At 43.4% G+C, this 144179-nt stretch overlaps 1 protein-coding gene and 1 long non-coding RNA gene across 5 annotated transcripts; one reads left to right on the top strand and one right to left on the bottom strand.

The window, feature by feature from the left end:
• Nucleotides 1-71300: 71300 nt before the first annotated feature.
• On the bottom strand, nt 71301-102312 carry LOC129854174 (uncharacterized). Of its 4 annotated transcripts, XR_008759254.1 has the most exons (5): nt 101913-102312; nt 101656-101746; nt 80336-80426; nt 72270-72391; nt 71301-71668 (listed from the first exon to the last, which is right to left on the bottom strand). It is a non-coding gene; the product is annotated as an uncharacterized LOC129854174 (long non-coding RNA). The 4 variants fall into 4 exon arrangements; XR_008759253.1 differs by having other exon boundaries at nt 71301-72391; nt 101913-102304; XR_008759251.1 differs by lacking the exons at nt 71301-71668; nt 72270-72391 and having other exon boundaries at nt 79102-80426; nt 101913-102301.
• Nucleotides 102313-102331: 19 nt separating this feature from the next.
• Nucleotides 102332-137423, top strand: tshz3b (teashirt zinc finger homeobox 3b). The gene is made up of 3 exons (XM_055920955.1): nt 102332-102543; nt 102950-103304; nt 132603-137423. Exons 2-3 carry the CDS (start codon nt 103265-103267, stop codon nt 135977-135979), a joined length of 3417 nt encoding a protein of 1138 aa, XP_055776930.1. The 5' UTR covers nt 102332-102543; nt 102950-103264; the 3' UTR covers nt 135980-137423.
• Nucleotides 137424-144179: the final 6756 nt, after the last annotated feature.

The raw sequence follows: 144179 nt of genomic DNA, 5'->3' as shown, positions 1-144179 counted from the left end.
CACTGAGAGGACAGAGAAGAGGGTAGTAGGGCAGCTTCACCTCCCCACCTGGTACACATGGCATGACTCCACATGCCTGTAAACGTCCCCATCCTGCACTCCTCCACTCCAAAGGCAGGGCATCATATTTCAAATGTTAACCAAGACAATATGTCATGTGCAGAATCATAATCGTTCTACATGATTACATGTTTACTCCTGACTTTGTTAATTTCAGCAGTAGACCAGGGAGGAAGCGTGTGACGCTTAACACAAACACAAAGTGACAGGTCTCAGCGTTGCTCCCTTCCAGTCTGTGTGCTGCTAGGAGCCCTGCTGCCTGGTACCAAAGCACTCTCTTTGGGGTACTGTAGCAGCAGGCCTCAGTGAAAAGCTCTGATGTACACACTACAGTAAATCCACAGCTTTGTGTCACTGTCTCCTCTCGTCCCCCTCTAGCCTTGCCAGAGTGGGGCCCGTGATCAGTGCTGTGCAGCACCGGTGGAACAGCATCCCCAGCGAGCAGAGAGAGCGAATCGCCTCCTCTTCGTCGTCATTAAGCCGGATCAGAAGCGGCGTCCTCCCAGCACGACAACGAAACGCTCCCGAAAATCCTTAACCATCAAAGGCAGTGTTGTCTATCAGTCAGACTGGCGCTTACGGTGAGTGACTGAGGGAGAGTGACACTAAGCACAGGCTGAATACACCTCAGTCAGGCCTGGCAGGTCGCCATGACAGCGGGGGTGGGCAGGATGTCCCTTACCAAGGAGGATTAGCCCATTTATCTGCCATCCCGGTGCCTGTCTGTGCCACTCTCCACTCCACTTTACCACAAGGTGTCACATATCGATGGGGGCAAGAAGATCACACCGGATGAAATGCCATGTCAGGGTGACTGCAAATATGTTTTCTGATATGATCAAAAGTTTCACTGTCAGGAACCGTGACAGGTTGGTGTCAAGAAAAACACCAGCATAGGATACGAGGGAATTACTCAAAATATGACCCAAATTCAGGCCAAATAACATTTTGAAGGAGGTGGCTGGGTTTAGGAGTAGTGTGCTGTATTGTCTGTACAACATCCCCATGCTACGCTACAACTCTGTGATAACTATGAGATACATCACTAGAAAAATATACAAATGTTTGTAATAAAACTAAAATAAGAAGTATTTACAAGCAAAACCAGCCAAGAATACCTTTCGTACCACATGGATGGATGTCGCTTTCACTGGCCTGAGTATAGTAGTTCATTTGACGTCGATGTATTGAATGAGACATTTGCAGGCTTGAAGACTTGAAGTTCGCCGTGTGTGTTTGATGGTGGAGGTGTGTTTGATTCTTCGTGAAAGAATCATTTCCACTGTGGATCGCTCCTCTTTGTTGACAACAGACACCAGGTTGTGGCTTTGACCGTAGTGTAACCCAAGTCACGTTGTAACTGCACAGCGCTGGATGGATTGCTTTAAATGTTTCATCTCATGTCCATCGCCAAACTATATATACTGCACACTCAAGTGAGCCAATAATCCAGCTGTGTCCGTCAGGAAATTCAAATTCCTCTCTGTGACATCAGCAGCGACACAAACTCTAAATACGGCTGTACGCGAGGTGTTTTTTTATACTTTTATATACCAACCTATCTTCAACCTCGGGCTTTGATAGAGATCCTGTTCAATTAAGTGCTAGGGCATTATCCTGCGCATTCTCCCAGTCACTTCTTTAATTTAGTTGTTATAATTAGGCATTAACTGGTGTCAGTTCTGCGGCCACTAACAGCCCACTCAGTTCTGCTTGTCTGCATTATCACAGTTTGGGGGAGAAAGTAAATTATAATGAAGGACTATATAGTCCAATTACAGATAAAAGCAGCCAAGTGCAGTGCTGTAATTAGGTGCCACTACCTCTCCTTCCTTCAGAATGGCATGTCCATGGGAATACCTAATAGCCATTTTTATTACTTTTAACCCGTTACTCATGTTTTTAACCCAAGGACTTTCAATCATAGAGACGGGCCAACGGCACGAGTCTCCTCTAGCACTGCAAACAAGTATTGCACGCATCACACACACGCTAAACAAAGTTAGCAGGTTGGAGAGGACGGGGTGCGATGGAGAGTAGGAGGGCTTGGTGGTGTGTGAGCTGCACGGCTGTGGCCCTTCAGGAGGAGTGAAGGGTTGGAGGAAGAGAAGGCACATCCTCATGTTCCCACTTTAATGGGTCAGTATTTAATTATTTGGAATGGCGTATCTGTCTGTTGTAGCCGGCCATGTAGTTCCTTGGTGGAGCACTTACAAGGCATCTGTGTAATTAAACTGTAAGATAACCCCTCCGTTCCTCACTTTTTCACGTTCTCTCTCCTTTCCCTCTCTCTCTCTCTCTCTCTCTCTCTCTCTCGCTCTCTCTCTCTCTCTCTCGCTCTGTCAGGTGAGACAACATGCTTTGGAACGTTTGAATTCAGAAGGCAGCGAAAGATAGGAAATTATAGGGCGGTGGAACGAGGACGATTTTGTGGTTGGAGGGAGGGGGTTGGCAGTTGGTGGATCATAGTCAAAGTCCACTGGAAACTCTGTCTACAGTCCATAGACCCCAGGGAATTGACTTAGTTTCATATGATACACCAGGATTGTAAGAAAAGTCAGATTTGAAATCCTTCCCGAATTAAAATCAAGCAGTATGGATATCAAGGGGCATACCATCCACAGAACGAATTAGCCAACGCAACAACAACAACATTTCCGGATCCTTCTAACAAGTGGAATCAAATGCTACAAGCCCATCCAGTGGAACATAAACGTCTCAGCATCGACAGCTGTCGTCCATTTTCTCACAGACAGACATACAAATGACGATAACAATCAAAATGCCCTTCTCTCTCATCTTTGTTCAGGGAAATGCAGAAACGTCTTTTGGCTGTAATTTGACAGGGCTCTGGATGCATGTTTACACTTTGATGGCATATATAACATACTGAAGGCCTGACTGTGTTTGGACTGCTGTTCAGACTGTGTTGGAAATGCATTGTTTTCCAGAGTTTGGTGGCGACAGACGATGGATTAAACAATGAATAAGTGATTTATTAGCTGCCGCTGTCACGCTGGTTAGATGGATTACTACAAGTGACCTATGACCCCACTTACCAGAGTCCTCCCCAGTGTTTCAGAGCAGGAGAGGTGTGTGTGCCTGTGTTTGGACTGGGGAGGTGTGTTGGGCACTCCGCTGGCCAGCTGTAATCTTGTGACAGGATGGGACTACTTGATCAATGGCCTAATGAACAGTGTGTTTCATTGGGCCAATGAACTGACTTGCTTTAGCCAGACAGATGTGCCTTGCCATGGGTAGTGTGGTGTACCTGGTGTACGGTGTACTCAAAATAATCAAATATATATGAGAGATGTGTGAATTGTAGATGGCCCACATCGACATGCCCACTATTCTTCAGTATTCAGCCATTGTTTTATTGTGGCATTGAGTGAAGTGGTGGGTTGGGTGCAAAGTATGGCTAGTCTGTAAACGTATTTTTCTTTAGTATTCATTAAGTCAAAACATCAGAAATTTGAGATTGTAACGGCGTTCCTCCTCCTCTTCATCTTCGGAAGAGGAGGAGTATTGAGGGAACCAAGGCGCAGCGTAGTGAAATGACATTTTATTAACGAAAAAACACGAACTTGAATAAACTAACAAAAATAACAAACGGTGTAGACAAACCTATACGACGAACTCACATAAAACAAGAAGAACGCAGGAATAGGACATTTAGACTACACAAACCGAACAAACCGTACACAGTCCCATATGGTGCAAACAATTACACAGACACGGAAGACAATCACCCACAACGAACACTGTGACAACGCCTACCTAAATATGACTCTTAATTAGAGGAACGCCAAACACCTGCCTCTAATTAAGAGCCATACCAGGCAACCCAAAACCAACACAGAAACAGAAAACATAGAATGCCCACCCAACCTCACGTCCTGACCAACTAACACACATAACAAACTAACATAAATAGGTCAGGAACGTGACAGAGATAAAATTAAATAAAATATGGCGATAAAATAGCTATTCTTGTGTTCCTACCTAAGTTATGAATGTGTTATTTACTAATAAACAAATCAACACATGTATTAATCAAGCAGATCATACCTTGTAGCCTATATTTGTAAAAATAATTATAATTATATATATATATATATATATATATATATTATGTTTATCTTAAAACTATGCAATATTTCCAGACTTCAGCTTAACGGTGAGAACCCAAACCAACATGTCCATGCAGTGATGGAAAAAGTACACAATTGGCATACCATTTTCTTGTTTTTTTGATTTACGGATCTGCCAGGGGAACACTTCAACACTCCAACACATCATTTACAAATGAAGCATATATGTTTAGAGTCCGCCAGATCAGAGGAAGTAGGGATGACCAGGGATGTTATCTTGATTGGGGAGTGAATTTGACAATTTTCCTGCCCAGCTAAGCATTCAAAATGTAACAAATACTTTTTTAGTGTCAGGGAAAATGTATGTAATAAAAAGTACATACTTTTCATTAGGAATGTAGTGAAGTAAAAGTTGTCAAAAATATAAATAGTAAAGTATAGATACCCCCCAAAAATGACTTAAGTAGTACTTGAAAGTAATTTTACACAACTGTGTTCATGTTGGCGGAGTATGTTTGAATGCCAGCTGCAGATTGTGGACAGACATGGAATTAAATCGAGGGGAATAATGGGATTCATTGGACCTCATTGTTTTTGCCTCTGCTTTGCATCCATAATGTACCAACCACTGTTCTGATTAAGACCCTCTTTCTTTCTTTCTTTCTTTCTTTCTTTCTTTCTTTCTTTCTTTCTTTCTTTCTTTCTCTCTTTCTTTCTCTCTTTCTTTCTCTCTTTCTTTCTCTCTCTCTCTCTCTCTCTCTCTCTCTCTCTCTCTCTCTCTCTCTCTCTCTCTCTCTCTCTCTCTCTCTCTCTCTCTCTCTCTCTCTCTCTCTCTCTCTCTCATATGATGAGCATTTGCAATAAAATCAAAAACAAAGGGACAGAGGTTTTGTACCTCGGCTGACTTTGTTATGGCATCCATAATAAAGAAAAGTAATATGCTTTAAACATTAAATAAGACTTTAATTGGAGCACATGAAAAACGTGCCATCGGAAGATGTAATTGAATGTCGCCATGGAGCTGGGGGAATTAAAATAGGTCATTTTCTGTGTTGCTTTATTTTTGACTGAATCCACTCCTAAGTGGTTGAGACAGTGGAATGATCAGTTTTAAGATGCTATTTGAAGTGCTCAATGCCAGCATGCCTTTTTGAAAGCTGAGGAGAGAGAGGGAGGAGGGGAAGAGATGACAGAGACAAATGTCTCTGCATTGACAGCTGTCCTCCATTTTCTCACAGACAAACATACAAATGATGATAAAAAACAAAGCGTCCATCTCTCATTAATCCTCGTTGCCGGAAACGTCTTTTGATTGTAATTCGACTGGGGTCTGGATGCATGCTTAGACTTTGATGGACAGTCCTGAAATTGTGAGAAAAAAATACACATATATACATAGAAAGTATTTCGATAGAGTTGTGCAGTAATGTAATTGTCATTTTAAACAAATATATAGTAATATTTCCAATGTTAGCCATATTTAAATGGTTTGTTTGAAATGTGTGTGTTCAATATCATCAAAAGAAACTGTAACACTGCTATAGAGTTTCCTTTAGTTGAGGTTAAATTCGTAGAGCTCAACATTAGAGACAGACACTCTATTTAAGTGTAATCTCACAGCACAGTTATATTAGGTCTCCCACAATTCCCAGAGAACAAACGAGGCCACTCTCTGAGCCAGCCTTGGAGGCCTCTAAAGGCCCCCCGGTGGGAATCCAACACGAGGGGAAGCTCACTTCAACACGCTCACAGTAGAAATAGATCCATCGGGGGCTAAACCTCATAGAGACCCAGCATCATCCTGGTTAGTCCTATCCTCGCTACAGGCTGGCACTGCCAGGATCTACCAGCAGCTGTAGAATGGGTTGACCACTAAGTACGAGGCGTAGGCCAATCAAAAATCGAAAGACGCTGATGGTCACAGGCTATTGTCTCACAGTGTGTGCGGATGGGAGTTGTCTATGCGTAGAGACACAATATGAAAGCTCTCTCCTTCTCTTTCTCTCTCTCTCAAATGGATAATTCTGGTGATGCCTGTGACAGGCCATGGTTTGGATTTTGATTTATGTTCTTCCAAAGCTAAAATCAAAGAATCCATCTAGTGCTGTTTTATGGCAGCTGAGATGATGAATGGCGCAGTCTCTCGGCCAAACCACGCCGCTGTGTCTTTGCCCTGGATTTTAATTGCTAAAGTAGCCAGTCATTGCTCAGGATTCAACGGCGAAAGGAGCATACTCTTGCCCCCTCTCTCTCTCTGTGTCTCTCTCTGTCTCTCTCTGTCTCTAGCTCTCTCCCTCTCTTTCTCCAAAGTGCAGAGGAGATGGTTGCTTTGAACGAAAATTGAATTTAGTTTACAGTAACTTGCTGTTAAATCATTCATAGCATGGCCATAGGGAGCTCGTATAACAAGTATAACTAATGGCTCTTGTAATGGGACAAACTTTGAAGTGCAAATTTATCATGTATATTTAATGTATGGAAATAATATTTTTTAAGTAATACGCCAGATAAGAATTTGATTATTTTTTTGATATTCAAATGTCCAGAGCATCACCTCTTCCTCTGCATGACTCCTCTTTATTCTTCTCATGTATTCTTTGTGAGGGACATTTCCTCCTCTTATCTTCATTTTGGGAGTGTGAAGGAGAACAATGAGGTTCAGGAAGATAAAGCTAGATTATTATACAAAAACACTGTAGTTATGTTATTGATTTTGATAGCCCAAGTGACAAATAACAGTTCCAATCGGACTATTCAGCACAATTCGTGTCGCTCATTATAAGTGTGTGTTCCTTAATATGAAATCTGAAAGGCGTTGTCATTCAAAAAAAAATCTAATTTTGCTCAGCGACACTTCACGGGCCATAAAAGTGATACAAACATGTAAATAAAATCAGTCCTCAATCCATCTATCAGGGGGGACATTTTTACTCACCCCCCCACGCTCCCCATTAGAAAATTTTTAAACAAAGTAGTAACATTCCTTTTCAAAGTCTCACAAAATCAATGATGCAAATTAGAAAAACAAGCAGGCAATAAATTATTTCACATCTGCAGACCCAGTGAGAATTTTTAATAATTTTTAATAAAGCATGATTGTAGTTTGTAGCACTGAATAATTTAATCAAGCGGAAATGTGGAACATAAAAAAAAACACATCTTAAAATCCCTCCCACAAATATTGTAGTGTTTTGTGTGTTTGTGTGTGTAGAATATCCTTTAGTGTGTATGTGTGAGGTATAGTTTGTGTATACGTGTACAAGTATACAAATGGAATGACCGTCTGTGCTCTTTTCATCAGGGCATTATATCAATGACACCAATTGCCCTGAAAGCTCATTGTTTGGATGATAGTAACAGTATCCCTTGGACATGAGAAACAAAGCAGAAAGCCACATATACACATGCTGGAATGGATGAGGAAGAAAGCCTCAGGTAAAACACAGCCTGGCACTCATTTATAACAATGACAAGGGAGCGAAGTTTCTCTAAATGAGGCATTCAGATAGCAAAACCAGTCATTTATCCTGATGATTAATACAAATGATATTCGTAATAATAAATATCACTGCCTTACAGCATGAGCAGGGAGCAGGGAGAGGAGGGCTGCACATCCACACAGCTAAACATCCTCAGTGCACAGAATACCTGAGTGTGTGTCTGTGTGTAGGCGTATGTGTGCGCGTCTGTGCATTTTTCTGTAATTGTGTTAAACCACTGTGAGAGCGGAACATATTCTGTGTAGACAATAGGGGTTTGTGTGTCCGTGTCCAAGCAGCAAGAGATTCTACGAGTGAGAAATATAATTTCTCTGTGTCTGTGTGTGTGTGTGTGTGTGTACGTGTGCGTGTACGTGTGCGTGTGCGTGTGCGCGTGTTTGTGTGTGTGTGTGTGTGTGTGTGTGTGTGTGTGTGTGTGTGTGTGTGTGTGTGTGTGTGTGTGTGTGTGTGTGTGTGTGTGTGTGTGTGCGTGCGTGCGTGCGTGCGTGTGTGTGTGTGTGTGTGTTTGTATGTGCGTGTGCGAGTGCGCATGTGCGTGTGTGTGTATTTACGTCCGTACTTGTTTTACTACATTATCGAGGTGATGATCTGACTTTCAGGCTGAACGCCCTACTGAACATGCATTTTGATATCCGTTCCTGAGTTATTCCTAAATATTGGCCCTATTATGTATTTATTCTTTGCACTGATATAATAATGCACCAAAGAGTGCCGTCCTAATCTGGGGAAGAAGGGAGCCGCTGTAGTCGGGCCTGAAACAAATGAAGCTGTCACTGAAACACAAAGCCCCAGAGAAAAATTAGAGCGCTGGATGCTGTACTTGTGCAGAGAGCTCTGTTTTTCTCCAGCCGTCTCTCTTGTTATCCTCTTCCCTTCCCTCGCTGGCACACCACCGCAGCACGGGTTGTTCATCTCTGACGATTATGTAATGGTGAAAAATATTATTCGTCTAACATTGCACCTCACCTACCCACCTCTGCTAACATTCCCATGGTACACCAGTGTCCACCTCCACCTCCGCCCTCACACCCTTCTTTACTTGCTGTGGCAGTGCACTGTGATTAAGCTGTGTCCGACTTCTAACTTCCACAGTCCCACTCCTGCATGATACACCACTTTAGCTCCCAGAGAGAGGACTGGTCCAGCTTTTTCCTCTCCCACTAAATCAACTATTTCCTACTACTTCAAATCATGCTACATAATACACTTCCCCACTCCACCAACCACGGCATGATGTGGGGAGGAGAGGCGAGGGACAAAATCGAATCACATATCCGAGTATCAACATAAAGAGTCACTTCAATTGTAATGGGGAGAATGTGTTGATGACATCGCCTGATAAAGTTTATGTCTTCCTGCCATTTTATTAAAGTAAACACGCTCCAACCTACATGACATCACTAAGTAGGTTAAGTGTAGTCCCGAGCCGTCATCGATCATTACAGAATGTAGCATATTCCGCTCCTCGGAGTGGTAAAAGTTTTCCACTGTATCGAGATGACATTTAATTTTTCATATCTCCTCCGTAGTCCTGGAATGAATTTTGGCAGACCTGATGCAATTTAGCAGCTTGGCAGTTTAAAATTGGGCAATGAATCACGCGGATTCAATGGGTGCGAGTGGCTGCATAACATTTTCTCTGTGTCAGGAGAAAGAGAGAGGTGCTGAGTCTTTGGACAGTGGACCCCCCCATCCCCATCTTGCCTCCACCCTCCTCCTCCTCCTCCTTCTCCTCTCTGTCTAGAGAACACAGTAACAAATCCCTGCTGTTTCCCCCAACCTGGGAAAGATACAACATTAATATCCACATTAGCTGTGAGGAGCCCAACGAAATTAAATACAACAGTGCAATTAATTTATTTCGTTTAAAATCAGTAAGTCATGTTTCTTACAGCGCAGACTTACTGCAATAATACAGTTATAACTGTTATCATATGATATCATGTGATTAAGGACCAGTTTTTGGTGTGCTCTGAATGATTGATTCCCAGTGTGTGTGTATCCCTAGAAGAAATGGTTAGGAGCACTGCACCGAGACACGCCCCACTGTACCATGAACACACACGTCCAGCCGAATCTGTGCAATTACAGCGAGTGGCCAGATATGAAAGAGGAACAAAACATATTTGTCTTGATAGAAATCTGCTCCAACACAATGCAGTATGTCTATAACAACAGCTCTCCTCATCTTTTTCCAGCCGTTCCCTCAGCAACCCCTCTCACCCCAACCAAAGAGCAGCCGCCCACCCCCTGCACCCACAAACGCCTCCATCCAGCTCTATACGTGCTTTTAAAAGGTGAAGAGGTCCAGAGGCCTCCCCTGTATCTGATATTTGACAAAGAGCACTACGGATAGAAATCAATAACACCAGCCAGCGCCGGCTGGAGCTGGCCGTAGTGAGGTGCCACTGAGCACAACCTCGCCTCCAGCCCTCAGACCCCGGCCCCCTCTCCAGTCCAGATGAACCCAAACAAGCAAAGAATGGACTGACAACGCTTTTGACATGAGCCGTTTATTAGCCCCACCGAGCGGCTAAGTGGAGAGCTTGGCCGGCTGGCCACATCGCATCGCAGAGATGACCACCCCACACGGCGGACTGCGCTGCGCCGCCCGCCACTTGCCAGCCAGCCATTTGTCAGGGTCACCGTCAGGAAAATTAGTGTTTATTCTTGTAGAAAAACCGGTGATGAATTGGTTTATTTATATGCTAAGGGATTTCTGCCCTCTCTCCTCCACTCTCCCTCACCTAGGGTGAAAAGGATAATTTCACCCTCATGTAGGTTTGAGAAGGTGGGTTCTGCATATGTAAACAGGCATTGCCATGTAGACATTGGTAGCTTTCACCAGAACAAGTAACATCAGTGTAGATCATTAACCCCTGGGGTAATGTAAACCTGCAACACTATCACCAAAGCTGCCATCAGCACAGCTCTGTACAGTTCTGTGTATACCACAAGCCAACACAATAAAAGGCTATTTTAAATCATGCAAACAACAATACAATCAGTGATTCCCCTATATGCATTTGCTAAATTGTGTCCGAATGCATATAGGAAACACTGACATGCATTATCTCTCTCATAGACTTACTTAGGCTTAAGATTTGAACATTTACTGCCACTCGTGCACATAACAGGTAATAAAATAAGCAGTTGCTAAATGCATTGAATAACATAGTAGCTGGTGCTCATCATATGGACCATTGTGAATTAAATCAGAGTAGTGTTTTTGTATTTCAAAGTGTACTCTAGGAGGAGTGACGCTGAGTGTAATCCCAGGCCTATACAAGTGCCTCCGAAATATGCATACAGTATGTATACTCTTGAAGCAAAGAGGAAGTGATTTCTGACAATCAGTCCATTTGCCTCTCCAAAGGTGGCCGGCCTTTTAGATGCGGATTAGTCATTATTAAACATAATAATGGCTTTTATAAGTCACTGTGCGCTCCCACACGGTGAATAATTCAGCATTCCACCATGCAAGGGCTTCTGCCGGGCCACGCTTATCGTAGAGGCACTAGTCAGGTGGGCCCTACCTGAGATGGCAGACGACAGAATGCATTTGCCTAAATTATTTATTTAATTTCCCTCCTCCACCCCAGCACCACCCCCCCCACTCCGTCACGTTTATTTCAAGCGGCGTTAATTACGGTCGCGCAAGCTGTTAAGCTGTCGTCTGCCCGATTAACAAAGTCAAGCACAAGCCCAGCACCACTTCCCAACTTGGCAAATGGGAGGGGGGGATGGGAAGCGAGTAACAGAAAGATCAGCTTTATGACAGCCGTTGTTAACTCAAACAGAGGGCCATAAAAGTACGGGAGTTCTTACATGGAGTGAGCAGACAATATGAATAAACTTAATTTGTGAAACGTCTCTCCTAATTAATTTGGGGGAGTTGCTCGGTATGGCAGTGCATTAAAAGTTAAAACAACGCGCTTGTCTTTGAGCCGTAATTCAACGTGAACGCATTGCTTCCAGCAGTTTCCACATACTGCTGTCACCCAACCGAGGTGAATGTGGTTTGATGTTGTCCCAGTGTATGTCTAGCTCCGCTGGTGACGTGATGACATAACTCTCGGTAAGTAACAACTCTGGAGAACGAGGCGGCATTACTATAGAATTTGAGGAAGAATGGACCCATCTAGATATGTACCATTCCTGGCTCCAGAATTGAGATGCAACGATAGGGGCAACATATAAACCAACCGTGTCACGCCACTGTTATCTACACGCCCCGAGAATGTTAGCCCACTCAACTAAAGCTTTAAGCGTTTGCTCCGGGAGCTTATACAAGATTTCAAACCTCAAACCTGTAGTCACTGAACACACATTAATATCAACACTATAACAACAAGACTCAGCGGCACAGCAAAGGTCAAAGATAAACATATAGCTTCTGCTGCATTGTAAAAATAGAGTAGGGAAGTTGTTTTTGTTTGTGTACATAAATTACATTATATAATTTGTGTGTGTGTGTGCGCCTGTGTTGAGGATTTCGATGTTCCACATTGACGTCACGTTGTAAGTATCATTTTCTGTTGACTCCCTGGCCATTTTTTTCATACATTTGCATCTGAAGAGAATGAGTGGGATGAAGGCTAAAAATAAACTCATTGTGAGGATGAACGTAGAAATGGCGTCGGCCCTCACGACTCACTAGCATTCAGTCCAAACGCCAATCAGGGATCTGGGCCGGGATGTGCTGTCGGGGAGCGTCAGGCATTTGAGTTCAGTAACTTCTCGATGAGGAGAGCTCTCCCTCTTGCCACTTTGTAAAATCACATTACGCTAATGAGAATGGGACTGGAAGGATAGTGGCACAGAATGGCTATGGATGGGTTGCATGTCAAAAGCGCTTAGATTTGTTCTATTTTGTGAACAGGGGGTTGTTGGGAGGGTTGCGGAGGGTGAGAGTGGTAGCTCATTGGTTTGCTGGGGGTGCGGCAGCAGCGGATGGAGTCATTGTTTCACGCTGCAGGCGTGTGGCCAGTGAAGAGAGAAAGCCGTCCTGTCTCCAGTGATGTGTCACTCTGCTCATTGTTGCTGCCTCGCATTCAAAAATGTGTTGTTTTTATCCCCTAAAACGTCTTAGGTTTCCTGTGTCCCTTTTCTGTTACAATATTTATTGGTTGGCCTACGGCTATAACTGGTTGTTTGTAAAGTAGTAAGTATTTCCATATTACGTTACTAACTAAAGAGTGTTCACCTTCTGACTTACCTTAGGGACAGTAGACCTATCTTTTGCCAAAGCATCACAAAGTGATGCATAACAATGATACCATGTTGGAATGACTCATTGTTCAAAACTGAAAATGTATGGATCATTAATTGAGTCAAAAACAAACGACATCACAAGGAACAATTCAATAATGTACAAATCTCTTGACGTACAGTGAAAGATGTTTGCTGAATCCGAGGATGTCCATTTCCGACTGTCCTCATTATTTCCTATCAGGTTTCCAGAGGGGCCACGCTTGGTCCCCAAGGCTGTTTATGAGGGAGAGGGCCATGAAGGTCAAAATCAAACATGCGTACAACTCTCACCTCTATAGTAGGAGGCTCATTTTTTGAGTGACGCGTGTATTCATCTTTGTTCCATTGGTGAGAGATTCACACTGTAAAATACACCCTTTTTTCTCTTTCTCTCTCTCTCTCCGACACATACACAGCAGTCCTTGTAAAAAGGGTGGAGGTTAAGAAGGTGAAAGTTTATGTGCCACAGCGGTCTGATTAGAAGTGCACAGATCTAAAGGTAATGGGCTTCTTTTACTTCATTTTTCTCATGGATTTATGAGCTCCTCTGAAAATGACTGGCAGCCTGTTTTAAAACGGTCAAACAGTGAAGGATAAAAGCTCCTATTTGGTGTTTGTGTGTGTGCGTGCGTCTGTCTGTGCATGTTTATACGTGGGCATGTGCATGCCTGTGTCTCTGTGTGTGTTGGTGTGTGTGTGTGCGTGCCCGTGCGCGTGTGTGTATGCATGTTTATGTGTGTGTGGGCAGTCACGCGTCTTTAGCCCTCTCTGCAGTGGCTCGTCGGGACTGATATCAGCCTTGCAAATGTGACGTGAAGCCCGTGTGCACTTGAGGATGATTCGAAGTGCCACTCAACAGTGTGGGGACAGCATCTCCAAACACACTTGTCATTTAAAGGCAGGGCAAATGCTCTTCCATCCAGTTTAGTGGGTAAAAAGGCTGCTAAGAATATTATCATCCCAGTAATGCGCCTTCATCTCCAAAACACGCTTGCAGAGACAAAGCATGAAGCCCAACAGGACACATTAGAATACATCAACCTGCCTAAAACCATGCCACTATTACAGTCAATAATTAATCAATACCGTCTTTGTTTGACCTTTAATGTCACTCATAACAGCAAAATGTGCATATTCATGTATAATAAATCCACACACACTATACTCATAACGTACTATGTTTGTAGTGTGCTGAATATATTATTAATCAGTGGGAAACAATCATTGAAAGTCACCATGTCAAATTATTGTCAAATTCAGAGGGACTTAAAGAGGCCAGTCTGTTGGGTTCATTAAATGAGAGATGAGACATCAGTGGATGTAATGGGAATGGACTGACCACAGAAGTAAAAACATGGCAGCCAGCCCCCCGCCGGCAGCTCGGAGGCAGCAGCTAATGCACTGAGCAGATGTGCGGCGTGGCGCTCACTCCCTCTCTATACATGTCACAGCGAATCAGAGAGGACGCCTGGCCAGGCTCGGATGTGTACCCGCAACCTCAGCCTTATGTTTAACTAAAAGGTCACTTATGAAATACCACCTCATGCTTGCCACCTCAACTTCTTTGGAGTGGGTTGCTCTCCTGGACTAGGATTGTGCTTGGTCTCAGTGTTGGGTGTGTGTGTGTGTGAGTGCGCGCTTGTGTGTTTGTGTGTTCCCACAGTAATGTTCCGACATTACCCAACACAATGATCATCTAAATTACAATTTTCTACATATGTTACACCTTCTCTTCGCCCCCCAAATGGGGATTTTTTTGGGGTTTGGTTTGGTTTAAATTATTCATGTGGCGCTGAAGACCATTCAGGGTGGCCTTTTGGTAAAATGCCACCTAGACATTAACCTATATATCTGCATGATGAGAAGGAGAGACACCGCTTTCCAATAAAATAATGGAAAGGAGAATCCATTCTAAACCAAATGTTACCCTTGCATGGGAATGGAGGTCCACCGCTCTCCCACAGAAATGTGAATTAGGGCTATATCTGCAACAATTGCACTCATAGGGCAACCCATAAATCCATGTAAAATGTCTGGGCTATAGCATGTCAGTGTCAATGGGCAGTTACGTATCAGGCCACTACACTAGCCACAAGTAAATGAACACCTATCTTTAGCATTTGTATATTGATTGTGATCATGTTTAAATGAGATACCCAGCATTGTGGCTATAGCAGATTACTAGAGTACATAGTGGTAGTATTCCGTTATATGTACGCGTTCCAGGACTGCACTATGTAGCACTGTATAGTGACTGGTATGCTCCCTTGGTGGATGCAGCTCCTCCCTTACTCTTTATCCTAGAATTAATACACTGTGGACAGACTCTAGTTACACACAAATCTATATTCCTGGGAGATAAGAACACAAGCATTTGTCATTTCAGGCCTGGCGTGTAATAAGGTTAACCACACGGAGAATGCAATACACACAAAAGGTAGAGCGGCAAAGCAGCAGCGACAGTGTGTGTGTGTGTGTGTGTGTGTGTGTGTGTGTGTGTGTGTGTGTGTGTGTGTGTGTGTGTGTGTGTGTGTGTGTGTGTGTGTGTGTGTGTGTGTGTGTGTGTGTGTGTGTGTGTGTGTGTGTGTGTGTGTGTGTGTGTGTGTGTATTTTCGCGTTCGCTACTGCGTTAAAAGGTCCAGTGTGTTGAGAAGGAAAGGATCAGTGAAAAGTGAAACCGTCCTCATTGTGTCATCACCGATCGTGATCACGTCTGTATGAGGTGGAAGAGACAGAGCTTCATGAGGGTTGAACGTGGAACTCTTCCACCTTGATCAGAATTGCAAAGTCCAGACAGGGATGAGTAAATAAAGCGTTCCACAGGGATGCTGGCCCATGTTTACTCCAATGCTTCCCACACCTGGTTAAATAAAGGTGAAATAAAAAATATATATAAATAAGTAGAGAGGGCAGGAACAAAAGGAGATAATTGATCATTCCTACAGGGCGTGCCGTAGTACTATACAGTATGTTCCTCATGACACGAAAATCCACAAACCATTAATCACTTCCCCAACACGTAATAGGTGAGTGTTGAATGTAGACGATATTCGATTAAACACTGGAATAAGAGAAGGAAATTCATCGGATTGGTTAACCTTTGAGCAAGACGAATAACATCAAGATATTTGGGGGTCGCTTCACTCATTTTCCTTTTGGAGTCACCATGAATTTCTTGGCCTCTCCCCTTCTTATTTTGGTATGCATATGAACCCCTGAATTGGACCGATGTTAAGCGACGGAACGTCACGAAATCAAACCACTGGGGAAGCTAATTATTTCTTATTTCAACATTCAAACACAATGGAGCATGTTGTTGCCCACCTGTGATGCTTCCCACTTCCACCACTTCTCTCCTCCTTTCCTTTTTATTCCAATCACAACACGGTGGGAGAGACCTTGAGAGAGAACCCTGCTCTCCCTAAACGATGGAAACAGAAATGTAACAGAGCAGAAAAGAGACTTGCTGCTCCCCTGCTGCTTCCATGGGCACCACTTTTTAAACAATACACTCATACTGCCTCCGGCTATTGTCACGCATATCTCCCCTCATAGCGAGAGGAATTAGCCAACTTTTGTAACGGTAATTGATCCTCCTTTCTATGCCTTTCCCCTCTCCCCTTTCATGAGAATAGAAAAAGCGGTTTTCTGCTGGATTGTTACGCTGTAGAGACCATTGAGTAGCTTTTTAAGGAAGACCCAAAGTTATTCACACGACATGCTGAAAAAGAGGAGAAGAAAGGGAGAGGGGAGTAGAAACTCACTGAGAGTGACGCATGTTAGATGTCAGAGTGAGCATTATTTCAAGAAGTCAAATTGACAATTAAAGAAAGCTTGTCTGATAACTTCAACAGCTTCCATGTCAGCGGGATTACTGCGCCTTCTGATTGGCTGTGCGGAATGTCTTTGAAGCAACTCTCAAAGCATACTGTTGATTTCTGAGATCTACACATTTTATGACAAACATGCACTCTGGGTGTACAACACATTACGAACAACTTCCTAATATTGAGTTGCACCCCTTTTTGCCCTCAGAACATCCTCAATTCGTCGGGGTATGGACTCTACAAGGTGTCGAAAGCATTCCACAGGGATGCTGGCCCATGTTGACTCCAATGCTTCCCACAGTTGTTTCCAATTGGCTGTATGTCCTTTGGGTGGTGGACCATTCTTGATACACACGGTAAACGGATGAGCATGAAAACCCAGCAGCGAACCCAGCAGCGTTGCAGTTCTTGACACATTCAAAACGTTGTGCCTCGCACCTACTACCCTACCCCGGTCAAAGGCTCTTAAATCTTTTGTGTTGCCATTCACCCTCTGAATGGCACACGTACACAATCCACGACTCAATTGTCTCAAGGCTTCTAAATACTTCTTTAGAGCCCTTGAGCCCTAAATCCTCCTTCTTTAATGAAATCCTTCTTTAACCTGTCTTCTCCCCTTAATCTGCACTGATTGAAGTGGATTTAACAGGTGACATCAATAAGGGATCATAGCTTTCACCTGGATTCACCTGGTCAGACTATGTCATGGAAAGAGCAGGTGTTCCTAATGTTTTGTATACTCAGTGTATACCTTAATCCTACAGTTAGTGATATACCTACTGTACCTTGAAGCTCCATTTGAAACAATGTGTTGAAGTTTGTCACCAGGGCACATTCAGAACAGGTGTGGAAAATGTGGGTGTGTGTTCTTTGTTTCATACATTCTCCCTGCTCTCTGTTTCCCCGCGCTCTCCTCTGGCGTTCCGAGTGTCAGTTTATCAGTGTATCTCGAACCTTCCTTAATTCAAAGGGCAAAGCGCATTGTAACCTGGTGGGCCTGTGTGTCACTGAGACAGACACATGTTGGAGAGAGGAACGCAAGCCATTTGTCCTGGGGACCTGTCCATCTCTCAGGCCTGGGAGAAACTGATGGGAGAGAGAAAAAGAGGCGAGGGGAAAAAAAAGTGTGCGAGGAGCCAGGCTTATCAGTGCAACCTTGCTGGTGAATTAGCAGACCCTTGAGTGATAAGGCCCAGAAGCCATCCAGAGGAAGGAAGGGGGTGTGGTGACAGTGACAGCTGGCTGGCTGGGGCCTTGTCGGCTGTCAGTCATAGCCTTCTCCTGGCAGTCTTTATTTATGCCTGAGCACCGCCACGACCCACCGTCCACAGAGCCCTCAACAGAGGGGAGCTGTCTCAAAGTGTTTTAGTTATTGACTAGGAGAATATGTGAGTGAGGGAAGAAAAGCAAAGAAGTGGGGGATAAGGGGAGGGAGGAAGGCAATGAGACAGAGTGAGGTGTTGGTGGAGGAATGAAACAAATGTATTCTTAAAGGCTTTCGTATGCGTGTTACATTCCACTCGCCCATACACTGAATGTCAATTATCTAACCCAGGTCAGCTCTTCTGATCCTTTCTTCATGACTGTACTTCTCTTCATGGCAGAACATAGTAAGTTACAAGGGGAACAGGGTCTGTGTTCTCTTTTTCCAGCACATGTCCTGTGTTCATCCAAGGTTTAGTGAGAGGGTGTCCGTTGCTGTGCGATGCAGATGGGGATGGATTTCCTATTTTGGATGTGAGCGGTATGAAGTCAGCTTCGATTCCCCTAGCTGTCCATGAAATCCCTCAGTGTGAACCGGACCTGTCAGGTTTGTGATGCCTCCCCATCACCTCGCTGTGACATGATATAATGTGAGATGATATTGAACAACGCCAGTTTGGCACTCAGATGTTAGCAGGGTTTCAGGCCTGACAGCAGCCAGTTTATGGCTTTAATCCCAAAGTCTTTAAACCATGCTTGACACAAATTGAGGTTGACTTTTCTGTGGGGGGAAAATCCTGGATATTTTACCCTCTCCCTCCCTCTTTACCTAAAACTGCTTTTAACAATTCATGTTCGTGCGTCAGCCACTCACTTCGAGTGACAGCCTAGAGGAGGGAGAGAGGGAGAGGCAAAGGCAGAGAGGTCTATTAGGAAGGAAGGAAACAAGATGGCCAACATGAAAAAGGCAGACTTGTCTTTTCTTAATATGAGCTGCAGCTTCTTATGAAGTTAAGACTAAGAACATTGACAAGTAGCAAATATGAACCAAGTGGCGATACAAAGAAAAAGCACATGATAAGACTGTAATTACAAAAACACTAGACTGAAAATCTAATTACAAAGCATTATAACAGCTGTCGATTGTGATATAAATTGTCTCCATTCCCATTTCGAGAGGATGGGCCGTGCGGTGTAGTTTTAATTAATTACATTGAACCTTCATTATTTTGAAGACAGCTTTTGTTAAAATTGTAGGGATTAAGATAAATTGTGTTTACCAGCTGGAAGAGGACAAAAATAGTGTTTATGAATTGTTAATCTGACATAGCGGTGCATTGGCAGAGATGCTTCTTCTCTTCAAAGCGGATAAACAGGGCTAACTGTCTGGAGGAAGAGTGGGGAACAGGGGCACTGGAGAGGAGCTGATTTTCCATAGGAGAGCTTGCATGAGGGATATGTAATCCTTGTTATGCTGATGATCTACAGATTACCAGATTATTTAATGAGTTTTACTGTCATTAACAAAACAAATCCCCGTTTTTTTCCCTAAACGTAAAGGCTCTTCAACAAAGTCTCTGTCGTTCACACAACAATTTACTGTATAAAAAGAGTGACAGACAGATGCTATTCAGAAGAAAACCCTCTAATACGACGCATAATTATGAGGAGACATTAACGTCAATGGGGACAGGAAAGAGTTCATTGTTAATCTATGAATGCATATGCCACCATTTGCCATATGGTCTATGTCTGCATGGAGGTCGAGGGTCTAGTCTACTGTAGATCTACAGGAATCCCCCCCTCAGTCTAAATGGAGGATTTCAAGTGTTTCTAATGTTATCCCCTCTAGCATTCCTTTTAACTGGAACTAACCCCCTGAGGAGCTGTGGATCTCTCTCTGCCCCCCCCCCCCCCCCCCCCCCCCCGGGCCTACCCCCCTCAGGCATCTCAGGCCTGCACCACAGGCATTATGGATGGACGGGGATACAGGCAGACAGGACAGACAGAGGTCAGACGTGGAGGATCTTGGCGACAAAGAGCTCCGGGTAGATATAGGTCAGGCCTACTCTAAATAGGACAAACTTCAAACTGGAGGTTATTGACGGTCTGGAAGTCTACCACACAAACAGAGAGGATGCAAGTGAGTCAAGTGCCGTTACTTAGAAAAAGAAAAGAAATAGCAACAACAAAAAAACAACATTATATATCAGTCATGAAATGGAGACACAGCCGCCCTCAAATTTCTAGTACACCTGTTGCCACTGTAGAGGGTTTTAATTCGACAAATCACCACCTATTGGTGACCCTCGTGAGGACAACCCTCTAATTGAATTAGTTCCAAATAATACCGTTGAACATATTGCATGTGGACATACAATAGAAAACATGAACATTTACAGAAATGCTGTATGTGTATTAACAAGTGCAATAGCCTTCTGGTGCTGGAGCTTGAGCATGTCCACTCAGAGATAGTGTACTGGAGGCACATAAAGACAACCAACTCCAAAATGAATCCCTCAGACTGTTTTTTCCACCCTGTTTTGGTGGTGAACAAAAGTGATACTTTTCTTTCTTGAAAAGATCTCGCAGATGGCCAATAAAAATGATTGACGTCCAGAGAGGTTTCAGATGGGAGGGGATGTTGGGTGCACCCATAACTTTAAAGTCGTTTTTTGTGTGGTCTCACATGTGAATTAGATCAGCTCAACATGGAGCCTGGCCCGAGTCACTTCCATGGCACTCACTAGAATCTAATACTCACTGATCTGTTTCCTTTATACCTGAGCACACAACTCACATCTCAGCTAAGTCCCACCATACAAATAATATGCTATTTTTTTGTGCTTTTTTCCTCATACACCATCGAATTTAACTTTGGTGTCTGTGAACTGAGGATGTTTTATTAAGTAGGTATTGATTGTGATTTGATTAAACTCGCGCTAATTTGCTGCAAACCAGCAGACATTTAATCAAATAAAAATCAATAGCTTCTTAAGAGCCCTTGGTACATCCGTGGAAAAGAAGAATACAGTGGATGTGTTATAAATTACAGGTTAGGGCAAGCCAATATGGTAATGCATGCTGGGACGGTAGAGAGATGGAGAGGGATCAGAAGGATCTGTCACTCCCACACAGAGTAGGATGGATTTGTGTTCAATGGGGAACAATTGGCCTTGGTGTTTCAATTCCCCCGTGAGGAATTTACAACTCCTAGAAAAATAAAGTAAAAGCAAAAACAGCCATTCCACATAATTAATCACATTGGGTTTCCTGCTGTCTCTTTGCAGGACCCGAAATCATTATTTACGGCTTCGGTCTGAAATATTATACGTATTCAATAGGATGGGTACTGTATGCAAAATATGCAACATATCTGAATACGATAATGAAATATACAGGAAGTGTGCATTGTTATTGATTTCTAATGCATTTACCCTTTCCAATAGCTATAGTAGTCGGTCTAAGGTGTGAAGCCATTCGGACGTCCAAAATGTATATTTCCTTGATGTTCCGTATTTGGCTTCAAATGTAATCCTATCAAATAGAGTAACCGTTGTAGTCAGTGAAAACATAATACCATAAAATGCATGATGTAACACACTTGTGTTGACCACGGTCATATGTTCCACACCGATGGACGAGGACATGAACATTGTAATGCCAAACTGTCAGTAGCGGTAATCCAACACCCGCTCCAAGGTCTCGATCCAAATTTACGCTGATTCCATCCCGTTCCCAGACCTGAGTTGTACAGGTTCTGTTGCCTTCTGACAAGCTCCACCACCTCCCCGCCTCTCTGGGTCTCATTCTCTATCTGGCTATTGAACAGATATTGATGGGTTGATGCCTATACCCCCACACACTGCCCAACCTACGACGTCAAACGTGACAAATAATAAAATAATACAGTAAAACACTTCAACAGTAAACGTAATGAAGGTTTGCCCCGTGTCAATGGAGGTCCCTGTATGTCGGCTTTGAACAGAAAAAGTGATTAGAGGAGGGCTTGCACAGGCAATTACGCAGTAATCTGTTTTTAAACAGTGTTTAGAGGCGCCAGCCGCATCCACATTTAAATAGGGATCTGCAGTAGAGGAGATTTTGCAGGGAGAACATTGAAGGATTTAGCAGGAGTTGTGTAAACAGGAGTAGGGTATGTCCCACAGGCCCCTTGGTGTGAAGTGTTTTCCTGTTCATCTCCTTCTCTCAAAGATGCGACTGTCATGTATGTACGACCACTCCAGTAAATGTGACAGGTCGCCTACAAGAGCTTTCTTAACTAACACAGCATGATATGTTTAAATACCTCATCAAATTATTCACCAAATATTTTACGTTCTTTCCGTAATAATGGAAATGATAAGCCAATGGCTTTCTCCTTCTGCAAAACGATGCCAAGTCATTTGAAGTAGAGATAATTGCAAAGAAATCTCAGATCCTCCAATTGGCAAAACTAATGGCGTCCTGTAATAAGGTGCCCTAGTGTAACCTCAGAGTCACCAGGTCACCATACACGTTAGATGTCAATTATAAGAACCCCATACATCCTTCCCACAATCCATTTGTCTTCATCCCTCTCAGTCACAACTTTGACCCACTCATGGGCCCATCAGGGAGACCTACACTGTGGCCTGCTGCTGGTTCCCTCGTTCTACGTTTCCTCCTGTCAATATATCTCACTCGGTGCAGCAATGTGTAAAGGTTGATTCCGATTCTATCAGGGTAGCTATCTATACTTTGGAGTATTTCATACAAGTAAATATATGTTTTGCAAAAGTTGCAAAAGTAATCTCCTATAGAACCAAATAATGTAAACAAATTATGAAGCAATGAAACAAAACACGAAACAAAAAAGTAGCATATTGCAATATAGGCCCACTATTCCATCTGGCAAAATGGCTATTGTGCCTCATTGTCTAAAAATAGGATGAAGACAAATTGTTATCATTTGCGAAAGCCCATGACAATAATGATGAATGAACACTTTTCCCTTTCTGGTATGCCCTCTCTGAAGTCATTGCTTAAGGCGCACTCTTTCCCTCTGTCTGTCTCCCTCTCTCACTCTATCCCTCCCTCTCTGTTCCCCGCGCTGTGTGATCAACAATGTTAAACTGCTGGACTGGCCCCATCTGCATGGGCCAGGCCCTCACAAATGGCCCAGTCTGTTAGCAGGAAGGCGCTCTGTAATCTCCCCGACCGAACCGCCTGATCCCATGATTGATTAGCAATTTGAAATGACAACGAGGACCCCCTCCAACAGATCTGAGCCAAACTTTCCCATGACTAATGTCCCCACTGACAGGAAAAGATAAGGGACATCCTTCACCCTGCTCACAGCCTGTTTTTGATAAATAACACTGCTGATGGAGTGCGTTAAGGTCATTATTGTGTGAATAATACAATATCATTGGTTTTTTTCCCTCTGGTATTTTCTCTTCTTTACGTGTAGACTGTTTTCAGTTACATTCTCAGTAAAGCTGGAACTCTACAATATGTATCCAGTGTTGTATTAAGGGTAGTATCATTGATAATTTAGGAAACAAGAAAAAAGACAGCGATTTACCGATTAATGGAAAATACCTTCACGTATATTTAGATATGTATTTAATATAATATATAATAGAATAATGTCCTGTATTAACAGAATAGAATATGTAAGCATATTGGCTCCTACACAAAATCCTAGGGCTTCAATTCGTTTTAAGATAGCTGGCTGGCTAGCTAGTTAGCTAGATTGTTACATAGCTCTTGTACAATATCAATAAGAATGGCATGGAACATTTTGGATGGTTTATTTAAAGCAAATACCCATAGACTTCCAGTCATTATGCTAACGCTAGAAACAGTAGCGAAACTAATTGCAAATGGATCCAACAAGTTTGTAGAGTCACAACCTTGATGTAGTCACTGCGTGCTAGGAATATGGAAAGGGAAAGGGTATGCCTAGTCAGTTGTACAACTGAATGCATTCAACTGAAAGTTTTCTTCCGCATTTAACCCAACCCCTCTGGGACCAAATACTAAACTTTTGACCACTTATTTATAAGTATCTTCAGGGGTGTCAATAGTTTTGACGCCTACCTTTTTTAAATAAAAACATATTACTTGTTACAAAATCTCCTTCTCTGAGCAATTGTGTTAGTATAAAATATAATAATTTCCCAATATGTTTTGCATACAATATAGCTCAGTATTTGAATGATTTACTTTATGCAGTCATTATTGCTCATCTTTATCAAGGTTGTCAATCATTGCTGACCCCACTGTAGGTATCTTTAAGCTTCGAGCTTAAATGTGTAATTTGTTTATACTTTAGCTAGCTAGATGGAAAAGTTCATCTAGAATAACTGCATCAAAACCTCGAAAGAAAGTGTTGACCCTTGACATAACTGCAGTGAAACCTGAACTTAAGTTAAGTCATTAATTCAGAGTGGTGAAGGTTAAGGTTAGGGATAGGGCTCAAACGGAAATACAAAAATTAAAACAAGTGAAAAAAACAAGTGCTTAGCACTGGGATTGAACTAACGATGCTTGGAGCCATAGCTCGGAGTTTTAGCCCATCCTCAACCCCAACTACCTAGCCCCATGTGGACAGTTGTAAATTGCCATGCAAATAAAATGCTGTGCCATAATTTCAACAATCTAAATATTTCTGGACAGCACGTAATCCACAGGAGTGTTGGATAAATATGTAACACATCAACATATTCTGTTGGGATTATATTGCTCAGGGAAATTCAAAAATTCAAGGAAGGTACATAAATTGGGCTTTAGGTTCTTTAAAAGCATACCTTTTTTGTATGAGATACAGAAATCCCAGTTTGCTTGGTACACATTTCATGCTGCAAACATAAAGGCAAGATATTTCTTACTGGGCCTTAGAGAGAGAGGGAGGCAGGAAGAGAGGAAGCACTGGGCATGTGTGTGAGGAGTAGGGTTCAGAGCTAGTTCAGCTGCACCGCTTGACAAATTATTTGTGGAATTGTTGCATTCACAGTCACTTAAATAGGAATCTGTCAGAGGCTGCCTGCTCTGCTGTGTAGAACAGAGCAGCTTGCACATTGTCCCTGCGCTCTATCCTCGCCTATGATGGATTGAGCCTAATGCAAATTTACAACCATTTTATATGTCGATGCCTCCCCTGCTCGACCAGGAACATAGCTCAACATCACGCTTCAAGATGTCCGCCTCAGAACACCCTGCATCATCGGCCCCCTCTCAATCTCCCCTTTCACAAATCTCAGCAGAATAAAGATTAATACTCAGGCTTTGGCTGCTTTAGCATTGTGCCATAAGAAAAATGCTTTTAATATGATCTTATCTGTGTTTGTTTAGCCAAAGGACTCTATTGTGGATTTTGGCCATGCTTTTATACTTTCTATTTAGCCTTTTTCTCATTTGTTTAAAGGGCCTAGAGCACAGGTGTCAAACTCATTCCACGGAGGGCCGAGTGTCTGCGGGTTTTCGCTCCACCCTTGTACTTGATTGATGAATTAACATCACTAATTAGTTAGGAACTCCCCACACCTGGTTGTCTAGGGCTTTATTGAAAGGAAAGACCAAAAACCTGCAGACACAAGGCCCTCCGTGGAATGAGTTTGACACCCCTGGCCTAGAGGAATGATCAAAGGAGGAACGCGATCTAAAACGTTCCTTGACCTAACTCACCCTCTTGAATGTACAGAAACATAATATTACGCATACACGCTTTCAGCTGGTGTGATACAACTATAACCTAGCTTTTTTAAAGTGCTTATTCACACCAGAAGTGGTATCCCAGCATCAGATTATGGTGTGTTATATGGCAGGTACAGTGCAACCCTTACCTTTGTTTGGGTGAGGGGCTTGAACAGTATTGCAGTTTAAATTTGAGAGATGTCTTCATAATACTATATTACCCCTTTGGAGGGAAAAAAGGAGCCAGTTTCTGACCCTTTCAGCTTTTAAAAGGCAATGTTGTGCCCTTGTAATTGAGAAGGTATCTCATCTATCAACTGTGCCACCCTGGATAATAAATATAGAGTACACAGGAGCTCCTTTGAGATTTAAGGGGAGGAGGGGAGAGGGGGAAAGGGTGTGTGGCATTCAACAAGTTGGTTATCTGCAGCACATCCTGGTTAAGAGCACGGTTTAATCAAATGAAAACATACAGGGAATGTAGGGGTAGTGTAAAGGATTCACCCGTGTCAACTGTTTCTCAACATCTCTCAACTAGGCCTCCAAGCCTATTCACACCTGCCTCAGCATGCAGGGCATATTATACATTGTCACATACTTGACTATTATGAATGTGGTACGCTTTATGTCACAAAGGTCTGCAGCAGAACAGGTGTGTTAGAGGACTGTGACAGAAAATACTCCGCTTGCTTATATCCAGTGATTGTTGAATGTGTGAAATGTGTGTTTACGTCGTCTACTTCGGGCAGCTGTCTTGAAACTGGGTGTTACCACGTCAGCCCCTTCATTAGCACAATTAGGCTAATTAGCACGGGCCACGCTTGCCATGTTGACATGTATGTGGGGAGTGAAAACACACAACCACTCACATGTGTCGCTGTTACTGATGCCATGACAGGCCTCCTTATTCAAACATGGGGTCCAGGGTTGATGAGAAGCATTGTGACAACCAAAAACACTTCCTGTTTCCAAGTTGCCTGTTAATTTGTTAATTGGACCCTCCAGATATTTTTACTCAGGAGAATGTTTGTATACGAGCATATAGTATAGTATGATTCCCTGAATAAGTATACGTTGTTCATGTTATTGTCAAAATGTGTAGAAATCCCTTAGGAAATTGACAGATTTGTTTTTTGACGATCCCGCTAAAAATATCGGATTTAGCCGCGCTATCGTTTTCACAAAAAAATATTTGTCAGGACTTAACTTCCTCCTTTAGTTCCACCAAAATATTAATTTATAACGTTTCCTCTCCATTTAACGACCCCATTTGGAGAATTTGCGTTTGATCCTCACCGGCTCGGCGAGGCGTGAAGATGGCAGCGAGGAGATGGATCCGTCAGTGTGTCACATAAATATCTTATTAGCCAGTGATCTTATCATCATAAAGCCGCCCATTTATACAGTTAGGCATGGCATGTTGGTCAATTGCACAAAAAACCCAACCGCATGCAATATTAAATCCTCAAATTTCATGCCAACTCCTTTCGCTAGGGTTCTGAAGTTTTTTCCCCCTTGACGTGCGTCTGTCAAAATCCTCCCTTTCATTTTTTTCTCTCTTTCCTCTTTTCCTTTCTCATGGGAGAAGTACTGAATTTGAATTTACATGTGAAGGTGCTGATAACAGTCAGTCACATGATATACAAGTGGCCTCCTGCAGCTTAATCCAGAGAGAGAGAGAGGGGGGGAGAGGGGGGCACAGCTTCACCTCACCAAACCTGCTGAATGTTAGCTGTGAATAAGGTGTGGTGTTTAACATCTAAATATGTCAGAAGTAAAATCACAATGACTAAAGAGGAGTCATTCTTTGAAGTTTGCCTCACTTTTATTAGCCTATTGAATAACAGATTCATACATGGAAAAACAGATCGTCCAAAAACAAATCAAAAGGAAGTTTTTGTGTAATGTCTCTCCTATAACTAAGATATTTAAGAAAGCACAGACACATATATACTTTTTTTTTTATTGTGGAATGAACCATATACATTTACGTGGAAATGCCCTATTCACTTCCATTCGTTTTTTTTGTCCCGGTACCGGGTTACCTTCAGACGAGTCCCGTGATACTTGTGGTGGTTGTAGAGCAAAACGTTTTTGTGAGAGTTTCATCTTTCCATAGAAGTTTGTAGCCCAAACTGTTCAGACGTGTTTGTGTGAAGACTGATTTTCAGGATGTCTCCTGGTCTGACAAACACTGCTGCTGCTCTGCCACCTTTCACTAGAGATGAGTCAGTTGCCTTTAGCTTAAATACATAGATTTTTGATGGGGATTGTTTTATTATCCTTATTAGATTTCCATGTGGGCCTGGACATCGACTCACAGGACACAGACATCAGTTCAACGTCTAGTTTTGATTTACAGGTTGAACTGTCAACTAACGTGAATTCAACGTTAAATCAACGTGAAATCAACAAAAAAATGGCACCATGTCATTGGATTTAGGTTAAAAGTTAGCTGGGGGGGAAAAAATCTGAAACAGGTTCAAAGTTGGGTGAAGAAATATGAAATATGTAGATTACTTTTTTGAAAATCTCATCAGTTTTCCCACACTGAATTACCAAATTACTATTCTTAAATTAAAGAGTGGCACAGCTCTCGGGTATTTATAGAGGTAAGGGATCAACGAGCACTGCTATCAAACTGGACAAAAACTGAATGAATCAACGTGTGTCATCACATTGAATTGTTTTGGTTGAAAAGACGTGGAAACAATGTTGATTCAGCCAGTTTTTGTCCAGTGGGAAAGCAGTGTTTGTTGATAGCAGTGTTCGTAGATTCAACCAGGTTTTGCCCAGTTGGTTAGTAGTGTTTGTTGATCCCTGACCTCTATAAATAATGAGAGCTGTGTCACTCAAGTCCGCTTTAATTTAAGCATAGTAATTTGCTAAGAAGGGCCAGAGTCTGTGCAAGTGATAAGGAGACAATCCTCAGAAATAGAGGGATACATGCTGTGACAGAGAAGGAGAAAGATAGAGGGAGAGGGCACACTATCAGGATTATTATTCAGTTATCACTGCTCTTTGGAGCAGAACTGACATGGACAGTAGCAGATATCCTGCTTCTCACACATCCATCTGCCACTTCACCATGCAGAGAGGGAGGCAAAGAGACAAACATACCAAAGCAAAGGCACAGGCAAACGGCACATATGCACATTTCCACATATAAATTAACACAGATACATGAGCACATACCTTTATGCAAAGATGTTGGAATATGGTAAACAAACTCACATGAACAACAACACATCAGTGGAGGCTGCGGAGGGCGGTTTATAATAATGGCTGGAACTGAGTAAATGGATTGGCATCAACCCAAGTGTTTGATGCATTTGATACCGTTCCACCGATTCCGCTCCAGCCATTACCACGAGCCCGTCCTCCCCAATTAAGGTGCCACCAACCTCCTGTGCAACACATGCTGTGTAGAACACCAACTAGATGTACGTAATGTTTTTGTGTTGATGTAAAAGACTGCATACAGATAATTATATGTAGTATACACATTTTATAATTATCAATGATTTACCATACTGTATTGACAATATATTAGCCCTGTAAGATCACAAGTGTGATTCATTATCCTTGTGGCGGTCCTGTTGTTGTACATATATATAGGCCGTTTCTCATCATCACAATATTCTGTACGCTCTTAGAAAAAAAGGTGCTGTCTAGAACCTAAAAGGGTTCTTCGGCTGTCCCCATAAGACAACCCTTTGAAGAGCCCATTTTGGTTCCATGTAGAACCCTTTCCACAAAGGGTTCTACCTGGAACCAAAACGGGTTCTACCTGGAACCAAAAAGGGTTCTCCTATGGGGACAGCTGAAGAACCTTTTTGGAACCCCTTTTTCTAAGAGTGTGTGTCTGTTATGTGCATCCTTGAAAATGTCTCATTATGTAGCATTTATGTTGTTCTTTATGTAAATGATTGTCGACGGGTTGACCCGAGAAAGTACCATCAATGCAGTGTGGACAAGAAAGCAGGAAGGCGAGCATCTTACCGCAGACTTTGTTGACAACAACAATAAAGGCGATCACTGAAAACGCCGTCGTATATGGACATCAATTATTTTTTAATTGTAGAAGAGTACAGTACACTAATTAAAACTAGTATATCTTGCCATGCCAAAGGCAAAATTAATAATGCATATTTTATTAATATTCACAAGTAGCACAGGGAATATATTAAAATGATTTTGCGGTTGCAAGTCTGATCTCGTTGGCTCGTGTGTTTCTCCTGAGCTTGTGTTTCTGCTAAATTAATCTTCTCCACCCTCTGGGCCTCCTGGCCCAGCCCACTCCAACCCCAGAAAAGTGGTGTTTAAGAGGTCCTAGTGGACTAAGTGGCTGGGGCTGGTTCTCTCGTGGACCAGGAGGAGGGGCAGTAGGAGCTGTAGGAGCCTCAAAGCAGCACAACCACCTCTCTGCTGTGAAACAGCCAGGCAAACCTTGACCTGTTAGCTGGCTTTCTTTGTTTAATGCTAATGCTAATGCATCCCTCTTGGACCTGAAGTTCATTGGGCTTCTTATGGCATGTGGCATAGATATCACAGTGCCTGATGTCGTCCTTGCCAGGCTAAAAACAACTGCAGTATCAACATTCACAAACTCTCTATGTAAAGACACCATGCTCCATAACATACTCACTTCCTGGACATGATTGCAAAAATGTATAGTGTTTTGGTCAGCCTATACATTGTCCACTCACTCATGACATCCATAGTAATGATATGGGATAGTACTACCTCTATAATTAGTGTCATTGCTCAGATAATGTGTTTTCAGTAGTCTGATTTCAAGAGGTGAAAACTATCAATTTACACAATATGTATTTAAATGACATTCAATAAATTGGGTAATTGTTGAGAGGAATGAGAATGTGTATATATGCACCTTTCATCGGACCCTCATTAACCAACGCACTGGATGAAATAGATACATTCAAAGCATTTTTAATTAAAATAATTTGCTCTGCTTTATCACGCACAGCATTATTGTTCGATATGTTTTATTGTCGCACGTGATGATTCATTCTGCCATACAACAATCCCTCCCCCACTCATATCATTTCACCTCCAGACGGAAAAAACAAAAACCAAAAGATAGACACCTCTCCTACAAGTTCAAAAAGGCTATCCTTTAAATGGAGAGTGTGTTTAGTATTTTTAATAAGCGTCCTCAGTACTATTGAGTTGGTTCCTTTGTTCATAAGGTAAGATTAATTATGCTGTCAGCCGCTCTCAAGGGCTGCTTAACAAAGATTCAATGATATAATGGGCTGACTCTGCTTAGCAATCACAATCAGCATTAGACAATTTCAAATCCTCCTTTACACACTGGCAACCCTCAGCAGCCTCTACATCAAAAATAAAGTAATTTTGCCCAACAGACGGCAAAGCATCATTCTCTTTCTCACACACACACACACACACACACACACACACACACACACACACACACACACACACACACACACACACACACACACACACACACACACACACAAGTTTCCCGCCTCTGCTCTGTGCTCCGAGTCTCGCGTTGCCATTCATTACCGAGCGGGATAATGTGGAGAGAGCTGGAAGAGCGAGGGCTTCCCTTCAAGGACAGCCGAAACAAGGAAATATAATTGAACGACACACAGGATTTGAACTCTCGCATTGTCACAGGCTCTTCATCGAAGCCCTCTTAGATTAAACAGAGGTTAATTTTCCATTGCAGATTGAAGACAGCATAGCAGCCTTTTGGTGAGGAGTAGATTTGAGAGACATATCCCCTTCATACTCCTTCATGCAGGGTAGATGGAAAAGGAGTTGATTGATACAGTGGTACATAATGTTCAATGATTTTCTGAGGCTTATTCTGTAAGACTGCCCTCGAGCCAATGAATATTGTATATAGACAAGAGTAGGCCTACATACACAAATGATATATGTGTTGTATTGACAATATTTCTGTTTTTATTTGTAAAAAATATATATATATATGTCGTTGTGTAATTTTTTTTAAAGAAAGACAGTAATGAATTAGATAAGTCAAATTATTATTTTGGACTAATGAATGTGTTTGCGGTCAAATATGATGTACCATACTTACAGGATACGTTAAATAGTATATGACATTATACAGTGCATATCACAAGTATTCACCCCATTTGGATTTTTTCACAGTTTGTTGCATTACAAAGTGGGATAAAAATGTATGTAATTTAGATATACCTCATTATGCCAAAGGGAATAGAAAATGATATACATTTTTACAAATTATATTTAAAAAATAACTAAAATGTCTTGGTTAAATTACTTTTCACCCCCTCTGTTATGTCCAGTCTAAATACGTTCAGGAGTCTAATAATATAATATAATACGTATCATGGACTCACTCTGTGTGCAATAGGGGTTAACATGATTTTGGAATGACTACCACATCTCTGTACCTCACACATACAATTATCAGTAAGGTCCCTCCATCGAGTAGTGCATTTCAAGCACAGATTCAACCACAAAGACCAGGGGGCTTTTCCAATGCCTCCCAAATGTTTAGTTTTTTCATCATCATCATCATCATCATCATCATCATCATCATCATCATCATATTCCCCACTCACTCCAGGGATTTCACCACGAGGCCAATGGTGATTTTAAAACAGTAACATAGTTAATGGCTGTGATTTTATAGAAAAATGAGCATGGATAGCAACGTTGTAGTTACTTCACCATACTAACCCAAATGTCAGTGAAAAGAAAGACGTTTGTACAGAATAAAAATGGCAGAACATGCATCATGTTTGCAACAAGGCACTAAACAATTTATACGGAATACTACTCTCCATATTTTCAAGCATTGTGGTGGCTGCATCATGTTATGGGTAGGCTTGTCATTGGCAAGGGAGTTTTTCAGGATAAAAATAAACAGAATGGAGCTGACCACAGGCAAAATCCTACAGGAAAACCTGGTTCAGTCTGCTTTTAAACCAGACACTAGGAGACAAATGAATCTGTTAGCAGGACAATAACCTAAAGCACAAGGCCAACTCTACACTGCAGTTACTTACCAAGACGACTATGAATGTACCTGAGTGGCCTAGTTACAGTTTTGACTTAAATATGCTTGAAAATCTATGGCAAGACTTGAAAATGTCTGTCTAGCAAGGATCAACATCCAACTTGACAGAGCTTGAAGAATTTTTTAAAGAATAATGGGCAAATATGGCACAGGTGTGCAAAACCTTAATAGACATGCCCTAAAAGACTCACAGCTATAATCGCTGCCAAATATGTTTCTAACATGTATTGGCATACTTATCTAATCATATTCGTTTTTTATTTTCATTAAATGAAATGTCTTTTTCAGAATTATTCATGTAATTTTACATCAGAGAGTGTTTTGTGTAGATTTTTTTTAACAAACAAATGACAATTGAATCCATTTGAACCACTTTGTAACACAATAAAATGTGAAGAAATCCAAAGAGAGTGAATACTTAAGATGTGCAATGTATGTGGTCAGCTGTGACTAGGCCCGGTAGTCTTTGTCCTCAAGTCACCATCTCTGTGGACAGAACCTGCTGAGCTGAGCCGGGCCAAACTGGACCAGAATCTGTCAGCAACACCCACACCAGTCGGATGCCAATGCTCCTGTTGTCGCATAAACCGAGTAGACAGTCAATGAGACAAAGGCACCAACCTGTAAGGAGTTGATAATTAGAGAGAAAGCGAGCGAGAGAAAGAGAGACACAGAGAGAGACACAGAGAGAGATTTGTAATAGGGAAAGGTATAGTGTGTGCTATAGTGTGGTGGTAATGACAGGCATTACTGAACATTGTGAGATGGAGATTGGGCCAGATTAATCCAGACACCAGGCTGTACTCATATCCCTCTAATTAGCAACAGCCCAATCCGTCTTAAGTGAGATGCGAGGTGGGGGCTGGTGTGTGTGTGTGTGTGTGTGTGTGCGTGTGTGCGTGCATGCGTGCATGCGTACATGTTAATGTGTGTGTGTGTGTGTGTGTGTGTGTGTGTGTGTGTGTGTGTGTGTGTGTGTGTGTGTGTGTGTGTGTGTGTGTGTGTGTGTGCCTATATTGAGTTTTGGATGGGGGTTAGGTGTAAGCTGCCCAAAGCCAGAATTTCTTATTTAAAATGATGCAATGTAAACCAGATATAAGGGCAGAAGGGCTGATCTCAGGACAGTAGATGAGTATCAGAGATGATGTGCATAGTAAACACTTTGGCATGGGCACTGACGACACAGTGCTGCCCATGTTTTTCTCTTAGTCTTGTGATGGGGAAGATAGGGGAGGGGGACAGCATGACACATGGTGGACATTCAATAACATCACTTCGGATCAATACACTGATAAGCACCAACAAAATATAGACCTTGTATAGCAACGATAGCAGGTCTACTTTTATGAATGGAAAATAATGAAACAAAAACAGCAAATACAATCGATCCATTAATTTGTTCCAGACAGATCCTCCTGCATCCTCTCACATCTGGCCCTGAGTATCCTCTGAACTCCGATAACAACAATTCCCTCACCATGTGACTTCACGGGAGACCTTGATGTTGACATTCTCCGCCTTCCAACCACCCCTCGCAAGAGATGCACGGAGGGTTGTATTTTTGTTGTTGTACTATCAAACAGTACAGCAGCTTGATTAAATGAAAGGACGAGAGCATATTGTGGGAAATGAAAGCACACGTGTTGTGTGTCAGTCAGGGCTGACGTGGAGAGGAGCAGAACAGATCCACTGAAGACTGGTACACAGTTAGATGAGGTAGTGGCGGTGGCTTGACCTAAGACACAAACTAGGAATGATCTTCACCATAATCATGATGAATGAAACTGGGAAGGCAAGTCACCAGCTCATCCACGGTTGATGAATGGTGTAATATACTCTTATTTAGCAAAAAGACTGCAATCATAGATTTTTGAAATGCTGTAATAGTCGACATAATATGTACTTAAAGATTACTTTTGTTCTCTTCAATGTACTGCTTTTTTTGAAACAGTGAATATATTGCTTGCCTCATTCGGTACAATACAATATAATTGTAGGCCTATATATTGTAATGTAATTAACTGTTAACTCACCATTGAATTAAAAAAAAATGTAAACATACACACACAAAACACTTCAGGCAACACAAAAAAATTGAATAAATCATGTATACATTTTAGCACTTGTTTTAGCAACTATCTCTTTGTCTCTTGCCTAGTTAAATAAAATACAAAAATAAAAACGTATATCCTCAGATATTAATATGACTAAACTATATGCAATGTTTTTGTCTTTCAGAGGAAGGTATTTCTGCGGAATTGCAGAATTCAGCCCAAAATGTCTATTAAAAATATCTATCTAATACAGTAAGTACATAATCCATTAATGAGTATCTTTATATAGTCATGCCATAAGAGACAGACATAAAATAACCCATATTGTCATTCGGTGCAGACACCCTCCATACACAATCCATATTACAGCTCCTCCATTCTTTATGATTCTAGCCACTGGCGACATTCACACCTATGATATATATTTGTAGCATAAGCCATAACATCAGTAGATCCACATACAATGGGACTTTTATGAAATTGCTCTGATTCATAAAATCTTTACAAGTGAAGACGAAGTAGCACCTTCCAGCTCATCCACAGGCTTTGGGATAAGTGATGCTATGGAGGATGGGAGCTACTTCTGTAAAATTGTTCAATACAAAAAGCATATTTGTGTAATGTCAGAGTGTAAAAATCTAGTGCAGAAATCTTTGAATCTTAAAAGCTCGTAAGTCTTAGGAAATATTTGTATATAAAATAAAAGATATTTCACAAAACCATTGTTTTGGTCTTTCAGACTTTCATTTACTGTAGTTCACTAGTTAGTCACTATATGTGACCATTCATGTATGTCTGATAACATGAAATATAATTCATGAGTTAAATTAGAGCATTTCATAGACATATTGCATTGATATACATTCTTGACCTTCAATATTATTCTGTTTTGTTAAAACAACATATAATGTTTGTTTTATACATGGGAAATATCTTGAAAAAACCTTTTAATAACCTTTAAACCTTACATTATATCCTAACCCTTGAGAGAGAGAGAAAGTTAAGAATACGGAATCACTTTCCTTGTTTTAAAAGCGGTAGCAACTCCTGTTAATTACAAAGACAAGTATTAGACCTCTCACTTTTTTCCCTCTCCCATAATGAGCTTCTTTTTTTATATATATGATACTGTATTTGTGTCACATGCTTTATCTTCCTCCATATAAATGACTTTAAAACTTTAAATGGTCTGCCACAATCCATGGTTTGGATCAAATTAATTGCATGTGTGACAGATGAAGTCAGACTGCACTGACGTTAAGGTCATTAAGTTCTGCATATAGCGTAATGAGGTAGACATTGCAGCGAGCGATTGGAGGAGTGTTGTTTATCGAGCCACAGAGGTTGCCTGGTGCTATGTGGCCAGTGGTGAAAGAGACAAACCTTCCTTTCTGGAGGAAGAGAGAGAAAAAAAAACAGCCACTGCTCTCTCCACGACACGGCCAAGCTGATCCCAACAACGGCAGTGGATGTGACAGTTTTAAAAAGTCTGAACATGTAAATCAAAAATTGTTTGCACCTAATGGATGTGTTTTAGCAGATATATCCAAGGCAGCCCCGTCCAACGCCACAGCGACCGGCAGGCTTGTCGGCGGGATGATGTTTACAATAATGGGGAGAGGCAGTCCAATTTCGCAAAACACGGAGGCGCAAGAGCCCACCTCTCCTCAGCCTTCCGCCACATTTGAAAAGAGATGAGGTAGAAAACAACACTAACTTCATGTATGAGGCAACGGGAGAGGCGCGCCTCAGATGCGCATCAGACACAATTTCACCTTGGCAGGGCGCTTGTCAAAATCAAGAAATATCACACGGTGTCTCTCCTCTCTTTTTAGTATAACTGTATTTGTACCCTCGGGTTGTCAGTCACACACACACACACGCACACACGCACACACGCACACACGCACACACACACACACACACACACACACACACACACACACACACACACACACACACACACACACACACACACACACACACACACACACACACACACACACACACACACACACATAAGCAAGGACCAAATAAACCATTTCTATTCACTGACAGTGTTCAGATGGAGTGAGTCTACTATACTACTATACACACACACTGAAAGACACACCCAGGACCTAAGGGAACAGTTTATACAGGTGGATATATTTTCTGAATGACAGCTTTTTCTTTGCTTTTTTTTCATTTGTTTGTCCTTGCATCCACACACGGTTTAGACGCTCAACTACTTGACTCATGTGAGTTGACATTGGCTCCTCTAGACACTATCTTTCCTTTTCTTTGGTGACTTTATTGGACATGTTACATTTCATGGTCTTAGCTCCTGTCTGCTGTCACTCAGTAAGTCCGGTAGAAATACAATGTTCTGTTCTGAAGGCCTTCAATTAGAATGTAAATGCCCAAAATATTGTTTGTAACTCAATAAATCAATGTTCTACTTTTAGACTGTTGTTGTGTGAATTTAGGAATCAAAACAACTAAACTGTAGTTACTTCCTTTGGAGAAAATATCTTTAATTACAGTGTTTGTACATTTTTGCTCTAAATATAACATCCCGTATATATAATATAATATTTTGGTTCACACCTGTAGAAATGAGGATGCAGCAGTGAATGGCAGAAAGTAAAGAGGTGGACTATGAGAGTACAAGTCATTGATGAAGAGACACGCATCGACACAATGAGACCACAGCACCTTTCACACAGACAAACCAGGTGATGGACTCTCCGTGTCGGAGCTGCGATGGGGACAAGTCTCCCAGTGCCAGAGAGCCTGGGTGCTGCATGACCCCTGGGTGCTGCATGACCCCTGGGTGCTGCATGACCCCTGGGTGCTGCATGACCGCTGGGTGCTGCATGACCCCTGGGTGCTGCATGACCCCTGGGTGCTGCATGACCGCTGGGTGCTGCATGACCCCTGGGTGCTGCATGACCCCTGGGTGCTGCATGACCCCTGGGTGCTGCATGACCCCTGGGTGCTGCATGACCCCTGGGTGCTGCATGACCGCTGGGTGCTGAATCATCCCCAACCCTCAGGATACCTCTAAAAGTACTCATGTGCAGACGCCCCTGACCTTCTGGCCCTTCTACTAGGATCCTAACCCACTGAACCTAATGCTGCCTCGTGTCCTTCACTCCCCCCCCATTATATACGGTCACCAAGAAAAGAAGAGGATGAATAGAAGAGAGAAATAGTAGAAAATCACATCAGTGGAATGAAATCTGTTTTTATATGTTTGAAAGAATCAAAGTTGTGTAAAGGGTCAGGGCATCTCGCAGTGATACAGTGCCTTCAGAAAGTATTCACACCCCTTGACTTATTCCACATTTTGTTGTCTTGCAGCCTGAATTCAAAATGGATTACATTTTTTTAGCTCCAATCTACACACAATACCCCATAATGAAAACATGTTTTTAGAAATGTTAGCACATTTTTTGAAAATGAAATAATTTACATAAGTATTCACACCCCTAAATCAATCCATGTTAGAATTACTTTTAGCAGCAATTACAGCTGTTAGTATTTCTGGGCAAGTCTCGCATACCTGGATTGTACAATACTTGCCCATTATTCTTTAAAAAATATTCAAGCTCTGTTAGATGTTGTTGTTGATCATTGCTAAACAACCATTTTCAAGTCTTGCCATAGATTTTCAAGCACATTTAAGTCAAAACTGTGACTCGCCCACTGTGTTTTAGGCTATTGTTGTGTGACTAGGGCGGGCATTCTAGTTTCTTTATTTCTATGTTTTGTATTTCTATGTTTTGGCCGGGTATAGTTCTCAATCAGGGACAGCTGTCTATCGTTGTCTCTGATTGGGAATCATACTTAGGCAGCCTTTTCTCCTTTGGTGTTTGTGGGTAGTTGACTTTGTTAGTGGCACTATAGCCCTAGTAAGCTTCACGGTCATTTCTTTGTTTCTTGTTTTGTTGGTGACATTCTAAATAAAATAAAATGTACGCTCACCACGCTGCACCTTGGTCTGGTCATTTCCACCTAGACGACGGCCGTGACAGAACTACCCACCGCCAAAGGACCAAGCAGCGTGGCCAGGAGAGGCAGCCCCAAACATTTTTGGGGGGGGGGGGGGGGGGGGGCCCACGGGACGGTCGGCGGAGCCGAGGTTGGAACCAGAGCCAGTTGGGGAGAAGAAGGTGAACTTGGAGGGGAGTGAAGCAGAGACAGTTAAGGGGTTGATGGGGAGATTGGAGGAGAGTGTTAGGAGAGAGCTGCTGTGTTGGTGCATGAGGCACGACATTCGCCCTATGGAGCGTGTCCTCAGGTTAATGTCACCTGAGTCAGCTCTCCATACTCGTCATGAGGTGCGTGCTAGCCGTCTGGTGAAGACTGTGCCAGCCCCACGCACCAGGCCTCCTGTGCGCCTCCCCAGCCCTGCATGTCTTGTGCCAGCTCTACGTTCCAGACCTCCAGTGCGCCTCCACAGCCCGGTGAGTCCTGCGCCGGCTCTGCGCACTGTGTCTTCGGGCTAAAGTGGGCATTCAGCCAAGAGGAGCGGTACAAGTTCTAAGCACCAGATCTCCAGTGCTCCCCACAGCCCGGTTCGACCTGTGCCTGCGCTCTGGAGGTGCCGGGCCAAAGTGGGCATTCAGCCTGGAAGAGTGGTGCCAAGGAGAAGCACCAGATCTCCAGTACTCCCCCACAGCCCGGTTCATCTTGTGCCTGCTCCATGGGCCAGTCCAGAGCCTCCAGCGACGGTCCCCAGTCCGGAGCCTCCAGCGACGGTCCCCAGTCCGGAGCCTCCAGCGACGGTCCCCAGTCCGGGGCCTGCAGCGACTGTCCCCAGTCCGGGGCCTGCAGCGAGGGTCCCCAGTCTGGGGCCTGCAGCGAGGGTCCCAGCACCAGAGGCGCCACCAAAGTCGGGGGAGCCAGAGGTGGAGCGGGGTCTACGTCCCGCACCGGAGCCGCCACCGTGAATAGATGCCCACCCGGACCCTCCCTTATAGAGTCAGGTTTTGCGGCCGGAGTCCGCACCTTTGGGGGGGGGGGTAGTTTGTGGGTAGTTGACTTTGTTAGTGGCACTATAGCCCTAGTAAGCTTCACGGTCGTTTCTTTGTTTCTTGTTTTGTTGGCGACATTCTAAATAAAATAAAATGTACACTTACCACGCTGCACCTTGGTCTGGTCATTTCCACCTAGATGACGGTCATGACAATTTTTCCTGCTGAAAGGGGAATTCATCTCCCAGAGAAAAGCAGACTGAACCTGGTTTTCCACTAGGATTTTGCCTGTGTTTAGCTCCATGCAATTTCTTTTTTATCCTGAAAAACTCCCCAGTCCTTAATGATTACAAGCATCCCCATAACATGATGCAGCCACCACTGTTCTTGAAAATATGCATGGTGGTACGCAGTAATGTGTTGTATTGGATTTGCCCCGAAAATAACACTTTGTATTCAGGAAAATAAGTTTATTGCTTTGCCACGTTTTTTGCTGTATTACTTTAGTGCCTTGTTGCAAACAGGATGCATGTTTTTTAATATTTGTATTCTGTACAAGTTTCCTTCTTCTCACTCTGTCAATTAGGTTAGTAATGTTATTGATCGATCCTCAGTTTTCTCCTATCACAGCAATTGAACTCTGTAATTCTTTTAAAGTCACCATTGTCCTCATGGTGAAATCTCTGAGCGGTTTCCTTCCTCTTTGGCAACTGAGTTAGGAAAGACAGCTCTATCTTTGTAGTGACTGAGTGTATTGATACACCCTTCAAAGTATATTTAATAACTTCACCATGCTCAAAGGGATATTCCCCATGTCTGCTTTTTTTTTCTTCCCATCTACCAATAGGTGCCCTTCTTTTTTTGGCACTGGAAAACCTCCCTGGTCTTTGTCGTTGAATCTGTGTTTAAAATTCACTGCTCGACTGAGGGACCTTACAGGAAGTTGTATGTGTGGGTAGTAGTCATAAAAAAACATGTTAAGTCCATGCAACGTATTATGTGACTTGTTAAGCACATTTTTACTCCTGAACTTATTTAGGCTTGCCATAACAAAGGGGTTGAATACTTATTGACTCAAGACATTTCAGCTTTTCCTTTTAAATTCCTTTGTTTTAAAAAATAACGCAAAAACATAATTCTACTTTGACATTATCTGGTATTGTGCGTAGGCCAGTCACAAAAAATCTCAATGTAATCCATTTTACATACAAATTCAGGCTGTAACACAACAAAATGTGAAAAAAGTCAAATGGTATGAATACTTTCTGAAGGCACTGTATGTAGCACATTCAGTTGAGAGAAAAGACAAGGGAAGTTCATTTCATAAAAGTGTAGGAAATTCCGCTGACGGGGGAGACTCTGAAAAGGTTAATTGGGCCTTTATCCGGCTGTAGTTTTTGAGGGATTTATAGATGTCTTAGACACACCTTTATCTCTCTCCCCACGACTTCAGCACGGCGAGAAACTGAAGACAAACGCTTAACTACTCAGTGTAGTTGGTAATCACTAATTTGCTGAACTAATCAATACACTTGAAATCCAACCTGCAAGCTGGTTGCTAACTAGACTAGTAGGATACTTGAGTCACTTTTCAGGGAACATGGTCTGTAACCTTGAGCTGACCCCAAGCCTAATCTGATTGCTATCATATGTTTTAATGACCATGTTATCAGTGACTTAGTGGTCAGGCTAATCCTCCAATCAATACTGCTCTAATCTATCAACAGGATTGACTCAGAATGAGCTGAATGAAGAGATACAAGAATGCATGTATGTCTTTGTGATGTAGGCCTAGTCTTTAATGGGTTTGTGAACAGGAACTCAACTAGAACTAAAGCCAGTGTGTGCACATTGTTTCAGTACAAATAGGCATACACACACACACACACACACACACACACACACACACACACTTTATGGGAGAGGAAGACAGTTACTTACCAGTGAGTGGCCAATGATTACAGACCACTCATTTGTTATGCTCTCTGGCAAATCAGTGGCGATTCACATGACAAATAAGAGGGAAAAAATGAACAGCTGTCACGGTGTGATGTGTTAATTTCCTGACAGTCTCAGCACTGAAACCAATTACTGATTTAAGGGCAAGGAGAGAGAGGGCCTCTGCAGTGGCTAATTAGGCTCCTTCAAGACTAAAAGGATAAAAGCAAAACAAGAGAAGGGAGAATCAGGCAGGTAGTCAGAGGAGCTTCATAAAACAGACAATCCCCCAGTCTACGCTAGTCTCTCTCTTCTCTCTGCATCTCTCTCTATATTTCTCTCGCTCCCTCTCTCTCGGTCTCTCCTTTCTCTTTCCCTCTTATTCTTTCTCAAAGTCATAAGGTCTCTGTAATTTCCGACCCTCTATATTGCTTCCCCCTGCTTTTTTTCAGTTTTTTCAGGGTCTTTCTGTGGTTTTCTCTTCAACCCTCCCAGAGCTCCCAGTCCCCAGAGCACTAGCCAAGAGCCCCAGCCAAGAGCGCAGGGGGCAGCCATGGCCCCAGTGGACCCCTGTATTTTACAGTATAATGCAGATAATTTCAAAAATATTTATTCGCTTTTATCCGTGACATACTGGGTGTGCAGGGCTGAGCGTGCTGTAATTGGAAGGTTCACGGTGCCTCTGGGTTATTTCAATGCTGGAGCTCTTTAGGAGATCGGCCCTGTCCCTGCTCAGCCTAATCTGCTAATAATACCTTTGTCTAATGGTGTCAATGGCCATACATCATGAGAGCACTAGGCTGTAGGCCTCAGATCCCACTCAGAGGAGAGAGCAGGTTGCACAGTGTGGCTGGAGCTCAGAAGAGACACCGATCAGGAACACTGTATAAACATTAAACAAGGTATTGGTACATTTAAAGAGGTTATGGTGTTTTAATGCACCCTGATGTTTCCAAATTCATTTTTAGACACTGATCAACATCCCTTTGTTAGTCTACAGAGATCATATTATGGCCAGATATCAAAATTCATGATTTTTCTCTTCATTTCAAACAAAAGACAACATCTTAGACTTTTTTTTGTTAATTGTATTGTATGGAGAATTGTAAAACAAACTGGGATGAAACATTTGTATTTCATTGTCTATAAATAGATAATTATTTTTAATTTCTTTAGATCAAATGCAGAGACTATCCCCTGGGATGTCCTTGGCTAGTTTTTGTGCACAGCTTGTTTTTTTTACAATTGGACTGAAGTAAACAATATTTTGTTTATACATTTACATTAAGGAAATGCAAAAGGAGTTGTTTGAAATGCAAAAATTTGCCTTCTAGTTCTAAACAGTAGTATGAAATCCAACTTCACTTGACCTGTTATACAAGGGCTTTATCATGTTGTTTGATACTTGCTATTGGTTTGGGGTGAAATGTGGGAGGCCAGTACTGTATGTAATACTCTAAATAATAGTATAGTATAATTTGCTAATAATTGTTCACTTGCTATATGACCAAGGGAAAAATGCACATTACTATAATTCATTGCACATTTCAACGGATTCTGCAAGTTTTTAATGAGGGTGTTAGGACTGCATTATGCCCCAGGGTGAATTTCCTGCTGCACTGCCTCTTGCAGTAAGTGTGGTACTGTTGTAGAACGGGTTTCTGTAGTGATGCAGTGTGAGAACTAGGGTTGCCAGGTCATGGGTTGCCAGGTCACAACGTCTACTCTTTCGCCTTGAGCCCGCTCAGATCCTCAGCTGACCCTGTTGTCCCAATAATTTGGAATACTTACCTTAAAGGGCGACTGCACTTCAAGACTTGGCCTCGTTGTAGATTTGGTTCATTAAGTAATGCTAGCAGCCATGACTGAATTCAAATGTGAGTTGGTTTCGGGGGGTGTGGTTTAAAAGTGGGTGTCTCTTGTGTGTGTTCGCAGGTGGGAAGAGTTAGCCAAATTATTTTGTTAATTAGCTTCAGCCAGCCTGGTGTGTGCACGTGGCAAAGTTGGTTTGACTTTGGATAGCCTATCTACGGGGCTAGTTAAGGACCATCAATAAATTACACAATGTAAATGAGACATTATTTTCATGTTATTTTAGTTTTCTCATTAAATGCTCTCAATATTTGCATGAACATTTCTACAATTGATGATTACGTGTGTGCTGCCAGCTGTGTGCATGTGGGCAGGATTGAAACAAATCCAATCTTCATTTACGTTGTGATGCAGTCACAACCACAAGTCTCACAAAACTCTGTTATGGACGAGACTGAATGTATGACCAAAAAACACTTATTTACATGATGTAGTCAATTTTGATAGTAGAATCAATGTTTCTGACTCATATTGATGCCACATAGTCTGTCTTCTAAATGAGTAGTGTTTTTTTTAGAAGCAGATGCTCTTCAAACAACTTTATTAGCCAATTATGAAAATGTCCACAAAATACTTTGATTGTATTAATCTGATGACGAACTCTGTTGGGCCATTTGAAATTAAATTGTTTTGTTATTCTAGTTCTCTGTAAAACAACTGGCTGGCTGTAGTTCAATGTAAACCTTTGTTGAAATCATAATATGCCAATTCTGGCAGAATGCCCCCACATTAACTACTGTATTATAGATATTCCAAAACTGTTTGTCAAAATTGTAGACAAATTAAGCTCTCTGAAATGTTTATTTTTCTCTCCCTATTTTTCTCTCCATTCATTTATAAAAATTAGTTCGGTAGGCTTTTATTTTGACTATGATCCACACACACATTATATTTACCATATTTTCATACATAGGCACACACACTTCAGAATTGACCCTCACAGGCCAAACCGTTCTCAATTTCCTGAATCCTAAATTAATGGATTCATGTCAATTATGCTACCATTTTAGGGCAAATTGGATGCGGTATTCTCAGGGTCTATGTTGTTGACGTTCTATCTGCAACCGTTTTCCTATATTAGACCACTATTAAATCATATATTCTCTAGTGAATGTTGGAAATGATTTCCCCCATCGTGGTATAGGAGGAGGAGAGGCGGACATTCAGGACTCTCATATTGACTCTTGTCTCTTAGGGTTTCTAGATGGCTGGCTTTCTGATGATGGTGTTGGCATTGGGCTTCTAGTTTGACTAGGTGGCCTGGTGTATGGTTGATTCATATACTGTATGGGGCAGCCAACTCACTGTCTGACCCTGGTTCTGCCTAAAAGGTTGTAGCAGGTAAGTATCTCCTTTTAGACATATTAACCATTCTCCAATCTTTTCTCGTATTTCCGCCGCTCCTCTGTAATGCATGCAGTTGCGCAGCTGCACGCAGGATCGCAGACAGGCTGATCATCGCTTGATTTATAGCACTGACCGCTGCCTGCATCTCTCAGGCTAATGACACATACACTAAAGTCATTGATTTGTATGAATGGCCTCCGTTGTTCATCTATCACAATTGAATGTAAGAGTTTGCAATGCAGAGGTAGAGAGGAAGGGGGATAGCACCCTTTCTTAGGGGGGAGGAAGAGGTAGGAGGTGGAAGGGGAGGAGGGACCCAGGGGCCACCAGTCATGAGTCATTTGCTGCTTCTTTAACATGTACTCTTCACTGTTTATGTAAATGGCCATGGAAACAGGAAGCTGTGTTCAATAAAGCAGATAATAGCAACAACAAGGAGCGTTCACCGGAATTACCTCTGGTCTGCTGAAGATGTAGGAAAAGGGGGGAGGGAAAGGGATTCAACATGGAGGGTTTTGCAGGTTCTCTGTATTAAAGAATCATATATTTTTTTTATTGCATTTGAATCAGAATGAAATGAAACACCGAATGCCAAATGTATGTACGCAGCTTTGGCTATCCACGTGGAATATCATATTGTATCGGGTCAGTGTTGTGGAGAGAAATGTGGGATTTATTAATACAATATGGCTCAATCATAACAATGAATGTACAGATGTAAGGTCCTAGACCTTACACCGCATGGTTATAACAATAAAAGTTGCCGTGTTTCTTCCTTTATGGAAAAGTCTGACGAGACAAAAATAGTAAAGAAAATTCCCAATAGATAATTATAGAATCCAACCGCATCTGAAATCCAACATCCCTAATTGTTTTGCCTCAGACACTTACTGCAAGACACAGTCCTTCACACACACATCCACATAGACCGTCCCTCTCTGGAAACACACAAACACACCACCCTGTTGCATACCTACTCTGTTCCTGTGTGCCCTTTCCACTTCCACCTCTCACAGGAAACAGTGAGTTTTGACCCAGCTGGTGTTAAATCAGTCTGTGCACAGGAAGAACCTTCCAGGAGGGAAACAAGATAGATGGCCTGCGGGAAGACATCTCATCACTTTAAAACATGAGTGTGCAGTTCTAAAAGTACAACTCAACAACAAAGTGGACAACATCACAGAGCAAGACCACAAAGCAACAAACAGCAGCAAAACCAAATCATGTCACTTAAAGGGCTCTATTTTATGCTGGGGGTAAGTGTCAAACTTTAGTTTAATTTTGTCCTGTAAACACTAGTGCAATGGCATTTTCCAGACCTTACGTCAGGTTCAGATTTTTACCTGTCTAACATCAGTTGGCTTGCGCTGGTGGGAGGGTGTAAATATTTGAGGTGTGTCCTTATATGCCAATTTCAGTGAGCGCAATAGGGATAGTTTAGACTGACCAAAAGCTGGTCTTAGATGAAACACAATTGATTATGCCATTGATTTTGCCAGCGGCGGCGCACACAGTAGCCTTATGTTAATCCCAAACGTTTGATTAAATATCATGAGCAGCAAAACAGTCAACAGTTTTAAAAATGTATATTGGACATTATTTTTGTCCAGCTTTGGTTGTGAAAATATAATAAATATTACTGACACACTCCTGAACCTGTACATCTACCACCACCACTTAGATGTACCATTGCATTAGGTTTGTTAAACTAGAGTCCGTGATGTTCGGAATTGTTCTGACATTTCGAGGAGATTTTACACACGGCTATTTTCATCCATTAATAGCCGTTTGCAAACAAACATTGAACAGTTTGCAAACGCCCATATGATAGTCACTGTTGACTAATTACTAATTACATAGTCACATTTTCCCATTGAGATAAAAACAACAAGTTATTTTGACTGTGAACTGGCTGACTCCTCATGATCACTCAAGCTGACAGGTTCTACTCCGCCATCAGCCACCTAATCAGCTAATGATGGCAGGAAATGAGCAGGTTCACTCCCAATAAATCCACGCCATGGAAATGTCTGGGTTTTAGTGCCTGCTCACCCATCCTACTCCACGCATCAGTGAATTAAAGTCACCCCTTTGGTAGCTGTGTCCTGGCCAGCGCTGCCCTGGTACATATATAACTCTCCTACTGAAGATCCTATGTGGTGTCCAGTCACTATAATTATTGACCTCACACCACCATGAACAAACACCCGCCCACGTACGTACGCACGCACTCTGTCTGTACAGGAAACAAGTTGAAAAATGCAATGCAGATGTCATGACTCATGTGTTGCGAGACCATATTCAATGACGTCAGATCTAAACAAAACTGTCAGCTATGTTCATCAAAACCATGACTCGTTTCAGAAAACAATAACAACACGAGGAATCGGGAAAGCAGTCACCTGCGTTTGGAATGTTGGTGTTGGACTGATGAACCTTTCAGCAGATGTCTTTCCTACCTGAAAAGGAATGTACAAGGATTTCCTCAATCATGATGAATAACTGTTATTTCAAATTGACAAAGTCAAATATTTGCATCCAATTTAGAAGGATGTAGGTCAGCCTGCTATCATTGATAATTACAGAGGACATTCCATAAGTGTGCCTGTAAAATGTTAGAAGTTTTGTTTTTCGTGTTAACATGGGTGAAGATGTTCTCAATTAAAATAGAAACCAGCTGTGTGGTGGATATCACCAACATCCCCTAATATAATGAATTCTCACTGACTGCTCGAGGAAGGTAGATAGAATTTAAACAGTGTGATCGTCAAAGCCTTCAAACCCGTCTCCGGGATAATAACGAGATGTCATGCCTTTAAACGGTCAGCTTTAAAACGAGGGGAACATTTGTCATTTAAGCGGCTCTCAGTCGAAGGCGTCTGTCAATGCCGGCTCCACTCACACAGACGGATCCAATTACGGGGACTGGACATCTCTAACAAGGTGCGAGGAAAAGGCTTCCTGGACAAACAATGTCCCCCTATAATGAGAGACCCTCATTTGAGTGATTTGAGTGTCTCTGAGCCCAGCGATTGATTCTGCAGCAAACTATCAGAAATACCTTCTTTTTTTTTCAAACTCACACAGGATCCAAACAGGGAATTAAAAAAACGGAGATGTTCGCAAGGCACGTATCAAGCTCAGAGGCTGAGGCAGAAAACTTTGTTTGTCTTTTTTCTCTCTAGCAGACACACAGCCAGGAGCTCAAACTTTAGAACGGGAGATTATTAATCATGCCTGAGCCAGGCCTGTCAATACAAATCATACAGGACGAGGAAAAAAACAAGGTGGCATAAAAACTTTCACAAGTGGCTCATTTCGCCTCATTCACTCGCATAGCTAACCAAGGCATGGATTGTCAATGTGCACCGTGATCAATGCTCCAGGGCCCCGTGGAACCCATTGATTTCTCAACTCCCAGATTTCAGCGTGGCTCTTCATCAACAAAAGCACTTTGTCCTTCCCAAATAATCAGATCGAAGGGCCTCATCCCCTGAGAGAGCCGAGGCTAGAACGGTGGCAACTCTGCGGTGTCTCTGGCTGGTGCTAAGCCTAGTGTTTGCTGCTGATGAACGCTGAGACTGTGTCAGATCTGACCCCCAGGGGCACTGCGTTCTGCTGACCTCACTGCTTTCTGAGAGGGAGATGCATGCTCAACAAATGACTCCTCACTCACATGTATGAATACATCATTCTAACCGAGCCTATGCAAGTCAAGACATCATAACTGAAGGGGGGAAAAAGTGCTACAATGGTTTATTCCCAAATGGCACTATGGTTTATTCACATCCTAGCAGATGTTACGTAAGAAAGATATTCTATTTTGGTCCCAATTATTTGAAATAATGTATCTAGCTATGACCTTTAATTAATGAACTACACTACATTACATCATCGCCTAGACTAGGTTAATTTAATTAGTAAATTAAGAGAAAAGTGTCTGAACGTCACTCCTGTTCTGATTGGCAGTCATCTACAGTTCACCATCTGCACTTCATCAAACCTGTGGTTTCACTCCAGGAAACCCACGTGTAATTCCTCTTCCTGACTGCCCATGAATGTATTTCCTGTCAATATAAGAGGTATAAATAGATGGGAGACGGTGACCATTCATAAATCTAGTTAAATATTTAAAGAGGGTATTTGGGCAGGGAAGAAGAAAGAGGGAGGGAGAGAAAGAGGGGTGCTCAAGTTGCTGCTCAATTTGATCAATTGTCCCAGTCCTACCTCTGCACTCAGAAAATTACAAATTGGAATCATGGAATCAGCAGCCGTTTATCATCACAGGGGGAACATGGAGGCTCACACACCACGATCCTGGGGACAGAAGCAGGGAAAGGGGTGTATGAACTATTCCAAATAGCCCTGCTCTGAATAAACAAAGGGAAACAACAGATAGAATTGAAAGGCATAATTGTTATAATTGGTTCTCTTTTGTCAATAGGCTGAGTGACTTTAAACCAGAGCTCAGTAAAATGTTATTATTTATTAAATCATATGAAATCTATTTGTATTGGCACTCGTTACAAAGCCCTTAAAACAAAGAATCCCAGTTTACAGTAGAAATGTTAATGAGTGCTCCTACAGATGTACGACTGATCTGGGATCTATGTTTTCTTTTGTCTTTCACACATAAATGACCTCCGTGCTGTTATGTGGATCTCTGAGACACGTTGACAACGTAGAGAGGCTGTGGCAACTGCGCCACTGAACGAGTGCCATTGAGTTCTTTATGAAAGCCTGCCTCCACAGTGCTGTCAAAGGTTCTGAGGTTAGTGAATGGTGCCAGAGGAGAGAAGAGGCAGAGAGACACTGGCAGGAAGACGCTCATTAGAGAACCATTTTAATAAGCTGACTCCAGGCTTGTCATGAGAAATTTAGATACCCTCTTTCTCCTAATAGTTTTGATTCGTTGATATAATTGGTATACCTTATTGTGATGCTGAAGTAATAGTAATGTGTGCAAGTCGCTTGAAGTCGCCAAAACGATGAGGGGAGAGAGGTCTTTGTAAATGAGATAAAGTTATTTGATTGTACAACTTGTGAGGTTATTTAAAACCGTCTGTGACATGCTGCACGCTCATCATTTTAGAAGGCTGAATAATGATGCCGGGGCTTTGTAATTAGGCGATGTGGAAATGTGTGGTGTAATGGTCAGAGTTCATTTTAATGAAGGTGTCACACAATACAAAACAACCACGCAGCTCGGTCTGTAGGCAGCTGACCGTTTGTTCAAATATAAAGCCCTAACTACCTGTCGTTGGTTTGCCAAAATCTCTAGTGTTAAAAAATAATTACCAAGATGAACCCATGGCTGTTTGCCTGGCACACATTCTCAGTACAATTACCACTTTTAGATCAACATGAAGTTATCTGGGTAGGAGTTTCTGTTTTGTTCATACATTCTTGTCTCGTTATTCTGGTGCATTTATGCAAGTGATTACTCTCACAGGCCCACCTGTAATGTTGTTCAGTAGAGAGAAAGACACAAAGATCCTCACACCCATTTTCTTTTTCTTTTAGATTTCAGATGGAGACCCATTCGTGTGAGCTGAGCTGTCTACCGCTCTCAGTCTCCCCCCGGCTTTCATTTCGGCAATTATGAACCGAGATGAGAGCCTTCTGACATTTGTCTATCAACGCTGCTGTGAGTCACAACCCTAATTAGTGTCTGAGGAAAAACAAAAGACCGGAGAGAAATTCTCCCTCTGGTGACGTTTAATGATCAAGCCCTAAGGGTCTCAGCCAGCCATGGAAACAGCATCTCAGCATATAAAATCCTCTTTAAGCAGACCTCATGTGGGCCCCCTTCAGTCATCCCGAGCAGGTCCGCCCTGCCTCCTTCCTTCCCTTCCTGTGCTTTTTCGGGGTGCAAGGTGTCGGTATTATCCTCATCTGTTCGTGACCCGATCGGTGTGGCAGCAGTAGTCCGTGTGAAGATGGATTCTGTGTTCCCTCACTGAGCCCAGGCAAACAACGTGCACCCAGGAGATAGCCAGGGATAAAATATGTATTAGTTTTCACAAAAGCTCCCATTTTTATACCACTTTGGAAGACAAAAAGAGAGAGGGGGGGGGAGTCTAGATCCGAATCTACTTACAGCAGCACAATCCCCCACAATGCAACAAACAGAGCAATATTGTGAAATCTGAACGTCCTACTTTATTTATCACCATTTTCAATCTCAAGGCCCCTTCTTGTAACCAGCCGTTTAGTCTTGAGTTTCTCTTTTCTCCCACTCTTCCTCATTTCCCTCTTCCTCCCTTTTTTTCTCCAGCTGACAAGCCCTGGGTTTTCAGAATAGAAAGCCAGCATTAATTAAGACAGTGCCAGCTGTAATTTTCTTGGGAAGTAAATTTCTGCACAACTAAAGGTTACGGGGACCTTTTCACTGTCAGAATTTACTACAGCCTGTGAATGTTAATGCAGCTAATGAAGACATGCTCTCAGTCTCTGAACTTAAAAGTACCACTGGAAAGAGGGAGGAAGGACTGGGCCAGAGAAAAAGGACGATTTGAGGAATACATTTGGAGTCAACGCATTAATGAATTAATTGAGCCCAGTGTGTAATTTCCATACTAGGAGGCGCTCATGTATTTAAGTTTTTGAGAAGTACGTGATGGTTCTGATAAGCAATCTTCAACATTAGGAGTTGGTTCCTGGGTCAATCTTGCGTTGGTGTATTATAGACGTCATTCAGAAATAGGTCTATAAGATGAACTACGAGTAGTTCTAGGACAACTCCACCCTATATAATATAAAGTCTGTTAATAAACAACTAGACTGGGACAGCATGGAGACACGAACGGAGGCTAGCACTTTTTAGACAAGAGAGTAATGTTTTAAATAAACACGGTTAAACCCAATTAGGATTGTTATTTTAGAAATGTTCAAAGGTGGACATGGTCACGAATGAAGGCCACCAGGCAATGATCTGGCCACCACGTCCATGCCGCTGGCAAGAGAAAAGGTCTGTTGTGTTGTTGGGATGAATTATTTAAACAGGAGCAGAAAGCCTAGGCTATAGACCGACATGGAGGCCATTAGATAGTGTTATGTGTGTTCACTTAATGTGCAGCTTTGGACAAAAATAATAATCAGAACAAGCACACACACACACACACACACACACACACACACACACACACACACACACACACACACACACACACACACACACACACACACACACACACACACACACACACACACACACACACACACACACACACATACGCACACATTCTGCAATTAAACTCCTAGCAACAACAGACTGTCTACATATGCTTTCCTAGGCCGGGCCAGCCAGACAGGGAGGTTGGTAGGGATACAAAGCAGAGCTATTTAAAAGGCCTTGAGTCTTCACATCTGTTCTGCTTGCCTTTCTGATAGCACCAGAAAAGTGAAGGAATGAAACAAACAGAAAATAACGTTTTCCCCTTGCAGCAGCAGACATGGGGGCAGATCGCTACGATCAATGACAAGGTCAGAAAGCAGGCGTAGAGACCAGCAGCATTCCTGAAGAAAGTCATATTTAACCTGAGGCGAGAGAATAATTTCACTTTCTCCTGATCAGTTTAAAAAATCTCCTCTGTCAGTGGTGGCAGATTTATACAAATTAATGGCCTTTAGTGAAAATCTCCAGCGCTTGGGTTATTAATTGTTAAAGTGCATACATTAAACAAAATGAGTAAAAAGTCATTTTAATAAATTATCTTCTCCAAAAACCTGCTCAAAAGGACCATTGGACTCCAGCACATGAGCTGTATTGAATATGATCCTTCAAAATAATATGGAATAAATAAGAGAAAGAGAGAGAAAAAACAGCAGGAGGAGTAATGAACAGACTGTCTGACACTATCTCATTATTTTCTACCCCTACTCAATTATCTGGCCCTCTACACCTTCTAACATGTCTTTAATTCCTGGCTTACTCTCTCTTTCTTGAGGAGAGCTATAGGCTGGGCTTCGTAGGTGAGGAGGCTACATGCCGCACTGAGGAGGGTGTTTGGTTGCCAGGTCTTGATGTGGGAGCCATGCCCCTCCACTATGTTTGGGGTTAACTTCAGTTCAGTCGACAGGGCTAATAGGGCTTTTAATTACACAGCTCTCTGGTCAACTGAGCACGCTTCAGATGGACAGCTCCTAGCCGACCCATTTTCTTTTCCCTGCCATGACGGAAACATCACCCCCTACGCCCCACTGCTGTGTGTGTGGCGTGAAGCTCACTCATCATTTTGTTGAACCAAAAAGCGGTGAATATGGGCTAATGAATTATCAAAGAATATTTGCTTGCTTGTGTTCATGCCTGTCTGTCTCTTTTGTCTTGTACCTACTTTCTCCCCTCTTGCACTCTCTCAGTCTCTCTTCCTATCTTGCTGCCTCACTTACACACTCACACATGCACACACACACACACATGCACACACACGCACACACATGCACGCACACACACGCACACACACACACACACACACTAGACTGACTGATAGCTACTTGAGGTGTCATCGTTTTTACTTGAGGGAAGAGAGCAAGAGAGAGGAAGGGATGTTATTTCCCAAATTTGGCCCCTAGGACAAAAAGAGGCCTGCTTGATATTCATCGAGCTGCGAGTCTTGTTGGAGAGCCTGTGAAAATCTATTCACTATGATAATGAACAAATTGTCATACATTGGGCTCTGTCTCCATCTGACAGTGATAGTTATCAGAGAGAGAGATGGAGGTGTGGGGACGGGGAGGGGGGAGTGCCTGCCATCAAACCTCTCTGCACAGTCGTTCCCCACAGCTGCAGAGATTGGCCCCGTTACGGGGCTCTGCTTGTTGTTATGAAGGAAAGCCCTCTGGCATGTATCTCCTATCATGTCAGAGCTTCACATTTAGAAGCTGTCGTCCTTGATTGATACATAGTATCAAAGGCGGGAAGGAGGGGAGGGAGGGAGGGTGTGTGGATGTGTGCGTGTGTGTGTGTGTTGTCGCAGCCCGGCAGCAGTCAGAACACCTGTACTACGTATCCTCTTTTGGAATATCTCCAAACACCCAGTAGCTGATTTTTGCTCCATATTGAAACAGTGCATGTGTCATGATGGGGTTGTGTGGTGGATGCTCGAGCAACTGCTTCATTGTGGCTTGTAAATTCTCCCTAAAATAGCTCGGAAGATTGACAGGATGGTAGGACTGGAACAGATGGGCTGAGTGGCTCCTAGTGACACGGTGCCATGCCATCACTCCTTTTAATGTGTCACATTGTCATCGTGGTACTGCCACCCAAGGCCAATGAGAGGCACAGCAGAGAAGAGTGAGAGGACAGAGGAGCAGGGTGTGGCAGAACGTGTGACGGTGGCATAGGTTGTTTCAAGACAACCCATCACTTTTGAGCATGCCTGCCTGAGGATAAAGAGAACGTACAATTCAAACATGGAAAACGCCAAACCGGGTATTTGAAATCCACCGTTAGCGAGTGTGGTGACAAGACAAATCTGATTCATTCTGTTCCGTCCTCGTACTTTGGGGTTAAAGGTCTGTCGTCTATTCCATTATTTGCATATAATTACCATAGAAATGCTGGTGGGCCCAGATGAAAACAGTCGCGACAGGGGGAACCTGTAATTTCATTAGGTCAGGGATCGGAGTGTTTGACTTGGCACCCCTGGTAATGTATTCACTGTTGTCATACTTTAAGGGGGACGGGGCAGTACGATAACTAGTGGAGGGGTACGTTTACTCTTTATAGATAGGAAGATAGATAGATTAGACATAGAAGCTGTCTTCCACATTGGAACTGACCGTGTTTCCACCTAGATGTCTATCTAACTGTATATGCATGCGTTTATGACTGACATACCACCAGCATAGTTTAATGGTATTATAGGTGTCCCAGTTACCACCAGATGTTGATCATTAGCGCTAGCCTAATTAACTAATTACCATATACCTTACCAGCCCTGGTCTCCTGTGTTTTTATCAACGATGGTCAGAGACAGCGGTACTGTAACTCGGTGATTTCTGTACGTGATGGTAGATATTAAATTGGCGCAACGGAGGTAGACCCACACAAATGCCCTTGAAAGAAGCAGCCGTAAGAAAGCATGCTCTGGGGAGCGTGTAGTAAATTACCAAGAGGAAATAGTAAAAAACAACAGCAATGAGGGGAGGCTGTAGGTGGCTCTTAGAACGCTCCGGCTGATACGTTACATAAATCATTCTAATGTGAGACTAAAAAGTGTGCATATTTTAATAAGGCAAAGAAAGAGGGCACGCCGTGAAACACACACACACACATGCATGCACACACACAGCTAATATCTGAGTGAAATCTTCATACATATCTACATTTGTAACACAGCTTGATGTCCTGGACCCATTACAGAAGCATACTTCTTCTTAAGTCGCAGGAAGGGCAGATTCCCCACATGGGAATGCTTGTGTTCTTATTGGCATTCATCAAAAGTCAGACAGCGTGTCTGGGAAAGCGAGCCGCGTTTCATTCTCCATGCGGTGATGGATATGCAGGGATCAAGTGTCTGTTATGGTCAGACGCAGAAGAGTCACCCAGCTCATAAAGACTCTCTCTGCCAGAGGCTGTTGCTGTTAATCACTCTTACAAACAAAACCAGCAGAGACCGCAAAGGTTATTTGAAAGGTTTCATGCTTTGGAGAACAACGCACAAGCACTCATTTCTGGAGTGTTGGAATATATTACCTGCATTTCCCATGACAAATGACGCTGTCACGACACTCTTGGACACTGTCATTTGGACACATTGGTTCAAAAGGTTCCCAGTGAGCTGAGGCTGTTGTCTTCTAATGAGGAATCCATACAGACGTGATGATAGGTGTTGAATAGCGAAGAGCAGCAAGGCAGGAAGAGGTACATCCATCCGGTACCAATCTGAGTACGGGGGGGGGGGGGGCACAGTGGGCAAGTAAAACACTCCTCAAGCTCTCTGCCTTCGTGTGGCGTCTGCATCACAAACAGAAAACATACACGGTCCACACACGGACACAAGTTGATGGACCGCCGTAGTGTCTGAGAGGATTTGTCACTGATATACATGCTGTGCCCTTAAGAAAATGACGGCGCTGTCAGAAGGCAGAGGGGGCCAGCGACGCTTTGGATATAAATCTGGAGAGGAGATAAAGAAAGTACATGATAAATTAAGCAGTGCATATAAATTCTTAAGAGCCTCCATTTTAATGTCGGTCATTATTCAACAAATTTTTCTAAGAAATGCCACATGGGCAGGAACAAGTAATTAGGGGGAGAAAAGTGAAACTGTCACCCTTAATGGTTTACTCCGACGCCTCACCTTCTCTGCTGAATTGGGGACAGGGTCCAGAAGAGGCTACACAGCCAGGCGCTGGCTACACGCTGCCATTAGGCCCCCTCTCAAAACAACTGTTGGGGGGCCTCACATTCAATCCCTAATTTGAAGCGTTACGGAATGTTTTTACTTCTTCCAAAGCCTATTCTCAAACTGCAGGTGTATTGGGATGAATATATGTGCTCCTGTGTACTCCCCCAGAAACCTACCACCCTTCGCTCTCCAATCGCCAAGGCCTAAATAAATCTGAATTCACAGGGGATATTGTTAGTGTTGGGCAAAGTACTATTAAAATGAAGGGACATTTATGGATGACACTTTGTAACAATTAGTCAGGGAGTGTTGATTAATAAAGTTGGTCTGCCATTCTCCTGAAACCTGGGAGGCTATGAGCATTGTCAAACGGATCATTTTATTCATTATTTTTGATTAATGCACTGGGATACTCTGAATCCGAGACAAGAAGAGAGAGAGGGTGGGTAGAAAAAAATAGTATCCTCTATGCAAAATAATAAATATTGAATGAGCATGTGTACGGTTAACCTTGGCCGTGGCAAAGAGATTTCAGGGGGAGAAATGTGCATATTCAGCAAATAAATTGCTGCAGGGATTAAAAAACAAATTGGGGGACTTTGATGAACATCACCTCTCCAGACCTGTCCGTCTTCCGCGAACGCCAGTGATTAATTAGTTTGTTTAGATACTCAATTAGTCCAGTGATGCAGAGAGAGAGGGAGAGGGAGAGAGAGAAGGAGCGAGAGGGAGAGAGAGCGGGCAGACTGGTCCCTGATAAGGACAAAGGAGGGAAAATATATGTGAGTGTTTTTCCTTTTTCCTTTCCATCTTCCACCTCTCTCTCACCACCCCCCTTTCTACCTTTCCCTCTCTCCCTCTTTAGTTCCATAGTGAAACTTCAGTCATTTTGTCCCCTTCAGCACAACTTGCTCACATTATCATTTCCTCTATGGATGTTCTCTTCTCTCCTCATCTCCCTTTAGTTGATGTTCCTTTTACATGGCATAATGTGATGGATAAAAACGACCTGTTGGAAAGGAACCATTCAAAGATATTGAATTTGGTTCTGATTACTTGTTTGCATATACGGTTGAAGTCGGAAGTTTACATATACCTCAGCCAAATACATTTAAACTCAGTTTTTCACAATTCTTGACATTTAATCCTAGTAAAGGATCACCACTTCATGTTAAGAATGTGAACTGTCACAATAATAGTAGAGAGAATGATTTATTTCAGCTTCTATTTCTTTCATCACATTCCCAGTGGGTCAGGAGTTTACATACACTCAATTAGTATTTGGTAGCGTTGCCGTTAAATTGTTTAACTTGGGTCAAACATTTCGGGTAGCCCTCCAAAAGCTTCCCACAATAAGTTGGGTCAATTTTGGCCCATTCCTCCTGGCAACTCCAATTTGTTGCCCTTAAGCCATTTTGCCACAACTTTGGAAATATACTTGGGGTCATTGTCCATTTGGAAGACCCATTTGCGACCAAGCTTTAACTTCCTGACTGATGTCTTGAGATGTTGTTTCAATATATCCACATAATTTTCAATCCTCACGATGCCATCTATTTTGTGAAGTTCACCAGTCACTCCTGCAGCTAAACACCCCCGCAACATGATGCTGCCACCCCCTGCTTTACGGTTGGGATGGTGTTCTTCGGCTTGCAAGCCTCCCACTTTTTCCTCCAAACATAACGATGGTCATTATGCCCAAAATGTCCTATTTTTGTTTCATCAGACTAGAGGACATTTCTCCAAAAAGTACGATCTTTGTCCCCATGTGCAGTTGCAAACCGTAGTCTGGCTTTTTTATGGTGGTTTTGAAGCAGTGGCAACTTCCTTGCTGAGCGGCCTAACAGGTTATGTAGATATAGGACTCGTTTTACTGTGGATATAGATACTTTTGTACCCATTTCCTCCAGCATCTTCACAAGGTCCTTTGCTTTTCTTCTGGAATTGATTTGCATTTTTCGCACCAAAGTACGTTCATCTCTAGGAGGCAGAACGCATCTCCTTCCTGAGCGTTATGACGGCTGCGTACTATTGTTTGTACAGATGAATGTGGTACCTTCAAGTGTTTGGAAATTGCTCCCAAGGATGAACCAGACTTGTGGAGGTCTACAGTTTTTTTTCTGAGGTCCTGGCTGATTTCTATTGATTTTCCCATGATGTCAAGCAAAGAGGCACTGAGTTTGAAGGTAGGCCTTGAAATACATCCACAGGTACACCTCCAATTGACTCAAATGCTGCCAATTAGCCTATCAGGAGCTTCTAAAGCCATGACATAATTTTCAGGAATTTTCCAAGCTGTTTAAAGTCACAGTCAACTTAGTGTATGTAAACTTCTGACCCACTGGAATTGTGATACAGTGAATTATAAGTGAAATAATCTGTCTGTAAACAATTGTTGGAAAAAAATACTTGTCATGCACGAAGTAGATGTCCTAACCGACTTGCCAAAACTATAGTTTGTTAACTTCTTCTGGCTGCAAGCCCGAGGCCGGCCACAATATGACAACAGCCACTTCAAGTGCAGGGCGCGAAATTCAAAATATATTTTTTAGAAATATTTAACTTTCACACATGAACAAGTCCAATACATCAAATGAAAGGTACACATCTTGTGAATCCAGCCAACATGTCCGATTTTAAAATGTTTTACAGCGAAAACAGCACGTATATTTATGTTAGCTCACCACCAAATACAAAAAAGGACAGACATTTTTCACAGCACAGGTAGCATGCACAAAGCCAACCTAACTAACCAAGAACCAACCAAACTAACCAACAAACAACTTCATCAGATGACAGTCTTATAACATGTTATTCAATAAATCTATGTTTTTTTCGAGAAATGTGCATATTTCAGGTACAAATCATAGTTTACATTGCAGCTACAATCAGAAATTGCACCGAAAGCAGCCAGAATAATTACAGACACCATCGTCAAATACCTAAATACTCATCATAAAACATTTCTGAAAAATACATAGTGTACAGCAAATGAAAGACAAGCATCTTGTGAATCCAACCAATATTTCCAATTTCTTAAGTGTTTTACAGCGAAAACACAATATAGCATTATATTAGCTTACCACAATAGCCAGAAACACAAGCCATTCCCCAGTAGCAAAAGTTAGCGATCGTAACAAACCAGCAAAAGATATATAATTTTTGACTAACCTTGATAAGCTTCATCAAATGACAGTCCTATAACATCAGGTTATACATACACTTATGTTTTGTTCAAAAATGTGCATATTTAGAGCTGAAATCAGTGGTTATACATTGTGCTAACGTAGCATCTTTTTCCCACAACGTCCGGATATTTTTCTGACACTTTTTCTGACACACATATTCTGACCAAATAACTATTCATAAACATAACTAAAAAATACATGTTGTATAGGAAATGATAGATACACTCGTTCTTAATGCAATCGCCGTGTTAGAATTCTAAAAATAACTTCATTACGATATGCAGTTTACGTTATGGCGAGAGAGTACCCAAAACCTGGCCGCAAACGACTAGTTCACATGTACAACAGATATATGAAATAACATCATAAAATGGGTCCTACTTTTGCTGATCTTCCATCAGAATGTTGTACAAGGGGTCCTTGTCCAGAACAATCGTTGTTTGTTTTTTTCCCTCTCGATTTAGCAAGCACACTTGCCAAGTGGCGCGAATCTCTCAATCGTCAACAAACTCAGAGAACGGAACACAGCAAAACTCCCGAAAAAAATTCAAAAATCTGCTTAAACTATATTGAAAAACATACTTTACGATGATATTGTCACATGTATCAAATAAAATCAAAGTCGGAGATATTAGTCATCCATATCGACAGCTTATCAGAAGGCAAATCCAGGTCCCTTGACGTGCTCTCCAGAAAACAGGAAACTGGTGACACGTCATACAAAGAGCATTTATTCGAGCCCAGATCAAGTTACACACTCCATTTCTTCTCTCACTGCTTGTCGACATCTAGTGGAAGACGCATGAAGTGCATCTAAACGAATAAATATCAAGGACTTTAATAGGCAGGCCCTAGAAGAGAGCATCGATTTCAGATTTTCCACTTCCTGTCAGGAAGTTTGCTGCAAAAGGAGTTCTGTTTTACTCACAGATATAATTCAAACGGTTTTAGAAACTAGAGAGTGTTTTCTATCCAATAGTAATAATAATATGCATATTGTACGAGCAAGAATTGAGTACGAGGCCGTTTGAAATGGGCACCTTTTATCCGGCTACTCAATACTGCCCCTGCAGCCCAAACAGGTTAACAAGAAATTTGTGGAGTGGTTGAAAAACGAGTTTTAATGACTCCAGCCTAAGTGTATGCAAACTTCCGACTTCAACTGTATTCATGAGATGTGTGTTGCATCAGAGTGGATGTGGACAATGTAACTGACCCATGCTTTAGATTATATGGTACAGGGTGTGTGCCTATTGTCTGTCTCTCGTGGAGATATACCCTACTGTATGTCACGATGTGTAGTGAGGTCAGGTCACAGAGAGGTTGATGAACAGCTGCATCTCTGTACTTAGTTGGTCCTATCTGTTTAGTGTAACAGATATGTATATATACAGTGCCTTCAGAAATTATTCAGAACCCTTGACTTTTTCCAGATTTTGTTACATTACCGCCTAATTCTTGAATGTATTAAATCATTTTTCCCCCCTCATCATTCTACACACAATACCCAGTAATGACAAAGCAAAAACATGTTCTTTGAAAATTTGGCAAATGTAAAAAAAACTGAAATATCACATTTTTAACTCCCGAGTGGCGCAGTGTTCTAAGGCACTGCATCTCAGTGCTAGAGGTGTCACTACAGACCCTGGTTCGATTCCAGGCTGTTAATCCACCTATCGTGTCAGATTTTGAAAATATGCTTTACAGAGAAAGAAATCCAAGCTTTTGTGAGTGTATCAATCAATGCTACAACAGCTAGTCCCAAATTAGCATGCTCACGAAAGTCAGAAAAACAATAAAATTAATCGCTTACCTTTGATAATCTTCGGATGTTTGCACTCACGAGACTCTCAGTTACACAACAAATGTTATTTTTGTTCGATAAATATTAGTTTTATAACAAAAAAAACGTCATTTGGGTTGCGAGTTATGTTCAGAAAATCAAAGCCTCGTTCCGTTCGATGAAAATTCCAAAAAGTATCTGTAATGGTCGTAGAAACATGTCAAATGTTTTTTATAATCAATCCTCAGGTTGTTTTTAACAAACATAATCGATAATATTTCAACCGGACCGTAACCTATTCAATAAGAGAGAAAAAGAAAATGGAGACCTACCCTCTCGCACGCAGGAACTAATCAGAGGACACCTGACTACTTTTGAAAAATCTCGCTCATTTTTTCGAAATAAAAGCCTGAAACTATGTCTAAAGCCTGGTCACAGCCTGAGGAAGCCATTGGAAAAGGAATCTGGTTGATACCCCTTTAAATGGAAGAAAGACGGGCCAGGAAACACAGATTTTAAAAAAAGAAAATCACTTCCGGGTTAGACTTTCTCAGGTTTTCGCCTGCAGAATCAGTTTTGTTATACGCACAGACAATATTTTGACAGTTTTGGAAACTTTGGAGTGTTTTCTATCTTGATCTGTAAATTATATGCATATTCTACGATCTGGACCTGAAAAATAGTCTGTTTACCTTGGGAACGTTATAAAAAAATAAAAAAATAATCTGACCCCTAGCGTCAAGAAGTTAACTGGCTTGCCTAGTTCATTAAAATTCAAATTAATACAAATTTACATAGGTATTCAGACCCTTTACTCAGTATTTTATTGAAGCACCATTGGCAGAGATTACAGCCTTGAGTCTTCTTGGGTATGACACTACAAGCTTGGTACATCTGTATTGTCATTATTCTCTGCAGATCCTCTCAAGCTCTGTCAGGTTGGATGTGGAGAGTTGCTGCACAGCTATTTTCAGGTCTCTGCAGAGATGTTAGATTGGGTTCAAGTCCGTGGCCTGCTGGAGGTCATTTTGCAGGGCTCTGGCAGTGCTCCTCCTTGCACAAAGGCGGAGGTAGCGGTCCTGCTGCTGGGTTGTTGCCCTCCTACGGCCTCCTCCACGTCTCCTGATGCACTGGCCTGTCTCCTGGTAGAGCCTCCATGCTCTGGACACTACGCTGACACAGCAAACCTTCTTGCCACAGCTCGCATTGATGTGCCATCCTGGATGAGCTGCACTACCTGAGCCACTTGTGTGGGTTGTAGACTCCGTCTCATGCTACCACTAGAGTGAAAGCACCGCCAGCATTTAAAAGTGACCAAAACATCAGCCAGGAAGCATAGGAACTGAGAAGTGGTCTGTGGTCACCACTTGCAGAACCACTCCTTTATTGGGGGTGTCTTGCTAATTGCCTATAATTTCCACCTTTTGTCTATTCCATTTGCACAACAGCATGTGACATTTATTGTCAATCAGTGTTGCTTCCTAAGTGGACAGTTTGATTTCTCAGAAGTGTGATTGACTTGGAGTTACATTGTGTTGTTTAAGTGTTCCCTTTATTTTTTTGAGCAGTGTATATAAGCATATATATATTCACACATGACCCATGTCACCCTCACTCTGTCTGTGCGTCTGTGTCTGTGTCTGTGTCTGTGTCTGTGTCTGTGTGTGTGTGTGTGTGTGTGTGTGTGTGTGTGTGTGTGTGTGTGTGTGTGTGTGTGTGTGTGTGTGTGTGTGTGTGTGTGTGTGTGTGTGTGTGTGTGTGTGTGTGTGTGTGTGTGTGTGTGTGCGTGTGCGTGTGTGTGAGACTGACAGGCCGTGCCAGGGCCTTTGTGAGCAGCCTTGTGAGAGACACGCTGGGTCAGCGGTAAGCTTAAGACTGGACATTAATTATGGACGTGCGTCTGTTTCTCTGACGACGGCAAGCTGGAAGGTGCATTCCCCTCTCTCATCACACTCACACGCAGACACACACTGACTGACACAGAGGCTACACACAGACACGCTATGAAACACACACAGACTCTCAAGAGCCACGCATTTCCAAGCAGCCCCCTTTTTCACTTTGTCACATCACATTTGCAAAAACAACAGTGAAAACATAACTGTTCTCTCCCTTTGCCTCTTCCTTTGTGTCCTTGCTCACCCCTCCCCCTGCCACCCGGTACAAATAGCTGGTTTCTGAGGGGGAAGCCTGTGAGGTTTTGACTGCTTCTCATCGGCCCGATAACCCGCCAAGGAGACTCAAAAGAGGCTGCTAATGGACTCGGTCCCGAGTGCTTGTCACACAAACATTTCTGCTGTCACAGCATTTTATCACACACACTCACACACACAGCGCAGCAGAACACAAAGCCGCACAAACAGACAGCTTGCGCCTGTGTCCTAGTAAAATGTCTCTCAATGCATAACTCTACACATTTTTCTCTATTCCTTATGCTAGAGAGCAAGGGATGTTTTCACCATTTTATTGCATTTGTGAGTAATAGGATTTGTTGAGTGGCACCAGTTTGACAATCATCCAAGAGTTAATATTTGACATACTTGTGTCCGATGGTGCCGTATGAAATATTTGCTTGATAACCACTTTATATTGAACATTGCACAGTAAATCGTATGTTTTCAGTGCTTTATATGAAATTCTGTAAAATACAGCAAAGACCATGTTTTACCCCATCTAGTTGTTTTATTTTAATTACTACAATTAAAGTAGTTCAAAAGTACTACCCCCACTTCTATGTCCCCCATTCCAGTGAAATTTGACATTTTTGAGTTTGTCAGCTTTTATATGCTCTGAAAAGACGAGAAAGCTAGGCCTCTCTTTGTTGAGGGATCAGACACATCACTGTCCCCAAAGGTCCAGGTCTCTGTGGCTCGACATAATTCAGCGCAAATCGCTCCGCTCTCGTAATGGAGACAGTCCGAATCCCCCTCGGACCACAGCCCTTGTATCGCCGCAGTCTCTCATTTAGCCAGGCCTGCTCTTCAAATGAGCCTAACCAGGGGGGACTTGTAAGACCCCTCCACCACACCCCACCCCCCCTCTCTCCACACACCCCTTCTGCTCCGACCCAAGTGGACTGAATTATTGATGGTGATCTTCAGACGTATTCGTTAAGCTACACAACTTGGATGGGGAGCATTGGAGAGGATGGGTTAGTGGTGGTAAAAGGGCGGGTATTTATGTTTGTGCACACAGGAGAGCCAGTCACTCTCTTAACACCCACCACCCTCCCCCTTGTCTCACCAGAGTCTCTTCACGGCCCCCATGCTCCAGAGTTATTTGGAGGGCCAAAGTGACAAACACACAAACCATTTTTGATGTTGAACAGCTCACAAGACATGCTTTTAGACCTCTCAGAATGACAGTTGAGGGAATAGACTAGGAAAGAGTGGGGGAAGGCCATGCAAGTTTAAAGAGACAATACAATGTGAGAATAGTTTGTTTTTGAGAGAAATGGAAGCAGAGGCAGACAGACAAAAATAGTGAAGGGAGAAGGAGAGACATTCACTTCACTCTATACTTCACTCTACATACTGATTTGTATTTATGAGTCAAAGAACTTAGATACTCTGACAATAACAATAACATGTGGAATACACTGTCATCATCAGTCATTTCAACAGTTCTTGAAGAGTATGACTTCTGACTGCCTAAACTATCTAAGCAAGATGGCCCTACACTCCTAGAAAAAAAGGGTTCTGAAAGGGTTTTTCAGCTGTTCCCATAGGAGAACCCATTTTGCTTCCAAGTAAAAACCTTTTTGGTTCCAAGTAGAACCGTTTTGGGTTCCATGTAGAACCCTCTGTGGAAAGAGTTCTGCATGGAAGCCAAAATAGTTTTTTTTTACAAAAACGCTTATTCCTATGGGTTCAGCCGAAGAACACTTGAAGGTTCTAGATAGCAAGTTTTTTTCTAAGAGTGTACCTCATCATAACCCCAAAATAATTTTGTTTACTTCAAATATTTTTTTATGTTTTTTCGAAGAACGACAGAGCCAAAAAACAAATCAGCAAAACCCTACTGATTGTACAGTACTCACATACATATTATTGTGTTACAACGTGGGATTAAAATATATTTAACTGTGATTTTTTTGTGAACTATTATACAAAATTAAAGTTAAAAGTTAAAGTTTGCCATAGATTTTCAAGCAGATTTAAGTATAAACCGTAACTTGGCCAGTCAGGAACATTCACGGTCTTCTTGGTAAGCAACTCCAGTTACGATTTGGCCTTGTGTTGTAGGTTAATGTCCTGCTGAAAGGTGAATTCCCCACACCGTGTCTGGTGTAAAAAGGACTGAAGCAGGTTTTCCTCTATGATTTTGCCTGTGCTTAGCTCCATCCTGTTTCTTTTTATCCTGAAAAACTCCCCAGTCTTTACCGATGTCAAGCATACCCATACCATGATGCAGCCACCACCATGCTTGAAAATAAGAAGGCAGTTACTCAGTGATGTGTTGTGTTGGATTTGCCCAAATACAAGGCTTTGCATTTAGGCCAAAAAGTGTATTCCTTTTGCCGTGTGTTCTTGCTGTACAACTGTATTGCCTTGTTGCATGCATGTTTGGAGAGAAAAAAATCTGTATATTTCTATTCTTCTTTTCACTGTCATTTAGGTCATTATTGTGGAGTAACTACAATGTTGTTGATCCATCCTCAGTTTTCTCCCATCACAGCCATTTTTTCCCATCTGTAGCTGTTTTAAAATCACAAATGGCCTCATGGTGACATCCCTGAGCATTTTCCTTCCTGTCCTGCAGCTCAGTTCAAAAGGATGACCATGCTTCACCGTAGGGATGGTGCCAGGTTTCCTCCAGACGTGACGTTTGGCATTCAGGCCAAATAATTCAATCTTGGTTTCATCAGACCAGATAATCTTGTTTCTCATGATCTGGGTCCTTCAGGTGCCTTTTGGCAAACCCTTTGGCGGGTTGTCATGTGCCTTTTACTGAGGATTGGCTTCTGTCTGGCCACTCTACCATAAAGTCCTGATTGGTGAAACGTTGCAGAGATGGTTGTCCTTCTGGAACGTTCTCCCATCCCCACAGAGGAGCTCTGAAGCTCTGTAAGAGTGACCATTGTTTTTTGGTCACCTCCCTGACCAAGGCCCTTCTCTCCCGATTGCTCAGTTTGGCTGGGTGGCCAGCTCTAGGAAGAATCTTGGTGGTTTAAAACTTCTTCCATTTAAGAATGATGGGAGGCCGCTGTGTTCTTGGGGACCTTCAAGGGTGCAGAAATGTTTTGGTACCCTTCCCCAGATCTGTGCCTTGACCCAATCCTCTTTTGGAACTCTACGGACAATTCCTTCGACCTCATGGCTTGGTTTTTGCTCTGACATGCACTGTCAACGGTGGGACCTTATTCAGACAGCTGTATGCCTTTCCAAATCATGTCCAATCAATTGGATTTACAACAGGTGGACTCCAATCAAGTTGTAGAAAAATCTCAAGGATGTTCAATGGAAACAGGAAGCACCTGAACTCAATTTCGAATTCTCATAGCAAAGGGTCTGAATAATTATGTAAGTAATGTATTTCTGTTTTTATTTTTAATTAAAATTTAAAAAAATCTAACTTATGGGGTATTGTGTGTAGATTGTTTTTTTTAAATTTAATTCAATCCATTTTCAAATAAGGCCATAACGTAACAAAATGTGGAAAAAGTCAAGGGGTCTGAATACTTTCCGAAGGCACAGTATATACACGTATAAAATATTACCACAAAGTAAATATGAGCCACCACCTGGATTGGGTCCTAAGTAGCAACATTTTAAATGTTGTTTTTTACATTGGATAAAAGTTGTATCAAAGTTTAACAAGGACTCTCTCATATGATCAAAGATATGATCAAGAGCCTCACATACAGTATATTGTTTGGTCATTGGCTGCCACAGAAATAATTGTGAGCAAGGCCTCAAAAAAGCTTTATATACCAGAACTGCGAGAAAAGTTCCATATATTATTGAAACAATGTTGCAATTTTTTGTGAGAATGCCAGCAGGTGTGGTTCCCATGAGGGAAATATTCTATTGTGGAAAGGTTACCGTGGGGGTTGCCATGGAAGCCATGAACAGGGTCTGGGAGAGGAAGTGTGTCCATCTGATGAATGGGCATGTGCCTGAACTCAATATTATACACTAATTGTAGTCTCACCCATTAATTTCTAATGACCGGTCCATTTTGACCGGGAACACCACATGTGTAAAAAAGTTCAATAAAACACCCAAAATCGAATGAAAATCATCCAAATGTATTTTGTGTGTTCAGATGCCCTGTGTGGACAAAGTCATGGAACCTTATGACAATCAGATGAAATGAACTACATTTTTCAGAGAGAAAACCTCTAAATTGGTCCAATTTAAATGGAACAGGATTAAGGATTCACATGTGAGGCCATGTGCTAAACAGATTGAGTAGCGTAGTAAACAACCAAAGATTTCAAGACTAAAAGTGGTAAAAGTAGTAGCCTACAATATAGAAAAACTCTGACTTCGGTTCAGGACATGTTGTTCTTCACGTTACCATCTCTGGTAAACACACACTATATTAAATCAAAATCAACGTTTATTTTTCACATGCACAGTATACGGAAGGTGTAAACGGTACAGTGAAATGGTTTCTTGCATAGTAGCAATATCAAAAACATAAAGTGTCTAGATAAATATATTTTAGAAATATTTTAATTAGATGATGTTTACCCAGACACATAGAGTATGTCTAAATTGATGGGTCATGTGAAATATATGCTATAACCACCCCCCATCCACATCTAGCTAAGTGGATGGGTCACAATTGTCTAGGCGTCTGCACATGTTCATGAAATATAATAGATGGCCGTAATCACTCCCAGACACACCTGGCTAACTTGATGGGTCACGTAATTATCTGGCGAAGTGGAGTCTTTTACTTAGATATGTCGCTAGCTAGTTAGCTAGTTAGCTAGGTAAACAATGAACCGGCATAATCCAAACTCATACAAACAAACAAACATTGTCATAGCTGTAGCATGAATCTGCAGGTAGCTAAAGCTAACCAACTAGATTCAATGTTAGCTTGCTAATATTAGGCTATAACTACCAATGCAAATGGGTTCCTGATTCAAATAATATTACTACACAGATCATACATGTAACATTAGCTAGCGAGCCAGCAAGCTAACATTCGCTAGCTAACGGTACACTTTCTGACAAAACTACTTTCTGACAAAATTAGAAACGTATAATATCTGAAAATATAGCAACACTCTTACCCGTATAGATGGATGAATGCTTCACGGCAGACTGGAACCATTTAACTGTTTGTTTGTAGCTACATCTTGTTTGCCAGTGTTGTGTCAAGTCACTCTGGTTCACACTGACCGTGGCATGTGCAGAAAGTAGCCCATCACAACTTTTTCCACATGATCTGTCGATAGCGCCTGCTAAATTCAGGGCATAAATGTCGTTGATAAAATTAGCTAAACGTTTGAGCACCTCACATTGTAGACAGTAGCATGCTATATGGCAGACCAATCCAAACTCATCTCCTCCCATGTCCAGCCCATCCATTATCTCAGCCAATCATGGCTAGGAGGAAAGTTCCTGTCTTTTTCCGGGGCTAAACCAACTTGGCTCCTAATTCAACAATTGTATTCATATTTACAGATGGAACACAAGTTTGTTATTAAGGCACATAAAAGTTCACATGTTCCAGAAGGCATTTCTGTAAAAAAAAAAGAATTTTGATCAAAAGCAAAAATATGCTCAAATGCCTCTCCTGTGAGGTAGTGATGTGCGACATAAGCCTAGATTCCTGAAACAGGTCATAAATGGTGACCCCGACATGATATTTCTTACGGATGCTTTGAACGAAATTGAAGTTTATTACATTAGATTCCCCGACATACTGTATAACAAATATGTGGCTTATGTGATGGCGAATATGCAGGCGACTGATATTGTTCGTATTATCTCGTATTCATAATTTGATCAAAAAACGCAAGAGTGGTCACTCCATTACAGGCAATATATTGGCATGCATAAAAAATAAATCTAAGAGGATTTTCATTCTAGAGCTCTCAGTGTATTTACTCGGGAAGAACGATTTGTGACACAGAAAACTAGAGATGAACATGCTTTATACCACTGTGAAGTTCCAGAGATATCAGAGCGCGAAATAGAGCAGTTGCAAGCAGAACTTCAAGCATTCGAAAAAGAGCACAATTTGACGAGGTCATTTCTACATGACGCGAAGCAAGACTTGGTAGAACAGAAAGCAAATAAGCTCCAAAGTGAGCTAGCTACCAAAATAGCCCTATTGCAGCTATTGGGATATGCAGAGGCTAATCCCAAACAGCCCACAAAGCACAGTTGTGATTTCTAAAAAGGGAAGGGCTTATGATCAGGCACTGTTGAAATCCACCTGCACATTTCAGGCAGCCTGCCAGCCCACAGAGTAGGACCAACTATTCAGTAAGGTTTTGTAGCTCTTGTCACAGAAGCAGCATACTATGCAAAGATGTTGGGATATAGGGAGGTGTCGTCCGTCTCGATTGTACTTGTAGCATAGGGTCAATTTGGAGTTTTGTCCTAAATGTTTGGATTTGGATTATCTGACAATGTGTTAATAATTTCTTCCTTTAGAACGCCATCATTTTTTAGATCCATTTATGATAGCTATATAGGTTACTTTTGTGAATGTGTTTTTTTTATGTATACAGATTGCTAGACAAATACATATGGGTAAGTCCATCTGAATGTATAGATGTGGGTGTGCTATGAGTAAAGTCATTGCCTTGTTTCTCACAACATTGGTATTCTAATGTTGGGTGCTGTGAACTGACATGCTAGTACATTTAATTTTCAAATTGCGTTTGAAACCATTTGCTTGAAAGTTGTTTTGATTTAACTCCAATAATTGTTCTTGATTATTAGATTATTATTTGTATTTTTCAAGGCATATACATTTTCTCTCAAAGGGTGGAGAGTTTTGGAGAGTTTTTATTTTCAAATATACTATCTTATATGATGCAGTGATCTTTGATATCTTCTATATTCATCTGACTGATTTGATAAAACCACATATGAAGTTGCTATTGACCAATCCAATCAGATACATCAGACTATATTATGTTAATTGAAATGTGAATGAATCTGTGAAGTCTTGGCGTAGGGCCGCAAGAGCCATGAACTGCTGCTCTTAAGATTGTCTACAGTGTCTACAGTGCTGGCCGTCTGGTTTTGAACACTTCTGTCTGATGCAGAATTACATGTGTTTACATTACATTTAAGTCATTTAGCAGACGCTCTTATCCAGAGCGACTTACAAGTACATACATTCATACTTTTTTTTTGTACTGGCCCCCCTTGGGAATCGAACCCACAATCCTGGCGTTGCAAGCGCCATGCTCTACCAACTGAGCTACACGGGACATGTGTTCAAGGGAGGGTTATGTAGGGTGGCTCGGCCCCCGAAGTGACTCTTATCAGCTGTATGCAAGGATTACTTTGTGATGTTTTAGGAATGCCTCATTATCTAACCAACCCCTTGCTGTCACACTTCTGGGTAGCAGAGGTTCTGTTGTCTTTACAGGTCTGTAGGTCTGATATCTGATTGGAGGTTAACTCAACAGTAATGCTATTGGTTAACAACTCCAATTTCAAATTCAAACATGGTCAGATGTTATAAAGGGTCTGAATGTATCGTCTCTTTTTATTTGAGTTCCTGACCTGCGCTGGTGAGATACCTACATTCTCTCTCTACCTCTCCCGTGATCTATGGGGCCATGGCTCAAGCCATGGTTTCTTTGTCTCTCTCTCTCCACCTCTCTGTTTAGGCTTAGAATAATGCCAAAGTAATGCGTGTTAATGCTTTATAACTTAAGCGTTATGCTCTGCATGTGAATCCATTCATTTTACACTTGTATTTAGAATTCCATTCTCAGACATTTCTTGATTGCCTATTGCTATACCTCAACTGTAGTCTCTTGCATATTGCTAAATCATCTTTATGGAGTCAGATAATCATTTTAATAGGCTAATTGCTTAGTCTTATTATAGCTTGTGAGGTATACAGTATACACATATAAAATATTACCACACTACAAAGCCATATACTGTATCAACGTTCTCAAGACCATTTCAAATGTTCGAAATCAAAGTATTTTTCTAGTGATCAGGCTGCTGTATACACTGCAGGTGTGTAACAGACAATTTGATAGAAAACGTGCTTTTACTAATTAAGGTTGACTATTTATCTTCATCACATATAATTCCTTTAATGAAGATATTCATGTCAACCAATGTCATCGGTAAACATTAAAAAAAACGGGACATAGATTCATATAGCTTACGTTTTTTATTTTCCTCATATAATTGCATTTTAGCAAACACATTCAGAGAGAAGCAGAGAGGATCTGATATTATGGCCAGTGATGGTTGTGTCCTCCAGGGTTTCTCTGGTGAGTTGGAAACATTTGTAGAAAAGGCTATGCTCAATTCTCTCAAGCAGCTACAACAACAACAAAAAAGGCAATAAAAAACATTCATCAAAAATAGTAGAGGAATGGGGCAATTCATTTCAGAACCATGGAAAATAAATGGCATCAATATTTCACATTGTTTTATGGAGAAGGGACTTGATTTAATCCGGAATCTCAAAATGACCACTAGCTATCAATTAGCATTGACAAGATTTGTGTGCATTTCAGCGTTTTCTACTTTGTTTTGCTCCGGCTGCTCTGATGTCGCCCCTCCTTCTTGATCTGAGCTCATTCCTAATTCAGTGCTAGACCTTCACCATGCCTGCGTTGTACCATCACTCTGATGTTGAGTTCAAATTAACACAATGCTAACAAGCTGTTATAACACTGCTATCATGGTGTTGTTATCTAACCAGCACCCTTTTCCCCGGGCCTATAAGGAGAGGAGAGGTGAGGTGAGGGTGGCGGGGGTGGCTACGGTCCCTTGGAGTCTAGTGCAGGGTGATTTGTGGCGCGAGAAGACTAATGAAGTGGTAGCTGTGCCACCCTGCTTCTTTTGCAAGATCAATTCGGCCGCGTACGGAGGCATGTTTTATGAATGATGGAGACCTCCTCAGGCCATCCATATACCTGAGCTCCGGCGTCACCGCGGGCTCCCACGGGCTGGGAGGCAGGGATCCTGCAATCCTTCTTGTTTGCAGCACAATACATTACGGCTCACCCCGACAACGCTGCGACATGGCCACTAACTGCTGAGAGAGTCAGAAAATAGTTAATGACTTTGTGATCTCCTCCTCTAAACATTAAAAATGATCCAACGATTATTATTGAATGCATGACTGACACATCACTGTGAGGCTGACAGGGTTTTGCAGTGATGACACTGTATTATCAAAGAGAGAAGACAGGGTGTTATCGGAGGAAGCTTTTAACCTTTAATGAATTCAAAGATAGATATTTAGTCTGTGGTAAATGAAAATGGGCTAAAAGTGACTAAGAGTCCCTTCTCACTGCCCTTTTGTCTCCTACAGACTGAATTTTAATGCATCTGTTTGGGTAATGAGAATGGTTTACCATATTCAAATTGAGATTTTGGGGTAAATTAATTCAAAAGTTAATGTGTATTTGTCCTGGTGATTAAGTGCTATCCCTTGTTTTTTATGACACTGCTGAACTTACCTATGAAAACAGGTACATATTTATATACGTCCAAGTATAATTATGCCTTTTTTGGGAGGGAAATGTAAAGTAGTGTTTTTAATGTGAGACGGTATGCCCTTTGGTTCACTTAGACGTGCTCTTCAGCAGAGCACGTTTCAATAAGACAAATCTGATGTCAGTATTTTTGGTTTTCCCGAGATCACAGTGCAGCACTCATCCGAATGTTCGATGGCATTTTGAAATGAGAACGTCGTACGTAAAGATGTCATGAGCGCTGCCTCCTGCGGATGAGCGCTGCCTCCCGCGGATGAGCGCTGCCTCCCGCGGCGAGGTTGAAAGACAAAAGTAGAGCACACTGAATACTTGCCAGAGTTTTCTGGAAGCTATGAAATGTAAAGGCTTCCCTTTATTTTCGCTTACATTCAAATAAAAAGGAGAGACGGAGAACTTGATTTTTGAACTTTTAATCGGAACTTTGAGATTGATTGGCTCAGGCTGTCAGTAAATCACGGGCGGGCTGACAGTAGCCTTCTTTTATGATAGTCTGGGCCTCAGATGCGGGTGGGATGGGTGGAAGAGGGAAGGCACAACCTTCCAATCGAGTGCTGGCAGTGGAGCTCTGTAGCCCTGTTCAGAGGTTGTGTCGAAAGGGTGTTCAGTGTTTCCTCTCATTCTACTGCAGAATGAGTCGGCAAAAGTACCTGTAAGGGAAATGAGTTATGCGGATGGTGGTTTAGAATACTCTGGGTTGAGAAAGTAGATGACTTTATCAATAACTACAATCAAAAGGGAAGGTGCATCACCAATAACTGATGCCTTGCCAGCAACCCACCTTGTTGAGTATTAGACATATTATGTTACAGTGTCTTTGATTCAATAAGGAGCACACTGAAGGCTCCTGTATGTCTTACTATTCTAAAGCAACGTATTGCATACTGTGTGTCCACTGAATAAATACAATCAATAGTTTTTTGTCCTTTATTACACTAACGTATATATTTTAATAGATTTATAAAAATGTATGACGGATTTGTGAGCTTTCGATGTAAGCCACCCGCAAACTCCTAATACATTCCCTAAACAAACTGCCGCTCATACACCCATATATCTTACTGTTGCAACCATCTGACAGACACACAAACACTCACATAACAGTATATGGGACACAAACTCTCACGCAGTCACGTACACATACACACATATATGTTGCAAACATACTCTGCCTGCACACACATACACAAACACACTTACGTATGTGTGAATGCACGCCCACACGAGCACACAGACACACACACACACACACACACACACACACACACACACACAGACACGCACACACACACACACAGACACACACACACAGCTGAGAGTAGTCTTGCGGGTGAGATTGGCCATGAGATAACTCAGCTGCAGTGAAGCCTCTCTTGTTCCCCCGAGTGTTCTACATTTATTTTCCTTTATATATTATTCAAGTTAAAATAATTAATTCAGGATATCAAATCAAGATGTTGGAAATCAATCCAAACCCTCTTTCAATCTGGCTTTCATTACAGCAGTATGACTGGGGCTGGTTAAGCTCTCCTGTATTTCCCATACTCATACTGAAGCACTTACGTGGCATTCAGTTGGCTGCTGAGGCAACTCTTTAGTTCTTATAGGCATGTTGAAGCACTTACTCTGCATCCGATTGGGCGGTTACATTTTTTTGTTTAACACTGATATATATTAAAAAAAGAATCACATGGCCGAAATCTGATTGGATGGTTAAACAATTGCTCTGTTCATTTTTGGTTACTGTCGGGCGAGCTGAGCTGTATTGACCCCTCGCCTCATTGGTTCTAAAGGTCTCACCAGTAGTTAAACATTTCCCCCCTGTAGGTAGCTGAGCGAGGTAGTTTTCCTCACTTTATATAACAGCTAGAGTGACGTGAAGGTGACTCGTCTAAAAAGTTGTTGATTAAAGTTGTGTCGGGGAGATGTGGAGTTGACGTTGCTCACTGTTCCAGCAGCATTCCAACAGTCGTTAGTGTCCGTCCACTAGGTTGATTTACTTCAGTTTCTCCAGCGCAGGATGAAAACAGGACATCTCATGCTGGACTGTCTAGTGTCTGTCTTCCCAGTCTTTAGTGATCGTTTCACAAAACGGTGTAACATGATCCTTCAGTGACAATTGTACATTTAGAGCAACACACAAACTGTGTTGCTTTGTGCACAAATAGTGCTGTGAACTGTACTGTATATAAAGGTATTCTAACGTTGGAAATGAATACCGTCTTCAATTCCAGTCCTCTGCCTTTCTCCGAGTAAAGGGAAGACCTGCTGGTTTAGCAAAGGTTAAATGCGAACAGACAATGTTAGGGGAACGATGCTCTCCCGGCCTGTATATCACTGCATCCTTCATGTGCTTTACTGTCTGCAGAAGACACACTGGCTACTGCTTTAATGGGAAACCCTGTATGTCTGCAAGAATCAATATTCCTGTGAAATGACACCATGATGAACTTATCCTATTTTATTTTGATGGTTAGCTAATTCTGGAGCAAGACATCCCCTCTCACAGACAGACATGTTATAATTCTGTGGTAAAAATGTCAATCAAGGTGGGGGGGGGGGGGGGGGGGGGTACTTGATTTAGAAGAAACTAGGCGGAGAGGGAAATTTATTGACGGAAAATGTATCTATATTCTCTTCGAGACACTTTTAACCTGAAATCTACATTGTGGTGATAATTCCAGGTTGTTAAAGTGACATGGAGCCGGGGCGGTCGCCTGGGTAAGGAATGTGGGGGCCAGACCTAACAATTACAGAGCTGTATTTCTCGCTACTCTCATAGGAGGATGAGCAGAGACGGGGACAGGTCAGGACACACACAAATGCACACGACTTCCACGGACATATGTACACACACACACACACGTACACACACACACACACAACATAAACACAGAGAGGACGAGAGGTCGGGACATAGGTGCAGGGCAAATACATACATGTACACAGCTGCCTACACAGCTGCCTAGCAACACAAGCAGTTGGCCTCTTACATTCTGCAACATATCTTTACGAAGCATAGGGTCATTTTCTTATTTTCATACTTTCAATAGCCATTTTAATGCAATCTATCCAACACTTGTTCCTGTTTAAATACAGAAGTAGGCCCACATACTCTATGTTCCATACTGTTTTCCATCAAACTTCCTGATGCTTTGGCATCATAGTAATGTGAAATAATTGGACAACTGACAAAAAATCTTCACATTTCATATCACATTTGAAGAGATCTATGGCTATGCCCAAAGCTCTGTTAAAATGGTGGCTCACTTTAAAAAATTCTGTTATTTTGCTGTCAAGTCTTCTGAGTGGCTTAGGTTGGGCGCATTAAAAAAACAACAGTCAATATATGTCAGAGAAATGAAAGTGAATAATTGCTGTAATTAATGACCTGTGGGTATTTAACATTGACGTTGTACTCCTGAGTCTAACACTGAGCATGTCTATCGAGTATCGGTGTGTCTCCTGTTCTTAAAAAGGACGGGGGAATAGATTGCACTGGTTGGCTATGCTTACAGGATATTGTCGGGGATTTTTGAAGAGTACATGAAATGAAAAGCCTCTCCACGAACGCACATCAACGCAGAGCACCTCACCTCACCTTGCTTTCCAGTCACGTCAGGGCCGGGCAGCAGCGAAAGGCTGCTCTGTGACATTGAGAGACCTGTCGAAAGTGTCTGGACTTATTTCATGTAAGATAGCCTGGCCATTAGCACACTGTGACCTTTAGTACAATTTCTCTCCGTCGGATTCACACGCTCCCTGGTGTGTGTCTTTTAGTCTGAGGATGTGTGTGTGTGTATGCGTGTGCGTGAGTGTTTGGGTGTGGACTTTGAAGATGAACATTTCACACTGGTACGTATAGGTGGAGCCAGACATTAGTGTGGGGGGGGATTTGTTTTGGTTTGTTGTTGCAGTAATTGAAAATTAATTCAGCAGACGTCAGAAGGAATCGATATAGAATTCATGAAAGGAAAGAGGGAGTCATTAAAAGCAATAAGGTTAGGATGAAGATGGCATCACTGAGCATACAGACACTGGAGACACTCCCAGTCACAGAGGATGGTGTCACTCCAAATGGGCCATAACGGTACAAATTACTGCAGCATAACGGTATCAAATACAAACTCCTTAGAGACCAAGACTAATAGAGAAAGGTATGTGTCTTGGTGATCATAAGACAATACGAAACCAAAGAACATACATTTGTTTTCTGCTTTAACAAATGATCTAATGTATTATTTTTCAAATAACCACTATTTGTGTAATGTGATGGTATTTCATTAAACCCACATTTACTGTTTGATGGAGCTAAAACTGTAGGCCATTTCGAAATTGCCAGATTAGTATTCTACACCATTCCAATTGCATTGTTTCAAACACTCAATATTTCAAAAAATGTATTATCGTCTAAGTCCAGACTACGTAAGAGTGTCTTAACAGGTTCAGAGCAGTTGAGAGCACACCTTAAACTGCCTCTCAGACATACCCTGCCATAAAGCTGCCTTAGGAAACAACACAGCCTCTGTCATCCTGCCTGGGTTAATGGAAAATGGGACATAGTGTCCATAATATTGTGGGATAAATGATTATTGATTAGATAAAGGTTGAGATAATCATTAGCCTTCATCCATTTTACTGACTCCCTGTGACCTTTCTGCCTCTTGCTTAGATCACATTGGATTTTTCCATATAATGATTTGATCATCTCTCACACGAGTGCAGAGAGGGAGTGAGCGTAGAGATGAGAGCCGAGGCGAGGCGAGGCCAGGCTATGTATGAGGGTGTTTTCTCTCCGTCTCCAGCCGCTGTAAATATACACAATCACACACACAGCAACACAACGTGTGATTGTCATTGTAACAAAATAGTCAAAAGAGAAGAAGCACATGGTTAGAATATTTTTTATTTTTCAAAAATAATACTTGAATTTGTATGGTATTGTTTCAATAGTATTGTATTCATGTAGCAGGTAACAGTGTCTATACACTAGGTATAAATCAGCAATGCAATATTTCCTCCTGAAAACAGTGACATGGAAATGCTCTCCTTCTAAAAGCTCGACTTATTGAATTGGGCTGAATATTCCTGGTAATCAAACTTTAACAAGCTCCAGATCCCACCACACATCTGGGCACAATCAAGACAGAAATCTGCTGCTTTTCCATTGTTCTATTCATTCACAAACCCATGCTGGAATTTAAACATTTATTTAAAGTAAAACTGTGCTAACTACTGGGCGAAAAATACATCACACTTTTCATTAGTAAATTACACATCGAAGAATGCCTCTGATGGGGCCAAAGAGCGCAAGGTGGACCAAGTCCCCATCCCCCCATTTTAACAATCAATTAAGCCGTGGAAACACTGGGAGCACAATGTGAAAGTTTTTAGTGAGACGTGTCAAAGTGCCATTGAACATACTGTAGGTGAGATGTTGATGTGCCTTGATCTCTAATGTCACTGGCCTGATTTCCTGTTTTCTGACTGATTCAGTTTTTCATTCTCACTCCAAGGGAGTTCCTACCCATGATTCCTTCTGCCTAAACATTATCACTCACCCACTGCCTGCACACGCTGGGAGGAAAACAACATCAAGCCTGTACTAGGTCTCTACTGATGTTATGTGTGTGTGTGTGTGTGTGTGTGTGTGTGTGTGTGTGTGTGTGTGTGTGTGTGTGTGTGTGTGTGGTATGTGTGTGTGTGTGGTGTGTGTGTGTGTGTGGTGTGTGTGTGTGTGTGTGTGTGTGTGTGTGTGTGTGTGTGTGTGTGTGTGTGTGTGTGTGTGTGTGTGTGTGTGTGTGTGTGTGTGTGTGTGTGTGTGGTGTGTGTGTGTGTGCGGTGTGTGTGCGTGTGTGGTGCGTGTGCGTGTGGTGTGTGTGTGTGTGTGTGTGTGTGTGTGTGTGTGTGTGTGTGTGTGTGTGTGTGTGTGTGTGTGTGTGTGTGTGTGTGTGTGTGTGTGTGTGTGTGTGTGTGTGTGTGTGTGTGTGTTGCGGTACTGATGGGTATCTCTGTGTAGTCGGACGGGCGTGGAAGACAATGAAAGCTTTATTGTATGTCATAGATTATTATAAATGTGTTCGGCACAATGTTTATTGCCTTTTATTGTAGATACCTCATGATGAGAGAATGAACCAAGGCAAGTTAGAACACATATGGTTGACACATACTGAAAATAATAGGTAGAAAATCACTGCATACTATGACCCGCAATCATTCAGGAACTGCAATGACAACATTAGACAGGATATGTCAAATGCTCATTTATTGTCATTTTTAGATTCAACAAGAAAAATGCATTACAGTTATACTCTACTTCACATTTCAATTGCATATTTAATATTCAGAATGTTACACACATAAACCTCCGGAAGGCTAGTCAAATCATGGCTCGACAGACAAGTCTCTGCTCCTGCCTAGTAAAAACATAACCCCCTCAAACGTTTCTTTATGATGATGAAAACCATATGGATGTCAGTTACACAGCTTAAATAAGCATTCGCACAACTAGCAGGCAGGTTCTGCACACACGGCTGACTAGAATAATAATTTGTGTGGTCACGGAGGTTCCGAATGATGGCAAAGCATGCAGACCCCCCCCACACACACACTCTTGTTTTATCCCCCTTCAACCCCCTAGATGTACGGAGACGCTGGAGGGACACACAGCACATTGGATGCGTAAATTAGGCCATTTAAAAATCATGAACAAAAATGAGGAAGATAGGAAGATATTTGTTTATTGTTCTCTATAAAATCACTGATGTCCGGCAAATTAGAATCCATTGTACCTTTTTTGACTAGCTGAATGTGATGATTATTCTGCTTGATCATAGGCTACCTACTCTTACAAGATCACGTGACCATGTTTTAAGGGAAAGACTAATTCCTGTGAACCTTACTAAACTCCACCTCTTGCCAATAAATCCCTTTTGACCTGCCACAGGAACAATGACTTTCTTCCTCTTTTTCCTGTCCTCTTTTTTTTTTTTTGCTGTCTTTTATTTCAATATTTAATTCACTTGTCTTCATGCATGTGTAGTGCGAAGTGTCATTTAGATCTGAGGCCTGGTTTAAAGTGGCGCACGGAAGACTTTTAAGAGGGAAAAAGAGAGGGGCTGCTTCCAGAGCAGTTTAATACTGATGGGATCTGAAAAGGTGGAGACGACAGAGACTGATAACTAATGTACTTCCTGTGTACTTCCTCCCTCACTGTCAGGGCCCCTCCCTCTGCCCCCCACCCAAAATAACTAACTGATGTGTGATGTGTGAGTTGTGGAGGGAAGGATGACATCGTTAGAGGATGAGAGGTGAGTGAGACTTCCACTTAGCACAGAGTGATGCGTTCACTCAGTTAGAGGGAGACAGAGACCTGAGGAGACGTAGAGTGGGCTGGCTGTGTGTGTGTGTGTGTGTGCGTGTGTGTGTGTATGTTTGTGTGTGTGCGTGCGTGTGCCTGAATGTGTGTGTATGTGCGGACATACCTTGGCTCTTTGATGCTGTGCCCGGTTGTTAACCGTCTGTGTCTGTTATTGGCACACAGAGAGAGGCAGTGACCTCCCGTGACCCATGGCCCTGCAGAAAGGTGAGAGAGAAAAAAATCTGATCGTTGTGATGATGCCTGAGCTCAGTGGACCAGGCACCTTTGTCCTCGGTCCTCTATCTGGGCCTTGTGTTAGCTTCCATCAGAGCTGTGAATACATCCGCACAAACATGGCTTAACACTTATTATTTTGGGGCACTTGTCAAATATAACAATTGAAACAGCATCATATTCTACGATGAAATACATTGTGGAATCCAAAAAGACGGGAAAGTTTTCCAACAAAAAATGGTGAGAAATGTTTTGGGCCCGAGCAGAGCATTTTCACCAGCATATGTTCATGTCTGTTCTGATCTCATCTACTTTCAAATAGAGACAGAAAGGTCACAATGGTGAGTTAATGATATGATTATAGCGTCCATTTAATGTTGGTAACCATGGTACCAGCTAAGAGAGGTTTGCGATCCAATGGAGCGGGAGCTAAGATTGGCACCATGAAAGCAGTTCAGTGTTTTTACACACCGCCGGAACGCCCTCAACTCAACTCAGCATAGTAATTACACATTAGGCTACTAGAACCCATCCAGAGGGTGGTTAAAAGTGTACTGTTTAACGGATATAGAATGTGGACGAGGGAGATCATAGTTTCAGATGAATATGAGGCACTGAGCTCTATATAATGACAACCCTTTAGAACTGAACACTGGAGGGGATATTACGGGCCGTCACATGGACGCGACAAGCTTTCTCACTGATAGACCAAACACGTCATATCCTAAATAAGAGAAAAACTCTTGATACAAAACATACAGTAGGAGTGGGACACATTTGAAATGAAGATGAAAATCCTGTTATGTGGAAGGCACAACAAGACACATTTGGAAAGTGGAAATGCAGACATCACCTGAGATAAATCCGTCTCCGCTAAGCTCTAAAATTACAACCCTTTTCCCCCTCCTTTTCTTTTATTCGCTTCTGAGTAACGACTTCATCAGAAGATAATACGCAAAGCAACTTCACTGCTAAGTGCTTTTTTCTCCCCTGAAAACATTGGCCCCGACCCAAGCGGAGGCGAGGATATTTTATGTATTACATTAATTTGTGCCGGAGACACACGGTTTCACTGACGTTTTACAAGACGCTTGGTTGGAAAAGGCACTCCAAAACAATAGGACACGGTTTCTGCTGTGACACTTCAGATGGCCTGAGGTTCTGCTAGAAGTCAGAGGGCCCTCCCGCTCCAGTCAACACACTCTCTGACACACGCACGCGCGCACGCACACACTGCAGCAAACACAGCCACTTGAGGTTGAGAGTGTGTGTTGGAAGCAGATGGGGTGGTGAGAGGGGGGGAGGGGGGGGGGGGGGGGGGGGGGTTGGTGAGACAGGTGAGAGGGAGGCGGTCCCAGTGTATTACAGAAAAGGGCAGCAGTTCACACCACCTAGCTCTGCTGAGACGGTGAGGTGAAGACAGGGTGACAGAAAGGGAGGTTGAGGGGAACAGAGGGGGAGCGAAAGGGAGGATAAGGGGAATAGAGGGTAACAGGAAGAGAGGGTGAGAGAAAGGGAGGATGAGGGGAACAGAGGGTGAGAGAAAGGGAGGATGAGCGGAACAGAGGGTGAGAGAAAGGGAGGATGAGGGAAGAGAGGGTGAGAGAAAGGGAGGATGAGCGGAACAGAGGGTGAGAGAAAGGGAGGACGAGCGGAACAGAGGGTGAGAGAAAGGGCGGATGAGGGGAACAGATGGTGAGAGAAAGGGAGGACGAGCAGAACAGAGGGTGAAAGAAAGGGAGGACGAGCAGAACAGAGGGTGAGAGAAAGGGCGGATGAGGGGAACAGAGGGTGAGAGAAAGGGAAGATGAGCAGAACAGAGGGTGAGAGAAAGGGAGGACGAGCAGAACAGAGGGTGAGAGAAAGGGCGGATGAGGGGAACAGAGGGTGAGAGAAAGGGAGGATGAGCAGAACAGAGGGTGAGAGAAAGGGAGGACGAGCAGAACAGAGGGTGAGAGAACGGGCGGATGGGGGGAACAGAGGGTGAGAGAAAGGGAGGACGAGCGGAATAGAGGGTGAGAGAAAGGGCGGATGAGGGGAACAGAGGGTGAGAGAAAGGGAGGACGAGCGGAATAGAGGCTGAGAGAAAGGGCAGATGAGGGGAACAGAGGGTGAGAGAAAGGGAGGACGAGCTGAATAAAGGGTGAGAGAAAGGGAGGACGAGCAGAACAGAGGGTGAGAGAAAGGGATGGCACCTCAGATGTATGTTGGGGGGTAAGGATTTGTATTTCTAACCATGCTCTCTTGAGCTCCACCAGAGGGTGGGAGAAAGGGAGGATGAGGGAAGAGAGGGTGAGAGAAAGGGATGGCACCTCAGATGTATGTTGGGGGGTAATGATGTGTATTTCTAACCATGCTCTCTTGAGCTCCACCAGAGGGTGGGAGAAAGGGAGGATGAGGGAAGAGAGGGTGACCCTGGCCTGCTCAGTGATCCCCAGCATGTGCATTTGACCTACGACCCCTGTGTTACCCCTTCAGAGATGGTGGTCATCAGAACTGCGCTCACGTGCACCTGTCCACTGGCAGATAATGATGGTGATCCCAACCACTGAAAGTGTGGATTTAGCTGTGAGTCCCTGGCTTGGGTCAGAGCATCTGTGGTCATCCGTAGACAGCTAAAGGAATAGCACTTCCCAAATCCCCATAGCCACAAAAGAGGAGATGGAGTGAGTCAGCTCTGAGACTGAAGCTGAGCACTTGATCCTCTCACTGGGAGATGGTATTTCAACAGGAAACCCTTCAGAAAACATGTAGACCTACCGATGCTGAATGTCTGAGCCTTTCTATAGGTGCTGCTGCCGGTCAGTGATGATGCGACACCTAAACGTCAATCCCATTTCCATGACAATCGCTCACGACAAAAAACTGAAATGGAATAACGCCGCTTGAGGTGCGAGATAAACGCTGAGGAAATGACACAAACCTAACATATCCTGGGGCTAAGATAAAAATCTTTTCAACATTTGACCTCTGTCATGATGCTTCCTTATGCTCTTACTGCTTTTGGTAGGATGGGCTTAAGCAGATTCTCTGGATGTGTAGGCCTTGTGTGTAGCAACGGTAATTCAGACAGATAGAAAGCATAAAGGGCCCAGTACACAGTGTCAGCTTGGATAGCGTCTCTCCTGTGCCGAGGGGCGACTAATCAGTGGCTTGTAAAGGAGACCGTGGAAGCCTAGGGGCACACATTTACCCCCCCCCCCCCCCCCCACACACACACACACACGCACGTACGCACACACGCACAACTGCGACAGTTTGTTTCAGTCTGCATTGGGTCACCGTGATGCCATGTGTTGGGAGGTTGATCCACCGACAGATTCCTCCACACAACGTTAACATTAACATGTCCAACACGGACCGAGTCTTCCTTCAGATGGGTCTGCCTCCAGTCGTCAGGGGTTAGGAAGGATAGGATAGGAGGGGCTGAGGATTTTTTGCTCCCCTCCCTCCACTCCACACTGTAGCTAAATGAGGATTGGGTATATGCATGAAATCAAATGGCCCCGGTCATAGCGTTCCCCTCATAACGTTGGAGGATATGGGGAATGTCACAGTGGGAGATGGGTTGTTTCTCCCCCTCCTCCTTTCAGCCATTAAGTTCATCCATCTCACTGTCTATTTAGCGAGAAGGATCCTACTCAGGAGTGGTGGAGGAATAACGACGCAGAGAATGTCAGCGCAAGATAAACACCGGTGCGGTGAAGTGGCTCTCGCACGGCTGATGTGACGAGAGCGAAACTCGTGATTTGTATCCGCAGCCTTTAGTCTGAGAAAGCGTCTCACAACTGGACTGGCTCATCCCACAGGCAGGCAGCTTGTGTTCTAAGGCCAACATGAAAGGGATGTGTGTGGCTGCTTCGTGCTCTCTCTCTCTCTCTCTCTCTCTCTCTCTCACACTCTCTCTCTCTCTCTCTCTCTCTCTTGCTCTAACCGCTTTCTTTTTTTCTTCTCCCTTTTTCTCTCTGTTTATGGCCCTCCTTCCGTCTCTCACTTCTCCCTCATTCTTCCTCCCCTTATTTCCCTTTAATGATGTGTCTTTCCCTACCTCAGGGCCAGTAATTTCCTAAATCGATGTTCTCTCTCTATCCCTCCCTCTCTCTGTTCTCCCTCTCTCTGTTCTCTCTCTGTTCTCTCTCTCTCTCTGCTCTCTCTCTCTCTCTGCTCTCTCTCTCTCTCCCGCCCTCTATCTGTTCTCTGTTCTCTCTCTCTCTCTGTTCTCTCTATCTCCAACTCTCTGTTCTCTGTTCTCCCTCTGTTCTTTCTCTCTCTTTGTGTCTCTAGCTCCTTACTTGAGACATCTCAGTGTAGTCTGAGGCAGGGTTAAGGTCTAGATAACTTGAGTTTGTGTGTGAAATGAGGAGGGCGGGGCAATTGAGGGAGACTGTATCAGCGAGACATCAGTCGTAATTAATAAAGCTGGGCCGCACTAATTAAAAAGCATGATTAATGCAACAGGGAGGATACATGGCACGGCATGGCACATCATCGTCTTCTGAGTCACAGTTCCACAGGCTCTGAGGGGGAAACACATGGAAGTGGATCTGAGATGGAGAGAAAAGTGACTCCTATGAATGAATCACAAGTGAAACCCCCACACACGCAAACACAATAGCCTGATCTGATTAAGCTATCTTCACCATTTGATCAATGGCTTGCATAAAAATGTCACAGCCCAGCTAGCACATAACGTTCTAAGAACCATATGTTTCTTAGAGCTTGGTGAGAGCGTGGTTGTCCGATGGTTATTTTTGCCTACAACCTTCACACAACTTTCTGGGAATGGTGCAGGATAGTTGCTTGGCTTTGGAACATTTAAGGAACTTGGTATTTCATTACGTTAACAGAACGTTTCCTAAAAGTTCAAAAATGGTTACATTTCATCTAAATGTTGGTAATGTTCTAGGAACGTTCTCCAACTTGTTTGACATTGGGAACATTGTCAATTAGTTCAAAGAACATTAACCTGTCTAGGATCAGCGTGGCGCTAGCGGCACACCCCCCCCCCCCCCCCACTGAAAAACCAGTGCCGCGAAATTCAAAAAAAATACTTTTTTAAAATATTTAACTTTCACACATTAAAGTCCAATACAGCTAATGAAAGACACAGATCTTGTGAATCCAGTCAACATTTCCGATTTTTAAAATGTTTTACAGGGAAGACACAATATGTAAAGATGTACATCTATTACCTAAAAACACATTAGCATAATCCACCATCTTTTATTTGTCCACCAACACCAGTAGCCATCACCAATTCGGCTAAACTAAGATATTTATAGCCCCTAACCAACAAAAAAACTCATTAGATGACAGTCTGATAACATATTTATGGTATGGGATAGGTTTTGTTAGAAAAAAGTGCATATTTCAGGTAGATGGCATAGTTTACAATTGCACCCACCATCACAAATGGACTAGAATAATTACAATGAGCAACGTGTTTACCTAACTACTAATCATCAAACATTTCGTAAAAATACACAGCATACACGAATCGAAAGACACAGATCCTGTGAATACAGACAATATTTCAGATTTTCTAAGTGTCTTACAGCGAAAACACAATAAATCGTTATATTAGCTTAGCACATAGCAATTAGCAGCCCAGCATTGATTCTAGCCAAAGTGAGCGATAAAAGTCAACATCGCCAAAAGATATTAATTTTTTCACTAACCTTCTCAGAATTCTTCCGATGACACTCCTGTAACATCACATTACAACATGCATATACAGTTTGATCGAAAATGTTTATATTTAGCCACCAAAATCATGGTTAGACAATGTGAAATGTAGACAGGCTGGTCAGAAAATGTCCTTGCGCCACTTAGACAGTGATCTACTCTTATACATAAATACTCATAAACGTGACTAAAAAATATAGGGTGGACAGGGATTGATAGACAATTTAATTCTTAATACAATTGCGTTATTACATTTTTTAATTTATCCTTACTTTTCAATACAGTTTGCGCCAAGCGAAGCTACGTCAAAAAACATGGCGTCCTAAGCCACTAAAATGTTTCGACAGAAACACGATTTATCATAATAAAAATGTCCTACCTTGAGCTGTTCTTCCATCAGTATCTTGGGCAAAGGATCCTTTCTTGGGAGAAATCGTCTTTTGGTGGAAAGCTGTCCTCTTGCCATGTGGAAATGTCAACTGCGTTCGGGATGAACTGAAAAGCGTGCCCAACTTTTCACATCGTTGCAAAAATAAATGTCCCAAAATCGCACTAAACGGATATAAATTGCTATAAAACGCTTTAAATTAACTACCTTATGATGTTTTTAACTCCTATAACGAGTGAAAAGATGACCGGAGAAATATAACAGGCTAAACTAACGCTTGGAACAGGTGCGCGCCGGGGTCCTCTAGGCTCATGACGCAGCTCCCAAAGAATGACTAGCTTCAGGGTTTTTTGATTTGTAGGGCCTGTGAACGCGCAATCGACCCCGTTGGAATCGTCATCACGTAAAGGCATCCAGGGGAAGACGTAAGAAGTGTCCGTATAGTCATAGCAACGACAGTGCCCTTTTAAATGACTTCAGAAGAGTGGCCAACATTTCTCAAATCTGACTCCATGTCAGGGAAATTGCTGTAGAATGGGCTCTGTTCCACTTAGAGACAAAATTTCAACTCCTATAGAAACTATAGACTGTTTTCTATCCAATAATAATAATAATATGCATATTGTACGATCAAGGATTTTGTGGGAAGCCGTTTAAAAAATTAGCCACATTAGCATAAATAGTCTAAACAGCGCCCCCATCCCCAACAGGTTAAGAAACAAAGTTCTTCTGTGGGAATTGCAGTACTTCAGCATAACCGTTCCTACATGTTTCCTCGGTGCTTCATTTGTAAATCGGGAGGTGCCGGAACAAAAAGTGAGCGTGAGAGTTCTGAGGTACCAGAACACATGACAAAAAAAAATCACCTATATAATAAAGCATTGCATGCATATCATCGCATTTGCGTAGTGGGAGAGAGCAGTAGAGTAGAGGCACTTAGCGAAGTTGGGAAACATTTTTAGTAGCATAGGGCCTAGGAAAATGCAATTCCACTTTTTTTTTTACATATAACTTTCATTTAACTAGGCAAGTCAATTAAAAACAAATTGTTATTTATAATGACGGCCTACCAGGGAACAGTGGGTTAACTGCCATCGCTCAGGGATCCGATCCAACAACCTTATGCATACTGGCCCAACACTCTAACCACTAGGCTACGTGCCGCCCCTACATGACTGGAAACTTTGCCAGAATCTTTTTTAATAGCGCACATTTTTTTTTTTTTTTACCGCACAGGCTACTTTGACACTGACAAACTGAGAATGTGCTATCAATGAAAACGACCGTGTCCTGAATCCATCAGTAGCCTATGCCTAGGTGTGTGGAGACCCATATTGTAGGCTCATAGTCCTAAACATGTAGCCTACAGCACAGTCTTCTCTTTTCAGCAGGAGACATTTGCTTTTCCAACTTGTGTTTTCCCTCATTTGTATTTGAAATATTGCGAAAGAACGGTTTTGTATGCATGCTGTTTTTTCACTGACAGATTTGCGCCAGATGTAGGCTAAAAAAATGAAGCTATTGATCCTATGTGGCTAAATGATTGGCCTTCTCATGAGGTACTAGGCTATTCTGAATGATTTCATTTATTTCTGAACAGACAGCAGTAATTCTATAACTTTGGCAAATGTATTTCAATTTATCAGGGATGCTGCAGTTCCTTCAGAACCCTTTGCGCGGCTATGATTCTATAAGAAAATAAATGATGAAGTGCAACCCTGGAGAGATGAGAGTTGCAGGTTCATGTCTATCAGAGCAGAGAGGGAGAGAGATCATAGAAAGTGAATCTCATTCTAGTTACGTGGGAGATACTGGCACGCTTCTCACACAGCAAAGACCACGCGTTGGTCTCAAACATAGGTTACAATGTTGGGCAAACCATAAACCCGACCCAAATCAACTCTCAAAATATTAGGCCTGGGCTGAAAATATAATTTTTCACATTGTTTTTTTGTGGGGGCTGGAGAATTAAGGAAAAGGCAAATCTAATGCACTTTGATCGCTTTTATTATAATTTTTACATTGCAAAAGGTGAAAATGATTTGTCATGCCACGAGAGGTACCGGATCCGACAAAATCCGTTCATGAAAAAAAACTGCCCAAAACGGAGAGGTGCCGGATCCTGTTCTGGAAGAATCTGGCTAAAATTAAGCACAGGGTTTTCTCATGGTTCTATTTAAAGTCATGTTCTCAAATTGTTCCAAGAAAACTTTCCATAAAAACCACAAGAAAAATGTAGTAATGTTCAGAGAACGATCTAAGAATGTTATATAAAAACATACATTCCATTCTCAGAACGTAAAGAAAACTTTCCATAAAAACCACAAGAAAACATTAGTAACGTTCAGAGAACATTCTAAACTCAGCAAAAAAAGAAACGTCCTCTCACTGTCAACTGCGTTTATTTTCAGCAAACTTAACATGTGTAAATATTTATATGAACATAACAAGATTCAACAAATGAGACAAGAACTGAACAAGTACCACAGACATGTGACTAACAGAAATGGAATAATGTGTCCCTGGACAAAGGGGGGGGTCAAAATCAAAAGTAACAGTCAGTATCTGGTGTGGCTACCAGCTGCAGTAAGTACTGCAGTGCATCTCCTCCTCATGGACTGCACCAGATTTGCCAGTTCTTGCTGTGAGATGTTACCCCACTCTTCCACCAAGGCACCTGCAAGTTCCCAGACATTTCTGGGGGGAAAGGCCCTTGCCCTCACCCTCCGATCCAACAGGTCCCAGACGTGCTCAATGGGATTGAGATCCGGGCTCTTCGCTGGCCATGGCAGAACACTGACATTCCTGTCTTGCAGGAAATCACGCACAGAACGAGCAGTTTGGCTGGTGGCATTGTCATGCTGGAGGGTCATGTCAGGAAGGGTACCACATGAGGGAGGAGGATGTCTTCCCTGTAACGCACAGCGTTGAGATTGCCTGCAATGACAACAAGCTCAGTCCGATGATGCTATGACACACCGCCAAAGACCATGACGGACACGCCACCTCCAAATCGTTCCCGCCCCAGAGTACAGGCCTCGGTGAAACGCTCATTCCTTCGACGATAAACGCAAATCCGACCATCACCCATGGTGAGACAAAACCACGACTCGTCAGTGAAGAGCACTTTTTGCCAGTCCTGTCTGGTCCAGCGACGGTGGGTTTGTGCCCATAGGCGACGTTGTTGCCAATGATGTCTGGTGAGGACCTGCCTTATCTTCTTATGGCTGCAATCCCGTTAACCTTTTACGGGGGCAGCCCGACACCGGTACACTTATGACAACATCCAGCTCAAAGTGCACGGAGCGAAATTCAAAATCTATTTTTTTTTTATATTTAACTTTCACACATTAACAAGTCCAAGACACCAGATGAAAGGTGCACATCTTGTGAATCAAGCCAACATGTCCGATTTTTTAAATGTTTTACAAGGAAGACAAAATATGTAAATCTATTAGCTAACCACGTTAGCAAAAGACATAACTTTTTCTAACTCCATCGGTTTCTTACTCCATCAGGTGCTATCACAAATTCGACCAAATAAAGATATAAATAGCCACTAACCAAGAAACAAATTCATCAGATGACAGTCTGATAACATATTTATTGTATAGCATATGTTTTGTTTGAAAAATTTGCATATTTCATGTATAAACCATAGTTTACATTTCAGCTACAATCCGAAATTGCACCAAAAGCAGCCATAATATTTACAGACACCAACGTCAAATAGCTAATTACTCATCATAAAACATTTCTGAAAAATACATAGTCTGCAGCAATTGAAAGACAGGCATCTTGTGATCCCAAACAATATTTCCGATTTATTAAAAGTTTTACAGCGCAAACAAAATGTATCTATATCTATATGTAACTATATTGAAAAAACATACATTACGATGATATGGTCACATGTAGCAAAAAAAATTAGAGCCGGAGACGTTAGCCGTTCGTTACCAAGGCAAAACAAAAGTCCATCCCACTTCCTCCAGAGTACCGGAAGTGGACGGTCAGGACAAAGAAATAGTTTTTTTTCCACCACAGAACAAGATGAGCAGAAAAATTTCTTCTCTGACATCCTCTTTACACCAATAGGAAGACGTATAGATTGTCAGCAGACTCCTAAGTGTTAAGACCATGTATAGGCATCAAATTGAAAAGAGCATCGATTTCTGACATTTTACTTCCTGGTCAGGAAAAGTGCTGCAGAAGGACTTCTGTTTCACGCAGAGAAATAATTCCAACTCTTTTAGAAACTAGAAAGTGTTTTCTATCCAAAAAGAATAATAATATTCATATTGTACGAGCAAGATTTGAGTAGGAGGCCATTTGAAATGGGCACGATTTCACTGGCTACTGAACACTTTGCCTTGCAGCCATAAGAAGTTAACGGGATCGATATGACAACAGCCAGTGAAAGTGCAGGGCGCCAAATTCAATCAACAGAAATCTCATAATTATAATTCCTCAAACATACATGTATTTATACCATTTTAAAGGTAATCTTGTTGTTAATCCCACCAAAGTGTCCGATTTCAAATAGGCTTTTCAACGAAAGCACCACCAAATCACAGAAAAATTCAGCCATTTTTCCAGCCAAAGAGAGGAATCACAAAAAGCACAAATAAAGATAAAATGAATCACTAACCTTTGATGATCTTCATCAGATGACACTCATAGGACTTCATGTTACACAATACATATACTGTATGTCTTGTTCGATTAAGTTCATATTTGTATCCAAAAACCTCAGTTTACATTGGCGCCATGTTCAGAAATGCCTCCAAAATATCCGGGGAAATTGCAGAGCCACGTCAAATAACAGAAATACTCATCATAAACTTTGATGAAAGATACATGTTTTACATAGAATTAAAGATACACTTGTTCTTAATGCAACCGCTGTGTCAGATTTCAAAAAGCTTTACGGCAAAACTCAATATTCAATCATCTGAAAACAGAGTTCAGCCACAAAAGCAAGCCATACAATTACCCGCCAAATTGCGCAGTCAACAAAACTCATAAAAAAACATTCTAAATCTTCACTTACCTTTGCTGATCTTCTTCGGCATGCATTCCCAGGACACCCATTTCCACAAGAAATGATAGTTTTGTTCGGTAATGTCCATCATTTATGTCCAAGTAGCGTGTTTGGTAAACAAATCCATCGTCAGGAAGCGCGTTCACTAAAAGCTGACGAAATGTCCAAAAGTTCCGTAACAGTCAGTAGAAACATGTCAAACGATGTATTGAATCAATCTTTAGAATGTTTTTAACATAAATGTTGAATAACGTTCCAACCGGAGAATTACATTGACTTCAGATGAGCGATGGAACAGAGCTCCCTCTCATGTGAACACGCATGGTCAAAGAATGGTCAAGTCATGGCAGACCTGACTATTTCCCCTCTCATTCGGCCCCCCTTCACAGTAGAGGCATCAGACAAGGTTCTACAGACTGTCGACATCTAGTGGAAGCCGTAGGATGTGCAAACTCATCCATATCTCGCTGTGATTTCAATAGGATCTTGGTTGAAAATCGACAAGCCTCAGAATTTCCATTTCCTGTTTGGATTTTTTCTCAGGTTTTTGCCTGCCATATGAGTTATGTTATACTCACAGACATAAAACAGTTTTAGAAACTTCAGAGTGTTTTCTATCCAATACTAATAATAATATGCATATATTAGCAACTATGACTGAGGAGCAGGGCGTTTACTCTGGGCACCTCTGTGCACCTTTCATCCAAGCTACTCAATAATACCCCTGCAGCCATAAGAAGTTATAACAGGCCTACAAGCCCTCAGTCCAGCCTCTCTCAGCCTATTGCGGACAGTCTGAGCACTGATGGAGGGATTGTGCTTTCGTGGTGTAACTAGGGCAGCTGTTGTTGCCATCCTGTACCTCTCCCGCAGGTGTGATGTTCGGACATACCGATCCTGTGCAGGTGTTGTTACACGTGGTCTGCCACTGTGAGGACAATCAGCTGTCCGCCCTGTCTCCCTGTAGCTCTGTCTTAGGCATCTCACATTACGGACATTGCAATTTATTGCCCTCGCCAGATCTGCAGTCCTCATGCCTCCTTGTAGCATGCTTAAGGCACGTTCACGCAGATGAGCTGGGACCCTGGGTATCTTTCTTTTGGTGTTTTTTAGAGTCAGTAGAAAGGCCTCTTTAGTGCCTTAGTTTTCATAACTGTGCCCTTAATTGCCTACCGTCTGTATGCTGTTAGTGTCTTAACGACCGTTCCACAGGTGCATGTTCATTAATTGTTTATGGGTCATTGAACAAGCGTGGGAAACAGTGTTTAAACCCTTCACAATGAAGATCTGTGAAGTTTTGGGGATTTTTACGAATTATCTTTGAAAGACAGGGTCCTGAAAAGGGGACGTTTCTTTTTTTGCTGAGTTTACATTGTATACTTAAAAGGCTGAGGCTACGAATGTGGAGTTTTCACCCCGTCTCGCCCTTTCCCGCCCCTACGGAAACATCTTTCTCAAAGCTAAGGTTCCAGATCACGTTATGCGCATGTGTTGCTTTACGCACAATACGTAGCTACTACACACACTCCACCTCCCATTACGTTTCTCTGTTTACTCACCCTCTTCTGAACCACGATGATGTAGCCTCTGTCTCTGCCTCGTATTTCTGAACAACTAAAATAAAAAAGCCTGCAGCGATTTGAACGAACATTCCCAAAACTATTTATTGAAGGTTATACGACCTTCTCTGTCTGTCGTAACGGATATTGCAGTTGCTCAAGCAGGATGCAGTCCCTACACGTTGCATTGGAGCAAAAACCATCAGTGTTTTGTGTGATGATGTAGGCTAATCTTTATAGTTGCTGCCATGTCGTAGCCACTAGCCAGAGTTCTTGAAAAAAGAATGTCTCTCCCCACTTGAGTTTTGCATTGGGCAAAAACCTGTCTGCGTTTGAACTTCTCAATGATCGTGCAAGTACCACACGAGTAGGCTACCTAGCTGTTCCACCTCAATTTTGACTCCCTGTATGAGTCTTGCTTGCGTTTGATATGCTTGCCTAAATATACTGTTGCAACAGACAACAAAGTTTGTAAGAACATGTCCATCATATCTTTTGTCTAGGCTACAACATGAAGTCATGCTTGAGACATGGAATGCGTAGTTCGAACACGTCGACCGTATCTTCAGTGTACACCATGAAGTTTCCCACTCCATGTCAATGAGGGAGCAGTGGGAGCTCTGAGCAGAAGCTACGTATGCAGCAGCTACTGTATGTAAAAAAAACACTCCCTGCAACCTGAAAATAAATGTTCCCAGAACAGACAAAATGTTCACGTCCATTCTCAGAATGTTTCAACAACGTTCAGTTTTACCGGTCAAGAAACATAAGGCTTCGTTCCCACAACCAATGTGAATCAAAAAACACATGTTCCCACACCTTCCAAGGAACCAAATATGCTAGCTGGGATAGCATGCGCTCAAGCACAATGTGAAGGCTATTTTTGAATGTTCAATTAAACGTGCTGTTGTCACCGAGCTAGAAAATGTTGTTCCTTGAAAGTTTTTTAAACATGCGCTGAGAATGTTCCAAAGCCAAGCAACTATCCTGCACCGTTCCCAGGAAGCTGTGGGAAGGTTGTATGCAGAAATAACCACAGGACAGGCACACGCTCACCGAGCTCATAGAAACATATGCTTTTCAGAACGTTGTGTCCTAGCTGGGATGCCTATTTGGCTTCACAATAGATGGACTCCAATTCAGAAAAGAACTTCAACCACAGTTTGTGTTTCTATAAATAATACTACATACCCACAAAAAGTACAACAAATATGTTGGTGGCATAACATTACAATCTGTCCTTTTACAGTAGGAGTATGTTTAAAGGCAAACTGTCATGTATGTAAGTCAATGCCTAGCAAAAACCACACACTACAGTGAAAGCAGAGCCTGTACAGTACTTTACTGTAGGAAAACCCTCCTAATGACTTGACCATGTGTGTCTGGCTAGGCCTGTGATTCAGCTCCCTGCTGGTGACATCACTGCAGACTGATAGCGTGGGCTTTAACTAGGTGATCTCATCTCTTCTTCATTTTTTACATTTAAACAGACACTCTTATCCAGAGTGAATTACGGGAGCAATTAGGGTTAAGTGCCTTGCTCAAGGGCACAACAACAGATTTTTCACCTAGTCGGCTCGGCTCGGGGATTTCAGTTACTGGTCCAACGCTCTTAACCGCTGGGCTACCTGCGCCCTACATCCTTAGCATGCAGCTCAAAGCTTTATTCCATCAGTCTAACATCATCAGCATCTATGTGTTGTGTCTCTATCTGTGGCATTATCAGAGAAATGGATGTAACAGCGTAGGGTTAGTGACAGGACATGATAATTCAGTGGTCAACCCCATTTAACTCTAAATATACCGAGACATGAGAAATGCGGGCACTTCCTAAATGCTGGAGAAGATCATCTGTCATTTTGCATCCTTATCTGTTCTAAGTGGGTTTACTGTACGGTGTGCACGTCAGGGGTGGCTTGCATTAAGAAAACAAAACAAAAATGGCCAGTTTTTCCCTTTTTTATTCGTGCTTGGTTCCCTGTTTGTCTGGTTCTCATCGGGGGTAAACATTTGTTCCAGTTGTAGATCTTGCAGAGCTGGAACATGAATCACAGACGAGAAGAGGAAACCACACTGACAGCTGCAGCTCATTACCGGCACTATTACTGATATAGGGGGCTGCTGGGGGAAATTCCTCCTGCCACAGAAAGCGTTCCTGTTTACCATACACCGCCTAGGATCAGGACCTACACACACTCCCACCCAGACATACTGTACCAAAACACACGGGCACATGCACACGCTGCATACATAGAAGCATGCACAGACACACTGCATGCACGCATGCACTCACACATGCAGACGCACACACACACACACACACGCACGCACGCACGCACACACACACACACCCTCTCCTCTTTCTATCTCTCTCCTTATCTTCCTTCATCCCTCACCCTCCCTCCCTCTCCGTCTTCCTTTCTACCTATTGCACTCCCTACTTGTCCATTGCACTCCCTCCATCACTCTCTCTTGCTCGCTCTCTCTGTCTTTACTCACCATAAGGAAGGATTGACTCACAGCAGTACCCCATGTCACATGGCTCATCCAAAACCCACAATTCAGTAAACTTTACATAGTTTTACTTCTTTTGTTTGATTTTCAAACAAGCAAATTTGTTTAACACATATTAACAAGCGGCAATATCTTCATCCTGTGAAAATGAATTAGAAGTTAGCCTACACGTTAAATTGATTAATGGGCTGGGGTTAATTCTATTCAAATTCAGTCAAATCTGGAGTAAACTTAAATTCCAATTCCAAATCTTTGTCATGGAAACATGTTAAGGAAAAATGGAAAACGTCAGTTTACTATCTGAATTGGAATAAAAATGGACCCAAACCCAAAAAACTAACCATGAAAGTTTCAGCAACACATTACGCTGAGAAAAGGCAATGCATTATCTGCTGTGTCAATCAACTCAATAGATGTGGTTGAATAAAATTAGAGCATACTGCAACGTCTCTGATGGAACAATACTGACACAACAACATTGTATACTAGGCGACACTGCTCTCCACCTCATTGGAGAGGAACCTAGGTCTATTTCCTGTATTGCAGACTGGATCAACAACTAAACTGCTGAAACAACAGCGGTGTTAGGTCTGGCTGTGACACAGGCTCACTTGATCCAATGGGTTATTAATGTATTCATTTCTCACCATTCCCCCCCAAAAACATAAATCAAGCACAGCAAAACACCACCTTGTATTCTGACTTGTCCAACCCTCTTTGACCTCTGCCAATTTTTTTTTTATCTCATTTTGGTTTAACTTTGTAGATCAGACTTTAATTTTGAAGCGGGTCTCTGGGACAGTGATGAATAGGGTACATCAAGGAGGGCTTAAATTACCCTCTCCCTGGTGGCTAGCGGCCGGGAGGGTTGGAGGGGGAGGCTTGGTGACCTAGTAACAGACAGAGAAAGAGGGCTGGTCAGCACTTGCCCTCTCAACCCTGCAAGCTCGCACAGCACACCCAGCTATGGAAAAGAGGGAGGACGCTGGGAGACAGAATAAAATACCTGCATCCACTACCTGTAACATTCCATCTCTGTGTATTCAGTCAAAGTGCAGGATATGTCTTGTTGGGATGACTTTGACTGACTTTGGAGTTGCTTTGGATGATAACTCTGCCCTAAATTGGAGTTGCCCTCTTATGCTAACAGCTGCGAAAAACTAAGAAAAATTATTTTATTTAAATAAATTGTGACAAAAATAATTTCATATGTTATTTCATATTTGACCTCTGAACATGGAAAATGGTCGCTGGCAATCACCTTCTCTTCTTCTGTGGGTTCGATTCCCACGGGGGGCCAGTACAAAAAAAAAGTATGAATGTATGTACTTGTAAGTCGCTCTGGATAAGAGCGTCTGCTAAATGACTTAAATGTAATGTAAATGTAAAGAAAAAAGGTAGATTCATGAACTTTGATCATGTTAACTTCCCCTGAGGAGTATGTAGCCTGGAAGGAGGAAGAGGGAGGTAACCTTAATAAATACAAATCCATATATATATATATATATTTATATTACTGATCTCAGAAATACCAATAGGCTTAAAGTCCTCTTTCCACGCATTAGAATTTCCTTTGCCAGAAACCTCTTGTTTCCATTATAGACACCAAATACTTCCCCTCTTCTTCTAGGAGGCTATAGCCAATCCCTTCCTTGCGAATTTTATACAGTCTACTAGGAACAAGTGTGCCGTGAAGCTGAATGGATCAGACGAGCGCACTCTCTTCGCCAATGTGATCACTATAAAATCCCCGATGGTGCACACAGAGATATATAAAAACACTATTTACAAATCCCATTCTTATCTATTCATACTCCAGTTCTGTTTTATTTCCCAAATATCCCTTTTTAGAAAAGTATATACATGGCTGCAAGCCCGTCCTCGATCCCAGGACCAAGAATAGGTTTTGCAACTGTGTGATGCGCGCCTCCATGGGTCCCGCAGCGCTGCTATCATATGACCTAGCCGACCCTGGTGCGGCGCAGCTGACTTCGTCGCCACCACGGGAGTCTATTGCAAATATTCCCGGGGGAGCTATGGTCACAGTAGCGGCAATTATAAACCTTTATGCGTTAAAGATGTTATCTCAAACTGCAGGTTATAATGGCTTTATGTAAGCCTCTGGTGAGTTTGTGAAAGTGATGGTTCACCTCGCTCTGTGTGCGTCAAGCGGGTGCTCCAAATAACGCCCCAGCTAATTATTTGCCACTTGCTCGGCTGCGTAAACTCGAGAGGTCCTACAACACAGTTGGTGTGGTGCATATAGTAAATAATCATACGAGTATCATGTTGGTAACGTTGTCCTGCCATTATAGGGAACATTGATCAAATAAGTTAGTTTGGTCGATGGACATATCGTAGGCCTACTGATATTCCCAATATCCAATGTGGGCTAGATATATTTACCAAATGTAGTGCAACGAATGGAATTAAAAAGTAATTAACAATATGCTATTTGATCAATGTAGTTGCATTGTTTGCTCTTTGGGATTTTAGGCTGGGTTCTGTAAAAGCACTTTGTGACATCTGCTGATGTAAAAAGGGCTTAATAATTACATGAACATGTTGCTTGATTGATTGATAGATTATTTTAAAAATTACACAAACAAATGAAAATGTATATAATTTCAGTGTTTTTGAAACAAAAATAGTCAACGGGCTTACATTATAATGGTAAAGCCCAGGTATGTGTGGAAAAAAGTGATGCGCACAGCGAATACACACACCGTGCCACCCCCAAAAATAATTATACAAGCAGTAGAAACAGCACAGTAAATTAGGCGGAATCAGAAGTAACTTTTGATGAATTATTTTTTGGGGGGCCAGCCTATTCTATAGCACCACCGAAGTCTTCAACCATCAAATATAAATCGAGTTGACTAAAACGAAAAAACAAGTTTGATCGGTATGGAATAAAATAGCACCACGTTTAGCCAACACAATAATAGTAAAAATTACAAAAGTACCAGATTTTACCAAAGAAAAATGACTGGGCCAAATGATTTATAGTCATTAACAAAACTTGGCATTAGAGGCAACATGAGATAGGCTACCCAAAATCATATGAAACGTCCAGGAGGGGTTCGGATTCTTCTCGAACACTGATTTGATCATCATGCAATCTTTGATAAGTCTCTGTCTTATTCTCCCTAAAGGAAAAGGGAGGTCTAACGATAGTTAGATATATCCAAAACAGGTGTTGGAGTAACGGGGGCGTTATGGGGGAAGTTGCTCTAAGCTCTGAGTAACAAAATGGAGTTGAAAGTTAACAAATTAATATCACAAATATATATCAAGAAAAGTATCTCACTTTTAACTTAGCATATGTGCATATGGAAATTGACAAAATGTATTAAACACATTGGAAATGAAACAGACATTTTTTTCCCCTTGTTTTTGTCTATAAAGTATGTTACAAGGTAAGGTCTGCAAAAAACTTGCTGTCTGTGCCATGCGTGGGCGTTATAAAACCAATAATTCTAGCTGTACGATTTTTTTCTTCTGTAGCCTATTATGAACAAGAATGTGCGGGCATAAAGCCAGCTTCGTTTGAATCCTACATTGTCTAAAAGTTAGCATAAGTTGACTTAATGAACAGACCCATTATTGTTGTGCATGTGCACGCAAATACACTTCACCTTGATAATTGCACAGTAGAAAACAGTATCTGAACGGAAATATAAATTCATTTGCCTCTGCAGACACCATGGTCACGCGAATCATTGTCACAGTTACAAACAGAGGTGCTGATGGGAGTTACATGTCAACGAGCAAAAAAGGGCAAGACGCTAAATATGTGCCCTCTCCCCCATCTCTCTCCCTCTTTCCTTTTCTGTCTTCTGTCCCACACACACAAACACGCACGCACACACACACACACACACACACACACACACACACACACACACACACACACACACACACACACACACACACACACACACACACACACACACACACACACACACACACACACACACACACACACACACACTCACAGAGAGAGAGACACACACATGTACCAAAGGGTAATTTACTGTAAGATACTTGTCGAGAGAATGACTGCACTTATTGCATTTTTAAGGATAAGGTGTAGGCCTTGGCTAGAAAAAATAAACAAAAGTCCCACAGAAGCCTACCAAGCAAAGCTCGCAGCCTTAGTTTTCAAATAAAGGGTAATTCCAAAATATATTTTCATGTTTTTTAATAATAATAATAATAAACATTAAATACTGTTGTAGTTAACAAACTCCTAACAACAGAACAAACATCAGTAAGAACAATCCTTTTTTTTGGCATGCTTCTTCTATACTTCTGGTTTACTTAATGTTATATATAAAGTTAAGTTTAAATAATCATAAACGTCATTATAATTCCAACTTTTTAAGGAATCCATATCTGAAGAAAAGAGCTGTAGTTAGCCTCGTCACATCCTTGCAAATATAAATATAGGCTTAAATGTGCTACACTGCTAAACACGGAAACTAACTCTAACTGTATGACTCACGAGCTTCAACTTTTGTTTTAGCGGGGAAATTATTGCGGTCTTTTTTAATTCAATAGACCTATCCAAAGGTGTAATGGCATGCACGTTTGGCCTAACCTGTAAACATAATGGCCTGAATCATATATCTGCAAACAGAATGAGGGATATGACGACTTTCTATTTGGCATTGTATACAACGAATGAGGCAGAAACATGTTCAAGATAAATCATATTATTCAAAACAATAGCGTTTTGTGACGTTAATCTTGAAGTTGAAATGCTGTACTGGTCACTCACTCGTAGCCACACACACACACACGCACACACACACACATGGGCATAATTGACATCTTTACATTTTACTTCACGATCCCATTTTTTAAAATGTAAATATGGCTCATGTATTGTAGCCTTTACTTATGCCAGTGGCACACTCTTTTCAAGAGGGAGCGAATGATTTAGAGTAGATTAGAAATGTAACCTAATACTGAACTGAAAGTAAAGTAACGCCAAGAGAACGGTCAAGTTATCCATTTGCTATGCACTATGCACTACTGTAAAATTGTATGCAAAAAAAGAAGAAAAAGCTCACATTCTTCAACATTGTCTTGGAAACATGTTGCATCATTCTCAGTAGTATATTTCATAATAGGCCTATTGAATACTGTACAGATGTACAGACAATCCTTTCCGGTTGTCTTCCGCAACTCATGTTGTCCTCAGCACCATTATGATATATCAGTCAGCCTATCTCAAGTAAAGTGTTCTATTGCGCTTTGGCGCTTTGCCTTTTGGTGCGTTCCCAAAAAGCACCACTTTTACGCGTCTTTACGCACAAACCAAATACAACTTTTGGATACGATGTTTTTAGTCCGTCTGAGACAAAATGTGTATATGGTTTCCATAGTTTGCGTTTAAAAAATCATAGTGATTCTTTGAGGTAGCAGTGGCTTTCCACAGTTGACAGTAGGCTTCAGACGACTAGAGGCAGAGAGGCGCACAGCTTTACATAGCCCACTGTCTCAATGTAATGCTAGTGAAAAGCTACCGATTGCATCACATCTGCATTGATTCCCTTTTGATTTCTTGTATTAGGAAATGAGAATGTCGACCATTAGACCACTGAAAACCTCCAGCTTGTTGACCAAAGCGAATGTGTCATAAATGAAGAGGCGCTATGCGGAGGCTGTTGTGTCTACTGAGAGGCGTATGGTCGGTGCGAGTGTGCAGAGCGTGTGACACTGATGGATGCGCCAATGGTTAGACGGACAGATGCTTGGGCGGATCTAACGGCATGCAGTGGTATAGTGGCATACGCAGCGAGATTAGGCTAAAACATCCGGAATCAGTGAAAGACTGCTCTTTCTCATCCCCCAACAAGCCTGGCGAACGGAGAGGAGATCTTGTTCCTGTCGAGCGACTCCCCTGCCGGTCAGATGTTTCTGACTATTGACTAGCATGAGACTGGGAAACCACGACACGGCAAAGACACCGACACACACATCTGGCAGAGGAAAAAAATCCTTTGACAACTTACCGCGTTCTGGTTTTCGAGAAAATAATTTGCGTCCACAGTCATAACCTTTGCAGCAGACGGCGGACCAATTGTATTCTATCTTGAAGATGATCTGAAAAAGATGGGACAATTTATCCACTTTCACCCTAAATAATACAGAAAATGATCTGTAAAGTTTTTTCTTTACTGTGAGGGAAACATTTGAAAGAAAAAGCTGATAGTGCCTGTGATGGTCCCAAATCTGAAGGATGGGGATGTGTGCGTCGTTTTGATCTTACCGTTAAAAAAAAAACTAGCCTATTATTCTTTCCATTCTGTATCAACAAAAACAAGGAGAGCGCATGATTCGGATTTTGTGCCTGACTCACTTGAACAGAAGAAGGCATCTTGCAGTAAGGAGGACTCGTCTGATTCGCTGTTGCTGTTTTAAATAGCTACTATCAGCCACACAAAGAAGAGGAAAAAGTGCTATTAGCAGCCAAGAAAGTGTTTGGCAATAGCTGCTGATCCATGCTCTCAGAGCAGCTGAGGCACAGCACGAGTCCATCCCCTCCTTCTGATGTACATTATTACAACAAGGGATACCCAATCAAGCACGTATCTCATCGATTCGAACTGCTCTCAGTGGATTTTGAACGCGCTTGGACAAAATAACGGAGCGAGCCAGCGTGTGGGCGACAAGTCCGTCCATCTCTTCTTTCAACCTTTGTCTTTACCGCTCTATCTTAAAACAATATATATATATATATATATATATATATTTGTTGATGTTTTAAGGGGACTTGGAAACACTGGGATTTTCATACGATGGCTACAGCGACGCTGAGATGCTGCCTTGCTGCTTTTTAAATTGCGTGTGATTACCAGAATCAAAATCCTCATGGATAACGCAGTTAATCAACCGATTGAGTAAGTATGCCATTAACATCTAGTCAACATTAAGATAGTACAATAGCCAAGGGAAGAATACAATGTTTTGTTTCCATGTGTAGCCAAAGAGTGGAACGGTGCTCTCCTCCTTACAGTTATGCTATTGTATCCGCATTTGGTCTCCAGCATGCATGGATGACTTTTGAAAATGCTCATGAATGATTTCTATCAAATAGCAAAGCTTACTTTTTATTCTGTATAGAACTGTGTAGATCGTATCTGACACCGTTCTGGGGCTGTTGGTGAGGGACAGCAGACATGTGATGCTTATATGACAAGAGCTAGCTAGCCATTGGAGGTGCAAGGCACAATAAATGTGACAGCGCTTGATGTTTGCCCCTGTTTGCAGACTTTGAGTGACGCGTTCATTTCGTTTTCCTTTAAGCTTGCCTGTTGCAGCCTCCAACACGGAGTGAGAATCACATTGAGGCTGAAGAATTTTTTTCCCCCACCACTGTACTCCCGGTCTCCACACACTGTGATATCCAAGTCGAACAGGAAAAAGAAAAAAACGCTTGTTCTTCATCTTCAGATCTACCCTTTCTTCAATGTCTGCATTTTTGTTTGAAAACTGCCGATCTATGTCAGCCTTCTGAAAGCGCCCCGGGTACCGTGTAAGGAAGCGCCTCTATCAAAGAAGAGCGGACGAGCTAGGGATCTCTGGGGCTAGAGAAGAACTCTTCAGAACCCCGAAATAAGAATGCCGCGGAGGAAACAGCAAGCGCCCCGGCGTGCAGCAGGTACGACTCTATGATATGCATGTTATCACCTCTGTTTTTACTACGACTGCTGCGGTATTTCCATTGCCTTCACTGGTCCTACCATGTATAGTACTGAATCATGTGCGTGTAGCTACATTGTAGCGTAGGCTACAGTGGGAGGAAATGGCAAATACCCATTCACTCAAAGAGGGATGGTTAGGCTACTAGCTATTAGTTTTTTTTTGTACTTTCCCTTTGAAGGGGATGTGCTTTTTTTTACAACCACGTAGACCACGTTTGATACTAGCCACGTACTATTTTAATAGTCAATTGCATTATCAGCATACTTACATAGCCCATTACATAGCCTAGTTATTGGCAACATTGTTTAAATGTTCTCAGTATATAATTTTTTTCCAACTTCTGGGGCAACAATGATTCCATTCGATAAACGATCTGCTAACAACAGTTCTCGGAAGACATAAAAGGTTTCCAGGCCGTAGCTCTATCCGACTAGTCAAAGACAACTTCAGCTTTGATATGTCTCTCCCTTTTACCCTATTTTAGCCTACTCTCCCTTCCTCCCTCCGTAGGGTGCAGATATTGACTCCTTGAATTAGAGATCTATAAAGAAGCGCAAGGAAAAGGGGGCTCGTGTCAGCTGACTGTCATGATTTCCTTTGATGCTGGTTTGGGGCTTTGTGCATGCTAAAACATTTGATCACAAAATGTCAACTTTCGCCTAGTTTCCCTTGGTTGATTTCTCCTTTCTGGGAAATACTTAAAGATTATTTCGCAGCCGACTCTAGGGGAGACGTGGACTGGAAGAGGCTTTAATGGACAATTGCCATCTTTGATTTGACGGCTGATTGATTGCCCGTCATTTGGCTTGTCTTTGATCTATTCTTTCCGGATAAACACAAATAAATCACTCCCCATAGCAACGCCGGTTCACGTGACGTCATGTCTGGTATGACAACTAGCCATTTAAAACATCTTTAATTGCTTCTTTTGTACTTTTCACGTCGTCAGAGCCAAACCCCACATTTCATTTTATTTTCTCTCTCTTAAACATAGAGAATAAACCAAACTGACTGTTCAACATAGGCTTTAATCAAATCTTACTTAGGTCATGGAACACATATATTCTACTCTATATAAATAATTAGGGTATGCTACAACATGGTAGTTACTTAGCTACCATTGTGTTGTAAAACATTTTTTTATTTGAATCAGACTTCTGTTCTCATACTGTTGCTATATGACTGGAACTTCTGGATTTTATGTCTGCTGTTGAAAGTATTGTTTGAAGCACCAGTGTGTTGAAGAATACAGGCTACCTGTTTTAAGATTCAATAAGTATTATTCTTATTTGTGAGACATGTGCTTCATTACCGTCACAATATAGGCTGCATTTACCTATATGCTTTAAAGTGTAGTTCAGTTTTCTGCAACATAGCCTACATGTAAATAAATCTCTACTAATGTAACTTTTAGCCTATAACAAAACTATAACAAGCACCAAAGTCAAATCCCCTTAAAATATACTATCAAAATTCAATATTATGCAATTATTATAGTAATCCAAACACTTGCTCACTTTACTACACACACACACACACACACACACACGCAAACACACACACACATGCACACTCACATTCAGACACAAACAATTGTATCTTGCAAGCACACACAGTGTTTCTATGAAAAATGTAACTATTAGGCCTAATCGGGAGACGGAAGAATGGTTTGCTCCATCAGAATGACCCGTCAAAGCGACTTTGTTTCATTTTTGATTTAATTGTCTCCCTTCTGACAGCCACATTCATCAATGGCTCTAATGGTCAATCAGAAGTTGGCAGAGTGACTGCTCTCATTTTGTTTCTCCATACGTTGGGCCTGGGCTTTACTTTATCAAAACGCTTTTGCCTAATGGACACGCTGGGGGTGGGGGCCGAGGGGGGCTGACTGAAAGCCTTCTTATCCCAGACGAGAGAGTGAGAGAGAAAAATAAGGCATTTATTCTTTTGACGAGCGGACGAGGACAGACACAAGAGCAGTGAGGGATGTTATTCTTTTTTGGGACGAGGCAACTTCCTGTCATTTTTTACATGGTCTGTATGCCCCCTCCCACCCTTCGCCCCTCCTTCTTTCCAAGCAGCCCTCACAGCTGCAAGTTATAAGGTTGACGACTGCTCCGTGGCACACAAAGAGTGGTGACAAATTGATTGCGCTATAGTGATGGAAAGAGCAAAAGATGGCAGATGATGGGCCTTGATTAGGAACTTTGGGAAATCCAGTCCCCAGCAACCTTGAGCGTTTCATGAGAAAATCTCTCTCTCCTTCTCTTTGCTTCCCTCTCTCTTTCTCTCCTCTCGCTCTTTTCCCTTTTTCCAGCCTCCCAGTCTGGAAGGGCTGCTCAGCCGTATAAAAAGAAAGTTGTTTTGCCAGCTTCATTAGTGTTCACCTAATTAGCTGTAAAGCTGATGGATTCCTGACAGCCCTAATGATTGGAGATGACAAGCTCCGCACACTGTCATCCAGCCCAATTAGGTTTGCAGCTAGTTTTATGTAATCAGGTTGATATGACACAGTCCTCCATGCCTTTAGTCGTGCACTAACTCAATTTTCTGCTGCAGGTGACAAATGGGCTAGGGTACCTGGGTAATCACGTTGGCTGGAATTAGGCTGCTTTTTAATGGTCAGGAGCCCTGTAACAACACCAAAAACTAGCCTCTCGAAAAGTCTGTCTGAGAAAGAGGGGCCTATAGCAGCAACACACACGCACACAAACACACGCACACGCACACACACCACTCTCTCTGTCTAGCCACAATAACTTTCCCACAATACCTTCCTCCGTTTAGGAGTGGACAATGCTGTGAACACCGTTTAAAAAAAAAAAAAATTGTCTGCTTCCAAGCCTTGCAAGACCAAACATATCGTTGTTTGGGGGAGGAAAGAGGGGACATCAAACGTAGGACTTTTTTTTCTCCTTCACTAGTGTTATGCCATGTTACTCTTACTGAGTAGTACTGTAGTGCCTCTTGCCCTGAAACACTGGGAAAACATTGCACTGGTGGCGTAGCTGTTTTGCTACACTGTCATAGAGAATAGTATTGCTTTAAGGGCAGGCCGCTGTCTGGGAGATATATATTTGAAGAAGCCTTGTGAAATTAGTCGACGTTGTTATTGTTGACGTTGCTCATCATCACTTAGATCACGACGTAGTCAAAGGTATAGATGCTTTTCCACATTAGTTGATTTTCCAAATGCCTATTATCAGCATTGTGTTCAAAGGGTCTAAACATGATTTATACAAAATATTAAGATCATGACAGATCTAGTTCTGCTTGATGGGAGATAGATTGCGGTGAGGAAAAGCAGCTGATTTCTGTGATTTTTGTGCGTGTTTGATTGATTGTGGATGAGCGAGAGAGATTAATCATGCTTGATGTGTGTTAACGTTGCACTCATGCTGGATACACATCGACATACAGTGGCCCGTAGACACATAGGTTACTACACACACACAGACGCACGCACACACAGACGGACACACACACACACACACACACACACAGACACAGACACAGACACAGACACAGACACACACACACATACACACACACGCTAGCAAGCTCGCACACACACACACACACACACACACACACACACACACACACACACACACACACACACACACACACACACACACACACACACACACACACACACACACACACACACACACACACACAGAGACACACACAGACACACACACCGCTTGCATGTTCTTGTAATAATTCTTTGTCTCTGCTCCTTGCTAAAAAAACAGAGGGTTTGTGTAATAGTGTAATGTTACTGTATTCACTCTGTCGCTGGTGTAGTTGGTTGATTCGCTGTAGTTCAAGGGTCGGTCGCAGCGGCTTGTTGGTGCCTTGCTCGTACAAAGCTTTACCCCTTCACAGTCTCAGCGAATGAAATTTAATGAAACATGCCATCTTAATTAGGCTAATTATCCTAGTTTAAAAGCTGGTCATGATAATTCTATTAATTATTAAGACGGAAAGAAAATGATTTCATAAACATCACCTTCCACAGTCCACCCCCACCCTCTGTTAATGAGAAATATAATTATAAAGAATTAAATTTAAATTATATTTAAAATCAAGTGGATTTATTAATGAATAGGTGTACTACATCCATTGGATGGTGTTGAGTTTGACGATTGCAAAGTTCATGAACTTAGTTATCACAGTGAGATGTTATTTTTTAATATGAATATTATGATTTAGTTAGAAACACTGAGGCTAAATCCGATATGATTTACTTGTATTTATTCATGTTTTTTATATGGTTGGGACACGTGCTCCCTCATATTTGTCCTGTAAAAAAATATTTATATATTTTATTTAAAAAATACATTTTTAGTTTTTTCTCTGTAGTACTACTAGCAACGTAGCAATTTTATGAAGCTGGCTTTAGCTAGCCCAGATAGGTTCCCAATCTCCCAACCTCATAACTAGCTACCAAGAAGCCATTTCAGGCTATCAATCAAGTTAGTGTAGCTAACTTGTCTAACTATCTTAGCCGGAACGCCTGCTGGAAAAGATTGTAGACTTTAGAAAAGCAAGCAATAACTAAACGTACTGAATAGGACTCACTTTCCTTCCAATCTTTTACCCAGATTTTAGCACAGACGCAGAAAATTCTTTAAAAAAAATAACCACCAGACAGGAGTATACAGAAGGCGTGTGCTTAGATATGCAAAAAAATACACATATTTTATATATTTTTTCATAGAATTAAGCATAATGATTACGGCTCTAGAGTGCAGGAAAAGGCTGTTTCAGGTGTTTGAAAAATGCAAAATTCTCCAATTTACATATGCACCAACTCATTGTCCTTGTGGTTAGAGTGTCCGCCCTGACATTGGAAGGTTGTGAGTTCGTTCCCCGGCCAAGTCATACCAAAGACTGTAAGAATGGGACCTGATGTGTTTCTGCTTTGGCACTCAGCATTAAGGAGATTCAAGCTGCCTCACGCTACAGGAGATAGGCTACTATTTACGGGCGAGGGGACTAGCCCCCACTCTAGACCATCCCCTCTCGTGCTTTGTGCAACCTCTGATTTTTGGGGTGCATGACGGACCCGGTGAGTGGCAACATGGCTGTGTATGTCTGAAGCTGTATGCAAAAAAAATGAAACATAGCGCCCGTCGAACAGCGTAGCATAATCGAAAATACAGTGAAGTAGAAAGAGCATATAGATAGATCACGCAACCAAATGTGGAGAATCAACGAGTGGGAGTCGAAAGAGGTCTAGGCCTATCTGTCTGTCCACATGAGTCTTTGTCTGTGTGTCCCGGCCTCATGATCAGTAGTCCCCAGTAGCCCAGTCCCTGGTGCCCCCTCCGGAGTGAGGTGTCTACTCCTGGGCCTTCTTCTCAGGATTATGGGCCTTTCCTCAGCCTTGCCTTGCTTTGCATTGCTCTCCCTAAAGTGAGGCTCTCCCAGGCAGCCAACTGACACTATGATTAGTTATGGCCGTCCTCTGCCTTTTTCACAGCCGCAAGTGAGCGACAATGAACAGGGTTAAGAGCGGAGAGGGCGGAGAGAGAGAAATAAAGGGAGAAGGGGTGAGGAAAAAAGCTGAATAACGTAGGCACAGAGAAAGAGGGAGAAAGAAAGCGAGAGGGAGGGAGGGAAAGTTCCCTGCTCGAGGATGTACGGTTGATGGTTGATAAACAGATTTTTTTCTCCCAGAATCTTCCGTCATGGCTCCCATTAGCTTGACAGCTGTCAATTAGAGCTCCCTTGGTCTCGCGGGCTGCAGTTTATTGCAGGCGGTTGATGCTGTCATTTTGCCCACAGTTTCGCCTTGAGCGTTATCACGAGCGCCGAAACAGTCAATAGCTGATGCATCAGCAGTTATTTCTTAAATTGGCTCACAAGGCTGCATCTTTCCCTCATTTTTTTCATATCCCCTCTCCTCCCTGCTCCTCTCGCCAAAGATTGTTTTGTGAGGAGAGAGCGATGAATTGCGACTGCAGCAGGGTTAGTGAGAGAGCAGGGAGGGCGATGGAACACGTACAGTTGTTGTACACGAAGGTACGCACATAGAACACACACAAAACAGTTACATTTACACACAAGCTATCAAGACCTAAAAATGGTGTTTGACTGTGTCTGGCTCTTTATCCAAACAATACTACTCACAAAATAGACACATAGCAGTATTTATTTATGTACCTTTTAGCTCTACCTTTTATCTTTTATTCCCTGCTGAAATGAACACCTCAGCAAATTGTGCACCAGTGCAAGCGATTAGGCAACCTTGTACGATTAGAAGACTGGACAGATATCAACGTCTATCTAACCATACAATGCAACAGTTTGTCGAATGGCGAACTGGGTGCTTTCTGAATTAATGAGAATATCCAACCACTGGTTAAAGGAAGTTTGGTCAGGAGATTAGTGGCTACTTAGCAGCTCCTCCTCCTTCTCTCTCTCTCTCTCTCTCTCTCTCTCTCTCTCTCTCTCTCTCTCTCTCTCTCTCTCTCTATCTCTCTCCCTTTCTCTTTCTCTCTCTCTCTCTCTCTCTCTCTCTCTCTCTCTCTCTCTTTCTCTCTCTCTCTCTCTCTCCCTTTCTCTCTCTCTCTCTCTCTCTCTCTCTCTCTCTCTCTCTCTTTCTCTCTCTCTCTCCCTCTCTCACTCTCTCTCCCTCTCTCTCTGGTGCGGGTGTTCATATTTGATTAATCAATGATTATCAGTTTCTCGCTTTCCCCAGTGATTAGGGAATGATGTCAGCTCCTGAGTGCTGCTATTTCAACGTGCAGGAGATATTGTGATTATTCCAGTGGAGTGATTGGGCAGGGCCACTGCTCTGCTCTGAGCACACTCCACAAACTCCCTCTGTGAAGCCCGATTCTCTAGCGGGCCTGCACCAGAGCACCATGGGAATCGGCTTCTCTTCTAGGCACATTTTTGAGGAAACAGGAAATTGAGAGAGTTTGTGGGATCTTTGCACTTCCTCTGCGGAGAGACAGAAATATGTTATGCTCCTCCTCAGTACAGTAGAAAACACTTCCCCCAAATTTGGCTGCCTGCACTTTCCCAAGGCAGACTAGGGTATTATTTGGCTGAAATTCTCTCTGTATGTCTGGTTTGTCCTCTCCTCTCTCCCCCCACCCTACCTTCCTCTCCTCTCAGCGATACTATGGCTCTTTGTGTGATGTGTGTGTCGGGCCAGTCTTCAGGAGTCTGGCAGCTACAAGGGGGATTAAATCTCCCAGCAGCCCTGTGCAGTGAAATATGTCCGTGTGGAGTAATCCCTGCCTGTGTTGTTGTCATGTCGAGGAGGGACGGGGGTGCACAGAGAGGAGAGGTAGGGGGCCGGGGAGGACGAGATGGAGCGATGAGGGGGGGGGGGGGGGGCAACAGTGGTTGGTTCTGAGTGTCGTTTGGGCCAGACTCCAGGTTCGGGTTTCTTCTTTCCCTCAGTTGGGGTGGGCCAGCCAATGGGTGCGGGGGGCGGGGGTTGTCTTAGTGTCTGCCAGAGTGGCTGGGGAACAGGGCGGGGGAGTCCCCCCCCCGTGGGGCTCTGACAGGGGCCAGGCGAGACTGGCAGCCATCAGTCATGCGTACGGGTGACACGGAGGCTGTTTTTGATGGTGGCGGTGATGAAAGGCAGGGGAGCCGTAGAGGCCCATGTAATCAGGGCCAGCCAGGGCTAACATCCTTCTCAGGCATGACAGCCTCTTCCTCTTCTCTCCTCACCGAAGCCAAGAGACGGCCTCAAACGCCTCGCCTTCCCTTCACTCCCTCCCTCCCTCCCCCTGTTTCATGTTCTGATCAGTCTCAGATGCTGGGAATTATCCCCCCCCTCACCGTTTCTTTTTTTGTAATGAGGGGGGGGGGGGTCAGGAATGGCAGGGTGGATGTGGTCTGAGGTGGGGGTGGTGATTTGCATGTTTACACATGTGTAGTGTTTGTGTGTGTTTCTGCTTATACACCTATATGTGTGTTTGTATTTATGTAACAGGAAGGGGGTCGGGTTTTTCTCTCCTTGGAAAAGGCAGGCAGGTGCGAGAAGAGAGAGAGAGAGAGGGAGAGAGAGAGAGAGGAAGTCTGTTTTATTTTATACTGCAGGCCTGTTGCTAATTAATGTTTCTTGGTAGGATTCTGTCGGAGTTGAGTAATGTTTTTGATCTTTATGCCTGATAACTGCATACCTAATGAGATTTCAAAGCTTCTCGAGATGTGAGTGCAGCTCCCTGCAATTATTGACAGATGCCTTTTCTTCGCCATTGGGTTCTGCTCCATAAATCCTTCCCCTGTAATGAGCTTGAGAAGTGCCACCCTGCCAGTGAGCTAATGAAACCGAGCAAGGGGGGTGTGTATGAGGAGGGGGCCGTCACACTCCTCTGACACATATTTTTTTTTCTTTAAATGCACTCTGCAGATGTCAGGGCCCTCGCTTGTGTGTCAAAAAAGAAAAGAGGTGAGCGTGAGATAGAGGAGTAGAGAAAAGAAGAAAAAAAACACAGAAAACACAGAGGGAAAAAAGTAGATCCTCTCTCTTATGGGAAGAACCGTTTGGCCGATCGGGTTTCCATCCCCATGTTACGGTCGTTTGTCTGAGGTAGCTATGTCATTTGAAATGGTGGTATTGTTGTTGCCCGAAGTTGACTTTGATTGATATAACTGCCCTCTTGCTGCCGAGCTAGCTTTTTTCTAGTCTTCTTTATTTTCATTTTTGTATTCCTTCCGTCCCTACACACTTCCTGTTTGTACACTCTGGTGGGGAGGAACACAGGGAGAAGGGAAGAGGAAAAGAACAGACAGAGAGAGCGAAATAAATAAAGAGAGACAGGGAAAGGGAGAGTTCGGGGGGGGAGTCAAGGGAAAAGAAGGGCAGCCTGTTCTCTGTCCGTACACACACATCCATTCCCCACACACACACACACACACACACACACACACACACACACACACACACACACACACACACACACACACACACACACACACACACACACACACACACACACACACACACACACACACACACACACACACACACACACACACACACACACACACACACACACACACGAGGCTAGCCGGCCCGGGTCTTTTAGGAGGTCTGAAACAGAGCTGTGGTGGAGGGAGAGTAGCTGCTCCATGCCAAACAGTCGATTTCCTCCTCTCGTCGGCATGGTCATACATCATGGACCCACCCTTCTCTCCTGACAGAATGACGTGTGTCATTTATCAAACGGGCCCTTGCCAGAGCCCTGTGTGAGGGGCTGTCTTCCTCCCTCAGAGAGGAGCCTGGACGTCCACGCCTCTGAGGGGGAGGAGGGGAGGGGGGGGCTGTGAAGCCAAAAGTGGGCTGAGGACGGGGTCTTCGGGGGGAGGAGGAAGGAGAGGGGATGTGGGGAGGACTGTGGGTGTGGAGTGAGAGGTTGGGAGGGAAGAGGAACGGTGCTATAGATCCAGTAATGCTCCAACTCGCCTCTCTCATTCCCTAACCCCTATGTGTGAGACGGGAAAGAATTAGAGGGGGACTTTGTGTGGTGCTTGAGGTGGGAGGAAGATAGGGTGTGTTTGAAGATGTACAGTATGTGTTTAAAAAATAACACACTGAGTTTCGTAGGGTACTTGTTTGGAATGAAGTTAGTATTTAATGTGTTTACGCGTGTGTTTGTATGTGTGTTTGTCCATGTGTTTCCTGTAAATATGGGTGTGTGTGTGTGTATATGGATTCTGCATGTGTAGTCTATCATGATGTATCTGAATATGTGTGTGTGTGTGTGTGTGTGTGTGTGTGTGTGTGTGTGTGTGTGTGTGTGTGTGTGTGTGTGTGTGTGTGTGTGTGTGTGTGTGTGTGTGTGTGTGTGTGTGTGTGTGTGTATCAGTGTGTGCATCTGAGTCCCTGCTCCCACACATGTCCCAGTGTGTTTTTGTCCCGGGCCACGGGCTCCGGAGTTGACAGGTATCACTCAAGGCCCCGGCTCCATGCCACGCGGACCTCTCTCGCTCTCTCAGGGGTTAGGCCAGTGAATCTGAGCTCTCTCGCTTTCCCATGATTCAAAGGAGCATTACTGAGGATGGATGCTCCTTAAAAAAAGAGATTGATGATGGATATGAGGCTGGCTGTGTCATTCATCATTTTGAATATTATTTAGACTGGCCGTGTAAAGCTGTAACCTGAGCTTTAGGCCCAGGACGTGGGTTCAGTGATGGATGGGTCAGCCAGATCCTTGTTTGTTACCAGATACCAGAGGAGCAGCACTCGCTCACTCCTAATGCGCCTCACTGTCTACTTTTGGCCGAAAGGGTAAAAATAAAACCAATGGCGGTCAGGTGAGAGAAAAAAAACCGAACAGCTAATGTTGGACATGGCCCTCGCACCGCGCCCCGGGTAACCCTTGTTTTGCAACTTTTCTTTCTTTTTAGTCAGCTTCCTGTGTGTTTGTGTTGTTTATATAGGAGGTTTTGGGTTTTGCGTTTTATGTCGCCAGACTAGTGCGATGAGGTGACCATCGTCAGGGCTGTGTGGCTGAACAGCTGTGGCCCATTAGGAAGAAATACGGCTGACTGTGCTAGTCAACCCCATGACTCACAATCATGTGGATAGACTACATTTTGAGCACTTTTAATGGTTTATTTTGAATATTTTTCTGATATGGCAAAAAAAAATGAAATCCTTAGACTGGACTATTGAAGTGGTAGCTGTGCAGATGTTTTCCCCCTATTCACCTAGGTGTGTACAATGCAAGTACTGTACAATGTTATTGTAATAGCTGTTAAGCACAATGTCATTTCAGGGTGAATTATAATCTTGTGTAGTGTTGGATTCAATCAAAGTAATCTTCGATTTAATTTGTTTTCGTTTTGTGATAGTGAACTTTGTAGTCAGTCGTTATTGTTCCAGCTGGGTTTTCTTACTGTCTGCCTGCATATCAACAAGCCCCTCCCCTTGCCAACAAGCCCCTCCCCATGCCAACAAGCCCCCCACCATGCCAACAAGCCCCTCCCCTTGCCAACAAGCGCCACCCCATGCCAAAGTCAGACCGCAGGAGAGATAGCTAGTGATAGCTGGTCTCTCTCGGAGAGATTACCTCATCAAACACCAACATTTTCACAAAGCCTACTCACCCTCAATGCTGTTTATTTTCCTCTGGCCTTCTTCCTGCTGTGAAAAACTGGACTCCTGTACAGGAGGTGGAGAGGAGCGAAGGAACGAAACAGGGTCAGATAGAGGAGAGGGCTTCAACCCTGCCCTCCACACTAGATGTGAGAGAGAGCGAGAGAGAGAGAGAGAGAGAGAGCGAGAGAGAGAGAGAGAGATAGAAAGGTTGTTTTGTTTTTGTGCCCTTTTTCTTCCCGCCCCCCCCCCCCCCCCTCCCTCCTCTCTTTCTTTTTTCCAGTTTTATAGCAGGAGACATGATTTATTGTGGCCATCCATCTTTGAGACTCATCCATCACCTCCTGGTTGCTAGGCAATCATGGCAGCAGCTGTTTGCTTTGAATCAGACAGAGACGCTGTCAATCAGCGCGGGCAGGTGAAAAGCATTAGAAACACACTATTGTCAGACGGAATAATTAATCAAAGGCAGGAAAGATAATTAAAAAGATATGACCCTTGCTAGCACTTGGTCTGGGTTGCCTGGATTTAAAAAAAGAAGAAGAAGAGAGAAGCAAGGGAAAAGGAAGGGAGTATAGGAAGGAGAAGAGACTGGAAGGTACTCTTTCTCTCTCTCTCTCTCTTTCTCTCTCTCTCGCTCTCGACACAGTGAAGGAGAGGAGGGAGTGAGTGAGTGCTGATAAAACTCGGCTCTCGCAGTCAGTGGCACAGGTTCTAATTAATTAAAAGAAGATTGGCTAGAAAGTGGAGAGAAATAATAAAAGGCTGGCAGAGCAGACGAGAGAGAGAGAGAGAGAGAGAGAGAGAGAGAGAGAGAGAGAGAGAGAGAGAGAGAGAGAGAGAGAGAGAGAGAGAGAGAGAGAGAGAGAGAGAGGTAGATTAAAGGGAACACTTGTAAAAAAAAAACACCACCCACATACACACAAACCCACAGACAGACAAGCAGACCAGTGCAGTAGAGATAGGGCCCTGCAGTGATCCCTGGGGCCCAGGAGAGGGTGCCTGTAGTGGGCTCTCTGGAGCTGGCTTCCTGCTTCCGCCTTTACAGGATCCTGGTCCCTACATCTGTGGAGTTGTATGGGTCCACATGGCTCATGGCAGGCAGGAGTTTGGAGAGGTGTTGGGAAAACATGACGTTTGATATTGCATGTGTTCAGCATGCATGTTTATATAACTACTTACATAATGTGTTGGCATGTTTCTGTGTGTGTTTGTTTGTCCGTCCCAGGTATCATAGCCCTCCTAGACTCAGGGGCCCAGGGACTTAGCCTTTAGGTCAGGGTTCCCCAAATGGAATTTGGCCCGCAGGTGATTTTATTTGGCCCCTGAGCAAAAAAACAAACAAACAAACAAAATTGTTTTTGGGGACATAAAATACTCTAAAAACACCAGGAAATCAGCTCCAAGTGATTTTAATTTTGGAAATCTGTTCCAAAGTATTTCCTCACAAATTAGAGGGATGTGATCGTATACAAATGTAAGCAAGGTTTGAAATGATTATGTTTTAGTCTGTTTGGGCCTCTTGTGGTCAATTTGCGGTATACAAATGATTAGTAACTATGATCCAGTCCCCTGACCATCCTAAATCCAGTCGATGATCCCTGCTTTAGGCGATCTGAGGTCAGGTTGCCTACTACACCAGGTCTCCTTTGGGTTCTCTCTCTCTCCCTCTCTTTCTCTCTCTTTGTCCATCCCCATCCCTGCCCAGTGCTTCCTAGTCCTTCGTGTTCCGAGAGCAACAACCCTGCTCACTCTCCTGAACCGGCATGTTCTCTGATGTTATATTTCTACCACAGTGTGGCCTAACGTTCACATGTAAACTCCCATAGCTCACGATCCTCTGGGGCTGTGTGTTGTGACTATAGAGAGAGGTTTACCGTGTGATTCATAGGGTGGGGGCTCCTATCCCCCCTTCACCCTTCTTTGATCTGTACGTGTCTCTTGTGTTTTGACGCCCCCGTAGGTTCTCATAATCATTTTGGACGTTTTTTTTTTCTCTCTCCAGTTTTTTAGAAGATAATCAAGGCATATCGTAGTGGAACTGTGTGCTCTCTCCACACAGCTGGACCAGTCATAATAGTGCGTGGGAATGACAATGTCCCATAACCCCTACCGCTTACCCTGTCTCCAAAATACTTTAACCCTAAGCCTCGCCCTGGGCTACAAGCGACACACTCTCTCACTCGCTCTATCTCTCTCTATCCTGCCTATTCAACAGTGTCACCAGACCCAGACATGAAAAACAACTTCATTTTGATTTGTCCAAATGAAGGCAGCGCACAAGACCTGCCTATTTAAAGACGCTGTAATAGCCACATGAAAACTGCCATCGCCTTCTTCCCGAAGAGCAGACCTGTTTCATTAGCTCACTGGGCGATAAGAGTCAATAAACACTGTTCGTCGTGAAAGGAATTGATTCATTGACTATAATAAGCCGGACTGTCGAAACAGATCTTTTGAACGCTCGCTTGATACTTAGCAGAGCCAATTGCTGTTCAGAAATGTGATCACATGACCTAGATCCCTTCCAAAAAAAAGGTAATCGAATCTCCATTTAACGTTAACCGTCCAAGTAAATCACCATCCACACGTGTTGATGAAGTGAGTATGAATCGCCAGGGTATTCCAAATGAGTCAAGTATAGTGGAATTGTATCAACTCCCTCCCACTCCACTGACTGACAGGGGCGGAAGGTCTGGAGACATCCCACACCCTAACCGAGGGGAGAAAGTGGAGGGATGGTGTTGGTTAGCCACCAGTCAAATGCACCCACCCAGACGACATAAAAAATATAAAAAATAAACGAATCACAAACAATAAGAGCATTGTGGCTCGTTGAAACGCCTTGGGTGCCGGGCTATGAATGTCGTTATCCGTTTACGACTCGCCGGCTAATGTGATCTTCCTCCAAAAACGACTTCTATGAGACGCCTTGATATTTTTAGTCCTAATTAGCCACGTAGTTCCAGAGATGTCCTTTACTGTTAAAGCCACCGTCCTCGTGCCATCCAGACAGAGAGAAACATCCATAAGATTGTGCTTCACTCTTATCTCTGCCGAGGAAAACACAAAGTCTGTATCCAAGCCCCTGTGATTCTCACTGCATTCTGTTATTAGTCCATGTATTGCTTACATGTATTGTATTGTGTTGTATTGATACATGTGTCTATTGATATTGTAGTGTGTGGCGTGTAAAGGTCAGACACATGAGCGATCAGTGTGTGGCCCGGCCCGGCTTTATGACACGGCTAGCCATCAACACTTCCTGTTTCTGAGGAGAGGATGTTACACTCAGGCCTGACAAGGCCCACTCTGTTTATGAATTCCTGAGGCCTGATACAGCCACAGAGTCATGGAGTTCTCTGGAAACAAGACAAGTTTGTGTGTGTGTGTGGGGGGGATAAGGGGGGGAGGGGGCATGTGTGGGGGTGTATATGAAAGTTACAGTATGTTAGATGTGTCACTTGGACGTCATCTTGCGCCTCCATGTGAAAAGATAATGCGTGTGTGTGCGTGCGTGCGTGTGTGTGTGTGTGTGTGTGTGTGTGTGTGTGTGTTGTCAATGTGTGTGTGGGAGGCAGTAAATCACTCTAATCAATTGTGGGACATATCATGACATTCCAGACATGGCGGACACAGTTCTTCTGGTGGCGGGCCAGTGGTGGGAGAGTACATCTGTCCCATGGTGTCCAAGACAGGACCCTTACAAATCCCAGGGTTCCCAAAGAGAGGAAGTGCATTTAACACTGATGCCTCACCACTGTTGTGTATGTCTGACTGATCCTCTCCCAGTGGAAAAAAACACTGTCTCTGGGTCTGTGTTATGGGGCCTGATTTGGTGTTGTCAGTATCACAACATTTGTTGACATCTGTTAATTACTTTTTGTCATTCTGTGGACACGTGAGGGAGTTTCTCCCCACCACACATTTCAACACAACAATACAATCAGAAAAGAGGGAATGTACACACAGGAAAAAAGTAGAGGGAGTGAATGAAAGAGGGAAGGAGGACAAGGAACAAGTGTGAGAGAGAGTAAGGGCTTGTATCGTAGGGCCCTTGAAGGCGCGGCGCGGCGTGGATCGGGTGCGGATCGGGACGCCATCGAGAGCCTTATCGCTCCATCGTGACACGGCCAGGGGAGCGGCAGTACATTAATGCCTCGGTGCGATAGGGACTGTCTGCCTCGTACTCCTCTTCAATGCAGATAAGCCCCTGCAGAGGCGACGATAGCACCGGCGGATTATCACACGCGCCCCGCTCGCAGGCACGCCAGCCACGCATTCGCCTTATTTATTGTTTCGAGCGCTGTGACTGGGAGAGTAGGGAGAAGCAGAACAGGAGAGGGAGAAAGTAGAACAAGAATGGAGACGAGGATGAGGAACGAGAGAGACGTAGCGTATGCAGTAGGTTAAAGGGAAACAGGGAGGGTTTTAGCGGATCTTCCCTTCGCTGTGGTACATCGCTGGAGGTGGCACCAGTCAAGAGGCGGCCTGGTTTGGGCTAGGCTGGGTTGGGTTGGGAGGGGCTGGGTTGGGTTGGGCTGGGCTGGGTTGGGTTGGGTTGGGAGGGGCTGGGTTGGGTTGGGCTGGGCTGGGTTGGGTTGGGTTGGGTTGGGAGGGGCTGGGTTGGGTTGGGTTGGGTTGGGTTGGGTTGGGAGGAGCTGGGTTGGGTTGGGTTGGGAGGGGCTGGGCTGGGTTGGGAGGAGTTGGGTTGGGAGGGGCTGGGTTGGGTTGGGCTGGGTTGGGTTGGGTTGGGAGGGGCTGGGTTGGGTTGGGAGGGGCTGGGTTGGGTTGGGAGGGGCTGGGTTGGGTGGGGTGGGAAGGCCTTGGAGGGGCTGGGCTGGGTTGGGTGGGGTGGGAAGGCCTTGGAGGGGCTGCACCCCAGCTCCTCCTGTAGCTTTGGAGTGAAGCCTCTTTCCCTTGACAATTAGGCCAGGCAAGCCCCTTCTAGTGGCTTTGCAAGTGGGTGGAGGTCAGTGGCGAACATGTTTGATATCACACAAACAGACAGTGGCGTGTCTCTCTTTTCTCTCGCCTTCTCTCCCCTGGTGACAACGTGTAGACAGCTCAGTATTCACCGGGGTTCTGGTCGCCATAACAGCGAGCTGAGGGCTTGTTATTGCTGTACTGTGGTCTTGTTTGCGTGGTTATTTTTGTGGTTAAGCTGGGGCTGGGGCTGTGCTGTGCAGAGCGGGGTCCCTGTGGTGCTCTATCCTGTTCACACACAATGTAAGGTGCTAGCTCGTCCTTAGCTCTACACAGCCCTGCATGGCTAAGCCAGCTGATGGAGCTTGCTTGTTTATTTGAGGCATTTGCATTGTTTGAGTGTGTGTGTGTGTGTGTGTGTGTGTGTGTGTGTGTGTGCGTGCGTGCGTGTGTGCGTGTGTGTGTGTGTGTTCGTTGGTTTATGTGTGTGTGCTTGCTTGATTGTTCGTGAGAGACTCCCTAAGGCTCCGTAAAAATGTGACACAAATAAAAACGCTTACACACACGCTCACGCAAACACAGGCACACGCATACACACACAGTCTAATTGAGGGTGGAGGGGTTATTGGGGGTCCTGGCCTCAGGCCCTCGGGGGGTCTGTGTGTAAATTGAGAGTTTAAAGGGGGAGCCGAGGCATCCAAACATGGCCTTTGATGCCTGCTATCTATCTCTCTCTCTCTCTCTCTCTCTCTCTCTCTCTCTCTCTCTCTCTCTCTCTCTCTCTCTCTCTCTCTCTCGCTCTCGCTCTCGCTCTCTCGCTCTCTCGCTCTCTCGCTCTCTCTCTGTCTATCTCTCTCTCTCTCTGTCTGTCTGTCTTTCTCTCAGTCTGTCTCACACACACACACACACAGAAGCCATTTTGATGCCCTCAGCAGCAGGCAAAGCAGGGTCTGGTCCAAAGCCCACTCGGCTCATGCACGCTCTTAAGCACTAATTAGATAATTAAAAGTGGCATCCTTCTTCCTGCCATATTTCATCCCTCTCCGCGCACCCCTCTCCTAACCAACGGCATGTCCAGCTCTTTGAAATGGATACCGTATCACTTCCCATCCCAAACAAGTCACCAACAGCCCCCAAAACTACAAGGGGAGTACCCCTCCCAGAGCGGGTCTGAGGAGCGGCCTATGTTAAGAGGCGTTGAAGGCTTTCGATGCCTGGCTATCCATCATTCTCCACGTTTCCTAGACTATAACTAGCCACAAATGAAATATCAAAGCCCAGGAATGCACTCGTTATAGCTGTTATTTTCTCACGGTTTTCTATTGCTTTTTAATTTCATTCCTGTCGTAAATCACTGCAGAAAATAATGTTACAGAAACGATTCATTACAGAAATGACACGAGAAATGTTATTTAGAGAAAGGAAAGGAAGAGTGAAGAGGTGTCTCAGTACTGCTCTGTGTGACTCCTCCGTTACTGCTGTATTTGAATTCCTGACGTTGAAATCACGTATGAATGAATGCATTATTCATTTATGATTAATTTTATCAATATATACATTTTGGATTGTTTTAGATTTTGAAAAAATAAGACAATACCTGAGCACGGCACTGCTAAATACACCAACATGGTTGGACAGAAAAACCTTGTCACTTCAAAATAAAATAAATGCATTGCTTTACCTTCACTTTCAATTTTTTATTGTTGACTATTTTTGTTATTTAAAACAAAATCGTAAAATACGTAAATGCATTTTTACTACACTGGCAACAAAATGTAGGATGACTAAAGCATACATGTATATTATTACACACATTATGCCAATGTCTCTAACGACACAGGAAAATGTTACTTTTTTTAATACGGCAGATAAAGATGAGGGACCTATTGAGATGATATACTGGTGCTCTTGTAGGAGGATGTGGTTAGAGAGCATGTGGGCAGAGGTTATGGTCTGTGGCACGGGAGGATCATGGGTTTTAACCTCTCTCTTTTTTGTGTGTGTTCCCATCTTTGCTGGGCTTGGGGATGTGTGCGTGTGTGCGTGTGTGTGTGTGTGTGTGTGTGCGTGTGTCTGTGTGTGTCTGTGTCTGTGTCTGTGTGTCTGTGTCTGTGTCTGTGTGTGTGTGTGTGTGTGTGTGTGTGTGTGTGTGTGTGTGTGTGTGTGTGTGTGTGTGTGTGTGTGTGTGTGTGTGTGTGTGTGTGTGTGTGTGTGTATGTGTGTGTGTGTGTGTGTGTGTGTGTCTGTGTGTGTGTGTGTCTGTGTGTTTGTGTGTGTGTGTGTGTGTGTGTGTGTGGGAGCATGCATGGTCCATGTTATGTCACCCAGCAGCCGTGAAGTCTGGATCAGTGGTGTCATAATTACACATCCTGTTTACATCCTATTGTGTTTCATTTCAGCACGTAGCGCACAGCACAGCCCCCCCCCCCCCCCTTCAGTCCCCCAGCGCTCCCCTCCTCTCGGCCTCCCTGGCTGCGCGTTGGAGGCTTCTCTGCTGCTTTACTAGGACAGTAGTCAGCCCTCTGGGCCAAACCCCTCCTCCTCTCACCTAACCTGGCAAAGCCTCACCCTATATAGCCTCACCACCGCTAGGATAAAGGACACAAGGGATGGGGGGCGGTGGGCTCACAATCACACACACACACACACACACACACACACACACACACACACACACACACACACACACACACACACACACACACACACGTTTAAACCACTGTTTATTTATTTCTGTTTAGCAAACAAACAATTGTCTGGAATTGTGCAGCATTTATAGCGTGTTATGCATGCTCAGGTGGCTGTTCTGAACAGCATTTCATATGAATGCAGATTTGGGGAATGTTGAGTGAGCTGGAATAGGGATTTTTATAGAAATAGGAGCCAAGGCCTATTTGTAACTCTGGGTTAAAGCCTCATTAAGTTGGCCTACATGGCTTACCGCTGTAAACAGTTGAATATTTCTTAATGACATCGGTGGAATGGCATTGATATACATGTGAACCTCTGCCCCCTCCCCCCAGCCTCCGCTCTCTGCTTTTCATTAATATCAAGTGATTGAGCGGAACATTAGCCGATAAAGCCCGGAATAAGATGACACATACACCACGGCTGGAGGAATTAAAGCATAATATAACCACTCGGCCCTGCATACAGAGCCCTTCCCGTCAGAATGGGTGACATTTTTTGATTTCCAACGTTTCTGGCACACCAGAGTGGGATGCGCGGAGTGATTTCTCTTTTAAGTGGGGAGATCGTTAAGTGATTGTTGGGGTATCTCCCCCTCCACACCCGCTCCCCCACCCTCCCAACATAACACCCTCGACACCCTGGGCTATTGATCTCATCTGCACTCAGGAAGTGGGCAGGCTCCAAAAAAAAGAAGGGGGCCCAGTGTCTCTTTAAAGTCTCAGTCCGGTTGGTTATTTTCACAGGGAGCTGAGAGCACATCACTTTTTATTAGCTTAATAAATCACCTTTGTTGTCAATCAAGCCACAGAGAATAATTGGATATGGTTGAAGCCTTGCGTGATGGATTATAAATCATTCAAGATTAAATTAAAAGATAATGCACAAACTTAATGGTTTGTGTTTTGCAGTCTAAATTGCCTCGGAGCGCTGCTGTTTTCCAGCTTTATTGCTAGCCGTTTCTCTTTCCTCTAAAACCCTCCGAATTTCAGACCTTTTATTGCTCAACGGCCCAGCTAAAGTTTGCCATTGTGGTTGGCGTGGTGTTTGTGCGTATATGTGTGTATGTATATTTGTGTGTGTGTGTGTGTGTGTGTGGGAAGATGTGTGTGTCCGTGCGTGCGCGTGCGTGCGTGTGTGTGTGTGTGCCCATGCTGACATGCGTGTTTGTCACTCACGGCTCCAGTCCAGCCCGCAGCCCAACCCTGAACGCTGCTCTGCTTTTAAATTTAGCCCGGGCAATATCAAAAGCAATCAGGTGCACTCTATCCTTTCTGGAGCGTCATCCTGCGACTAAATCAGAATAAACAAATGTCTGCATTAGGATGCAGTGGGGCCCAGAGCACACTAGCAGATTAGACTTGACACAGCCTCAAACAACCACAGCCTCTCAGATGCTGGAGCTCTCTCCTCCTCTCTCGCTCTCTCTCTCTCTCCCTCTCCACCTTCACACAAACCCAATAACGAAAGAGACAAGAGTGTGAGTGTGTGTGAGAGGGAGAGTATAAAGAGAGAGAAGAGAGGGCTGTATCCTCCACATTAGTGGCAGAGCCGGCGATTTGCCTTTCTGTCCGTTTGTGTTCTGACAGATCTGGCATTATCATAATCGCCCTCCCGTACATGACGGGACGTTAAAGTGATGCTGTCGTTTTATTTACGGGCAGGTCGTCCCGCACCTCCCCTTGGCCCGGCGCTAACTTCCCCGGGGCCGAGCCTAGCCGAGTAGGTCAAATGACATCTTTTGATCAGGGCTGTCCAAAGAGATCAGAGGAGACTGGCAGGTAATGGATATCCAGTGACAAACCAAATCTAGAGCAGGGATGGGAGCTGGGAGCTAGCGCCGAGCTGGCTGCCACTTCCCCATTAGGACTGCTCTCTCCTCCCTTTCCCAGGGACTGCAGACTGACATCTCCACAGACCACCTAAATCACAGAGCCGACCGCTCTTAACACTGGGTATTATGGTTTGGAAATAGCTATTATTTCCCCTCTCACATTTTTGTTCGAGTCTTTGTGTGTCCTTCTGTGTGTGTGTTTCAATGAGACAAAGGGATATCAGGGGTTGTATTCAGTGTTCTCCTCTTTTAACCCACGTATTTTCTGTTTGTTTTATCTGTCTCATACTTGCCGTTTGAGTGTGTATTTGTGCGTGTATTAATATCAGTGTGTGTGTGGGTGTGTGTGTGTGTCTTCAGAGAAAGTACAGCAAGGCCCCAGGGATCGCAGCAAACCAGATCTGTTCTCTCCCATTACCCAGCAGCCCTCTCTAATGGGAGACTGACACAGTCCTGTGATTCTGTTCTGAGTTGGACTCGAGCAGAGAGGGGAAGGCAGGGCAGGGCAGTATAGGGAAGGATAGAGCAGGGAGGGACTCCAGGAGATACCAGAGGGGCTCAAGGAGATACCAGAGGGGCTCAAAGAGATAACATAGGGGCTCAAGGAGATACCAGAGGGGCTCAAAGAGATACCAGAGGGGCTCAAGGAGATACCAGAGGGACTCAAGGAGATAACAGAGGGGCTCAAGGAGATACCAGAGGGGCTCAAAGAGATAACAGAGGGGCTCAAGGAGATACCAGAGGGGCTCAAAGAGATACCAGAGGGGCTCAAGGAGATACCAGAGGGGCTCAAGGAGATAACAGAGGGGCTCAAAGAGATAACAGAGGGGCTCAAGGAGATACCAGAGGGGCTCAAAGAGATACCAGAGGGGCTCAAGGAGATACCAGAGGGGCTCAGAGAGATACCAGAGGGGCTCAAGGAGATACCAGAGGGGCTCAAAGAGATAACAGAGGGGCTCAAGGAGATACCAGAGGGTCTCAAGGAGATACCAGAGGGTCTCAAGGAGATACCAGAGGGGCCCAAGGAGATACCAGAGGGGCTCAAGGAGATACCAGAGGGTCTCAAGGAGATACCAGAGGGGCTCAAGGAGATACCAGAGGGGCTCAAGGAGTTACCAGAGGGTCTCAAGGAGATACCAGAGGGGCTCAAGGAGATACCAGAGGGGCTCAAGGAGATACCAGAGGGGCTCAAGGAGATACCAGGGGGGCTCAAAGAGATACCAGAGGGGCTCAAGGAGATACCAGAGGGGCTCAAGGAGATACCAGAGGGGCTCAAGGAGATACCAGAGGGACTCAAGGAGATATCGATGAGAGATGGTGGTAATTATTCATCCTGCTCAGCCCTGGTTGGACCAGCCGTCCCCCCTCCCTCCCTCCCTCCCCCCTCCCTCCCTCCCTCCCTCCCTCCCTCCCTCCCTCCCTCCCTTCACTCCCTCCCCTTGGGAACGGATGACTGTGACCTCTGGTTGCCCTGTGCTTTAGGAATGTGACTGCTCCAAGTGGTGCACATCTGAATAACAAAGGGAAGCTGGCGGACAATTTGCTTGAGATCATCGTCTCTGCTTGATAATAGTGTTGTGCTGTCTGTTAGTGGGCCGTTTGAGACCGTGCTGGAAGGGATGCTGGCGCACAGCTCATAACCCCACCCCCCAGCCCACATCTAAATGTCAGGGGGGGATTCCATTGGCCACCGTCTCATGTAGGGCGCATCAGAGAGCGGCATAGTAATGGATGTTTAGGGAGTCAATTATCATAACCCCCTGGCTAGATAGACTAATATACGCAGGCAGTTTGTATGGATATGAAGAGGTCCGTTTTTTAGTATTGATGTTTAATATAGTATAATCACATTCTCTGCGAACCACTATGCCTGTGCTATGGGTGTGCCAGACACGGTCTCTGTCAGATGCTGGCTAAGTCTTTTCTAGTTGCTGCTGAGGGAGTGTGTGTGAGACAAAAAGAAACGGTCACATTTGTTGTTTTTCTGTGCTCAACTACCCAACTAACTGTCTACCCAACAGGCCTATTTTATTTGATCATTTATTACATTTTTTATTGAACCTTTATTTAACTAGGCAGGTCATGTGACGGGATGGATGTGACGGGATGGACATCGACAGAGAAAAACGCTTGTTCTCACAATTCGTGCCTCCTCTATAGTTTGCCAGCATTTCATACAACAGAATTCACACAGAAACCAGGTCTCTCTCAGTCATTCAGGCCAACTGGGGAAATGTTGACCTTGTCTCTGCCTTTTGTAAACTTCACGGTGAGATTGTCTCTCAGAGGGAAGTCCGTTCAGAGCTGTGTGGTGTGTCGGAGGACCTGTCTGAATGGGGTCATTATGAGCCTGTGTGTAATTTTGGGAAACACGGCTCTCCATGCCACTTCTCAATGTGTCTGACAGTCTGGGATTCGCTACAGAACTACTCCCGTGGTTTGATGTGGTTTTAGTAGTGTGTAAAGAAAGACAGGATTCTCGTCGTGTTGAGGTAATCCAGAATAAGTACAAATCCAATATAGTAGTGGGATTTGTCAGTAGCGCTGTTTTTATTTGTTCGCGGGGAACGCCTCGACTAACACTGCGTTTATTACTGAACGTCCCGGCACCATGCTCCGCCACTTGTCTGTGAACACCGAGCACATCAAATCAAATCAAATTGTGTTTGTCACATGCGCCGAATACGACGGGCGTAAGACCTTACCGTGAAATGCTGACTTACAATCCCTTAACCAACAGTGCAGTTCAAGACAAAGAGTTAAGCAAATATTTATTAAATAAACTAAAGTAAGAAATTCAATAATGTCACACAATGAAATAACAATAATGAGGCTAAATACAGGGGGTACCGGTACCGAGTCAAAGTGCGGGGGTACAGGTCATTTGTACATTAAACGTTACCGGTTAAGAAAACAACCTGAACTTAATGTTTCTTTCATTGCTAGATGGATAAACCTTATTTTATTTCTACAGCGCATAGATAGGAGGGGGGGGGGGGTGTATCCTATTTGTTTGGTTGAGAACGCGTCAGTAGCACTCTGTGGCGTGTCAAGGCGTGGAGATGAGCCGGGGAAGCACCCTGGCGAAGGGATGGCGACGGCAGGGGGCCAGGCATGTAGGAAGGCACCTGGAGCCGGAGGCACGGTGTGTAAATACGCTGTCAGCCACTCTCCAGCTGAGTGGCATGAGCAGCCGATTAGCCGCGCTCGCACCGGTGTTCATGCATAATCTTACAGTTCCACCGTGCTCCCGCCGCCTCCGCTCCCGCCGACTCCCCGTTACCTAACCTGTTCTATCTCCCCTAATCCACCCTCACTCAGATATACGCTCCCCTCGCCTCATCATCACACAGCCAGGCACTGGCCGGCCCGCCAGCACAATGCATATGCAAATACTCGACATAGTACCTTGGGCCTTTTCCGGTGCTTTTGATATGTTTCCTCATGTCACCGATTCCTTTGCATTCTCTCTCTCTCTCAATTTCAATTTAAGGGGCTTTATTGGCATGAGAAACATTTTTATAACATTGCCAAAGCAAGTGAAATAGATCATAAAAAAAAAAAAAGTGAAATTAACACTACAAAATGAACAGTCCACATTACGCTCACAAAAGTTCCAAAAGAATAAAGACATTTCAAAGTCATATTATGTCTATATACTCTCTCTCTCTCTCTCTCTCTCTCTCTCTCTCTCTCTCTCTCTCTCTCTCTCTCGCTCTCTCTCAGCTACATTGCTATTTGAATCCATCTCAATAGGTCCTGGTGGTCTTGGGCTGTACAGAGATGGCTGGACGGGGTAGGGAGGCTGGTTAAAGTAGCCTTTCCTTTCGGAGGCAGCGTTTACTTGTAGCCTTGGAGACCTGGCTCCATTCGTCAGGCTTCTGGGTCGATGGGGCGTCTCTCTACGATCGATGGCACGCCTCGGCGATCCCTCGCCTCCATTCTCCCTCACTTCAATCCCTCGCTCCGGCCAGAAATGGCCCCTTACCCACCTCCCTGCCACACACACACACACACACACACACACACACACACACACACACACACACACACACACACACACACACACACACACACACACACACACACACACACACACACACACACACACACACACACACACACACACACACACACACACACACACTAGAATGCACACACTAGATTAGAACACACACAGCCGCCCAACCAATTTGTCTGTGCATGTCAAATCGCAATAATTAAGCATTATTGATCTCAGATTCAATTAACTTCATTAACGCGGGTCATGGTAGCGGCGAGTGGCGAGGGAGAGGAAAAAGGGGAGGTATGGGATCTCATCAGAGGGGATCTGAGGGGAGGAGAGGGGAGGGACAGAGACAGGGTCTGGTGCTATCTCATATTCTCCACTACCACACTGGCAGTGTCAGTTTAAGGCTGACACTGCCTTAAGCTAAATGATATCTTTCCAATGATATAATTTAGCAGATAGGCCTACTGCTGTATTGGCGCTAGCTACCTCCCATTATGAAGGTGGGGTTTGGTGCTATATTTAGCATCTTTCATTAGCAACCAACTAGCACTTCTTTCCCTTTCCACCTTCACCTCGACACAGAAAGGTGTTCATGGTCCTGCAGGTTTTTGCTCCTCTTCTCTGTTCTGACCAGGCAAAGTACATTAACTCCGGGGACATTTGATTATCTACCGTGATGATTCATTCCTGCTTTAAAAAACATGCTCCCGTGACACAGCCCCCGGAGAGAGACGGCTAGGAAAGTCTCTCTCGTCTGATGAAATGTGTCCCCGTGGTCTGTCTGAAACCAAAACTGTGAAACTGATGAAGGCATGTGACTACAGACCACCCCCCCCCCCCCCACACACACACACACCAGAGACACACACTCACACACACACACAGTGTGTGTCATACATTCCACAGTTTCACTCCTAAACAGTTCTGTAAACATGCTGTAATAGAGTGGCCGTGTGGATGATTTGCCTGTGAAGTGATTATGTAATGATGATGGACTGTAGTCCTAACAGCATCATTCTTGACTAAAATCAACCCTTAGTGTTTGTATTGACTTGTATACAATCATGTCAACCAGAATTGACCATTTATGGAAAATAACTTTTTCAGAATAATTTTCTACTCGGTTATAACAGCAACTGACTGAATGTATCAACTGGTAGGCAAGAATTAGAAGACTGCAAAAAAGTGATTTAATTGATCATTTTCCCTTAAATATCCCTAAATGATATACAGTGCATTAGTTGACATTTGATCTGACACGATGTCAGATGGACATGACATATAATGGAAATGCATTTGGGGGCTCAGAGCTGGGCTGTTTGGATATGGAATCATTTGATACAGATAAATGTGTTACTTTGAGAAGTAAACTAATCGTTCTGCGTTCCCGAGGTCCCAATCCCAAAAGCACACATCTCACCCCCCCATTTCAAAGAGCCATTCTCAATGGGTCTTCTCTCTTAATATCCCACTGCAAATGAGATCAAACTCTCTTCCTCTCTGCTGCCAATTAATTCAGAGGTTATTTTCACTCGCTCTCCCGTCTTTTCCACCCATCCTGTTCTCTAATTAAAAGAGCACCTGCGTGTCAGAGTGTTTTGGCTCTGCCTGCACCAGGGCTGAAAGCTCAATATTGGAACACACATCCACGGCCACTTTAGGGGCCTTGTGGCCTGGCGCCGATCCAGAGGCCTGTGAGATGCGCTCTGTGTGGCCTCAGGTTTAAGGGCTTTCCAAGACCTCCCTCCTTCCTCTTTGCCTGTCTTCCCTCCTACCTCCACGTCTATTCCTGTCTTTCTCGCACTCTCTCTACTCTCTGTGCCTTAGGCTAAAAGCTGATGTTTAAGTAGTAGTTGTACGCTGTGTGTGTTGCGTTACATTCCGTCTCCATGTTACTTTAATGCGAGACACACGTAGACTAATACAAAATAAAGGAATCATTCACAAAATCGCCTCCCTTTCTCGTTCAGTATCTCTTTCATTGTCTTCTCAGGCACACACACACACACACACACACACACACACACACACACACACACACACACACACACACACACACACACACACACACACACACACAATATTGTTTTTTGTTCTGTCAAGTTCAGGTCAAGGTTAGTGTTTCGGCTGGTTAGTTCACACTTGAGAGGGAGGCAGGAGGTTCAGTAGAAAAATGACTTGGCATTGGCACAGAGAGAGGCATATTATTTTTGCCTCTCGCTGTACTTTCAGTTGCACATTTGAATTACATTCAAATCAGTGTTGTAATGATATTTTCAGTGAACTACACATTTATATTTAGTGCGGTAGCAAAGGTTTCGCTGCAGATTTATTGGCTTTGGTGTTAAAATGACCCTCCCCCATGCCTTCCTTTCTCCGTGTGTGTTTTAATTACATTTAACAGCTTTATGTCTGGGTTGTGTTTTGAGGAAGGAGATTTCACATGGGTGTCTGGCCTCGATGTGAGTGCTGTTCTGACTGCTTCCTGAGCAAAGGCATTGTTCTCTTAAACAGCTGTCGTTTTGGCTGATTCAGAACAGATGGCTGTGTGCGTGCGTGCGTGCGTGCGTGCGTGCGCGCGCGCGCGCGCATTGCATGATCAGGGTTGCTGAGGGTTGTTGAGTTGTGTGTGGTATTGGATTACATGTTAAAATATCCCATCTTTTGTTGCTCCGTATTCCAATTGTGCTTTTCTGAGCATTGCTGCATCTGTTCACAAAATGGCAGATGTCCGTTATAGAGGATGATGCATCTACATGTAAAAGTGTATATTGTCTACTCCGGATACAATAATCTTGTAATCCCTGAGATTTAAGTGTATACATTCTTCCGGAATGTAGTAACATTTGAATTAGACATGCTACCAAAATAATTGGCTGTAGGAATACGTTTCCTTCTCATTCGGGTGTTGTTAGACAATGCATAATGTTGTATACATCCGAGGACGCTAGTACACATAAGGTAACCGATTCCAACTTGCTGCATGCTGATGTGTGAGATTGAACATTAAGCAGCCTGCTTGTTCAGTTGAAAGGCTGCAGACGGCCTGGAGGCACAGCGTTTTTACTGCAGCGCAACGACTGGGAGCCGCTGCGTGTTTCAGTGCATCTGTTTATCCCGCGGCATCACACTGCCAAAGGCAACAAAATGAGCCCCTTGACAATGACAGAGATTTCTCCCTGTGTCTGGGCTGATGCAGTGCTCACACCTTCAGTACCGCGCCGAGATAGAAGTCAGCAGTAACACTGCTGGAGCGTGTTGTGTGACATGGCTGGAAGGTTCTGGAGGTAGCTACCCGGTTCTGGAGATAGCTACCCAATGTCACCAGATATAACTGTACCTTTTGAAGAGGCTGTGGCTTTCCCGCGAAGCTCATAAGTTTCGGCAAATACTTTCCGTTCTTTTAACTTTTCTAACTTGACTTTTTATCAGAATGAATATAGGAAGGACAGTAGAAGATATAGGTTGTCTTTGCAACGTTGGATAGTCATTTGTAAAAATAAATGTAAAAATACACATATGAATACTGTATGTATAAGTGACTGCGACTTTTTTTTTGCTATAGCGTTATAGTGTCCCGTATTAAAGCGGATATATAGGTTTCTTATAGACAATGTTCTGACTGTTGAGATATATTCAAGTGACCTTTAGGAGTTGTTGATGGTGATAGAACGTTTGCAGCGACACACCATAGTCAGTGTCATTCTTGTCCTTAGTTTTACATACCTGGACAATGTATGACGAACTACTAGGAATCAGGAACGGTCAGGAATGTACAGAATTAGCCCAATGTCCTGTCTATCATCTCTGCTGGTCTTCCAGCCCACTATTTTCCGACAGCCTCCATCACAAAATAATAGATGTGCGTATGTGTCTGCACAATGATAGAAAGTGCTTTTTATTTGTACGTTTCCACCCCACCGCAATTCACATTTGATTGTTTTAAACAGGAGGGATTTGAATATAAATTGAAAGCATACTCTCCAGGCTAAACTGTAAATAATAACTCAACTTTCTCATCTTTTGTAATTGAAGTAAATGTGTTTTGTTCTGAGAGATTTGTCGTTGGAAACGTACATACAGTCATTTTTATTTACGAATAGGGCGAGCCTGTGCCGTGTAATGAGTGAAAATGCATGCTTAATTTAAATGGTGAGCGTGTCTGTTAAGAAATGCATTAGAGGCTGAAGAAGAAGCGTAAGACATATTAATTGACAGACAGGAACTGCTGTCTCGGAGGTTGATACAAGTAATTTATTACTTCAGAAACGAATGCCACCTCCAGAATGTGCTTCATTAATTTCAAATTTAGTTTTAATTTCAAGCTGTTGCCCCTTGAGAAGAATAAGGTGGCAAGTTGTGTTTGAAGAGGCATTGCCTCTCCCTCTTCTCTCTCTCTGTTTTTCTCATTCTCTGCAGTAAAGCACAAAGGGGGTGGGAGGGAGGGAGGGAGGAACTTTATTCCATTTGGAAAACAATGTAAATGCAACGAGGAAGTTGAAATGGAATTACAGCAACAGTTTATGATATGAAGTAGTCTCGTCTGTGATTGCTTTGTTTTTCTGATATGGGAAGAACATTCTAGGGCTTTGTATTTCTATCAGCTGTCTGATTTGCAAGGAATCGCAAGAATGTCAAATTGGAGATCTTCATCATTAGACATGGTGGTACTGTGGTAATAACAATCCTCTCTCTGTTTCTCTCTCTGTTCCCTCAGCGTATGCCCCTGAGGATGAGAAGGAGGCTGCCCTGCTCGATGAGGACCTGGAGGGGGAGGACTCTGCCGGGGAGGAGGAGCCTGCGGTCAAGTACATGTGCCAAGACAAGGACTTCCTTTTCAATGACCGGCCTGGTGTCCACAACTCCCCGGTGGCCGACTTCTCCGGCCATGAGTTGGACAATGAGTCTCACCTGAGTGAGTCCAGTGACCGCATGTCAGACTTTGAGAGTGCCTCTCTCAAAAATGAGGAGGAGGTCGCGAAGGTGCCCCTAACGTCCTTGTCGCCATCTTCCTCTGTCATGATGGCCACCACCACAGCTACAGCCATGGAGGACGGTGCCACCACTGGGCCAGACAGCCTGGAGCAGATGAAGGCCATCTACACCAGCTTTCTGACCAACTCTTACTGGTCGTCTCTGAACTTCAACCTCACCCAGCCGCCAGCGGTGGAAAAACCTCCACGTAGCCACAGCAGCAGCAGCAGTAGCAGTAGCAGCAGTTGTGGCAGCAATGGCAATGGTTACGACTGGCACCAGTCCGCCGTGGCCAAGACCCTCCAGCAGGTCTCTCAGAACCAGAACCGGCTCATCCACCCAGCAGCGGAGCAAAACAACCTATTCAGCACCGTGCAGCTCTACCGTCAGAGCACAAAGCTCTACGGCTCCATCTTCACAGGTGCCAGTAAGTTCCGCTGCAAGGACTGTAGTGCGGCCTACGACACGCTGGTGGGGCTGACTGTACACATGAATGAGACAGGCCACTACCGCGATGACAACCACGAGACAGACAGCGACGGCACCAAGCGCTGGTCCAAGCCACGCAAGCGATCCCTCCTGGAGATGGAAGGGAAAGAAGATGCTCAGAAGGTCCTGAAGTGTATGTACTGTGGACATTCCTTTGAGTCTCTGCAGGACCTCAGTGTCCACATGATTAAGACAAAACACTACCAGAAAGTGCCTCTGAAGGAGCCAGTGACTCCTGTGGCGGCCAAGATCATCTCCTCCGCCCGGAAGAGAGCCCCCATCGAGCTCGACATCCCCAGCTCCCCAGACTCCAACGGGGGCATCCCCAAACACTCCCTAAATGACCATAATGACCCCCTACAGAAGGCATCCAACCCCTACATCACCCCAAACAACCGTTACGGCCACCAGAATGGAGCCAGCTATGCATGGCAGTTCGAGTCCAGGAAGTCCCAGATCCTGAAATGCATGGAATGTGGCAGCTCCCACGATACACTTCAGGAGCTTACAGCACATATGATGGTGACCGGTCACTTCATCAAGGTCACAAACTCTGCCATTAAGAAAGGCAAGCCCATCATGGAGTCTCCCCCACCGCCCGTCCCCACCATCTCTGCCGGTGAGGAGAAATTCCAGTCTGTGCCACTGGCTGCCACAGCATTCTCCCCACCCCCTCCACCCATACCTCCTCCCTCTAGTATTTCCCCTGCCATGGCTGTGGAGATTAAGAAGGAGGAGAAGGAAGAGGAATGTATGAAGGAAACCACTAACAGCAGCAAAGACAAGAAGACTGGAGATGACGAGACAGAGGAGAAATTCGATATCTCCTCCAAATACTCTTACTTAACAGAGGAGGATCTGGAGGAGAGCCCTAAGGGAGGGTTTGACATCCTCAAGTCCTTGGAGAACACAGTGACATCAGCCATCAACAAAGCACAGAACGGTGCTCCCAGCTGGGGAGGCTACCCCAGCATCCATGCTGCATACCAGCTCCCAAACATCATGAAGCTTTCACTGGCCAACTCAGGGAAGAGCTCAGCTCTGAAGTACATGTTCCCCGGAGGAGAGATCCTGTCCCAAAACGCCAAAAACCAACCTCTGATCTCCCCGCCCAGCCGTCAGACCTCTCCTCTCCCCAAAAACAACTTCCACGCCATGGAGGAGCTGGTGAAGAAGGTGACTGAGAAAGTAGCCAAGGTGGAGGAGAAGATGCGGGAGCCGAATGTAAGGGCGTCCCCACTGAGACGAACCACACCCTCCCCCTGCAGCAGCGAGGCCGGGGAGTCAGCCAGAGGGGAGTCCCCTAAAGAGAGGAGAGGGTCTAAAACCCCAGAGAGCATCGGAGGAGGCAGCCACAAAGACTGTAACGGTGACACCAATATGAAGGAGTCGCTGGAGAATGGAATGGAGTCGGCTGTCAAATCCCCCATCTCTGCCTTGTGTGGTAGCACAGCCATTATTACAGAGCACCCGCCAGAGCAGCCCTTCGTCAATCCTCTAAGTGCGCTTCAGTCCGTGATGAACGTCCACCTGGGTAAGGCAGCCAAGCCTGCTCTGCCGTCCCTGGACCCCATGAGCATGCTCTTCAAGATGAGCAACAGCCTGGCAGAGAAGGCCGCGGTCGCCGCTTCCACCCCAGCTCATACCAAAAAAAACAACGAGCACTTGGACCGCTACTTCTACCACGTCAACAACGACCAGCCAATAGACCTGACCAAAGGCAAGAATGAAAAGAGTAGCTCCCTGGGTTCAGCTGCCCTGTCGTCATCCACATCAACACCCTCCTCTGTCTCCCCCTCCTCCACAGCCACCATGGCCAAGGCCTCGTCTGCTGTGGCTTCATTCATGTCCAACTCCCCGCTGCGTGAGAACGCCCTGTCTGACATATCAGACATGCTGAGAAACCTGACAGAGAGTCAAGCCTCCAAGTCCTCCACGCCCACCAGCCTGTCGGAAAGGTCTGACATCGAGGGTTCCACTCAAGAGGAGCTAGAGGAGATCTCTCCAGCCCAGAAACGCAAGGGCCGGCAGTCCAACTGGAACCCCCAGCACCTGCACATCCTACAGGCCCAGTTCGCTGCCAGCCTCCGGCAGACTGGCGATGGGAAGTACGTGATGTCAGACCTGAGCCCCCAGGAGAGGATGCACATCTCCCGTTTCACAGGCCTCTCCATGACGACCATCAGCCACTGGCTGGCCAACGTCAAGTACCAGCTGAGGAGAACCGGAGGGACGAAGTTCTTAAAAAACCTGGACTCAGGCCATCCAGTGTTCTTCTGCTGCGACTGTGCTTCTCAGATTCGTTCCCCCTCCACCTACGTCAGCCACTTGGAGTCTCACCTGGGCTTCAGACTCAGAGACCTTGCCAAACTGTCTGGAGAACAGCTTGTCAGCCAGATTTCACGTCACACCAAAAGCCTGTCCGAAAAACTGCTCTCCAACCACTCCAACTCTCACGCCCACTCCCCGTCTCCCTCCCCCGACGAGGACGGTAGCAGCACCTCGTATCAGTGCAAGCTCTGCAACCGGACTTTTGCAAGCAAGCACGCGGTCAAGCTCCACCTGAGCAAGACCCATGGGAAATCCCCAGAGGACCACCTTATGTATGTGTGTGAGCTAGAGAAACAGTAGCACTAAGCTGTGGACATGCTACACTCTCTCTCACGTTCTCTCTTGGTCTATCTTTAGCCTTTCACAGACATTTCTTTCAAAAAAGGACTAAAACTATTAAGTGATGAAACTGCACAAAGATGCCATAGAACTACTGTTTAGTTTCGGCACATGGTTTCTGATTATCTTTAAGGTAGACTCACTCTGGCCCAAGAAGCTTTTGTTTGTTTATGCTCTCCTTTTTGCTGTTGTCACTGATGAAACATATGAAGGTTAAACAATATTTTAAAATGAAGTGGTATGTATTTGAAAGTTGTGTAAATTGGATTTGATTTCTTTATATTTTGGCATCATTGAGATGCGATAAGCTGCATGCATAAATTAAACAGTTTAGTTAAACATTTGGTAACTAAATCTGGTGCACTTTTCTTTTTTCTCTCTCTTTCGCTCTCCTTTTGTTAATGTGACCTTTATGTGCTGGTGTCAGCATCTGAAATTTAACCCTCTGAGTACGGCCAAGCACTTCTACCCGAATGATCCAAAACCCCGAATGATCCAAAAAGCAAAATATTTTAGATTGGAATTGACCAAGCTATTGTGTAGTTTGTAAGCTGCACAATGAAAGTACTATATGTCCCTGTCCAACAACCAATCTCTAAAGACGCATTGTATGTGATGCAAAATCTAAATCTGAAGTCATTTACTTTGTTTAATCAGGGGCCACTATGAATTCAGGTCTGTGTAAAAATGTATATAAAAACATATATACTAATTCCTGTCTAAATTATGCATCATTTTTATATTTTTAATTTAAGAGGAGTATGACTATCTACTGGTGCACAATATATGAAGACATTAATGAAATTGTTTTGCACAATAGTTTTATAAACATGTTATTTAATCAAATGATATGAAAATAAGAGGAACAAAATTACCCAGAACTCTTTTATTTCCACCTCGTGCTCAAAGGGTTGAACCTCTAGTACAAGACAGTACATGTGCCGGTATTTGAACATTAAAATATAAAGGTTGTACAAAAGATGTTACTTTATGAAGTAAGGAAGAATTCCACATGTAACCTCTTATTTATAAGCACTCTTGGTTGTTGGTTCATATCGTAGGATGCCTTTGGATTAGTATTTTCTTTTTTTCTGTCTAATTACTCTCCCACAATTCCGCACTGCAGCTTTATCTTTTTGGGATATGAAAGGTAACCATGGTTACCTCACCTCTGATTGACAGTTCTGCTACATTTTTGGCAGTTCATTTGCTAAAGTAACTGACAGCTGCCAGTGTACAGAAATCTTAGGTGTAAAATATTGGCATGTGAACAGCACAGACACTGTTATGCATTCTGTGCCGTGTTTTTTGTCGTTGTTGTTGACAATGAAGCACCCATTATATGACTTCATATAACCTTTTTTTTCTACTGCAGCATTAAAGGAAACAGTTTTTTGCAATAACACTGTGTGTCGTGGCTCACGATTATGTAGGTGCTGTGCCTTTTCTAATGAGCACATTAAAATGAAATTGTTTCTGGCGGTGATGAGTTCTGGACGAGTTTACAGTGAGTGGCAGGGCCCTGCAGAAGATGAAAGCTGTCACACCATCATCCTGTCTGTTTCCACAAAGCTCTGCCTGGAGCGGGAATAGCCTATGGGCCATATCAGGGGCCACTATGGGGAGCCTCAGAGACAGACACCACCCAAACACTATAGTGGTGGCACCAGTATAACCATCAAGTGTGTGTGTCAGTCATACATTCCTCTCCATTTGAATGTGCTGGTCTACATAGGGAAAAGGGAAGTAGAAACCACATATTGAATACTGAACAACAGGTAACTCCTAGCTGTGTGATATGCCCTTCCCCCTCCATCTCGTTGACTGGATGTAGAAGATAATTGCATAAACCCTGGCACTAGCTGTCTCATCTTCACCATTTTATTCCCTGCTCTGTAATTAACCCAGACTTCCATTTTGTGTGTACAGTAGAGCAACAACAACAACAAAAGAGGGGAGACCGTTGTTAAGGCCTCATGGAGGATGACAACAATGCAGCAATGATGAGCTCAGTCCTATTCTATAAGCAACAACAATTAAATGCAGTCTATCAGTACAGTTAGTTAGTTAGTTGGTTACAGACACTGGGCCCGTTGCCTCTCCGTGAATCAGGACATTCGCACACAATAGAGGAGGTAGGGAAGGAGGGATGGAGGATTGTTTCTCGACTGTTTCTCTTTTGTCCTTCTGGTCTGTTCTCTTCTTTGAGCTGCTGAATATGTTTTGCTTCAGGTCCTGTCACCAAAACCACCTCACAGATAAACTCCTACACACAGTTATAGACCAACATCCACACACACACACACACACACACACACACACACACACACACACACACACACACACACACACACACACACACACACACACACACACACACACACACACACACACCCTTCAGCAGCCAGGTAGAGGGACTTCATCCGTGGTGACAAGGTGCCGCTGTATGTGAAAATGTCAGCCTTCACAGCCGTGCCTGACGTCTGGCGCCGTATTTAAGGCTCTCATTAGTCGCAAAGAAAATATGCGTGAAATTGAAGTGTAAGAAAAGCATTTTCTCTCCCCTCTCACATCCAGGGAGCGCAGAGTAGGCCGGGCTTATTAAGGTTCAAAACAGGCGTGCAGGAGACAATGTGTAGCCAGAAGCCGCACACACACACACTCGCACTTATTCACTATGTATTCTCCACAATCCCTCAGACGACAGGCTTCATCTCTACAGATAGATGTGTGGATGTGCTCAGTTTAAAATGAATATCCAAACAACGAATGGTCATGTGTGCAGGATTTTGGATAAACTTACTTTTTTACATGGTGTGAGTGCTATGCCAAATACAGTATGAAAAGGAAATATCCATGTTAGATGAAAGGAATGCACTGGCTCAAATATGCTATGGAGACTAGCATATTACTTATGTTTTGGATATGTACCCTTGCGCTTGCACATTACTACGCCATTGTACCCAACACAACGTAGACGTTGACATCCTCCCGGGAGGAGCGTACAGTACAGCACAGCCGATGTGCAACTTTAAGCTGCTCAGACTTGATCCTTAATGTAGCGAGGTGTACCGCAGATTCAGATAGCTTTATCAGGTGTAATGTAATACGCCCTCAGTGGATCCACACTGCACAATGGATCCACACTGCATAACACAGACAAAGCCCTACGACAGACAAATGCACACGTCTACAAATGCGATGTGACTCTCCTTCCCAGCTAGCAATTCACTGTTCTTCTGAGGATGCTTTTAGGGCCTTCAAGGTTCTGAATACTGCTGCCCTCATTTCATTTGTACAATTGAGTGTTCCCGAAACTGTACTACAAAAGCATTCCATGTAGTGAAGCCCCATTTTCAGACGTAATTCCTTAGACGTTGATGAGGGGAAATCATTCTGATTAAGACGTGTGTCACCCTGCTGTTAGGCTATAGTGATTTCAAATGATAAGCAAATGCAAACGCAGGTGTTCAGGTTGCACACAAAAGTACACATACACATGCCGTGAAATATGTTGCCCTGCAGGCTCGTGGAATCGCACGCACACAGACACACACACACGCACACACACAATAGGCCTGGATTTATTCTCTCCACTGTTGACCCCATGTTGTACAATGTCTGGAGAGGCCTTTGAGCTCGAAGGGACTTCTTTAACTTGTGTTATTTACATGCCTAATAATTCACGTCTCCAACAACACCTTCACCTTGGAAGCAGTCCCATTAGACATGCTAATTTAAGGGGAACCTGTAAATTCTCGAACGCAAAAAAAATACTAATGTGAAAAATACTGGCATGCGTCTAAATCACGGGCGTGTCCCGCTGACCTGACCGTTACCCCAGCCTGCAGAGAGAGGGAGGGAGAGAGGGAGGGAGAGAGAGAGGGAGTGGGGAAGACAGAGGAAAGGAGGAAGAGTGGAGCGGCGGCTTGTAATGCACCACCGTAGATCTTCCGGCCGTCACGTTACCAAAGTATCTTAAAATAACGTGTGTGATGAATGTGCAATTTCCTTAATTTACGGGGCTGTGGTGTGCTCAGGGCTACACGCGGGATGGAAATCTTAAATGGGGCTTGAACAGCACTCCTCACAACAAGAAATCAATATGCCATGCAGCTTAGGGAACTATCTGCTCTGGCCAAGGAGCGTGGGGGTAATTTCCTCTAAACGCCACATACACGTTCACACCCCCACAAAAAAGAATCACACACACACACGCAGAAACATATGCTATGTGTGTGTGTGGATTCGATAGAATAATGACACCTGTGTTCTTTATTGCAGAACAGGGGACAAACATAACCTCTATGTAACAACAAAGACCATAAAGATTTGCAGCAGCAATGCCATATTACACCACGAATCCTCACCCTAGATAAGACAGAAATGGCCCTCAGGACTGAATACGCCTACATGCCACATATAGACCTACATAGAATGGCATGCACTTAGGCCTACAGTTATAAGCACCTGCAGTGCACACACACACACACAAGCAAACAGTCAGACAAAGTGGCAAATGATAGTATTGTTTGGCATACTGTCTTCACAGAACAGGAACATGGCTGAAAATGTTCAGTATTTGCAAAGGCTATCTATTAATCCATTTGAATTTGCCTTGGTAACAACATCATTCCAGCATGTCTTTGAAACATGATGAAATGGAGACCCCAGGGACACACTGAAATGATGCATTTCTACTGCTGTCATATCGTAGCCACGGTACTGTCCTCATGACACTGGTCATGCTCTTTACTTACCCATCTACCTGGAAGGGTGGAAGGGTTTATGATGGCCACTGGAACCGGAAGGAACAGCTCTGGTTGAGTTGTTTCCTGGTGCAGAGAACTGCTGTCTAATGAAGTTTGATGGAAATGCAGTACGTTCGCTTGCCAGGCTTATTTCAGCAATGTACCTATTGCATTCATTTGACTAGGTTAGCAAGCTAGTAAGCTTGCTCAGCTGGTTAGCATCAGTTAGCTAGCTAGCTAGCTAAGTAAGTGTCGAGGGGTGCCTAGCTTTTCCACATACGTGTATGTTAGCTACCTAGTGCTGCTAACCTGGGTAAATGCAAGACAGTACTCATTAAGTGTGCTTGCTGAAGGCAAATCACAACTTTAGATTTCTTATAGTCTTATTATTGTTCTATTTCTTCCACGCATTCTGACCATTAATCGATTGAAGCGATCAACATGAAACAATCTTCCACATGTGTAGACTCTCGCACCTTAGATTCCTTGAAGAAAAAAAAAAGTATAGCTTTTTAAACTTTTTTAACTATGACACATTATTTTATCATCTCTAATGCATTTCAAGTACAATGAAAAGCCAATACACTTGAACTCTATCAATTCCAAACCAACTTTGAGATGTTCACACTGACCGTACTTAGGTTGCTTGTCAAAAGCTTTTTGATACTATAGATTATTTTTGAACTATAACCATTTGAAATTGTCCTAAATTAACATAGGTTTGAATGAGAACCATAGGAATACAGAGGTAGCTACAGCATTCAAAATGGCCCTGTTCCTTGGCCAATTAAGCTATAAGACCAACTTTAAAAAGTTCAGACTAACCTAACTTCAAATTCTTAAAAACTGTTATCAACTATAACTATATGAATGTGCATAAATTATCATAAAATAACCCACCAACAGTATTGAACCATTCATGTTAGAGAAACCAAACCAAACCAACTTTCACATGTTCAGGCTATCCTAACTTTAAATTATTTTAAATGTTTATCAACTATAACTGCATAAATTATTATAAATGAGTTCAGGCTATTCTATCCTATCAATCAATAGATCCTTCACAAGCTAGAAAGGGAACCACATTTTCTTCAGGAAAGGCACTTTTCTAGTTATTTACTACGTTTGTGACACTTTTGTACTATAACCATGATAAACACCAGAAAAAGACAACCCAAACCATGCCGTCTACCAGTAAGCTGGGAAGATACCCGAAGGTAAGTTTGCATTATTTCTGATAATACAGATATGAATTAAATGGTATCATAATCCTAACCAGTGGTGTATATTGTGTTGGCACTGCCATATCACACAATGGTAAAAGGGATGAGCAATTACCACATCTAAAGTGAGCATAATCTACGAAAGTGACGTGTTCAAAGTATGTCATACTTCCGGGTCATGTCCCATAACCGCTTGACTAGACTTCAAGATTATATAAACAAATTCACAAAAACAAGGTAATTTAAGATATATACTATATATATAGAATTATACATGTAATAGTATATTGACTTAATCATACCCGATGCCTTTTCTCAAAATATTAGACGATCAACAAGTAAGACACATAGCTGAAAGTTAGAGAAGTCTAGTTTGGACTACATCTCCTGACCTACTACTTTGACAGCATGCCAGAGCGTGCCTGCTCAAGCTGAGGACTTACAGGACGGTAAGAGCCCATCAGTTACAGGCCGTTTGATGTGTTTTATATTAGATTACGCTGATTGTTTTTTGCTGAACATTACCTCCCATTACTTTTTTTTACGCAAAAAAATATTTTGTTTGTAGACCGGTGAGCTGTCAAAAATGTGTAATTCATGTGTGTAGTTCTAGACTTTGACGATGCAAATTTGAGGCTCATTCTTAGCCTACAAAACAAGGAATACGGAAGTAAAATTGACACGTCACTAGCACATCATGTAGAATAGAATAGAATATAACTTTATTGTCCATAATGTAGCCAACAACGGAAATATGTCTCCTGCTCCATTCTCAAGACAGCACACATCACGGTATACAGTTGAGATGAGCGTAGGGTCAAGCTACAGGGCAGCACCACTGGATGAAAAGCAAGTTGTGGGGTTAGGGGCCTTGCTCAACGGCCCAACTGTAGGGGAATGTCTTTAGGATGTGAACATTGTAGCCCTCCAGTTGCTAGACCAATTCCCCCTTATTTTTCTAGCACCTGGCCCGGGAATTGAAACAGGCCACCTTTCTGTAAAACGTCCAGCTCAGCCGCTTAGCCGCTGTGCTACCTACCGCCCCGAGTAGGCTATTATAAGGTGCTATAAGTGTATTAAGGCATTATCTGTGTATGCCTCACAGAAAGTGCTACCAAAAACAACACAATCTGATGTAGGCATAGTTTTGCAACACATTGCTGTTCCTTGTCCGTTATCCACTGTAATCCACTGTAATAGACCTGGAGAGGTTAAAACCCTCTCAAGCAAGACTATCCCTTTCACATTGTCACTGAAGGGTCAAGCAGTGTTCTCCCACAGTCCTCCTGTCTAGTTACACAAACATGGGCCTGGCTCTGCTGACCTGTCACTCACCCCTGTGAACCTCTTCACAAAGGTCAGCTAATGGCTGCAGGCTGCCACCCTACCGATGGTAGGGAACAGAAGAGCTCTAACTGAACTGATGTCTGTTATCTGTTCCCAGGCCAGCCTTTAGATCTTTTCATGTTCTAGGAAACGCATCGCCAGTCAACAGAGTTAACAGAATCGCATCTTTGAACCTTCAAACGCTTTCTTTCCCCCCCCCCTGAAGTGTTGTAAGACAATATTGGTGGCTGAGTTCAAACTTTATCCCTTACTAAATAGAATATTTTCAGTTCCAGAAGGATGATATCTGGCCCTAGCCTATAGAAACAGTATTGAACGTGTGCTTGGCTTGTTGCTCCTAGCTTTCATCAGATAAGATGTGACGCTGTCTGGTACCTCACGTCTACACTGCTTACATTCGTGTTGCGTCTTCATGTGTCTCCTTCTTACACAACGAACCTGCAAACGCCCTGCAGCCACAGCCTGTTATGGCGTCACGAGAACTATAAGAATGACCACATGATGCCTGTTGTTTTTATTGTTAATCGCTGTTGTTTCTGCTGTTGCTGTTGTTGCTGATCATAGTTTACTATAGGCCCTACTCTTTCTACTGCAGCTATTGTTGTTTGGGATTTCAGGAATAACACATAGCTGACCAGCACGGTTTGTGGCAACATTTTAAGTGAGACGCTGTTAAGAAAGGAGGACGGATCAGTTTATCAGTGAGACGGATCTGTAAGTGGCTCTCGTTCCTATCCGTCTCAGTGATCACAAAGGGCGGGTTCAGTTCTCCCAAGCTTTTTTCTCCCATTGACAAATGTGAGGAAGCTGTCCCCCCGCTCAGCCTCCGATGTGGAAATA

The sequence above is a fragment of the Salvelinus fontinalis genome, chromosome 4 (assembly GCF_029448725.1).
Source record: "Salvelinus fontinalis isolate EN_2023a chromosome 4, ASM2944872v1, whole genome shotgun sequence".
Taxonomy (NCBI): domain Eukaryota; kingdom Metazoa; phylum Chordata; class Actinopteri; order Salmoniformes; family Salmonidae; genus Salvelinus; species Salvelinus fontinalis.
The sequence above is the reverse complement of the archived record's forward strand: the minus strand, read 5'-3'. Positions and strand labels throughout refer to the sequence as shown.

Excerpts from the sequence above, each read along its gene's own strand:
- tshz3b (XM_055920955.1), top strand. The coding sequence starts at position 103,265 with ATGCCGCGGAGGAAACAGCAAGCGCCCCGGCGTGCAGCAG. Across the intron at positions 103,305-132,602 it reads AGCGCCCCGGCGTGCAGCAG|CGTATGCCCCTGAGGATGAG; the intron begins GTACGACTCTAT and ends CTGTTCCCTCAG.